Raw genomic sequence first — 144179 nt, 5'->3', positions numbered from 1 at the left:
ACCATACGGCCCAGCCCGTTAGATTTGCTCCTTATCTGTCTCTTATACGTTCTCTCCCTCCTCTCCACTTTTTTGCTCTTTTCGAACGCAGTCATCGTCGTCTGTACGGGACATTGGGCACAAAGATTCTCATTACTCAAGTGGGAAGGTCTCCAATAACAAGGGCGGCTAGCGGACAATGTTTGAGCGCATTAGCTGTGCAGTATGCATAATGTATGACATGGTGTATGCGTGCAGGACGAACTTCACCTGGCCTGTGGGCCAGAGATTATAGGCGGAGAGATGAGGCGCAGAGACGATATTATACAGACGGAGAATTTCAGTCCATTCATCTCTGGACAGCGACCACTGATGGGACACAGACAGTAGAGCTCGCTCGCGGCAGTACTTCGGGAATGCATTTAACACCATCCGAGATGAGTCCGAGACAAGAGTGCAGTGTTTGAATCATTAATATGGAAATCATTTGTCTCTTCACTGAGTTATTACTGCTCGGTAGGTACTGAAGTTCCTCTCAGGGCCGTGATGAGTTTAAATGATGTCTTTTAGAGTTTTGTGTTCTTAAAAAGCAGACTAACTTTTTGGCAAGGGCTGGTTAATACCACGATGTACTTGCAAGGGGTGCCTTTCTACAATATTAAAGCAGCTCTTTATTTCAATTTATTTCAAGTTTATTTGTATTGCGCTTTTCACCGTTTATACTGTTGCAAAACGGCTTTGCAAAAGATGCAGTGTAAAATAAACAGAAAGCACAGACAAATCAAAAATTCAAAATCAATTCAAAGTTCAGGGCTGTATTTAATGCATAATTAATGCGTATAAACTTCTTGAATCAAAATTTGGTATTAAAAGTATAACTGTGTTTTGTTTAAATACATCATTGACTTTGTCTTTGTATTACACTCTTAAGGTTCCTGAAAGGTCTTTTGTTGGGCTGTATGGTTTCATAAAAAACCTTCCCAGCAAGCAATAGCTGTCATTTTATTATCTAGGTTAACTTAAGACTCAATATAGTCCAGCTTTGAGTAACCTACTCTTAACCATAAATTTGGTTACTTGTCATTTTTGACTAAATAACTTGCAAGATGTATGATATTTCATCATGTAAGCAAAGTCACCAGTGTATTACAATGTTTGGTTTCATTAATTAATTTATTGTATTTTATTTTTGGGCTTCAGAATCAGATAAACATCTTCTTTTAGCCTAGACATCTGGGCTGTGTTTGGAAGGTTATTAATCGTCATTTAAATGCAAATTTGCATGCTGGGTTTAACCTCCGCAGAACCATTATGTTGCATAAAAGGACTATAAAACAAACAAATAAAGGGTTATTTTAAAAACTATAGTTCTTAAAATAATTAACCCCGGGTTATTCCTAAAGGATTACTACACTTTCATAAAAATAAAATCCTGATTATTTACACACCCCCATGTCTTCCAAGTTGTTTATGTCTTTATTTGTTTAGTCGAGAAGAAATTATGTTTTTTGAGCAGATGTTTTTGAGAACATGTTTTTTATTTTTTAGAAAAACATTCCAGGATTTTTCTAATTTTAATAGTCTTTATTGGACCTTTAATGTCTAGGTTAAATTGAGAAAAATCCTGGAATATTTTCCTCAAAAAACCTTAATTTCTTCTTGACTCATAGATATGTACACTAGATGTTGCCTTGGGGTTCTAAGCATGCGTCAAAACCGCCGCAGGGCTCCAGACTGCCACCAAAATTTGAGAGTGTGCCACTGAATTTTACATCCAGTCGCACATGTGCGACCAGTAAATTTGACCTTTTTTTGTGATGTGACACTGAATTTAAAAACAGCACATTGTACTTTCTGCATCTATCATCAACGTATGTATTAGCAATAGAGTGGAAATTTGTAGAGATGTGATTATTTGGTTAGCATGTGTGTTTACGTTGTGTGCCCCTACATTTTTTGGTTGTGCCCCTAAAATTTTCAGTTGGGTGCCACTGTGCTCCTAGTGAAAAAGTTAGTCTGGAGCCCTGCGCCGCCATCTTGAAACAGGGGTCTTGCCATAGGAAGTAGCTAGGTAATGCTGCTATCTCCGCCTGTACCCCGAATTCATGGACGATGCCGGACTTTTGTGCTGCGTATGGATGTTAGGCCTACTAGCACTATGCATTATAGTTAGAAAAAGTAGATTTTCATAATATCAAAACTTAATGACTCAATGCTAAATACAAAACTTAGAAAATCGCATTCATGACCATTTATGGTGATTTTTTTTCTGTTACACCATTGCCTACAGTGATGCTGATGCGGAGTTCCCCTGTTTCAAGATGGCGGCTCTAGTTGACGCATTCGGTCCAATGAACTGCCGTAGCCAAGGCGACATCTAGTGTACATATCTATGTTCTTGACTGAAAAAAGAAAGACATCAACATTTTGGAGGACATGGGGTTGAGTAAATTATTAGGTAATCCTTTAATTCCAGGTTAACAGAATCCTGGGTTATCTGTTTCATGTTTACACTGTTCATACTTAACCACGGGTTTTGAGATAACCCTGGTTATTCATAATCTGATGATAACCCTGGGTTAATGTTTTTATTTGCATATTTGTGGTGTCAACTGTCATTATTGGATAAAAAGCGATGGCAATCTGACTGAATTAAAGCAGCGTGCTTGTCATTTTAAATAACTGCTCAGACTGCTTAAATAACAGAACAGATCACGACGTATATATCCCTTGGCTGTTTTAAGTCTACTGGGATGTCATGTTTTCTCCAATACAGGTATTTTCAGTACACAAATCATGATATGAGGTACATCCATATAGGGTAAAAACAATGATAACCGGTTTATAACAAAACTGGGGAGGAACAATTTTTTTTCTTTTATGGCAGTGGTTCTCCACGCGAGTGACAGAACAGATCGTGATGTAAATCCCTTTTGCATGTTTTAAGTCTACTTGGATGTCATTTTACTCCAAATCATGTGTTTTCAGTACAACCTGGGGTCCGGGCCCCCCACTTATGTACTGTGCGTTCACACCGCCAGCGTCAAAGTGGCCGGAAGTCATTCATTTTCAATGAGAGGCGGCGGCAAGCTTCGGCAATCAGTGCCGTGGTGCGTGGAAATCGGCTCAAATTTATGGTAATAAGCTATGACATGATTTGGCAGCAACCAATCAGAAGGCGGAAACCTCTGCTTGAGAGGATTCCAGATAATGCATTTGAGTGTCAGAGCATCCACTACACTTTCTCTATAGCGCCTTTGACAGGGCAGCCAGAGCTTTTTTTGACGCTCGCGCCGGTGGCGGTGTGAACGCACAGTTAGAAAGGCGGCATAGTTAACGGAGGGTCGCGAGATCTGAGCTCAAAGCAAAGATGCATAAAACTTCCACAAACAACTTATGTCTTATGCTTACAACGCCAAGATAAGGTCGCTAAAATATTCTCTTGTGTAAATTAAATATTTAAATTTGGCTTACTCCATCTTAACGTGCTTGTCATGAGCAAAATCAAACTGAAAGATAGATGTAGAGGGTTTGGGGTCAGATTGTAGTACCGTCGCGTTCCTGTTCAAAGGGTAAAAACGCAAAAGTCTGCTCACAGTGCCTCTCGTTGCATACGCGTTTTTGTCACAGGCATGCGCCAGTTCAAGAAAATAACAAAAAACATGTCGGATTATTTTGATACGTCAGACCTTCAAGTTGCAATACAGTAGAAACTCTGATAAATATACAAGAGTCTTTCAGTTGTACCAAATATTCACAGCTAGTATTACTGATCATAGAAGGCGCATTAATAACCTCTATCAAATTGTTGCTACACCATTTCGTCTGAGGCAAACCAGATGGCTTTGGATAAGACCTGGGAGAACAAGGAAGAAGGTTGTACGCAGGCGCGTGGACTGGGGCTGCGTCTGAAACCGCATACTGTACAGTAGGAACTTAAAATAGTAGGTACTGTATAGTATGAATCCGGGTAGTATGAATGAGATTAGGACGTACTACATCCGCCATGTTGCTGCATCACGTGACAAACGTCGTCATCACGTCATGTCATTCCAGCGGGAATACAGCCGCGATGCGTCGTCTTCTTCATTGGATAACTCCTCTTCCGGGCATCATGGGATAGTGAAGTGTCCATCGTATCCACACTGCAAAATCTAACCTGAAGTAGTAGGCCATCCGGGTACTTTTCGCATACTGTTTTTCGAATACTATGTATTCGGACATACTACCCACCTCGCCAACTGCTTTTCGCGTACACTATATAGTATGGAAGTAGGTGGTTTCGGACGCAGCATTGGTGGTGTTGTGTGTCAGTGCTTCACATTGCCACCTAGCCACCTGGAGTGCATACTACATTGAATATCACACACTTTTGCTTCACCATATGCATGCAGATTCCCCCCCCAAAAAACGCTTGGATAATGCAACGCCACTTTTGCGTTTTCTCTTTAGATCGTTTCTGTGTAAACGTAGCCTTACCTTGGGTGGGGGTTGGGTTGGTTAAAAGAGAAAAGATTGGGAACCACTGTGTTTTATGGAATCACTTTGTTTTTGACAGTGTAAAAATTATTAAAATACATTCTGCTGAAATATTTATTTTGTATTAAGCTTACAGCACATTTTTTAACCAAATTTTTGGTTTGAGAAACCTTTTTAGTTTAGCAGATAAAAGCTTTGTAAAAATACATTTTTAATAATCATTTATTTTTCAATTTTCACTGACCCAAGTTTCCTGTGTAATACACCGCAGAAAGAAAAGTCCTCATTTTAAACACTGCTTGAATCTTACAAAACCAGAATAAGTGGAATATTATAAACTTCAACAAAGACTTTTAAAGTTGGCAGCTCGCATACATTTGGCATAAAAAGAGCTGCCATCTCTCTGACAGCAATACTGGTACAAACATATACTCTGTCTCATGGTACACTGAGTAATGGCATTAAGTGACAACAAAATCATAACAAGAAAAGACTGAAGTGACTCATAAATTGTCATTTACTTGGCAACATTCTCTTCATGAATAAGTGCTTTATGTTCCTAAGTTGTCGTTTTCGTACAAATCTGCCTTTTTTTAGACGTTAGCTCTTACTGCTCACTGTTTTTATCTCTCAAGCAAAAACAATGGTTTACTCTTATTTTCCAAGGGTCCTGATACTCTGGAAAAAATATGTTTTTATAATTTAGATCAAAAACTTTATTTGACTGTAACCTAATCATAATTTTACAAGCTATTATTCAACTTATCACTAAATACTTACATGTCCTGATGATTTTATGTAGAAAACAGTCAATCAAAAAGCTGGGCTTTCCAGGCATGATTTTTCATAATTCAACTCAGACGCCCCAGACCGAGTTCAGCGTTCTCTGTTTGCATTCGTAGTGGGCGTTTTTTGTTACAGGCTAAACGCAGAGCATATCCACATGGTTAAACAGTGCTGACCGAGCGCTTGAGAATAAATGACTGCGAGATTGAAGTCACATCTGTTGGGTGCCGTTCTCATTAACTTTCTCAGTGTGAGCCGGTCCGCGGCGTTCCCATCCACTCGCCGCGTCCGATTCTCGCTGTTACGGCGTTCAAACAGTGTGGGCCCTCACAGCCTGATATCAGCAGAGATCCTGTCATCAGCCCATCACACCCATAATGCACCTCAGATGGTAAGCTGCCCACACTGTTTATATTTAGCCCTCCTGTAGCACTATGTCAGTGCCGCGGGAGAAGAGATGCCTGTGGGCCTTTTACCAGCGAGAGCGCGTGTGCAGTGGGTTAGATACACATGCTGTTCGCTGTGTTGAAAGCTCTTAAGATAAACCTAATGAGAATCTGGAGTGGAGTGACAGATCTGGTAAAGGTGAAGTTAACTCTGTTATCCTCTCAAACTGCCCAGAGCTAAACAACATGAAGCAACAGACGAACCTGGATGACATTGCTGACAAGGACAATAAAGATCACGTCACACATATTCACTTACTATATAATTTGTAGTGGAGTTGTGTAAACGGTGTGTTGTGGTCCTTTTAGATTTGTAAGCGTTAAATGCTTGACAGTTTTTGTGCTGTGAAATCTTGAAATTTTGAGATTTTAAGCATTCAAAACCAATTTACTCTATATGAATGCTTTAAAGGTGAATGTTCCCATTTGGAAAGAACTCTGTCTTTATGTTTCCTGACAAAGCAGTTTTATCCTCTGCTAATAGACCGGTGAAAGGAATAAAGTCAGTTTTAATTAGAGGAGAAAATCTATCACCTCCTCACCATAATTTGCTTCGACTGACAAAACCATTATGAGTAACAGGGGTGTGAATGGAAATGTGGTTACCTACAACAGCAGGCTGTATTTTAATTAGTTGTTGTTTTTATAATCAAGAAGCAGATCAGAGATCTGTTTTTGTATAGCTAATCGTTTACAAAATAAAAATGTAAAAATTATAATATGTACAAAGGAATAGAATCAGTCTGATAGAAAAGTAACACTTTACAATAAGGTTGTATTTGTTAACATTAGTAAATGCATTAGCTAACATGTACTAACAATAAGCAATAACATTTATTAGCGTTTTAATTCAATTTGTGTGTTAACAGTTACAACTTTGATTTAATTATGTATTAGTAAATACTGAAATTAACATGAACTAAGATTAATAAATGCTGTTGATGTATTGTTAGATCAAATAGAAATATACACTCACCTAAAGGATTATTATGAACACCTACTAATACTGTGTTTGACCCCCTTTCACCTTCAGAACTGCCTTAATTCTACATAGGATTGATTCAAGGTGCTGAAAGCATTCTTTAGAAATTTTGTAGTTGATTGAGATTTGTGGGATGCACATCCAGGGCACGAAGCTCTCTTTCCACCACATCTCAAAGATGCTCTATTGGGTTGAGATCTGGTGACTATGGGGGCCATTTTAGTACAGTGAACTCATTGTCATGTTCAAGAAACCAATTTGAAATGATTTGAGCTTTGTGACATGGTGCATTATCCTGCTGGAAGTAGCCATCAGAGGATGGGTTCATGGTGGTCCTAAAGGGATAGACATGGTCAGAAACAATGCTCATGTAGGCCGTGGCATTTAAACAATGCCCAGTTGGCACTAAGGGGCCTAAAGTGTGCCTAGAAACATCCCTCACACCATTACACCACCACCACCATCCTGCACAGTGGTAACAAGGCATGATGGATCCATGTTCTCATTCTGTTTACGCCAAATTCTGACTCTACCATCTGAATGTCTCAACAGAAATCGAGTCTCATCAGACCAGGCAACATTTTTCCAGTCTGTAACAGTGCAATTTTGGTGAGCTTGTGCAAATTGTAGCCTCTTTTTCCTATTTGTAGTAGAGATGAGTGGTACCCGGTGGGGTCTTCTGCTGTTGTAGCCCATCCGCCTCAAGGTTGTGCGTGTTGTGGCTTTACAAATGCTTTGCTGCATACCTCGGTTGTAACGCGTGGTTATTTCAGTCAAAGTTGCTCTTCTATCAGCTTGAATCAGTCGGCCCATTCTCCTCTGACCTCTAGCATCAACAAGGCATTTTCACCCACAGGCCTGACGCATACTGGATGGTTTTCCTTTTTACACCATTCTTTGTAAACCCTAGAAATGGTTGTGTGTGAAAATCCCAGTAACTGAGCAGATTGTGAAATACTCAGACCGGCTCGTCTGGCACCAACAACCATGCCACGCTCAAAATTGCTTAAATCTCCTTTCTTTCCCATTCTGACATTCAGTTTGGAGTTCAGGAGATTGTCTTGACCAGGGCCGGGTTTCCCGATAACGATTGAACTTAGCACTTAAGAGCGCTTTCTACGAGCTACTTAACGAACATTCGTTGTTCATTTACGTGCGTTTCCCAAAGATGCACGTGAAACGATCGCTCGCAGCTGGGTTTTAAGTGCTACTTAAGAGTCGCTATCCATTTGTCAAGTGCTGAAATGTCACCAATAGAATGACTTGAATTTGTAGCTGAAGCTTGTTTAGGCTAATGATCTTCAGCCGATGTGCAGTAATATTTTTAATAATATATTTTCATTATTGTTCAATGACTTTTTAAATGTTTTAATAATTAATTTTCTTTTCCGTATTTAGTTAGGACTCGTCGCACTGCAAAATGCCTTCTGCGTTTCTATTATAGTTTGGATTATTATTATTATTTGTTGCTTATTATCTATGTTTATTTATTATTATGGATTATTGCATTTTACCGTAAATATTTATTTGGTTTCTTTAATTAGATACCATTTCCCTTCAAAACAATGTTTAGATTAATTATAGCAGCAATCGGTATGAACCATTTATCAATTTGCTAAACCAACTTTTACCAAAATACAAAAAACTTTTACCAACTTGTACAAAATACGTTTTCCTTCTTTATAAATGTATGTTTAGCCATTTAAATTTGATTTCTCATTTGAATTTTAAATATATTATATTATATATTTAATATAAAATAAACAAAGACGAACCCAATAAATAAATATAGCCTACATTGAAAACATTACATTATCGTCATTGCAGGAGTGCAATTTGCTGGTTGTCCTATAGGTGACCTTGTAACTCTGTTGTCTTACGATGCACTTATGAATGAACAATTACTCCAGACCACTCGTAGATCTACGATGATTTTCAAGTGCAACTTAAGTTACGAAGCTTTTGGGAAACAGCCCGTAATTCTAAGATGATTCGTACGATCGTTTTTACAATCTACTTAGCCTTACGATGCTTTTGGGAAACCCGGCCCTGGACCACACCCCTAAATGCATTGAAGTAACTGCCATGTGATTGGTTGATAAGATAATTGCATTAATAAGAAATTGAACAGGTGTTCCTAATAATTCACTCTTTGACATAACCTTTGTTAATATTAAAAATGTATGAAGTTCTAAACATAAATTCGGGAACAGCCTAAACATTCAGGCCTGTCAATCATCAATACGGGCGTATATAAGGCAGGCTTTCGGGTCCAGCTGCAATTTTTCGGGCATCTCTTATCCTCCCCATCTCCTCCTTCACTGCTTTCTTTCCTTCTCTGTGCAGTTTCTACTGCAGGGGATAGAACTTGGTGCAGTGCTCCCTTCGAGGACAGCATTTTCACAGAATGATCTTTACATTAGGATGATTAAGAAGTAAATCACAAAAAATGACTCTAGCTGATAGTCACATATTAGTAATTATACAGTACTTTACAAGAGTCTTGTATCATGTATTCTTGTATGTGTATATTACATGTGTGTCTATATCTTACATGAGTGTCTATTTTGTATTGTGGTGTTTGTGTATAATGAAGACAATTTGCCCAGGAACAGATGGCTGGTGTTGATGCTCTCGCTGACAGGTAGCATGTTGTCAGCGCTTGGTGTTGTTATCATACAGAGAACAGCAGCTTTGAGTCTTAATTGGGACCCAGAAGGATTTTGTTGGGTGTTGAGGAAGTGAGAGATGGATGGAAAGAGAGCGAGACATACAGAGAGAGAGAAAGAGAGTTAAAGAAAAAGAAAATGAGAGAATCTCAGCCAGGAGTGGAATCTGTATTAAAGTCAAACACATCAAAAAAACTTACCAGCTGGCCCAACACATTCCTGAAAGGCAAAACCAACTCGAATGAAGGGACTTTTCTGTTCAGAAAAACTGTGCGTGCAGGAGACACCAAAAACAGAGGCAAAAATAGATGCCATGTGTCATTTATTTATTTATTTATTTATTTTTGTATTTTTAGCAAATGCTTAATGCCTCAGCGAACTTCTCTTCGTCTAATACCCAAACATTTCTCAATCTTGGCGTGAATATTAAATACTCTCTTCAGTTCCTCCTGAAGGTACCTCAGTGAGGTTGAGGCTGAAACGGAGAATGAGAGCTGGGTTGACATTTCCAAGCGACTCCCTGAGACCACTTCAGTCACTTCCTGCACATACGAGATCCCTGAAGGGGAACAGACATGGCAAACGATATTGCAATGGTAATTTCTTCACAGTCTGTATACGGTGCAAAGACATATGTGGCATTTTTCTGCGCCGTCCACAGCCGCCTCCACTCAACACGCACGGTGTGATGAACGACGCTTTCTTGCAAATGTATGGTTAAATGGTGGATGGCGGCAGTTCTGTTGCACAGGGAAGCCTGGGTAATGGAGTGAAGGAGGTGACAGCTGCTGGAATCGGGGAAATGAAATATTCGCAAATTTGTCCATTTTGTTTAGGTGCGCCCTTGGAGGGTAATATAAACACCATTACATGGGATCACATGACTGTATCCTTAAAGGATTGGATTAAGCACATAAATTAATACTCTCATAAAATTAAAACTTATGCAAGGCGGTCACAGAATGCCAAATTAATGTAACGTGATAGCTCAGTAAACATGCTTGAAAAAATATTATAAAAATGGAAAAATAACTTAGAGATTGAATTAGAAAGAGATATCAGTCACCAATGCATTATTGTAAGTTGAGCTTGTAATGTTTTGTGTTTTTGTAATGTAATTTGCAGTGTTGGGGGTAACGCATTACAAGTTACTTGCATTACATATAATATTACTTTTCTGTAACGCATTACTTTTTAAATGTACACATTCAAATTTGAGTTACTTTTTCAAAAAAGTAATGCAAGTTACTTAATTAATTTGATAAAAAATTAAGTACTGAATTAAACTAAATGTAGTCACATTATGCACTCTATGCGTACACGCCTGTGTGGGAACAGTTTGAGTCAGAAACTGAGATGGCAGGCCAGAGCTCGACATTTTTGTGATGAGATATTCAATTTCTGAATTCAAAACTTTTCAGTCATAAAAACAACACCTGCAAGGCCTAAAAGAGATCAAGCCTCAGCCAAGAAAAAGTAACGCAAAAGTAACTAAAAAGTACCGTAAGCATTACTTTCCATGAAAAGTAACTAAGTAACGCAATTAGCCCTCATGTGTTGTTGGGGATGTTTTCATCCACTACAGAGTTTTTTTACTCTTAATTTGGCCGTAACTTTCTCTCTGTTTTAGCAAATTGAATGATTTTTGGTGACAAATCTTATATTTACATATATTTTAAGAAAATGCTTTGAAAATTTTTTAAAACTCAACGATATACCGTGGGCAAATTTACTACCCTTTCGTGTTGTTAGTGGATGAAAACATCCACTAAATTCAACGGCTGTAAAAATTTATCAGATGAATATTTTTTCCAAATTTTTTTTCATAAATCTGTTAATCAACCTCAGTACTGATCAAAACTACCAAATCTTCACAAAAATTCCATGATTTTAACCCTTTAATTGCCAAGTTTATAAGGTGTGTCACTGATTTGGGGAAAAAACACACACAAAATGACAGATTTTCAATATAAAAAGTGATTGTAAACTGGATTTTTGTTTACCTTTTTTCAGAGTCTTGAACATGTCTAAGATTGGTAAAAACATTGGCTTTGAAACATTTTTAGTTTTTGTGTAGCATCAGTTTTAATTTTTTTCTCCCTCATTTATTGTTAGTGGCTGTTTTTGCCCCATTGACTTCCATTATAACCACATTTTTTGATTGCAGAGCTATGACACCTTATTATCATGCATTTTTGAATGTTGGATTTTTTTCCTTTTGCTAAGAGGTCAAATTTGTAATTTTTACTGTTGATCACCATGTGGCACTATTAACCCTTTAGTAGCCCTGTGCAAAAACAAAGCTTAATTTCTGACTTGTACATTGAGTTATATGGAGTATAACTCCATAATAAAAGCATATTATTGTGTGTGTGCGTGTGCGTGTGTGTGTGTGTGTGTGTGTGTGTACCTGGTAATTATCACGTTGTGGGGACCAATTGTCCCCACAAAGATAGGAATACCAGTGTCTTTGTGACCTTGTGGGGACATTTTGAGGTCCCCATGAGGAAACAAGTTTATAAATCAAACAAAATGATGTTTCCTGAAAATGTGAAGTAGGAGAAGGGTTTTTGTGATGGTTGGGGTTAGGGAAATTTTCTGTAAAAATCTTCTCTGCATCGGATTTATGAACATCATTTATTATGAACACAAAAACAACTTCAAATAAATTGAACAATGAAGCAAGAGTAGAGGATGGATGGAGAACTAAACAATCAAACTAACTTTTAGTGTGTATGTGTGTATGTGTGTGTGTGTTCAGTATTTCCAGCAGGACTTGCAGCATATCACTTGGTGCTCTCTGCAAGTTTGTCCACCACAACAGATGCAAGTGCTGACATGTTTGTTCTTTGCACCAATTGCATGTTCCCCTCTTCACTCCTGAGCTGCTGGTGCCTGCTGGTGTCTGTGGATTTGTGTCTGGAGAGACAGCTGCAGGAGACTGAATCTCTCTCACCAGTGCAGTAGCAACTGGTGTGCGAGGGTGATGCTCTCTCCTCAATATTGCAGCAGAGATTTTCCCAGGTCTTCTAGGAAAGCCTTCTCCTAAACAGCTTTTCACCTCCCTCGTGCATGAGTTGCTGTCCCTCCAGACAAACTTGCAGAGAGCACCAAGTGATATGCTGCAAGTCCTGTTGGAATGACTAAACACTTATGTGTTCATAATAATGATGTTCATAAATCTAATGTCTAATGCAGAGAAGATTTTTACAGAATATCTTTTTTTCATGCACATACACACACATACGCACACATGCGCACGCACGCACGCACACACACACACACACACACACACACACACAAACACGCACACATACGCACGCGCGCGCACACACACACACACACACACACACACACACACACACACACACACACACACACACACACACAAATATGCTTTTATTATGGAGTTATACTCCATAAAACACAATGTACAAGCCAGAAATTAAGCTTTGTTTTTGCACAGGGCTACTAAAGGGTTAATAGTGCCACATGGTGATCAACAGTAAAAATGACTAATTTGACCTCTTAGCAAAAGGAAAAAACACCAACATTCAAAAATGCATGATAAAAAGGTGTCATAGCTCTGCAATCAAAAAATGTGGTTTTAATGGAAGTCAATGGGGCAAAAACAGCCACTGACAATAAATGAGGGAGAAAAAAATGTAAACTGATGCTACACAAAAACTAAAAATGCTTCAAAGCCAATGTTTTTACCAATCTTTGGCATGCCCAAGACTGTGAAAAAGGTTTTAAAAAATCCAGTTTACAATCACATTTTATATTGAAAATCTGTAATTTTGTGTGTGTTTTTTCCCCAAATCAGTGACACCACTTATAAACTTGGCAATTAAAGAGTTAAAATCATTGAATTTTTGTGAAGATTTGGTAGTTTTGATCAGTACTGAGGTTGATTAACAGATTTATGTAAAAAAATTTGGAAAAAATATTCATCCGATACATTTTTATAGCCGTTGAATTTAGTGGATGTTTTCATCCACTAACAACACGAAAGGGTAGTAAATTTGAACAATGCACAAGGGTTAGTTACTTTTTTGGGAATAACTTAATATCGTAATGCATTCCTTTTAAAAGTAACTTTCACCAACACTGGTAATTTGTTATAAGTGAGTTGTATGCAAGGAGAGAAAAACACAATTTTTATTTGCATTTTCCTGCATGCAAATTTAGAAATACAATTTAGTTTTTTTTATTTTGTTGCAATGATTTTAAAAAAGATGGGTGGATTTTTGGGTGGCTGTGTGGGTTTAACTGCAAAAAATGAAATACTGTCTGAAAAACTGTCACATTCAGTGGTGTTCTGACAGTCCTATTTGTCTAGGCAAAAATCCACAAAAGCGAATCAGAAATTGAAATGCAATACATGGATCAGATGGTGATGAATGGGCCACCTCTGACCGGTAGCTGAATAGCATCAGTAATTCAAAGTTAGAGATTGAGAGTCAGCCAATGAGTCAGGCTGTGGTCATTTACTTTCACCCGTCTTTGGTCCATTGACTGCCATTCCATAGAGAGGCGTGTGAGAGATCACATCTTACTTATTCAATGAAGAAAAAACTTTTGACAATTTTGCCTTTCATACAGTAATCTTCATAAAGTTTTAGTCTGAATTTTGCCCATCATTCTTATCTTAAAAGTGACATTACTGCCATCTGCAAGTTTCAGTTCTGTACTCAAGAGGACTCAAGTGTTGCCTTTGCCGAAGGCTTTTTTGCCGAAACAAAATCCATATAGCATCACAAGATGCCATGCTGAAATAATCTCATCTTTCTCGCAACTTCCCACCGTTCTCTAGCCAAACAAGCGAAGGCATTTCATGACCTTAATATTGAGGAGAAAATGGCTGTTTTCTGTTTGTTTTTGGACCATATGGCTCCATTAGCGGCGTAATGACCCTGAGGCCCCTTGAGCGCTCCACGCTGCCCCCAGTGGCCACTCATCCACTCGCATTGTAGATAGTTTTTGGCATGCTCCAATTAGCACCCACAAAATGCTCATTTGCTGTTTAGGATGTTGTGCGTATCTCCGTTCGCGTTTCTGTTGATTTGGCCGAATCCTGGTTTTACACGTACATCACGCGAGGGTGCTTGTCAAAATTCGCATTAGCTCATGTAGCAAGTTGGAATTTAGAGTTGAATTCATTCCTTTTGAAGAGATATTGCAGAGCCTCTCGAGTCTCCTCGAGGGATTAGAACATGGCCTTCAAACATGATTTGATGTTAATCATTAATTACTGTGTGTTTAATGAGACCAAATGCTTTGGTAACACACTGTGTGGTTATTTCCTACAAGTCTGGTTAGCAAGGTCAATCTACTGTACGTGGCAAAACCACGCCGAGAGACAAACGCGAATTTGCAAGCACTAAAATAGGATTCGCCCGTGATACGATCAAGAGCGAATGACTCACCTGTTTGTTTTGTAGATGCGAGTGTGATGTCCTGGCTGATTTTAAAGCGGTTGCTTTAGGTTAATGAATGGAAGAACAGAAGCTCAAGGGTGTAGTTTAATGCCTGCTATGATAATGGAAATCTCTGCCGAGTCTCAGAAAGTCAGAGCAAACTTCTCATTAATGCCTTCCATGTTCTCGTTGCTCTCCCTGTCTGCCATTGTTTGGAGAACTTCAAAAGGACAAAAGAGTTTAGAAGGGTAAACAAAGAACTTTCACCGTACCGATAGATAAAACATTTCTGTGTTTTTCTCAGTTAATTAAAATCTTAAAAGGTAAAACGTGATTGACGTTATTTTCCATTGTTTTTGATATAAACGGCGCATAAAACAACTTAATACTTCATGCACAGAATGAGCTATCTGTGATTTAAATGTAATAATCTGATGCGCATACGAGACGGCTTAATTAAATCAGATATGATTTGAATAGCATCTAAAGGATGTCTTCTGTAATGAAGGCATAGGTAAAATGGTCAAATGACAGTAATTGCTGTAAATTGAAGACTTTGTACAAGAATACATTACTGGAATTGTGAAAGTTGTCAAAGACCAATGAAAATCATTTAAAATATAAACTTCTTTTTCACAGCTGCGGTTTGGTCATATGCTGCCTATTATCACAGGGTTTTGAAAACAAATGGAAATAGTCATTTTAATGAAAAATATATGTTATGAGATGATGGTAAAATGGATTTAGATTACCATTCAACTTGGATCCATTTAGCAGACACTTTTATCCAGAGCAACTCACCGTGCATTCAAAATGTAAATTTTTTAGCATTACGCTCTGGATTAAACCCATGACTAGTATGTTGCTAGCACAATGCTCTACGATTTGAGCTGCAGAAATCCACTTTAGTCCATATTGAGTATGCTTCATACATCTTGAAAAGTGAAGCTGCTGGCTCTTTGATCGCCCCCTGGTGGATGGCTGCAGTACAAGTCATAAACCTCGCACTCTTCATGCAAACGAACGGATCTTGGCTCTAAATAAAAAAAATGTACACTTTCAGTAGATTTTTCCTAAAGATAGTTTTGGTCCTTTAAGATAGTTGTTATCACACTGATATATGTTAAATCGTTCATTTTTGTCATATGTTTCATTTTAGCTAGTCATTTGATGCTGTAGAAATGGGGAGTGTCGTTAAGATTGCCGTGTTTGAATTGGGCATGTAAGCGTTTGGGCGGAAGTTTGATATCATGGCTCCGCCTCTGGCTACATGGACGATTAATTCTGCGCGTACCCTGGCTCCAAATTGACGTTTTTACATAACAAGGTGTAGCCGCCCATGGTCGGTAGTGATGGGAGAAACAAAGCTTTTCGATGCTTCGAATCAATTGAACCAATTGCAGTTCAGTTTTTTGAAGCGTTCAACACGCAGGCGACACCTGATGGTCAAAATATTGTAAAAGCAGTTCTGTCCAATATTTTACACTTTTTTACAACTCCCCCTAGGGGTAAATCATCAGATTTTCGAAACTCGTTTTTTTGCTAAAATCACGTGACTTATTCAGTTTGAAACACCCTCCTCCAATGATTCGAAACACAAGATTCGTAAAAGTTTTGAAGCCTCATGAGTCTTGATTTGAATCTTTTCTTTTATTCTATTAGTCTATCAAACTACATATTAACATTATTAATTTTACTTTATTACACGGTGCTCTAAAATGCTTGATTCTGATTGCCCAATCGCAACATTCTAAGATATGTTATTCCCAGAGGTGGAAAGAGTAATAAAATATTGTACTCAAGTAAAAGTAAAGTTACTTTAATAATATTTTACTTAAGTAAAAGTTAAAAGTAAGTCATTTTAACTTTACTCAAAGTAAAAGTTACTTGTTTTTTTACAGCGCAGACAGGTGGATGATTCTAGTATAGTTAAAAAATGACAAGGGAATATAAATCTCAAACTAGTTGTTTTTAATTGTAGGAACATCTTAACAATTAAAGTGCAATAACAAAAAGTTAATAAAATAAAAAGCTTTATTAAACTAAGAAACATTTATGGAAATGTTTAATGATTTTTACATGTGAGTTATGCACTTTTGAAGGTGGTCAGCAGCTAGTAAATACAATCACTATAGTAAGGTTGTAATTGATGTATTGCTGGTAACATGCATTATTTTATTAAACTATATATAGTTTAAATGAGTATATAATGAGATGAGTGCCATGGCTATATACTTTTGACACGTTTATTGTCTTCTAGCTTCCCTGACCTGCTGTCAGACCTTTATTCTTCTTTCACTCACTCTCTCTCTCTCTCTCTCTCTCTCACTCTCTCTCTCTCTCTCTGCAATTTCTAATGACCTGCGCATTCTCGAGGACGTTCTGAAGTTGTGTTTGACTTGACGCGAAACTGCTACACCTCGGAAGATAATGCGCATGGTATTAAAAACGCGTCGTGCAAATGAGCGGTAAAAACCCGGTTGGCAATTCCGTACCCAATAGCATGAATCTTACCTTTCATAGGAATGAAACACTCGCTTCGCGTCAGTGGACAGTGGTCGCTTAAATATGACCAGGGGTTTCTTTCATAAGATTTGAACTGAGGCGGGTCTGCATTAGCGCGCGCCTGTCTCGTCCGTCTCCATGGTTCTTTTTGCGCGTTCCCCCACCCATCAATCATCCGTTGCGCGTCTTTATCACCTTGCTTTTTTAAATATTTTTTTTACTCAGTAACGGATATGATTTAAAAGGTAGCGAAGTACATTACTTTAAACAAAACATACTTAAGTAAAAGTAAAAGAATAGATTTTAATACCTACTCAAAAAAGTAAAAGTTCACAAAAAAACTACTCAATTACAGTAACGTGAGTAAATGTAATTCGTTACTTTCCACCTCTGGTTATTCCGAGATAACAACCGCCTGAAACTAATAACACACGGTAACCTGGATGCTGCAACTCATTCTGACAGGTACAGTTTATATTACACAAAAATGAAATATAAATGTATTTTAATAACATATATTTACTAATGATTAAACCAAATAATATGTTTGTGACATTTAAACGTAAAACTACATAGGTTTTCTTTGCAGAAGGTTTGCATTCATTAAAATGGGCTAATAAAGTATTTCAAATCACTATTTAATGTGCCTTAGGTAAATAGCTGTGTAATAAGCAGGGTTTGTACAGGCAGCCGGTTGTTATTGCAAAATAATCCCCTTCAATGTGATGCAAGACCATTCGCTTCGTGTCCTGGGGCCTCATTTATAAAACTGCGCGTAGGATCCTTACTAAACGTTTATGTACGCACAAAAGCCAAAAATGGCATATGCCTGAAAATATTACGACTTAAAAAACAAAGCAATGTTCCCTTTATAAATCACAGATCACCTGCAAGTGTGCGTATATGAATCATCCTGAGATCCCACCCAGCAAGCCCATTTTCCAATTAAGTTTTTTTTTTATAGATCACAACCTTTGCGTGGGAACTGGCGTATGCACATTTCCAGCCCCGTTCCAGCACGGTTTATAAATGAGACCCCAGGTCACACTGTCGGGGCTTATTTCTGAAATAAGTTTGTTTTCAAGTTCGATTTCTTTAAATTAGCTGTGAACACATTTTCCAGGCTCAGCACATAATGCTTCATATACTGTATGTTCAGATACATCTTCTCCCAACATTTAAACTGTGCAGCACAAAGATCTCACACATATAAGTACCAGTCTACTGTAGGTTTAGAGCTGCACAAAAGCTCTGTTGTTTTATTGACGTTCTGTTGCTCCAGTTCGCCTCATTTCAGCTCACAGTTTCAGTAATGTTGTTGATGCAGTTCAGTTGCGGCAGAACAGCGCGCCTTGGACAGACACAGAACCCTCTGGACATTTCTCTGTTGTAGTGTCTGTGCTCAAGGTCTTACTGACATGACATCCATAGGGCTGTAACAAGACTTATTCCTGCAGATGTTTCTGTAGATAAATTGGAGCATTGAATTGTGTACTGCAAAAGATGGATGTCTCTTGGTCTTGTTTTACAGTACGAATATAGATATAAAAAAGATCTTAAATTAAGATACATTTGTTTGAGAGAAGCAATATGACCCAATTTATTATTATTAAGTTGCGTTTTCTAAAAAAATGTATCAAACCTAAGTAAGTTTATGTTTAAAACAAAAAAATGTCTGCCATAGGGTAAGAAAAAAAAACTTGAATTAAAGGGAGACTTTTTAAAAAAATTCTCATTTTCCAGCTCCCCTAGAGTTAAATATTTGATTTTTACCGTTTTGGAATCCATTCAGCTGATCTCCGGGTCAGGCGCTACCACTTTTAGCATAGCTTAGCATAATCCATTGAATCTGATTAGACCATTAGCATCGTGCTCAAAAATAAAGAGTTTGGATATTTTTCCTATTTAAAACTTGACTCTTCTGTAGTAACATCGTGTACTTAGACCTACGGAAAATTAAAAGTTGCAATTTTTTAAGCAGATGATATTATGCAGTAGAGCTGAAGATCTTTGCCCAAACCCGACGGGACACGTCGCGACCCAACGGGTTCGGTCAGGTTCGGTCTTCATTTGTAACATTTTACATTTCATAATTAATACATAATTTAGATAGAGGATATAGACTAATGTTGGCATTGATGGAGAGAAGTGCTGAAGCAAATCCCACGGAGCCTTTATCTTAATTTCGTTATTGCCAAATACCCATCTTAATTTCGAATGTATTATCTTAATTTAATTTGTTAAGAAATTCCTAAGAAATTTGTTAAGAGGTTCCTAGCCATATCTGCTTAGAAAATTGCAACTTTTAATTTTCTGTCAGTCTTGGTACACGATGTAACTACAGAAGAGTCAAGTTTTAAATTGGAAAAATATTGAAACTCTTTGAACGCAATGCTAAATGGTCTAATCAGATTCAATGGATTATGCTAAGCTATGCTAAAGTGGTAGCGCCAGACCCGGAGATCAGCTGAATGGATTCCAAAACGGTAAAAATCAAATGTTTAACTCAAGGGGAGCTGGAAAATTAGCATATTTTCAAAAAAGTTGAATGTCAATTAACATGTACCACAGAGTTAACCCGTGTCTAAAATTGAATTATGCAGATCCATACGAATGATTTTTAAACTTTTTTACTACTAAGAGTGTAGTTAATGCATTAGATAACATGAACTAACAATGAGCAATATAGTTTTCAGCATTTATTAATTTGTTAATCTTTCACACACACACACACACACACACACACACACACACACACACACACACACACACACACACACACAAACACACACACACACACACACACACAAACACACACACACACAAACACACACACACACACACACACACACACACACACACAAATACTGTATATGATACTGTACAAACTGTATATTTTATTCCCTTAACCTACCCCAGTCCCTAACCCAAACAAAAACCTGTTGGTAGTCTTTAATCTAGGAAAAAGTTATTTTTTTAAATCACTTCCTCTGTCCACGTAAACCATGTTTATAGCATAATAAACGTTTCATTATACACTATTCATGTCCCGGTAAACCACATATACCCCCCCACACACAAAGCATCTAATGAATAATTTAATGCAAATGTAAAATAAGCGCATTATATACAGTATATATTTGTACTGACCCAAAAATGCCCTTAAAACCTCTCGCCCCCTCGGGTGGTGAAATCCTGCTCTGGCTGTAATTATTGGATACGCAAAGCGGAGCAGATAAGACTCGTAGTCGCTGTGTAATGATATTATAGAAGGCCGTTAATAGAGGTAATGGGAGGCTGATTGGAGAGCTTTGTTAGGCTGTAGGGCGTTGATGTGATGACCTGTGATTATGTAGGCAGTGTGTTGACTGGAAGGAGACCCCCTACCAGCAGCATCAGCCAGGGAAGCCCACCACATCATTACTGTGAGTTGTTTTGTCATGGAGGTAGAGCTAGTCCCTCATTAGAGCCAGTCACTTTCTCTATTTCTACCGTACTCGAGCTTCACGGCTCCGAGTGCAGTCCTTAGCCAGACCTTCAAGCAAGCACACACGCATACATGCATGCCCTTAAGGGAGAGTGGGGGAAATATTGAAACTTTTTGACTTTGGTTGTCTCTGCAGGTTCCTTAAGGTTCCTAAAAGTCATTTGACCCCTTGATACATACCTGTATATGACTTTTTACTTGCAGTTTTAAAAATGTATTGAAAAATACAAAGTTTTAAGCATTTTGTGCATTCCTTACTCGGTGACAGACACCATGACAGGTTCTTTTTAAGTTACGGTTAACTTTATTGTATTTATTCAGTACAAAAGAGAATTTAGATGGTTAAACACCCTTATTTGTGAATGCCCAGTTTGACCTTTTTTGCATGATTTACTTCTTAACATTTATTTTTAGATTGAAGGTCATCCCCAATGGAAGTTTTCTGTCAAATTAAGCTCACGTCTGGGGACATTTGTTTAATGGATTTATCAGTAGATGATGGACAAATGTCTTTTTGAAAGATAATGATTTATATAATTAAATTCTGATGAGACTTGAAAAAGGTCAAGTCATTTGCAGACTTGGTTGGGGAAATGTAATTACGATTATGTAATGGCATTCCTAGTATTTTTAATAAGAGATAAATGAAGTGTAAGGAAAACAGGTGATTACTGTGCATACAGTCGTTTTATATCTACATGTATATGTACATTTTTAAGAAGGATATGCAGCTCATTACACATTTCATGAACTCATTCAGTATCCAGTTGTGTATCATTTTCAGTACACCGCCCACCACGCAGATGAGCCTGCGAATTCAGACAACCTGCCGTGCCTTTAAAGAGTTCAACTGCCTACACTAATGTCTGACAGCGCATTATCACTCTTTCAGACACATATTGTTTTGGTTCTTTTCTTAAAAGGAAGACATTTATGTGTTAACTACAAATTGAAAGATTATTTGAATCATCTGACAGCCCTAGTGTTTATTAAATAAGAATGTACTTGATGCAGCGAGTCAAGGGCAGAATACAGTCAAAAGAATATTAAAAGGGATAAATTGTACAATTTGTGTCAGTAAGGGCAAAAGAAAGTGTCAATTTGTGCAGAATGTTAGCATATTTTATGCAAACAACTTGCTAATTACTTTCCAAAATACTTTTTTCTTTGACTAATTAATTTAGGCTCTTGGGTAAAAATGAAATCACAAGTGTTGCACAGTCAATAGCCTTGTGAAAATAACATACTGTAGGCTAGGGATGTCATGGTACCAAAAATCTAGTAGTCGGTACCAATACCACAAAAAGTACCTAAGTCGGTACCACAGTGTGTAAAAAAGAACATTTATACTTAAATATTTTTTTTTTATTAAAACATTTCAACATTATAGAAAACTTTTAAGAGCTTCTGTTTAGGTTGTCTGTGTTAATGTTTGTTGAATTTTCTCCTGACTCTCTTGGTGTACATCCTCCTCTGGCTGATACTGTTAAAAAGAGAGAGAATAAGAAATAAATTTTATTTATTTAACATACTGTCTGACAATGACTAATAAATCAGCTAAAGCTACAGGTGCTAAGGTGCACTTATAAACACACACACGTGCACATACACATACTGTGAATGCAAGCATTAGTTTAATATCACTCACATTGTTGCAGGATGAAAATAGTTATTAAAAACCCTTAACATTTTAATACTTCATCCAGTGACATTAGGCTACATTTTGCTGACAGGATGACTAAATGGCAATGCATGGTCGCCCATTTATAGATAGTTTATAAAGTTGCAAATGCAGCGTCATTAACAAATAACTGACTTACACAAAACATTAACATCTAGCATCAAGTTAGCTGGTTACACGGCATTAATGCCAGCTGCCTCAAACAAACATAATATAGGGTCTGGGTTTCAGTATAAAATTAAAGTTTTACAGTTTGTATATAATGTTAACGTGAATTAAAACTTACCTCGAATTCTTTAAAGAGATCGGGGTGTCTGTCTTTCAAGAGCTTTGCCAAATTCTATGTTTGATAGCGACAAACTACTTTAGAGAGATTCCCGTGTGCTCGTTTGAGGCCTTCTTCCTCTATATGCTGCCCCCATCAGTCCCGGAAGAGTATTGCAGCCTCGGTACCTCCGGTACCAGAGAAAGCAGGTAACGTCATGTTTAAAAAAAATGTTGGTATCGACTTGGTACCGAAGTATCGGTTCTCGTGACATCCCTACTGTAGGCCCCATACACAATATACAGTTTTGAGAATGACAACAGCATTTAAAGGACCAGTGTGTAGATTTTAGCGGCATCTAGCAGTGAGCCTGTGAATTGCAACCAATGCCCCCCTCCTAATTGACATTGCAAAGTGAAAATACAGCCTATGGAACCACGTACATTTCGCCAAAATTCCCATATCGCAAAAAAGTTTTTACGCTCGCATGAGGTGGTTTTTCAGGCATTTTGGAAAAGGTATATTTCCAGGGTTCCCACGGGTCCTTGAAATCCTTGAAAGTTTGTGAATCTGTAGGAAAAAATTCAAGGCCATTGGAAGTTTTTGAAAATATACATACATAGATACAGGTCATTGAAAGTGCTTGAATCTATTTTATGCAAAAAGTTTTTTTGAAACAAACCCACATTCCCTGTGTAGTGTAGGATAATATCATAAAAATTCTAGACTTTTTAAGCACATGTGCTAAACTGTTCACTTTAAATGCTTATATCTTCTGTATGAGAATGTTGATTCATACCAAAATGCTTATTTGCATAGTTTTGTTTGACACATGAAAACGTCTTTGGTTACGTAAATGTTGTTCCCTGAGAAGGGAACAAGACGCTGCGTCTCCTTTGCTATACTCCTGCGTCCCGGTAACGCAGTCTTTGGCAATATTTCAGATAGCGATATATTTTCTGGCTCCCACGTAACAGTGTCTTTGTCGTTAAGCCTCACCATTGGTTGAATTTGATATACACATTCAGACGCACTTACCCCTGGAGGCAATAAAGTTCATTTTGTAAAGTTTTTATACAGCACTGATAATATAGTTATGTATATATTGCATTTCTGTCAAGAGATCTTTCGAAAAGTTATACAGTTCCCCTTTAAATGTGGCAGTGGTTTCCCTAAATGATCGTTCCATGTGTGTATGGAACAAGACTTACTCTCGAAACTACAATAATTGACACAGGGGCAACCATAACAACGTTTGCCGTCTTGCGTGTTTAACATTTGTTGTCTTAACCAAAAGTAATATTACAGCATTATGTTCTGTTATTTTAATAAACTACCGTCGACAGAGGCGTTGTGTGTTGTTGATGTTTGTGAGGCTATTCGGAGAGCGTTGTCTTGCAATGTTGCCATGTCCACAGTTTTTGGGGGTTTACCATTTTGGGTCTTAACTGTTGTGGGGTTTGGCTTAAGAGGCGATTAAGTTTTTGGATTTAAAGGAATATCATTTACCCACCTGTTGAACACTCAAAAAATATATTTTGACGGAACCCATTGACTTTTATTTGTTTATTCTACTATTAAAGTCAATTGCACACAATATCAGAATGTAGCCGTGCCACTGCCAGACACAACAAACTGAATCATGTCAGCTGTGAAGCTGTGCTGCACAGTTTGCAACATCAAACTGTAAAGTCAAACTCAAATTACTTGTTACTGTAAGTCCCATAAGGATCGGTATAACAATAAAACATTGACACGTGGCCCAGCGTGGTTTCCGACCACGTGGTTAATGGTTACCAGCAGAGACTTTAGCATTTCAGGTTAGCAGGGTGTGTCCTCCCTACGGGCCCACAGTGCTCACCCAGTGATGGAGAGTGGCTGGCCAGATGCTGTTTCATGCTAGATTAGCACTCCTGTGGTCAATTTGCTTTTCCTAATGTCAGCTCCCCTCTGCTGTCGCCTAGCAACCGGCGCTGCAGCCAAGAGGACCAGCCATGCATGCAGAATTCCACCTGCCATTTGTAGAGGAGGCAGCGCGTGTGTATGTATGCGACTGTGTGTGCACGTATGATAGGCCGCTGTGCATGTGTGAACGGTATTGAAATGATCCAAATGCCCGCCAAGCCCGGGAATACCGAGGTGATATTACATTAAATAATCACATTTAATGCTTCCCTTAGTAAACACAACCACCGCCTTTTCTTTGGCCGTAAAAAGTGACATTTATCTTCTTTCTATGCAGTTCTTTATGGGTGTGTGCTGCTGTCTGCATCTCTGCTGTATGATGATGCATCTGCACGTATATGTGTGTGTATATGCACAGGAACTAGAAAGCGAGCGAATTGATCTTGATTACATTTGCAAGGCATGAGCCCGGGTGAAGCTCTGAATAAGATGCTCGATGCTCCTCTGAATGCAAGAGAAGCGCTTTTCTTTTGAGGAACGCAGGCTTGTCAATAGCGCCTCGGTTTCGTGTGATTCAGCACTAGGACTTTTTTGTTGCAAAGAAATTATCTCAGTGTTACTCCAGAAATATTTTTTGATTGATTTAGGTGTTTTTGGCACTATACACGTGCACTCATTGCAGTATTTTGGTGCTAATGGCTTTCTGGTTTTACCCAGATTTTTTAAGAAGTGTTTGAGAAATGATTTTACTTACTGTGCCTTACAAGGTATACTTTTTACTAGTGCTGGGCAAAATATACATATGGTGATTTTTGTGAAATTAGACTTATGAGGTGTCATGAAACATTTTGATAAAAAAAAGTAAATGCAAAGTAAGAGTATTAAAATAAGAAGCACACAGTTACAAACATCACTTCATGTGCTAATTTGCACATGATTTCAAATGACATACAAACAAAAAAAAATTCACATTTAAGGGGAAAATGTTCATTACCGCAATGTGTCCATGACTGGATTTGGGTTCTTTGACATGGAAATATTTATAATTAAAAAATAAAAAGCTTCAGTGCATGTTATCCTATAAACATTTACAGTAAAGAAACATGTGGTATTTGGTGATCATTGGTAAATGTAGAGACAATAATAAGGAATATAAATGTGTTCAAGAAAAAAATGTCATCCTCCGCAACAATATTCAATCATTGTTTAAGCCCTCAAGGAACTAACTAAAAAAAAAAATTGTTGGAAGGGACATAATTGACTGTGACGCTCAAGATGGCTACCAGGTAAGCAGTTCTTATTTTTTCTCCCCAGATAAAAGTTGAAATTTTGTTTGTCATAGTACAACTTTTAAGTTATCATTACTGAAACATGAGTTTGTAAATGCATATATTTAATGTAATATCATGTTGCGGTAATGATCATTTTTGATAATGATAATCTAAAAAATTTAAATAATTCTATAGGATATATTTTTAATCCTCTAAAAATAATGGTTATAGTAAGTTCAGACCTTAATCTTATATGTGCAAAAAAAATTGGCTTCAGAGGCTTTTTTAAATATATATATATATATATATATATATATATATATATATATATATATATATATATATATATATATATATATATATATATATATATATATATATATATATATATACAATATATATATATATATATACAATATATATATATATATATATATATATATATATATATATACAATATATATTATTTATATATAATAAACAATTTATAAAAATATAAATAAATATATATACACATGTAGATGTTTCTTAAATACATAAATGAATGTGTGTGTATTAATATATAAGCACATAATAATTGCACATAGCACATACTCACATATTATATGAAAAATCACTTTGAGCTATATGAATACTAGCCTTCTTTAGTTTTCCTTACTAAAATTAAGTAGAGTTTCATTTATGCATTCAGCAGATGTTTCCAAAGCAAGTACAGTATTACAAGGTATACATTTTTATCAATGTGTATGTTCCCTGGGATTGAACCCACAACCTTTTGCACTGCTAATGGAGTGCTCTTCCACCGAGCTATAGAAACTGTAGTACAGAGTTAAAACCCATTTTGCAAAACATTTATATTATTTGTGTATCCTGCCGTCTGTGACCCTCTCATACCCATTTTTGGGCGGTGACCCAACTACTACTCCTGTGAACCATGCGGGCAATTTAACTATTCATGTAGTGTTCATAATACATCGCCTGTATCGAGATTCAGACTGAGCTACAGGAAGGGTCAAGATGTGAACTTTCTCCTCAACGGCTCGTTCAATTTGATTATAATTGACCGGCGGGCTGAGAGGCAGTGAGAGAGAGAGCGAGAGAGCTGCGTGTGAAGCTGGCGAGAGCTGATTGTAAATATGGGAGGAAGAGGGGCATGCGTGTGCCTGGCCCTCTTCAGCCAGACTCAGATAGTGAGTGTTTTAAAAGCACTGGAGCATGGGCCGCTCTCCTATGGAGCTGGAGCCAAGAGCTTATGATGGGGCTGACCGGAGGATTTGCTCTCTTTTTTTTATCAGCACGAGTGGATTGTTCACACTCATGTTCTGGCCTGATCTCTTAAAATGGCCACCACTTCATCAGCCACCCACCTCAGCTATTGAATACATCCGAATATATCCTGCAGAAAAAGAGCACGAGGTGCTTGCAGAAGTTACTGAACCTTCTCATTCAGCAACAGGGTGAAATGTTTTGTGTTAGAGGTAAAGCTTTGTGATCTATTGGAGAACATTCATCTTTTTCTTTGTATAGTATATTTATGTGTCTATCTACACTAAAAACCTTGGTGGTTTTAACTCATGGTTGGGTAAAATATGAACAAACCCAACTATTGGTTATTAACATATTTGACTCAATCATGAGTTAGAACAACAAGCATTTTAGAGTATAAATATATAGATGGATAAGAAGATGTGCCGACCTTCAAAAATATGCGCCGGCCAATGACTTATCCTAGTTCTCGCTAAACTAATCTATGAAATGGTTTTCTTCCTTCGCTTAGTTTCTCCGTTTACAAATTCATCCATTTAAATAAGGAATCAGCATGGCGCAAGCGCAACTGGATTTAAGAGGGGATGGGAGATGAGACTCTCATTGGTTTATTGCATGTTACACCCAAAACACACCCATTACTCATTACGAGAATAGGAACAACCCTTTTAAACTGTGCGCTAGGCGCACAAACCATTTTTCCTGTTGTAAATTAGCAAAAGTGGATTCGGACACGCCCGTTTAGACTGTGCGCTTTAGACAATGCACTTAGATCATTAAAATAGGGCCCACAAAGTTTAAAGATCTTACTTTTTTCCATCTACATTGTGTTTTGTGCCATTTTTGTGCAAAAAAGGGGGTGCGTCAAAAACTCTCTGAAAAGGAAAAATTCCACATTCATGATGCTAGCCGATCTTTGAGACGTATCTACACTGTAAAAAAAATCCGTAGAAATTACAATGTTATTGCAGCTGGGTTGCCGGTAATTTACCGTAGATTTAAATTTATGTTATTTACTGGCAAGAGTTTGTTCAAAGTTAAATAAATGTTAAATATTAACAAGTCTTTATCTTTACAGAATAAAACTATACAATAACAGCCTCATGCAAAGCATTCTGGGAACCAGAAATCATCATCAACCTTTTTCAGTTTTTTGCTTCAGATTTTGTTTCCCAGAACGTTTTGCTTGATGCTGTTTTTTTAGTTTTACTCTGTAAAGACAAAGACTTGTAAATGTTAAATTTTCATTCAACTTTGAACAAAATGTTGCCAGTAAATAACATAAATTTAAATCTACGGTAAATTACCGGCAACCCAGCTGCAATTTCTACGGATTTTTTTTACAGTGTACAGGTGGTCTAATAAATTTGTTAAGCACTGTAAGCACTTAATTTGTTAAAGGGCCCATGTCACAGGACTTTTTTAAGATGTCAAATACATCTTTGGTGTTCCCAGAGCACATGTGTGAAGTTTTAGCTCAAAATACCATATAAATAATTTATTATAGCATGTTAAAATTGCCACTTTGTAGGTGTGTGCAAAAATGTGCCGTTTTGGGTGTGTCCTCTAAAATGCACATGTGCAGATCAAGTGCAAACACTGATCACAATGATGGTGGTTTGTTGAAATTGAAACTCAATTGTTCTGTGAATTATTTTCTCTCTGCACTAAATGGCAGTGCTGTGGTTGGATTATTGGGCTGTGTTATTATAATAAGAGCTCCTTATGACATCATAAGGAGAGCCAAATTTCAACGACCTATTTTTTCATGTGCTTGTAGAGAATGGTTTACCAAAACTAAGTTACTGGGTTGATCTTTTTCAAATTTTCTAGGTTGATAGCATCACTAGGGACCCAATCATAGCACTTAAATATGGAAAAAGTCAGATTTTCATGTCATGGCCCCTTTAAGCACTTATTATGTGTTGGTATTAGTTTTCATTTGTGTGTGTGTTTACATGTGTTTGACTAAAGGTGAATGTGAGGTGAGCTGATGTTGACCTAGAAAGCAAGTGATGTGTGGAGGACAGACAGCAGTGACAGCAGGAAAGAAGAGGATTCTCATCAGGTGAGAGAAACTGCCAGTCCCAGCTGACCCATGTCTTTCTGCATGCGTGTGACCCACAGAATGACTCTTGTCTAGTTTTGTTCATTTTATTTCAATTTATTTAAATCCATGGATTTGTTTATAAACTTAGTCATACTAAGTTGTTGTTGTGTGTAATGTGTTTACAGTATGTGAAACTTTAATAAGGCCATCTTGGCCAGGACTCACTGGAAGAAGAGATTTCTTTTAATCTCAATGGGACCTTCATGGAAAATCTGTAAATTTGGCCACACACAATCATTATTATTGCTTTTCCACAATTTAAGGAAGGCATCAAAAATGAGACAAAAGGAAAATGACAAATAAATGGAGGTGGACAGGACTTTTTCAAGTATTTGTACTTTATCAGAGTGTTTTTCTTTAAAACTTTTACTTCTCTACATTAATGCATATCATACTTTTTACTGTAATTTAATACTCAATTAACTCAAGTACTTTCTTATTTTTTACTTAAAGTCCATGTAAAGTCAATCTTAAAAAATAGTTTTTAAACACATTATAAAAACGATTAAAAATATATTACTGAAACACACCACAAAGTCTGTAAACTATGAAGTACTGTATTGCAGAATTATGGTACATTCACATAAGGCGCCTTTGCATAAGGCAATCTGATTGGCTGAAGCATGCGCTGCCGCGTAAAAAGTTAAGAAATGTTTAACTTCTGTCGCAAGCAACTGCAGTAGGCGCAGATGGATCCACAATTCAATTTGGCAACACATGACGTCACCCATTAAAAGTGAATGGTAAGCATTAGGGGTGACCCCGAATAGTCGAAGATTCGATGCATCGATAGGAGAAGCCTGATTCGACTACCAATCTCACAGTCGAATCGTCGCAGATGTGTTATGAAATGAGGATCCTTTAATTTTGGCCGTATGGTTGCACACATTATCTGATTTCACATAACAGCTTTCTCCCAATATATTAATATACTGCATATTATGATAATGCTGCAAATAATATGTGAAGTAGCAGCTTTCAATAAATATTTTTAAAATGCGTTAATAAATCCAGCAACCCCTGTGACCGGGCTACACGTCCATAAGAGGTCTCTATGTTAATAAAGCCTTGCCTCTTTGTTTCGACATTTAAAAGACAAAGCTGGCAATTTTGGCTATACGTTCGTTCTTTTAATAATTTCTATATATTATTTTATTTATAAATCACTTTTATCTGATTTATCTATTTGGCTTGTGTTTTGTTTCCGTGCTCTTCATGCATTTTGCACATTTGTTCTGCACTTTGTTACTTCTGACCTTATTTTATAAAAAAAATGTATTTATTATAAACGTAAATTCTGATCTAATTTAAGTCTGTACATTTTAGATTGTTTTTCGTTCTATCGATGTTGTGCTATTGCATTCTGGCCATGTTTGCGCATGCAATAAAGCCGAATGTGCTAGGTGCGCTTCGTCTCATATTTAGAAGTTCATCAAACTAAACATTAAAAAACGGATGTTTTCGACGGGTATAAGTTTTTAAAATGTATTTAAAACAGACTGGTTATCTTGTCAAAAGTTAAACTACAAAACAGGTAAGCCGTTTCTTTAAATTTCGGTGATGAAACTGAAAATATCTGCACTGAACCTATATTTATGCCTGACACGACTGTCTTTCTTGTGATTTAATATTCGCGTCGGTGTTCACTTTCAAATGATAGAAAAGAGATTCCTGAAATAAATAATATCATCAGTTGTTTCTGTATCTAAAGTGAATGGAGATGATCAAAGTGAAAGCAAGCAGGTATTTCTGTGCTAAATAATAACGCATAGTGTCTATAAAATCATTAATTTCAGTGTTTTTATGAATTGTATATAAAGCTTAGTTTTTATAATTTGCAGTAACAATCACAAATTATTTGTCATTTCTCATTTGTCGTTTTTTTGGTCATGACTGCTTTGACGCGCTTAATCTCCAAATTAAATAAAAACACTGAATTAGCCGAGGTTTCCAAGGCAGGATCACCTTTGTTATAGTTTTAGGTTTAGTTATCAAAATGTTTTTTGTGTGATGTTCTGTAGATCGTGGCTTTAAAATGTTATGAGGAATAATTAAACAAATGTTGCCATACATTTTACCTTAAAAATATATAAATGCATCGTCAGTTTTGTCTTCGTTCATCACTTGAAAGACAGTTTTGGTCACTTAATCAGAAATTTGTTTATGTGTGCTGCTTGTGAAAGAAAATAAAAGTTATCAATTTGTACCTGGTCTGACCCCCTCCCAACCCATGCACACACACACACACACATAGATGATTCGACTATCGGTCGACTATGAAAGGATTCGACAATTCTGATTCGAATATGTAAATCCTTAGTCGAGGACAGCCCTAGTAAGCATTAACGCTTACGCCCTGTGTGAAGATCATTAGACAGTTTTTCACCATTCCTGTGTTCAGGATTTTTAGGCGGGCATCAAATGGTGGCTCGATGACACACTTGAGCCCCTGCTTATGGCCCCGCCCCTAACACAATAGGGAGCATCCATTTAGGTTGCAGCAGTTTTTGAAAGTTGAGAGAGACGGCAGCTTTCCTGCGAGCGGGCGTGGTTTCAGCGCAGACACCAGACACCCCCCACTGCTTTAGAGCAGAGATTGCTGCCTATTTTTCCAAGATCTTAATAACTTATTTTATTTACTTGTGTTTTTTCATCATTCAAATTTGGTTGGGTGGTTAATTACACGTTTTTCATTTAATGTCTGACTTTACAGGGACTTTAAGTATTTGAGTATAATTAAAAAAGTACAAGATTTTGTGCAATGTAATCCAATATAAAGTCCAATATTATGCTTTGGAATTTAGTGAAGTAAATGTTTTTTTAGGAAAAACAATCAAATAAAGCAATACTTGAAAAAATGTACTTGAGTAAAAATATTTCAGTACTGTTCACCTCTGCAAACAAATGTACATTAGTCAGTCTTTTCCTAGAGATTTCCTGGAATATCCTGGAACAGTATTGAAGGTATGGTACAGTGCTATCCAGTACAACTCATACATATTCAATTTATTAGAATAGTAAATTATTGTTTTGTGAAGTTTATATTTGTCTACAAAAGCTTCTAGATGGCATTAATTTGGAACAACAGATTTAACAAAGTGTTTCCAAACCTTTCACTGGTACTGTACAGTATGTGTGTATGCAAACAGAAAAAAAGTACATTTAGCTACTGATTTTTTATATTTGGTACTAATATGTACCAATATGTACATATATGGTGGGAGGGTGGGGCATGGGAAACGATCGCAATTATGATTAGCAAATAGCAACATGACACAACTTCCAACTATCCAGTCAATAACCGATGGACGCATTTAAGTCCAGCCCTACCATTTTTCATTTCAGAAGCCATTTTATTCGGATCACAACGGGAAAAATAAGACAATAGCTACTTTCATTTCATTGTGACTTTAAGCTGCATATAAAAACAATACAAGTCTGTTATATATCCATTCAGATACATGTCTCATAGTGGCATATTGAAATGGTGTGGGGACTAACGCTCTAATTTAGATCTCTGTAAGCTGGATGATGATTGGTTCCCCTCAGGCCCGGCACAGACACACGTCAGCTACATGACTGAGTGTTTGTCTGTGTGTGTGTGTGTGTGTGTGTGTGTGTGTGTGTGTGTTTGTACCTGCAGGCTTCTTTGATATTTACAGCAGGTTCCGTGCTTTATTTAATCATCGCCCCTGGGTTTCTCTTGGATGTTTTTGCCTGGAGCAACTTTAGACAGCTGATGCCATATTTGGTCCTTACCAACAGGTCTCCCGTTCAGAGCACTCCGAGTTGAGACAGAGGATTCAGGGTTGGACTAGCAGTGTTGTTGACAGGTGTGAAAGGGCCGCGTACACATGCCCATCCGTGCATATGTATGTGTGTATGTGTGTCTTTGCTTGTTCGCTACACATCTCATCCGTCAAACCTGCACATTTGTGGAAATTTCATCCTTGTTCAGATCGAAAACCAGATAATGCGAAAATATATTTTCTCATTCAGACATCTATGAAATCCTGAGGCTTATACAAAGTAAGTAGGTATTACCCTCGAGATTTGACTTTGGATATTGCGTAGAGAAGCGTATGAGAAAGATATCTCTAGGTTTACACTGCAGGCCACATTTATGGGCCAGGGTGAATAAAAGAACATTAAAGTTTTAAGGTTTGTTAAATCTTATCTTTAGGACGATCGGTTTAAATGAATGTGGCCTTAAACACCGTTCTAATCTGCATATTGGATACTTTATGTCTGCAATTCGCATTGACCTTCTGCAAACGTAAAAAAATGCAACAAATTAACAAATTAAAGTGCACCTATTTCATTGCTAAAAACAACAATATTTTGTGTATTTGGTATAATACAATGTGTTTGTGTGGTTTATTGTTAAAAAACACATTATTTTCCACATACAGTACATTTTTTAGCCACAGATTTCACTCTCTTCCTGAAACGCACAGATTTGAAAAGCTCTGTGTCCCTGATTGGCCAACTAATCTGTACGTTCTGACGTCATGTGACGCTCCTTACCATGTTTGAAAGATTCGCTCACAATGCAATGCTAACAGGAGTTAACTTAAAGGCTGTGAGTCCAAAGCAGGAGGAATTATGATAATGTCGGTCTTGTCTACATCACCAATCCCAGGAATTAAACTGTTGCCTACAATCTGTGTGTTGTTGTACTCCAAGAAAAGAGATTTACGTTGGAGACGATAACTCGCGTCAAAATAAGTGTTCGGAGTGTCATGTGTGTTGCTCATGTTTTCAAAATATGTGTTTGTTGCGTCATGTGAACCATGTGCATCACGTGTTTTGTCAAAATAAGTGCCTGCTGCACATGCGTCAAAATCGTTTATGATAAAAGTGATGCTCACGTTCACAAAATACACGCAAGACACTCCCTTTACAGTAAACTCTGATTACGCATGAGATTATCCGAGTATCTGGCAAACGCGAGCGTCTCTTTTATCATAAACCATTTAGACGCGTATGCAGCAGGCACTTATTTTGACAATACACGTGATGCACACAGGATCACTCGAGGCGCCGAACACATATTTCGAAATTACGAACCACACACATGACGGGCTACATACATGTTGTGACGAACTTCGCATCGAGCGCCCTCGAAAAAAGAAGTCACCGGTCGTCACTGGTATGTAGTTTTGCATATCGCTAATATGTACTAATACACACTTACACACCAAAAGAAATGTAAAATTGTGAATCGGACCAATGGTGCTTTTTAAGTTAAACAATTTCAACTTGTTTTTATAACTTTTTCAAGTCAAAACTTAAAAAAGTAGGTTGAATTGACTTGCAAAACCAAGTTGTTTTAACTTCATGCTGCATTTTTTACATTGTGTTGAAACATGACTATAAAATGGAGTTTAGGACATTTATGTACTGTAATGTTGCACAGAGAATCCATCAGGACTTCTAAGGGTTTGATATGTTGGATGCATCAGAGTTAGTAGGTGCGTGTTAAAGGGACCAAGACACGGACTAGGGACAGACTAGCTGTGTGTGAATGATTTAGGAACTGGCTATCTGTCTTTCCCCAGTGTGTGTGTTTGTGTGTTTGGAATACAGAGTGAAAATTCATGGGCCTCTGAATGGTGGTTTGGCTCAGAGACTTCACTGTTGTATGTGACAGATGGTGGAAAACAGCAAGTGCTGAGAAGAGATATTCAAATCTGATCCTGGAATGTGAAGAGGGTTTCTGGCCAGAGCAAAGCCTCTTGCAGAGAGAGAGAGAGAGAGAGAGAGAGAGAGAGAGAGAGAGAGAGAGAGAGAGAGAGACGCAGAGCGAAAAGAGGGCTTGATCAGATTTGTGGAGAAACCAAAAAATTGCCTTTTTTGTTTCTTTATATCCATTCCGAATGTTTTGAAAGTATGTATTTGCTTTGCTATTCTCTATTCTCTCTATGATTGTTTGTCAAACTCATTTTACGGTTAGGTGAATCTCACATTACAGTGATAGCAGAAATACTGATCTCATAAAATGTAAATATGATAAGCCCCAACGGCAATAGATATTTCTGTCTACACCACACAAGGGATGTGCAAAACTATATACTCTGTTTTCGGTAGCATTTTACAATAAGGCTGTATTTGTTATCATTACTTTATGCATTAGCTAACATAAACTAACAATGAGCAAATACTACAGCATTTATTCATCTTAGTTCATGTTAATTTCAGAATTTACTAATGCATTTTAAAATCAAAAGTTACAGTTAACTGTATTTCATGCACAATGAACTAACATGAACAATTGTACGGGGTTTACTAACATGAAAGGCGGGGTGCACGATTTCTGAAAAATGCTTTGGAAAAGGGAGTCGGGCTGACTATCAAAACACACTTGTAGCCAATCAGCAGTAAGGGACGTGTCTACTAAACAACATCGTTGCCTGGGTTGCATATTTGTGGGTATTGGGGTAGGGACGTGTTGGTTTAGGTGATTTCAAATGTCAACATTGGCTTTCAGAGATCATGGACCCTGCCTTTAAAGGATTAGTCCATTTACTTAAAAGAAAAATCCAGATAATTTACTCACCACCATGTCATCCAAAATGTTGATGTCTTTCTTTGTTCAGTCGAGAAGAAATTATGTTTTTTGAGGAAAACATTGCAGGATTTTTCTCATTTTAATGGACTTTAATAGAGCCCAACATTTAACACTTAACTCAACACTTAACAGTTTTTTTCAGCTGAGTTTCAAAGGTCTATAAACGATCCCAAACGAGGCATAAGGGTCTTAGCTAGCAATACGATTATCATTTTTGACAAGAAAAATAAAAAATATGTACTTTTAAACCACAAAGATTAAAGATTAAAAGTTCAAAATGAGTTCAATTTGCCAGGTAAGCTAGGAAAGAGTCTGGCACTGCGAATTTACTTCAGTTTAAGGTTAAATTAACACGATTGGTTGAGGAAGTTCCAGTTCCCAGCATGCTTTGCATGAGCCTGGAATACGACAGCATTTTTTGAAATTAAGTGATATTTTATGTGGTTTTTAGTAAAGAAAAAGACTCAGTAGTGTTTAACATTTATTTATGTTGGGGATTTAGACGAGTTTGCTATTTTTTTATTTTAGTGCTTACCATTGTTCAGAAGTGTAGCGCCTGTGCTTAGCTATAAGTCAATAATGTATTATTTTATCATATAAACAATAACTATGTGAAAGTTAGCACTGAGCTCAGTCTCAACACACTTTCACTGGTATTACATTTTCATGAGTCACATGATTTGTTTCTGTGATTTGTGAAAAAAAATTTAATTGTAGTTGGTGTACTTAAATATTTTGAGTACTCTAAACTTGTCGGGTTTTACAGTGTACTGTTAAGTTGTAAAATGTAAGTATTTGAGTACAGGAAACTTGTAAAAACAAGGCAATCAGTTGCCACAAAATATTTAAGTAACATTACTACTACAATTTAAGTTACATAAAGTATATAATTTAATTTATATCAGACTTAAACTAAGTTTAGATAAATTAAAATTTTTGTTTTGAATTGAAGTTGTCAGTACTCAAAACTTTTAAGTTTGCAAACTTAAAGGAATATTCCATTTTCTTTAAAGAAAAATCCAGATAATTTACTCACCACAATGTCATCCAAAATGTTGATGTCTTTCTTTGTTCAGTCGAGATGAAATTATGTTTTTTGAGGAAAACATTGCAGGATTTTTCTCATTTTAATGGACTTTAATAGAGCCCAACATTTAACACTTAACTCAACACGTAACAGTTTTTTTCAACAGAGTTTCAAAGGTCTATAAACGATCCCAAACGAGGCATAAGGGTCTTATCTAGCAAAACGATAGTCATTTTTGACAAGAAAAATAAAAACGCAAATTTGCGGACCATTGTAAACAATAAACTGACACAAAGACATTAATTAGTATCAGTTGACATACAACAACATAGGAACGGTCCTCTTTCCCCACATTTGTAAACACTGGGGCGGAGTTTCGCGTTCGTCCTCTGTGACCTCTTGATGTGATGACGTATTGCGTCGGGTCACGCTAGTGCATGACGACCGGATCTAAACGAGAAGTTGTGCTTTAAAAGTGGATATTTGTTATTTTTATTGTCAAAAATGACAATCGTTTTGCTAGTTAAGACCCTTATGCCTCGTTTGGGATCGTTTATAGTCCTTTGAAACTCCGTTGAAAAAACTGTTAAGTGTTGAGTTAAGTGTTAAGTGGTGGTGTCCATTAAAGTCCATTAAAATGAGAAAAATCCTGCAATGTTTTCCTCAAAAAACATAATTTCTTCTCGACTGATCAAAGAAAGACATCAACATTTTGGATGACATGGTGGTGAGTAAATTATCTGGATTTTTCTTTTAAGAAAATGGAATATTCCTTTAAGAAAATAGCGGCAATCAGTTGCCTCAATTTTTTTGAGTTAGTAGAACTTATCCAGGTTTACAGTGTACGGACATGGTAAATCCGACACGTTTCGGCAAACAAGCCTTCGTCAGGGAGTCAGTCCGTTTTTTGCTAAAACGTGGTGGATGTCCATAGTTTTTTATTAGGTTTATTATGACCAAGCCATATCAATAAAGGCTTTTTTACATTTTTTAAGAGAGTGCCTTGGAGGTTTTTTGTTTTGTTATACTATTATTTTCCTATCCAAAGAGCACCTCGACCTCAACTTATTTTTTGAGTCGGGGAAGCGCTCCGTTTTTTATATTTGCGATATATTACTCATTGTTAGTTCATGTTTGCTAATACATTTACTCGTGTTAACAAATACAACCATATGGTAAATTGTTACTGTACCATATTTTCAAAACTGGTTTGCCAAATAGAGAGCACCTGTATATTTAGCCTACACTGTAAAAAATTGCTGTAGTTATGCAGCTGTTTGCTAGTAACTTACTGTACAGTAGATATTTTTCAAGTCAAAACTTAAAATAGTAGGTTGAATTAACTTAGCAAAAACCAAGTTGTTTTAACTTTACATCAGAAATGTATGTTATTTACTGGCAACAATTTTTCAAAGTTAAATGAGCATTAAAAAGCAACTATGGTCCGATTCACGTTTTACATTTCCTTTGGTGTGTAAGTGTGTATTAGTACATGTTAACAATATGCAAAAGGTACAAACCCCAAAGTAAACAATGAGTTATCATTTTCAACGTGAATCCCTTTTCTTGGACTACAACAAACACACAGATTGTAGGTAACGGTTTACTTCCTGGGATTGGTGATGTAGACAAGACCGACATTATCATAATTCCTCCCGCTTCGGACTCAGCCTGTAAGTTAACTCCTGCAAAATGTGCTTTTCATTTAATCTACCATCATCTATTAAAATATCTTCCTTTTTGTTCAACAGAAGAAACTCATACAATATAAAGGGGGACTAAATGATGACAGATTTTTTAATTTTAGGTGAACTATCCCTTAAATGAAAGAACGGTTGCACAAATGATGTGTTGGTAACATTATAATAAAGAGTGATGGTAATGGTGATGGTCTTAGTCAAAGTTGCAGATCCGAGTCCAAATAATGGACCGAGTGGAGCAGACCCACACCTTCTGTCTCTTCATAAACAGGCAACAGATCCTGAGTTCTCTGCCACCCAAACCAGCATCTCTCCTCGCCCCCAGAGCCTAGCAGGGAGGCAAACAGCCACGCGCCGTCTGACAAAAAGACACAGAGAGCAAAGCCAGCAGGGGCCAAATGTGTCTGGTTCAGAGAGGAACTCAAACCGTAGATTGTCCAACACAGAAATGTTGCAGATGCCCAGCTCTTCCTCATCATGGTGGTAGCTAAAGCAGCCCTTAGTTTTGTAAGCAAGCAAATGCATGAGTTGCTGTTGTTCTGATTTATCAACTATAGTTTAACCGGCATGGCATACTACTAGCTAAACTGGAATGAGAATGCTAGTTAAGCAGCATACTGTCTGATCACCATGGCTTTGTTCATGGCAGTGCCAGCTGGTGACGGCTCAACCGAGGGGCGCTAATTCAAAATAAGTGTTCGGAGTGTCGTGTGTGTTCTGCAACTCAAGAGATCCTGTGTGCATCATGTGTTTTGTCAAAATAAGTGCCTGCTGCACACGCGTCAAAACCGTTTATGATAAAAGAGACGCTCACGTTCACAAAATACACGCAAGACGATCCCTTAACAGTAAACTCTGATTACGCATGAGATTAAACGCGAGCGTCTCTGTTTTCATAAACCCTTAGACGTATCTGCAGCAGGCACTAATTTTGACAAGACACGTGATTCACATAGGATCTCTAGAGGTGCAGAACACATATTTTGAGAAAAGGAACATGGCAATTCTAATGTATTTTACGAGGTGGCTATTTGGTATTAATTCAAATGACCACATTCGTACATCTATTTAACTTTGCCCCATGACGTTGGGGTTAGGGGTGGGGTTTCGTTATAGGTTTTTATATGATACTCATATGTTTTTACACAATTAACTTTGTACAAATTCATACAAATTAACTAGTAAAACATGTATGAATTCTCATGAAATTAGGTTGGACCACCATACCCAGCAATACACGCATGGAGATTGATGCCTCACTGAGCACTCTTTACCAGGGTATTTTTACCTAATTATAAAATCCTTAAGATTTTTGCAATATCACTAATACATTTATTAATTTGCTGTAGGAATCAATCTGATCTGCAGCCATGTGCATTTAATCAAAGTATTATTTTGAGACTAAAGAAGTTTTATGTATTGTAGTGTAGGAGTGAATTAAACCATCCAATCAGTTGGGGGAGAAAATGTAGAAGAAGAAAAACAAGTGTAATGACGCAGTGATATTTATATCTATTTAGTTGATGAAATCTAAAACAGGAACCAAAAAGTTAAAGACCCGGGTAAAAAAAAATGCAGCATGAACTTAATTATGCAAGTCGATTCAACCTACTTTTTAAGTTTTGACTTGTGCTAAGTTGACATGATTTTGTGACATCTTACAGGATGAAGGTCTGTGGTCCAAGTCAGTAACTGGTGTTTATTTGTGCTTGGTTTGTGCATTTACAGGAAAGTCATCTGACATAAACACACAGACTGCTTTTAAAACAATTTTATTGATATGGATTAGAATCAATTTTTGTTATTTCTAAGGAAGGCAAATAGATCCAGTGTATATTTTAATGGCACAAAACAAGCACAAACCAACGGCTTGATTTAGACAACACTGAGGCAGTTTCCCAGACAGGGTTTAGATTAAGCCAGGCTAGGCCTTGGTTATATGAGGACTTTTAAGTAGTTTTTACAAACATAAACAACATTACTGGTGTGAAACTTGAGACAAAACAATGGCACAGATATATTTTAAGATATGTTAGTGCAAGCTGTTTTAAGTTAAGACATCTCAAATAAGCATTTTAGTCTGGGACTAGCTTAAGCCCTGTTCGGGAAACCGCCCAATAGGGTTTACTCTGGGTACTCCAGTTTATTTTCGCAGTCCAAAAACATGCAGGTTATGTGAATTGGAGATGTTAATTGTCCTTCGCTATCATTTTGTATAGATCAACTTGTGTGAATAAAGTTGTGTCTAAATTAATAAATAAGACAACATAGAGTATTGTTCCTAGCATCTTGAAGATGATTTAAGATATTTTATTTTAAGCATAATATAATTCTTTGCAGCTTACCTTAAAGGAACACGCCCACATTTTTGGAATTTAGCTTATTCACTGTATCTCACAGAGTTAGATAAGTCCATACATACCTTTCTCATCTCTGTGCGTGCTGTAACTCTGTCTGACGCAGCCCTCGCTAGCCCTCTTAGCACAAAGACTGGAAGTGAATGGCTCCAGCTAGCAAACTGCTCCCAATAAGTGACAAAATAACGTGAACATTTTCCTTTTTATGTGTAAGCACTTCTACTTGGGCGGAGTGATTTGCTCGCAGCACCCGAGAAGCCCCTGGTGAGGATCAGAGAGTTCGTTCAGTAGCAGTGCTTCGCCTTCTGAGAATACAGTGGCTGTGTCTTTTATGATCTTGTTATTTGTACACGCTGTGAGTATACAAATCACAACACATAAATAGGAAAATGTTCGCGTTATTTTGTCACTTATTGGGAGCAGTATGCTAGCTGGAGCCATTCACTTCCAGTCTTTGTGCTAAGCTAAGCTAGCGGGGCCTGTGTCAGACAGAGTAATAGCACGCACAGAGATGAGAAAGGTATATATGGACTTATCTAACTCTGGGGGATACGGTAAATAAGCTAAATTCCCAAAATGTGGGCGTGTTCCTTTAAAAATATTAGCTGACTCAACATTAGTTAAAGGAAAACACCACCATTTTTATATATTTTATGTTCTTACCTCAACTTAGATAAATTAATACATACCTATCTTTTTTTCAATGCGTGCGCTTTTAATCTTTGTACAGCGCTTCTTGAATGTGTTAGCATTTAGCCTAGCCCCATTCATTCCTATGGCTCCAAACAAAAGTTTTATTTTGTGCCACTTACTCATGGAACTACTCATGGAACAGTCTTTAAATAGAGAAAACTTGGAAGCGTTTGGTGGCTTCTAAATTCATCCCTGTTTGGAGCCATAGGAATGAATGGGGCTAGGCTAAATGCTAACACATTCACAACACGCTGTACAAAGATTAAAAGTGCACGCATTGAAAAAAGATAGGTATGTATTATTCTCTCTAGGTTGAGGTAAGAACATAGTAAAATATTGAAAAACAGTGGTGTTTTCCTTTAACCAATGATTTAAGTTAAAGGGACAGTTCACCCAAATTTTCTCACCATCATGTTGTTACAAACCTGTACACATTTTATTTCTGATGAAAACGAAGGAAGATCATTTAAGAATGTTTGTAATCAAACCATTCCTGAGCCCCATTCACTTCCATAGTATTCTTTTTTCCTACTATATAAGTGAATGGGGCTTATGATCAGTTTGGATACAAACATTCCTCAAAATATCATCCTTCATGTTCATCAGAACAAAAGTTTGTAACAACATTTTTGGATGAACTATCCCTTTAAATTAACTCAAAATTTAAGGCAGCATGAACACTTATTTTTTTTAAGTTGAACCAACAAATTATTTTTTACAGTGTATGTTAACACAGTATATGCTTTAAAATTACCCATATAAGTTGCCCTTTACCCTTTATACCGTAGTATGCACTACTTGTTCAACATATACCTGTCAGTACTTCATGTTCGGAGGGATCTGTGTAGCCAGATCTGTGTAATATATTCATGTTTGGTTTAATGGTAAATTACACACCTCCTGTCCAAATGTATGTCATATTGTGAAAGATCGAGTGTGCATTGCATAATAATTTGTCACATATGGCATCACGCCAGATGTTTACAGAAGACGGCAGTTAAATGGCAACCGTGTGCATTACTCATCTGCCGCTGTTATCCAGAGCACATACACACAACAAAGGTGCGACAGATGAAGATATCAGCCCCATCGGATATACATGCATCAGATCTCCTTTCTTTATTATAGGAGACTGTGGGTAGTAAAGGAGTTTTTAAAGTGGGAATGAGATGACTCATGTTGCCACTTGTCTTCCTTCATGGGCTTTTGCCTCATTAAATCCTTAATGGTGTAAAGAGACTCCGGACGGATGGCTTCATCACATTCCTTGTCCCTTTTGCCCTTCAGCTCTGCATCAAGCCCCTCCCACATATATAAGGACGTAGACTGCATTAAGCCCCGCCCGCCCCGAAGGCACTGGCCACGAAGTGAAGCTAACCATCCGTGTGTTGAATGATAGTACCCATTTCTATACTAATTTAGCATTTTAACAATATAAATGTTCCTGCCGTTTAAACATATCATGACGTTATATTTGTTTGTGAGTGTGGGGGTTGGTTTATTTGAAAGGGTGATAAATTAAATATATTTGTCTAGTTAAAGCACTATTTTAAAGGCATACGTACAAACAATTCTCTATGAAAGAAACAGGGGGCACTGTGCGCTCATCCTTCCTTCACATTATATCATTAACTGCCTGTGCTGTGTTACCATATGCTCTTAATGCGCTCTTTCAGAATTTTAACTATAGTGCTTATTTGATTAAAAAGGTAGGGTTGAGAAAGAAATGAAACCACCTGTGGATAATCTAGAGATATTTAAGGCTTTTGTATGTATAATGAAATTATACCGTGCCGCCTTACATAAGGGCACATAAAATGTATGCGTACGTGTGCGTCTTTTTTCCACAACATGGCACCACACAGCTTTCAACACCTTATTTTATTGTCCCAACATTCAAAAGTACAAATAATTCAAACACAACAGTTTTATGAAAAAGAAAAAAACATTTACAGCAAGTATTTTTTTCAATATTTTGTTTCCAGTTTGAGAAATGACCTAAACTAGCAAGGATAACATGGAGTCATTCATCGCAGTAATTTTGATTCGTAATAAGAATAAGGATAATGAGAATAATATTAATCATAGTAACAATAATCAATAATCGATAGATAAGTAATAACGCAAGTAGGAGGGACCGGCTTGGTCCGGTGAATATTTTTTCATCTTTTTTGTCTTTAAAGATTTATAGATTTTTCAGATAGTAAACAAACACATTTCAGGAGAAAATGAATTATGACAGGAGCCTTGTTCCTCACTTTGCCTTCCCTCCTACACTACCGGCTGATGGGTTCCTATTGGCAGACTGCCACTATAAGGCGCTACGGGGGAGAGACACTGCGATTTGGGCACGCACTTTAAGAGGCACGGGCCCGTCTTACAAACACCCCCACAGACTCTCTGGAATGCGCACGCACGCGTCTTAGACACGCACTCTCGCAGACGCGCAGAGGGTGATGTCGCTAACCAAAAGTTAAGGAAGTAATGGAGGAAATTTGTTCATACATCAGAACAACATTCTACTGGAGTCGTTGCATAATTCAAACTCCCAGCCGTAGCGGGGTTTGAGTAGGGCCGTGTCACCGCCCCTGGAGGTGGGGCAGAGGAGGGATGGGTGGGTGGATGGATGGATGGATGGATGACGTTATATAGGTGTAGGATACATGTTTCTTTTTTTTCGTTTAGCTCTCCAGCATTCACACCGGTCTATCTCAACAAGAGCCGAGCTCTCCATTCAGAAATTTTCCTTTCAAAATAGACTATATCTTAGAAAATATATAACAGGTGTCATCTATCAAATATTATCTTTTATAGCTATTTGTTTAATCAACCAGTACAATCAGCGTCAATGCTATTTGGAGTATCAATGTCACATGGCAGAAATGAAGGTTACATTTCAAATGCAATGAATAATAGTAGTAAAACAACGGACACATGTTGATCAAATTAGGGCAGCAAAGCCTGACATGAACGTCGTAGAGAAACTACATTTCAGACCCACATAGTTTTGCATAAAGTTTAATCACAAAGCAACTGTAGTGTGTGGAGGGAGGGCGGGAAGTGGCTTTTAAAACTACACAAACTTATCACAGGTTATATTGAACCAGAACAACTGTTATAACATTCTATTAAGACTAAACTTTATTGAAAAAGATTTAAAGATTTATGTTTAACAAGACAAGAAAAAAGCAATAGCAAATTGAACTATCGGCTAGGTTATGCATAGCGAGTAACTGTTTCTATTAATAAGGGAAGAGCCTCACCAACCCCATTTTTTTCGTTTTTGACTTTTAAATTTTTTTATATTGTAATTTTGATATATTGGTACAAAGCACAAACGTACTAAAATTTCTCAGTGCGCAGGACTATTGGAAGAACATCTCCCCTAGTCACATTTGTTCCCTTTAGCTCAGAAACAACACCCCCCTCCCTGTACCAGAATCACGCAAAAACACAGACAACGTAATAGACGAACGAACGAACGAACGAATAAATAAATAATCAAGATAAATAAATAAGTTAATCAATGAGACAATCGATCAATAAATAAATACAGATAACTTCTCAAGAAGTTTTTTTGTTCGATTTCTTTTGCTGCGGCGGTAAATCAAATAAATCGCTCCAAATTTCTGTAGTTTTTTCTTCATTTTTTTTTCTCTTTATCTTCACAAGCGACATGACAACATATTAAACAAGATTCCTCACGAGTTTTCTAAGTAACTGAACCATCACTTCATAAAGTTTTTCTATGAAAAAAGACAATCCCGAACGAAAAAACTCAGTCAACTCAGATAGATATAGGTATCGTAACGGAAAATGTCGACTATATATCATCTATTTGTATACACAACAAAGAAAGACACAGTCATAATAGATCCTTTGAGGAAACGAATACTAGACTAACAAAACTAGCTAATTATAGCTGAAGTTTGACAAACGCTGTACACTCAGCAAAGAACCTAGAAGTAAGCAAGCCAAAGAAAACTCGTCGAGTGATTCGTCCCGAATTCGTTGATCCGATTGATCGGACGGGCGCCGACAATCGAACTCAGAAACGACGACAACGAAAGAAAGAAAGAAAGAAAGAAGTAAAACAGCAGCTTAATATAATGCCAACATCGAAATTTTCTTTTTTTTCTCTCTAAACAACACGAAGAACAACACAGTTGGATATTTAAGATATGTGAACCATGTAATATAGCACCTACTGTTGATCGCTAAAGGAAGTACATCTCAAATGTAATACCACAAAATCAGAGCGAAGAAAACGGAACCGTGTATGTTCTCCAAATGGATACGTGTGCGTACTTATTACTTATATCCCAAAGACTGATGTAAATAACGTAAATGAGTGGACGATGAGTGGCCTCGCTTTGGGCTCTTGACTGTGAAGATGTGATCGGCCTGGGAAGACCCCTCTACCTCTCCCATTGGGTATCGCTCTTGAAGAATTACTGCTATGAAAAATTACCTGCCTGAATTTGCATCCCGTTGATAAATTCTTCCATCTACAAAACCATCGCCAATCCGGGTTCTCCCCGAAAAACAAACGACCTTTGATCCTAAAAAGTACCACGGCGGAACGAACAAGACAAGGTGGCACCTGACCCCTCCCCCCGTCCCTAATTAGCCAGTCAAAATATTTTTCTCTTTTTTCAAATCCAGATTCTTGTAAAAATTCTTCAATAATTATTTTAATCATTATTTATAAAAATAGATCTTCTTTCTCTTTATTTTTTCATTTTTTCTAAACGCATTTTCAAGCAAAGAGATTTTCTCTTTGGCAACAGTGTGTGTGTAGGTTTATTTCACGTAACGTGTCATCAGGGGTGCTAGCCCATCCCTTCCCTCTCCCCTTCCCGCAATCCCCTGTGAGGACAGACGTGTGTTTTGTTTGCAGTACAAAACCAAAACTATGCTAGAAACATCTTCTGCATTAGAGAAAAGGGATGGCGTCATCCCTATCAATTCAGTTTGGGGACTTTGAACAATTTACACCAAAACAAATGAATGAATGATCACCGTTTCTCTTAAATATTATTTCTTTTTTTCAAAAAGAGCCCCCTCCCGTTCTCTTACCAGGGAGGCGTATTTTCTAACGACAGTGGATCCGGATTTAAAAAAGAAAGAAAAAATCCTGAATCGAGACCAAAAGAGAGTTTGATCTAAAGAAGGACATTTTCTTCAAAATAAGGGCGGTCTGGTTTTGCTACTGTTTACAGAGAAAAAATAAGAAAAGAAAAAACAAAACAACCACAAGAACTCAAGATATACAACAGAATCCCTGTACCACTTTCAGGGTCTCCAAATAATGAATATTCTCAATTTTTCATTTTGTAATACTTAGGCAACATTGGCTTATAGGTCCAAAGTTATATTATAAGCCATATCCAGTTCTTTTTTGTGGGTTTGTTGGTTGCGTGTGTTCCTGTTTTGAGTAGCTGAGTGGGCAAAGGTGGGTTTTAGTAATAGAGGAGCTGTACGGAGCTACACGAGTGACGGGAAAGGGAGTTCAGGACTTGTGGGTCTTGTTGGTCTTGAAAGACACTTGCAAGACGCGGTCACCCAACCGGTACCCGTTCAGACTGGCGATGGCCATGGCCGCTTCGTCGTAGTTCGTCATGGTGACGAAACCGAACCCCTTGCACTTGTTGGTGTTGAAGTCGCGGATCACCTTGACGTTGTTGACGGCGCCGAACGGTCCGAAGAGCTGCCACAGAACGCTCTCGTCCGAGTCCGGAGACAAGTTGTAGACGAAGATGCACCAGCCCGTTCCCGTGTGACCGGGGATGTTCATTCCTACTAGACTGGTCATGCTATCGATAGTGATGGGAGAGAACCTGTACGGAGAGAAAGAGGGAAAGGACGACAGAGGAGAACAGTGTGAGAAAAAGCAAGAGTAAGCCAAAGCCTCAAACTGTCAAATCCCCTGATTGCCGAGCTACGCTGCAATTTCAGCTGCGCAGTCACAGGGAAGGCAGATGTGATCTTTTCAATCTACCACTTGTCTCTTGTATCTCTGCTTCCTTTTTTTAGATGGAGGGTTTTTTGAATGGCGACTAAAAAAGCTGCAGATTGTCATTTGTGCCGGCGACGAGAGACTTTTCTCCTGCACGGAAACTAAATTACAGGAACTCCGTGTATTAATACCTTGGAAATTCATCAGAGATTTCGTAAATCCGCTCTCATTCTTCTGGTAATCTTTTCTTTTCCTTTCTCTCCCTCTCGATACAGAGATTCGAATGCTCAGTTGATTTCGCTTAATTGCCTTTCCGCTTAAAGGAAATTCCACTTTAAATAAAAGGTAAATTCCGTGTGCCACCTTAGAAGAAATGACTATAAGCATTATTGGGCGTGCTTTAATTGAGATTTCCGCTTTGGTGCCGACGTCGTCACGTTCGCCAGAGCCCAAATTTAAAGGGGAAAGGCGATTGCTGCCAGCGAGCGGAAAATGGAAGATGCAAGCAGCGCTTCCAGCCAGCTAGCATGGGGAACAGAGTGTATTCCACCCACACCCTCCACCGCTCCGCAGTGTGTGACTGTGATCAATAGCACTGCACGGACTACAGGGCCGGCCAATTCCCTGCTTCTTGTTCTGCCAAGAATTACTCAGACGTTTCATCTGCGTTTTAGCCGGTTCGTCCTGGCAGAGTCAATACATCTGTCTCTCTCTTTCTCTTTTGTGTCCTGTCACTTGTGTCTCATTATGTAAATGAAGGATATAATGGTAAGTCGGCTCACTTTGTGCCGCGTGACAAGCAAACCATCTCATGACTTCAATTACGCTGGTATTTCTGTGTAAATAATGAATCCGGCGCCGTAGAGAAGAAGGCGAAATGTGGCTTCGTGGTAATTTGAATGCCAGTCATCTGTAGATGAGCTAGCGGGTGAGGGTCGAACCGGCTTATTGCTGACACGGAGATGTCTGGTGACTACGAGGGCAGGGCCGAGCGCTGTCTGTTGTATAAACTAAGGCGAACAGTTGGACATGGAGTTGCGTAGCAACAAGCGGCTGACCTAGAGGCATCCCACCCCTCCGAGCTGCCCACCTTCACCTAGCGATGCTCACTTTTTCAGACGGGTCTTTGTTCATTAATTACCTTCTTCGCCGTGTTCGCCGAGCACTACGCCTTCTCCCTCTATTGGTTTCATCTCCCCTAAATTTGCTCTCGCTCTCTAGAGGCAGACAGGCTTATGTGATTTCTTCATGGCCCTTTTCAGCTATTTGACAGCTGATCGCACAGAGCGTAAATAAAAAGGCGACGTCGTCTCATTTGTTTTGAAAGATGTTGTTGCCTCGTTGGCATATCCTGTTTGATTGCTTGACTTCCTGTGGCACGTCAGCTTTCTACACTGAAAAGATGAACCGCTGAGATTTCGGCTCTATAAAAAACGTTATGTTCCCTGCAACGATCACTGCAGTGGTTCGTTCAAATCAGTCATTGCCGAACAGTTTCTTGGAAAGTAAATATGGCGCTGGGGGAAAGAATACACGCAGTGCATAACCTCTCATGCTACGCCCTCCATCTTAGCCTTGAGTCTTTGGTGGACATCAAAGTAGATACTAAAATATGCAACAAAATGTCATAAGCACATGTTCAAAAGAAACCTTTTTACTACATCCACAGCAGCACAAAGCAAAAAAGCACAAGCAAACCCAAGTGATCAGAGGCTCCTAAACCTGCAGTGAAACACTACATTTCCTGCAGGGATCCAGGTGAGCTGGCACCACCTCCGTCTTGCTCCAAACCGGCTCATTTAATCAAATGAAACCAAACAACCTTCAAAATTATCTATTAGACTTTTTACTATCAGAATTTGTCCAAAGAATGGTTCACCCAAATATGAAAATTATATTATTTACTCTCCCTCATGTTGTTCTGAATACATATCTGGACTTTCTTTCAAAGACCATAAAATGGGGAACTTTGAGTAATGCACTATTCAGTTTTCCATTTCATTACAATGAATGGGGACTGGAACTGTCAATGCTTCAAATAGGATGCAGTAGGATTATAAAAGTAGTCCACGCTATGTACTATGTACGTACTGTACGTTCTACACAGCAAATTCTTTTGAAGCCATATGATAGCTTAAATTTTGGCCTGTTCTTCACTCAAATAGTTGTATGAACTACTTCAATGATAATTTTTTTGTCTTTTCTTATGTCGTAGAGCTCCAGTCCTCATTCATTGTAATGTAATTGCATGCAAAAGAAAACTTCTTTTTTTCGCTCTACAGAATGCAGTTACATTTGGTTTTGTAACAGCATGAAAGTAAGTTAACAAGTTTTAAAGTAACTAATTCTTTAAATTAGTGACGGTGGTGGGTAGTCGTGTAAAATAAATAGCAGAAAACACTGAGCTGGACGGAGGTACGGTTTCAGCCCCTGAATCCTGTCAAAGCCACACCTCAAAACAGGAGCCACACACAAGAAAACACAAAATAACTAAATATAAAAATTTATAATCATCATATGCAAACGATGCATACTCATCACTACAAATGATAAAAGATACTTACACTTACTTTGTTTGGCTACTGATTGGTAGGTAAAAATCAAAACAATCAAGTAAAAAAACTTAAAGAAAAGAACTCAAGAGAGGAGGAAGACCTTGAACTGAACTGAATGCTTGTGATTTTCAAAAAGAAAGAAAAAACAGGATAGAAATCAAACTGTCAACATGGACATCTGGCATTCGGTGAAGTTTTAATTACCTCTTAACGCCATAGGCCATATTAAGCAAATTGTCCAGCCTGCAAAGAGAAGGAGGGTTCTGGGGTTAATGCCAGGCAGATGGTCGACTCACTCAATGGAACTAATGCTACATCCCTGCCTCACTGAAGGTAGACGCCCATCCAGTGATGGACCATTACACTGTGTTGCCCCATCAGGCATTTCACAGAGTCAATCAAACATTCAAAGAGCAGCAAATCTAAAGCAGTGCTAATGGTAACACAGGAGGCCACTCGACTGCCCACCCTGCACAATACATACTCAACGCAATTGCTAGTTGCATTCGGGAGCGTTTAGCGTTTTTACAGCCCTGAAATTTGTTTATAGTTTGTTGTACAGCAGCATCTACAGTATACTGAATGACTAATGTTTACCCATTAGCCATTAAATCCTATAAGCTACAATTGCATCAATGTATTCAGAGACTTTTAAACAGGTAAAGGTATATAAACACGTAGTTATGTATGAATGTCATTGCATTAGATGCATAATATTATAGTGGCATCTGCCAACAAAATTTGGTAGAAATCTATTTTAGTTTTCTAAGTATCCAAGGTCATTTTGGGTGGCTGAATGAAGTCAGTTCCTTTCCAGTTTATACAGGTATCCTGGCAAAGTAAACATACTGTAGTTCATCACATTAACTATGGACAAAAAGTGTCCAAATAGCAAATACAAAATATACTAAATATCATTTTTTGTTTTAATATATATTCCTTTGATACAAATATCACATTTAAACTGTTTTTGTAAAATAGTGCAATAACATTCATACATTCATTTTAAGTGTGGCCTTAATGTTCACATACTTTTTTGGATCACTGTACGCTCTTAGAAACAGGGTAAAAGAAGGTACAAAAGTTGTCACTGGGGCAGTACCTTTTTCAAAAAGTACACTTTTGTGGCTAAAGGTGCATATTGGTACCTCAAAGGTACAGACTGGTACCTTAAAGCAGTGGTTCTCAAACTGGGGGCCCCTGAGATGGTGCCAGGGGGGCCCCAGTTTCATGACATTTTATATAATTAATTAATTTGTTATAAATTCTGTGTAATTCAATCTCAACTGCATTGTATAATTTAATATGTTTTGTTTAATTCAAATATTAAGTTTTGGAATGTTTAATGTAATACATTTTCTTTGGGGGGCCATGAAGCAATGAACTGTATGCAAGGGGGGGGGGGGGGCGCATGCCGAAAAAGTTTGAGAAACACTGCCTTAGAGGTACATACTGATACCTTAAGGGTAGATATCATCTGCACCTAAATGGTACATAGTAGGACCTTTTTAAAATGTACCGTCCCAGTGACAACTTTTGTACCTATATTCTGAAAGTGTATACTTAACACATTTACATATAACATTTTATAGATTTTTATCTCACTGTCTTATTACATAAATCAATATCATATGAGTATTTTGCAGTGGCGGCTTGTGACTGCTCATTCGAGGGGCGCTAATTCAAAATATGTGTTCGCAGTGTCATGTGTGTTGCTTGCATTTTCAAAATATGTGTTTGTTGCATCATGTGAACCATGTGCATCACGTGTCATGTCAAAATAAGTGCCTGCTGCTGCAAAACGCTCACGTTCACAAAATACACGCAAGACACTCCCTTAACGGTAAACTCTGATTACGCATGAGATTATGCGAGTATCTGGCAAACGCAAGCGTCTCTTTTATCATAAACCCTTTAGACCCATCTGCAGCAGGCACTTGTTTTGACCACACACATGATGGACATAGGATCTCTAGATGTGCAGAACACATATTTTGAAAAAGCAACCACACATATGTCGGGCTACATACATGTTGTGACGAACTTCGCATCGAGCGCCCTCGAAAAAAGAAGTTACCGGCCGCCACTGGTATTTTGGGCTGCTTTTTGTAAGCAATGTGTGTTGGGGGATGAAATTACAATTAATTTAATTTAGAAAATTATGGGATTTTTAAGGAATTGGAGGACTTTTAAGGAATGGTCATTTATGTTTTGTTATTTATGTAATACATAGGGTGAATTCACATAAATTGGGTTTATTAAGTGATTGGCAAAAGTGGCTCAGGTTAACTGAATTCACCCTTATATAGTGAATTTCCAAATATTACACAGGTGATATGATAGCAAACAGTAAACGAAAACTTTAAAAGATAAATCATACAAACATATATTAAGAATGATATATTAAAAATGAATCATACTGTCAGAACATGTACATGTAGAGATTATATGCTAGTGTTATGAATGAAATTGGTCTGGCGCTATCTTACTTAAAAACTTTAATATAAAAATGACATTTCAATGAAGGCTTGAAGACAGAATGTAATACAGCATTAACTGCGAGTGCCCTTTCTTTATCTTGCAATGTCTTTTTTGCAGCGTCTCTATTAGCTCCAGTGACCCAATGGGCCAGTGTATTACGCTCTCCTTTCCTGTCAGTCATTTTCATTTTGGTCTCCTGTCTGTTTGGTTACACCGCGACCTTGGTCTCTCACTTGGCTCGGCCCCGTCTCATGTCTTATTAAAACCTTCGCAAGATGGCCGACAGGGCTAATTACAGCTTTCCCACATTTCATTTGTGAACTTCTCTAGACGAACACACACATACATACACGCCGTAGTGGGTCAACAGTTGGTGACTGCATCTTGTGCGAAAAAAATACGGCAGAAATAAATGAGGACAGTCAGTGTGTCGAGTCATTACGATGCCAATTAGCCAATTAGAGAGGCAGGTTGCTTTGTGGGTAAATGAGTTAATCGGAGCGAGGGCTCTGAGGTGCAAGAGCACACGATGTGTTAGATATCTGCAGGCGTGTCTCGGCCCGGCCTGAAGCTTTTCACACTGCCACTTCAAACGCACACACAACACAATGATGCCTTTGTAAGGCCGACTAATACATGCAAATGGTGCTGATGCTTTTCATATCTCTTCTTCAGTAATAAATGCTTGTGATGTATGAGAAATAAATTACTGATTTCTGTCACCAGTATTGCTGAGCATTGCTAATTGCTCGAGTCCTGTTTGATCATTTGTGTTAGAGTAAATATTAGACTGTTAATTCATTCATCTAGATGAGATGGGTTATAACACGTATGAAGTATTTGTAAATACTGTTATTGGTTCTCATAACCAGTGTTGGGGGTAACGCATTACAAGTAACTCGCATTACGTAATAATATTACTTTTCTGAAATAACGAGTAAAGTAACGTATTACTTTTTAAATGTACAGATTACTTTTGATTTACTTTTTCAAAAAAGTAATGCAAGTTACCTTTTTAGTTTAATTAATTTGATTTAAAAAAATTATGTACTGATTTGTCCTGAACATAGTCACATTATGCACCCTATGCGTACACGCCTGTGTGGGAACAGTTTATGTCAGAAACTGAGATGGCAGGCCAGAGCTCAACATTTTTTTGTGATGAAATATGCAATTTTGAATGCAGAACTTTTCAGTCATAAAAAACACCTGCAAGGCCTGAAAGAGATATAACTTTAGCCAAAAAAAGTAACGCAAAAGTAACTAAAAAGTGACGTAAGCATTACTTTCCATGAAAAGTAATTAAGTAACGCAATTAGTTTTTTTGGGAGTAACTATATATCGTAATGCATTACTTTTCATAACCTTCTAACTTTTTTAAAATGTTTACATTTAGATTTTTTGTTATATATACAGTTACACTGCAAAAAATGACTTTCTTACTTAGTATTTTTGTCTTGTTTTCAGTAGAAATATCTAAAAATTCTTGAATCAAGATGTATTTTCTTGATGAGCAAAGTGAACAAAAAAAAGTAAACAAAAAAGTAAACAAAAAATATACAATTTAAGTAAATTTGTGCATAAAACCAGCTAAATTATCTGCCAGTAAATGAGAAAATTTTGCTTAAATTGTTTAAGAAAAAAGAAAACTTATTTTTTTTCTTACCCCATTTGATATTTTTTGCTTGTTTTAAGTTTAAATTTACTCAAATTGTATATTTTTGTCTATGAACTAAACTTATTTTCTTGGGTCGTTTTGCTCATCAAGAAAATATATCTTAATTTAAGATTTTTAAGATATTTCTACTGAAAACAAGACAAACATACTAAGTAAGAAAGTCACACCGCAAAAAAGGATTTTTAAGAAAAAAATTCTTAGTATTTTTGTCTTGTTTTCAGTAAAAATATCAAAAAATTCTTAAATTAAAATGCTTTTTCTTGATGAGCAAAACAACCCAAGAAAATAAGTCTAGCTTTTAGACCAAAATATTAAATTTGAGTGATTTTGTGCATAAAACAAGCAAAAAATCTGCCAATAGAGTAAGCATAAAAGATTCAAGAAAAAATCATCATATTTTTATCTAAAAACTACACTTACTTTCTTGGGTAGGCAACAGGTAATCTGAAAACCCTGCTCAAGTCATTTCTTTGTGATTTACTTTTATCCTACAAAATGTAAAGAACATTCAGTGAAAAGATAATCTTGACATTAATATTGACTGAGTAAGGTGATGTCAAAGGTTAAAATCAATGTGAAATCAATGAGTGATCCTAATATCATGGACAGATTATTTTGGATTATCTTCGATTTCATAGACAGGGTCACATATTTACTATGTTTTTAAAAGCAAATTGTGCCATATAATCTTAGTTCTACTGCTTTGAAAGAATATACCATAAACCTTTTATACTAATTTGGACTAAGCCAAGAATAGAAACACATCATTTAAGTGTCAGTTTGCTAGCTGACATCTGTAACTAAGCTGTAAACTTAAACTCCGTGATGACATCATCTGTATTGGCAGCTCAAAGCCCATACGACGTGACTCACAGTTAATGTGAATTAGCTTCAGAAGAGGGCAGATCTTAAGCTCCAAGTCAATAGCAGGATCTGAAATTGTTGTTATTGTTGCCTGTGACTAACTATTTGCCTTCACGTCTTGTCTGGGGTACAGCAGAGAAAGTGCTTTGCATTGCCTTTTATAAAGGTTGAGAAGTGCTGCCCCGGATTGAAAAGGGGTAAGCTGCCAGAATGAAGTTATTTAGGCTGCTGAACTCAAATGAAAGGAACAGATGTGAAATGAAAAAAGGAAAGATGATGTATGAGAAAACGAAATCAGAGGGAGATTGTGAACGACAGAACCCCACTGTCTCTTATCAGTCTTTTACTTCAGTTTCTTTTCTGAATCTCATTTGATTTATTTTTGGGAGCAGCTATTCCAACTGTTAAACTGACATACTGTATAACTTGTGGTCGATCTGCATACAGTAGTTTTACAATGCAACTGCTATTTTTTTCAGTCTTTGTTTATCTGTGCCACCAATTCTGAGTCACCTCTATAATGTATGCTAGTGGCCCACATCTAGGTGCCCACATTCATTTCTACATTTTATTTTTGAAATGGTAGACGGCCCCTAATTCTTAGCTACAGCCCCTTAACTTTATTTAAGACTTTAATACACAGCACATTCGCATACTGACCGCTGAGTGAAACCTTGTCTGACCCGTATTTACCTGAACCTCTGTGCTTGGTGGTGGAGGGGTCCAGGGTAGCGCCGGTTTGGGGATTGGTACAGCTGCGACAGTAGTGCCTGGCTAGTCTTCTGGCTGGGGTTGTTGGCAAACTTCACCGTAATGGGCTCAGCGGCACCCGAGGGCTTCTGTCCGTTCAGTCCCTTGATGGCTTCCTCTGCTTCTATCCTCTTATCAAAGCGAATGAAACCCACACCCCGCGAGCCACCTGTGGGGCCAGCACATCAGAAACAACACACGATACACTTACTGGCTTTATCCGGTCTGCAAGTGCAATATCAACCAATCCATGTACAACTATTTACTCGTATACATTTGAAAAATAAGTCAACTGCTCTCATTAAGTAATTTTTTATTCATGCAGGCAGAAATACAATACCAGAAAAACCTTTTTGGTTATCTTTTATATATAATTAAGGTATATATTAATTATTATTCCCATGTGTTTAGACTTGCAATTAATTCGAGCAAGAGCAGTACAATATTGAAGAAAATGCAAATATGCACTAACTTGTTAAATAATGCCACACAAAATATGCGATATGATAATGTTTTAATTTCGTAAATATCAGGGTCATTAAAATCCTTGAAAGTTTGTGAATCTGGGGGAAACATTCAAGGCCCTGGGAAGTTTTTGAAAATATACATACATAGATACAGGTCATTGAAAGTGCTTGAATCTATTTTATGCAAGAAGTTTTCTGAAAAAAAAAAAATCCATATCATTCCCTGTGTAGTGCCAGAAAATAATATTAGCACACGTACTAAACAGTTCGCTTTAAATGCTTATATATTCTGTATCCGAATGTTGATTCATACCAAAGTGCTTATTTGAATAGTTGTGTTTGACACATGAAAACATCTCTGCGAGACGCTGCGTCTCCCTTGCCATACTTCCTGCGTTCCTGTAACCCCGTCTTTGGCAATATTTCAGATAGCGATATACTTCCTGGCTCCCACGTCACCCCTGTCTTTGTCGTTAAGCCTCACCATTGGTTGAATTTAATAAACACATTCAGGTGCACTTAGCCCCAAAATGTCACCACAGTGACACAGCGCGAGTTCCCTCGAAAGGGAACTGTAACAATGTATCTTAAAAGGTAATGCGATGTAACCTTGCTCTCACTTGAAATGTGTCCCCACATTTAGTCCTTGAATTTGAGGGTATTGAACCTGGAAAGTCCTTGAAAGGTCCTTGACTTTGAAGTTAACTAAGGTGTGGGAACCCTAAAATATATATGAACTATATTAAAGTGTATGTTTTTAAAAACTAAAATTACATAACCAAAGTAAATGTTTTACATTCTTTCTGATCGTTGATCATCTTCCACACATCAAACCACATGCAATGCACGTGCCAGTTTCTCTGTTATCTGCATCAAACTAAAAAGTTTGACTATACCTAACTTTGTACTACATAACATGGCAACCATTGTGATATGCATATTGCACATACCATTTCAGTATATTGTGCAACTTTAATTCAATTAATATTTTTTTTACTACCGGTATATGCAGCTTCAAACCTACGACTTTGCCGTTGCTACAGGAGCACCAAGCTATAACCCTTTAGCTACAGAAAGACTTGCACATACCTTCATTCAAAACCCTTCGTTTCTATATTTAGAGAGAGAAATACTCTGGCAAATGATTTGGTGTCGACAAATGACAGAAATATTCAGCACATATGACGGCTCCTATCGCCAGTGTCACATTATGTAAATGAGGCGTGAGGAAACGGGGAGATTCTATTGGCCGGCCTACGTTCCAGTGCTGTCAGGCAGACGTGTAATTTGTTTTCTTTTCTTCATGAGAGGACGGCAATATTGTAGAAATACTGTTGCCTGCTGGTGTGGAAACCAATGTGTGTGCATTTGCGTGTACACGTGTGGCACGTCTTGCTCAGCCTCATACTGCGTGGTTCGCACCAGCTGATGGCCACATGCCGCCTCATGGTATGCAGCTTGTCGGCGACATTTCTGCGGTTTCCAAGGCGATGGTTTTGACCGCTACCTGAAAGTAACATTTAAAAGGGCCTGGCTTACTGGGAGGTCTTTTGTCGGGCTGGTTTTTAATGAGACGATCCTTCTGCCTCTGAGGGTGTGCAGGTGGAGACGGCTTTCCAAGAGGGCAATTTGCATAATACAATGAGCACTATTTGTGTGCGTGTGTCTGCACATCCTGTTGTGTCAGTTCCATCTTTTCTCACACTCTCGGCTGTCACACGCTAGTATTGATGTTTTCTGTTGTGCTGCCTGATTGTCTATTCAAATTGGCGTCTTTTGATAGGTTCGGTTCTCCAAACAAATATTTGCACACAATCTTTTCAACGCGGTAAGCTTTCATTCAGGCTGCGGCTGCATTACTGTTTCCTTCGCAGCGTGAGTCATCTCTGACAGTTGCTCACTTTCCCCTAACCAAACCTGCTCTTTTTAATTAAAATGATGGAGGGTTGAAGAAGGAAAGCATGCATTATTCCAGGGAGTTTAGGATGCAACGTTAGCTTTGAATGTAAACGCAGCACAGTGATGTTCAGGTCTAAGCCGAATCCTTGGAAAGTGGAACAGAGAGGATTGACATCTTCTCTCTCAGTTTCTCCCTAATGCTCTCTCTCTCTGTCTAGAAAATATTTGACATGCAACAGCTCAAGTATCTAAAAATACAAGAGATTACAAATTCTGTTTCATAAAATTTTGATCTGAAACTACATGACTTTTTGTTTCTGTCTGTCAGTTTAAGCGTGCTGCAATGAACTGATGGATCTGGCTCGAACTATAAGTTGTCTTTTGCTTTGATTTTGTCTCTGTGTGGAGGTCAAATGTCAAGCCCTTCCAAACCCGTTATATGGCTTTGGATATGTTTGAAAAAAGCATAATAGCATGCAACTCGTACTTTCTCTGCAGTATATAGAAAAAAATACAACCTGATCTTACAAATAATTTGCACATTTATCCGTGTCATTGTCACGGATCTCCACATTTTTCCGTGTCTGTACCACTGACTTTCTTTTCCGTGTCAGTTTCACGTATTGGTTACTCAATTGTTGTTCCTGTTTTCTTACCATTGTCACTTGGGTTTGGGGTTAGAAGGACTTTCTGTTACATAAAATGACACCCTAACCCAAACCCAACCCTAAGAGAGGCGACAATATAACAAAATAAAAAAATAGTATAAACCAATAGTTAAAGTGACATCCTAACCCAAACCCCAAATTTAACCCCAAACCCAAGCGACAATGGTTTAAAAATAGGAAAAACAATTGAGTTAGAGGTCTTCACATGTCCACTTATATCCGAAAATCCGAGGTCCGATCCAATACCCGATCGGGTTCGGGTCTAAAAGTTTCACGTGTGCCTCGGACACAAGCCAGGTATAATATTAGCAGCATCGGGTCTCGGGTAATTTGAAATGAATGTATTTTTTGCCGAACGGACCCGAAAACCTGAACTCTCACGTGTGTGCGTCAAAGTCCTTTTCAAACCTCTCCTCTGTTTGCCAAGAGCGCTTGCGACATTGTGTGGCTGGCGGTAGGTTCATTTTTTTTTTCGTTGAGACAGATGTCAGTGAATTTTAAATGTATACATTTTAGCGGTTACCTGGGTGTCGTTTTCAAATAACAAAGTAAAAACAAAAGTAGCAGCTCTCCAAATTGGTTGTGAGACCAGCGGGGTTTCTGTCTGACTGCTGCGTTCGGGGCTGCAGACTGTCGGGTAAAAAAAGTGCCACTGGTTCGGGTCGGACTTGGGTCTAATTTTCTCGGGTTTGTCTCGGGTCGGGGATTTCTTTAACAAAAATAATTCATACACGTCGGGTTCGGGGTATAAAGTGATTCGGGTCATTTCAGGTCGGTTACATTTATTTGGACCCGAGAAGACCTCTAATTGAGTAACCAATATTTAAAACTGACACAAAAAGAAAGTCCGGACATTTGTGAGATCATGTTGAATAATAATGACCTACTGCATTTGCCAAAACCCATCACAGAATACTGTACCCACAATGCACTGCTTTAAATCAAACCTTTGCAAAGTAGTGTAGAAGATAAAATGTTTGTAGTGAAATAATGCCTTCTGCATTTCCATACCATTTTAACAACTGGTAAAGCATGGTGCTAGCAACGGCAATTCCCAAAGAACACACAAATTTATAGAAATGTGAAAAATAAAAAATAGTAAAAGTGCAGTTATTAAGCTGGTATCTCATTTTGAACACAGACTGTTTTTGAATAGCTCTTGACAGTCGGGATGCAGGACACAGCAAGTCATAACATTATGAATGATGTGTCTGGTGTCTGTTTAATAGCGAATTCAATTTTGCAAATGCTTTATATTGTGTGTCCTTTTGTCCTCTGCAGTGTGTTTTGTTCCATACCAAAAAAAAACAGTGTATGCCCGTAGGGCAGGTACGACTGCATTTCAATCCAGAGTGTTTTAGTGCTGTGCACTAACACAACTATAATAAAACCGTGATGGGATCTTGTTTTCCTCGGGTGGAAATAGTGCTGACCAATGTCATTCCGGCTGCGACTCAGCAAACAGCTGACGATCTATCAGCCGCCCGCAGAACCGCTAAAATTAGGATCCTGAAAAAAGCTTGCAGTTTAACGGTTAAAAAATGCAAATGGGCGCCTTAATGTTGAGTGTGCTTTACTGTTTCTTTTCCCAACGCTTCCCTGACATTACCATAATAAGCCTGCAGCCGTTTCTATAACAGGCTGCCTAAACAAAGCGCAAGGCCCGAGATACTGGCACCGCTAGCTCCTTTATAGCGCTTATCACGAACAGAACAGAGTTACAGCTACAATGTGCCGGTTAACGGCACTATTCTCCTGGTAATCACTCCTGCCTTACGTAACTTTCTACCTGTACTTATCTGGGCTCAGCACACATGAAGCTAGAGAATGCTGAGTTTAATAATAACCGTGACACACAGAGCGAGCACGCAAGAAATGGTGGCAAGAGACTGCCACAGCCGGCCTGACAAAGCGCTTTCTACTGCACGCCCACCGTTCTGTTCTTCGACACTTACTGCATAGGAGAGAGAGAAAGAGAGAGAAGGGGGAAAATACTCCTTTGGGAATAAAGGAAAGCTCTGAAAAAAGCTCGGCTGTCAATGAAAGCTTTCTTTCTCCTCTGTCTCAACATAAGCACATTTTTAGTGGCTGTGCTAACTGTATCGGACATTTATTAAACTAGCGCGCTAAATGTGTTATGATGGAAAAAAGCGCACACCTCTCATCTTACTTTCTGTCTAATCAGAGAAAGAAAAGCGACGTCTCGATTTATGTAACGCAAGTTGCTGCCGCTACAGATGGTGTTTGAAAAGCCTCTATAAGGGAGGTCTTTAAAGACTCGAGCAGCTCTTTGCTTGGTTCTGCTGGTGCGCAGCTATAAATCCATCTGTTTCTCCTTGTGTAATTGGAGGCCAATGCAGTGATGACATGGCACACGTTTATAGTGCGATGATAGTGATAAGGACGAAACGTCTCGTTTTAATAAAGCCCGATAATGGCCGTTTACTTTGTAAGAGGCCTTTGCATTTTCCCTATTTATTTTCTCTAATGATTTTTTTTAAAAATCGAAAAAAAATTCTAAGCATTATCAGTATTTGTTTTTAATCAGTACAGCACATTTTGATTCGTAGCAATATTTTAAAATGGTAAAAAAGACAAGCGTTTTTGTGTACTGTACTAACTCATCCGAATTAGGCATTGTGAATGATGCAGTCAAATCCATTGCGAAAATATACTGTAACATGATTGACGCCATTTATTTACTGTTTTTTTGTCAAATTTGTGCATGAGATGTACTGTACGGATGTTTTCACGAACAAATTGTGATTCAACAAAACTTTTGTATCAGACTTTCTTCTAAATGTACGAAAAAATTCAAGAAAACCTAAAACAACTCGTACGCAATAATCACGTACGCTATAATTGAATACTAGGCTATAATTATAATGTTTATAATAATGTAAAATATATTATATTTTCTGTATTACATATATGTATCCATGGTCTATATTATTATTATTATATACATTATATTATACATTATTATAGCCTACTTATTTTTTCTACACATACAGTATAAAGAAGATGCGCGTAATGACAAATCTTTACGCTTTTCTTCTTTACTTTTTTTTAATATATATGAAAGCGTCGCTTAAGCCTAATGTAACCATCATGTAAATGTAATGAGAAGTCCAAATGTCAATCACTTGATCTCCTCTCTGTTTTATTTTAGATACAGATGTGCGTCAGATTTAATGTTACTCTGGTCGGTGGACAGCACTGGCTTCCTCCAGCGACAGCAAAACCTCCCAAATCTAAAATGCAATGCAAAAGGGAACTTTACCGATAAAAAATATGATCAGGGATTTCTTTTCCAGCTCTTTTGCTTCTATGACAAACTGCTCTAAAAAAATTTGTGGACCAGCGCTGCACGGCGGAAAGCCCTTATATGGAGCTGTTCTGGGCGTGTTTTATGCAAATTACCAACCTCCTGCACGGGGCCGCTCATGTAAAACACTCAAAATTCACTAACGTAAGAATAAATATAAGAAGAAATTCAAGCGCGTATGCATATGTTGTGAATTAGGTGTAAAGCTCTCGTGAGAAGTTCAAGTGTGCGTATAAATATGAAAAACGTATGCAATTATTAGTAAATGAGACCCATTTGACCCAACAATGGTATAAAACAACCCAGCATAAAACAACCCATCGTTGGTTAAATTACAATCTATTGGGTAATGTTCTCATCCCTTTTTGACCCAACGTGGATTAAAAATAACCCAACATTTTTAGAGTGTAGTGTAAGGTAATGAATTCTTTATGAGATGTGTAATACGTGTAATATGTATAGCAAACATTTCCAGAGTGGAGTTTGGTGTGGGTTAGATATATCATTTAAGTTTATTGCTCAATATTTAAATTCAAATGTATTATTTGTTCACCGCCTCAATTTAATTCACAGTTCTTTCTCATAGTAGGCCATATTTGTTATTGCTAAAAATCTTGTTTCGGACTAAAGTAATAAAGTTTTTTCTTTTGGAGCCTAACTGTTGTGCTCCATTATATTGTATATCACAGATCCATTGTGTTGGATACACTCATATCAACGTTGACCTTGGACATCAGCCTATTGTTAACCCATCCTGACAGCATGCTTGCACAGTGTAGTTAATGGAATTCAAGTCACGTGAAAATATCAATGAGCAAGAAAATCGAGAGAGGTAGAAAAGAAAAAGGGTAGCATTTCCACAAGCGGTGGTTTTTACTTAAGAGGCACAGCTTGTAGGAACCAGTGGTCTGGATCAATTGTATTTGCCCTCATTGATGGAACATGAATTGACTGCAAAGTAGACCCAGCAGAGCTTTTCTGAATATTTGACTATTGATCAAAGCCTCAAAGCTGACATTAGCATTAGGTTAAATATTAAGTGTAAGTAATTTTGCCATGAATTCAGCCAAATGCTTCACTGTTTGTTTTCACATCCCTGTAATTTACTCTCATTTTTCCAATAACGTTAAAACAAACAGACACGCCCTTGGGAATGAATCATAAAGATACAAGTGAGGAAAGGAAATAGCTTTCAGTCACTTCCACTAGAATACATTATCCACAGGGAGCGACTCTCTGACAGGGCAAACAGAGACGGTTACATGGCAGGCGGAACAGTGTTTCTGCTTCTTACCGACGCTCTACGCTTCCCTAATTGTTCTCGTGTTTTTTTTTAGATTTATGATTTATAATTATTTTAGAAAAGCAAATACACTGTTAGTTTAATGTGGCATATGTCTTTGTCTTTATTAATGACTTAGACTTGCAGTATTATTTTCTTGAAATTGACATGTGGAGGGATATGACAGGGAAATAGAACTGCCTTTACAAACATGTGTCAGTTTTGTTTTTTACTTTTTGTAGTCATGAAAATCTGTGCTAATGGGCATGTGCACTGTACAGCATTTGTCTGAATGAGTCCAAGTTAAATATGATTTTACAATAAGGGTTCCTGAAGGTTTGACAGCACACTTTCAGATAGTTGTGGACAAAGATATTGGCACCCATGGTTATAAGCAAGATTGAAAACTGTGAAAATAAATCTACTATGCAACGAGTTAAGTCGTCAATTAAGAGAAAACGCTTCCTTGCCAATGACGAGTATTTCCAGCAATCCACATTACCGCTATTATCCAACAGGTGGCGCTCTTCTGCAACTTATACAACCCGGAAGCAACGCCTCACGTGAAAGAGTAAGAACTCCGTGTATGTTTTGAGCGTCGCTCTGCATCTGATCCCTATCAAAAGTCTTTCACAAAAATGAATTTATCTCCGCTTTTTGCTCAGAATTTGGTGTTTTTGAAGAAACCTACCCATATTTGAGAGGTGATAAGAAGAGAATTACTGAAGGTAGAATGAAACTGTTTTTTTGTTTGGCGCGGAAAGAGTTAAGCTTTTTTTTAAAGTTTTTTTCAGTCATTGTAATTCCAGGTGCTGTCACCAGAAGGGTGGATCATGTTGTTGGTAAGTTAATCTGAACTGTCAACATTTAGGTCCTAAATGTCTAACTGCTTTTGACTCACAAGTCTTATCCCTTTTCAACAAATATTTTGTGTCCTGGATTAATGAGGAAATCTTACAGACATTTATTGTTTCTTTATCAGTCTATACCAGACAGTAGGCTAATATTATGTATCTGCCATAACATAACTTCCATACACACCTGTTGACTTCAGATTAAAACATGATATGGCATATTTATAAGCATTCACTGTAAAAAATATCCAACTTTAAAATGTTCATTCAACAAAGAACATTAAGTAACTTGAACAAAGATTTCTTTGTTGAAGGGCGTGAGTTGATTATTTTGTGTTCACTGAGTGAAAAGAGCATAATCATTCAGCTAACAAAGTTGGTTCAACTTTCTGGTGTAAGTTGACATTACTCAGTAAATTGAGTTAGGTGAACTACATCATCCAAGAGTTGAGTAAACTCAAAAAAGCTGTGCAGCAAGTTGCCTTGAAAATTTAAGTTAAGTCAACTTTTTTACAGTGTTTCACTTGTGAGGGCCACATTAAATATTTGCCCCCACAAATACAGGCAACGCTGTACACGCACATATACACTACACTCCCTGTTTGGCATTCGGGGCATCACAGAAGAGTTGTAAGATTTGCTCCATGTCTCTTTATGGCAGCCCTCAGCTTTGAAAAAAACCCTCCTTGTTTCTTAATCACCAGCATCTCAAGTTTAATTAGTCATTAAGCTTCCTCCTGCGCTCCGGTCTCTCCCGGGGAGCCTTCAGAGGGCCAAAGGAAGGATCTGTGTCAAGAGAGGAAGACCTCTGTGTGTGTGTGGCCACGCAGCAGTTCCTTAGATAACGTTCGGCACCGCTGGAAGGTGGAGTACATTTTCCTGTGGCTTATGCGGTATTGTTTGCATGGCGAGTGCTGTTATGAATTATGCAGTTTGAGAAATATTAAATGTGTATGAAATGCTGCTCCATGACCGGCGGTTGGTTTATTCGTGATTTTGGAGGAAGCATACACCAAAATGGGTGGATGCTTTAAAACAGACTTATCATTTATTTTGTTATGGACTCTGTTCACATTTCTTGAGCTGATCAACGAACATGTGCTTAAGATAAAATTGAAAAATTATATAGATGAATAATCAACTAGTCGGTACTTGACCTTGGTGACTAATCCCCCATTAAGTGGACTAATGATGACACATGCATGCAAAATATAGGCTTGAATAATTATGCAACAAATCCATGCTGCAGCATTCTGTATTCTTAAAATTAATTTGTTCCCCCGTGTGCCCAGTATTGGCTGTAACCATACCGACTGTATGCCAAATCTTGAAATATTTGTGCTTTGTAAATGTGAATGTGTTTTTTCTGCATAATTTAGGGTTTATGAATGCGAAAGTGAAAAGGGGTCCCACTGATACCTGTGACCTGGTCAACTAGAATGCGGGAGGTGATTATCCGTCCGTACTGGGAGAAGAGCTGTTCCAGCTCCTTTTGGGTCATGGTCTTGGGTAGCCCGCTCACGTACAGGTTGGCGTCACGGATGGAAGCTGAACTGGGCCGTGCATATGACACCTGTAAGGCAACAGACACATTGATAATTTAAAAGCATTATATGAATATAGTGCTTTGTGGGGCAGGATTGTATAATGAATATTTTATTTGCGTCATTACTCTGAGATGTGCATAGAAGTTATTAAAAGAAAAATCTGTTGATATATATTGGTGTTTATTGTGTATCATTGCTTAAAAATAAAAAACGATTAAATGTCATTTTAATTTAGCAAAAACAGTGCCAGATACATACCTAGATTAATTCAAATTAGATTTTATTGTATTTTAATTATTGCGTTAAACATTGACATTTACTTTCAATAGGCTAAAAAATATTAAATGCTAGAATTATCTATATTGCTTAGCTTTAGGATAAACAATTAATCAATTTGGCTTTTGGACGCATCTGTTCATATCATTTTTAGGCAACATTTGCCAACATTATAAAAATAATAAAGGTCTTGAATTGGCAGGATGCAATGTTCAGATGCTGCTGGTCATCTGTGCACCTGTTCTGTCTCTGATGGTCTCTCTGACAGCACGAAAGAAAATACCCCCTAAACCTCCAATCAAGATCAAAGCAAAATTCTGTTTACTTACTAGAATAGCATTAGAAACTGACAGAGATTTTCTGTCATGCACTCTCTCATTTACAAACTACATCTTGACAGCTTTACAAACAAAAGTGAATAGCACTAACCTGTTAACGATAAAGAATGATATACTTAAATGTATTACTAAAAGAGTTAATACGCCATATAGATGAATGAATAGTACATTTAATAAAAAAAAAATATGACCTTGTGCTTACTAAGCCCTAGAAACACAATTGAGTGGAAGCTCAGTTTAAAAAAAGAATTAAACAAAAGAGCCACATATTAAATAAAACTATGCGCAAATGATGAAGGCTGATCTGTTTTCTGCATGTGTGTGTGTGTGTGTGTGTGTGCGTAAGAGAGATGGCTGACTGTCATCTGTGATGAATAACACTTTGGAACCTTCTGTTTGTGCCTGTAGTGAGAGCCAAGCTATGAAGCGATTTTATTCTCATTAATTATTCTAGTGTAAGAGACGATGCACACATGCGTAGCCAGTTTCATATGCATAAACCTAAATCACGTGCACGAAGTAGGGATGCGCGGGGCAAAAACTAACGCGGGGTTAGTTGTAACACAGACTGTTTAAATTGTTGCACAAGGTTTAGCATTTTGGTTTTCCGGTATTTTTTTCACGCTTGCCAAAAGACGATCTCACGGAAATGATTGGAAATGTATAATGTTTTTACGAGAGTTTTTGATGAACGAGTGTTTTGGTGGCATGCAAGTAAATTTTTTCATCGTATGTTTTTTTTCGGTTTCTAAGTTGGGTCTGTAAGATACCAAATCCAATGCTATGCCATAATAATCAGTGTCTTGTTGACTAAAACATAGCATCGTTTTGAAATATGTCTGCAGCTCTTAGCAACTTTTTTGGTGGGCTTGAAAATATTTTGACCAAGCGGGGTTAATTGTAACGCTGTGTTACAACTAACCCCTCAGCATTTACGATATGAAAACTGCTAATGTTAGCGTAATTCTTGCCGTTGTTTTAAATAGGCTACACACGAATGATTGCTAGCTGCCATCAAAATAAATGTGCCTGTCTTATCAAAAATCGTGTGTCAAATGTATTTTTGTTCATATCTTTAATATTGATTGAATAAGGTCATGTCAAAGATTGAAATCATAATGAAATGAATGGCTTAATCAGACTTTGATGCTCATTATCTCAGAATTAGATTTTTAAAACTGTAGTATGGTTATTACAGACTGGGTCACATATAAAAAAAATTTTTTTGTCATAATTGTGCTGCTTTTTCTCACATATGTAGATATTTGTATCCATTTATAATTAAACTATTGTTAGAAAAGGGCTGGATGAATGAATACAGTGTGGATACCTGTCTATTATAGACAGATATATAAACAATATCCAATTCAAGTATATAGACAAAATAGTATTCAAATAATGGCCTGCAAACTTAATTTTTAGCAAGTTTTACAACTAACCCCCTGCCCGTTACAATTAACCCCACCTATGGGGTAAGTTGTAACGTTTGCACTTCTGTCACGTTTGGTGTAATTGTCCAAGAATGGTAAGTACTAGAAACAAACTTCAAATGTTCATTTGTTACAGAGATGTGTGTGTTGCCTGTGTAAAAATAAAATTAATCAAACTCAAATATTTTTTGAAGGATTAAGCCAAAACCAAAAAGCGTTATGTTGTGACCTGCTCTCCCCTATATATAGAGACAGCAACAACATAAACATCTACTTAACTTTGGTAGACTTACACAAAGAATCAATAACAACAGAGTCCCTCTAGAGTAGATCAAGCAAAATAAATAACAAGAAAATTGCCTTTTGCTAAAGCATATAAACTACCACACTGAGCTACCGTTACTATGTTAAATTATTGTATACAATATTAGCTACACATCCTTGAATTCTTGCCTGGCTTGCCAAACCTCCTTTGTACAGCAATGACGCATGCTCACAGTCTTCCCTCATCTTTATGAAACCGATTATTTTTATTTTCGACAAGGTCTTTGTTCCAGAGGTATAAATGCCAGACCGACAAACAACACAGAAATTAACTTTGGGTCTGGCACGTAACCGTGGCAAAGCAATACTGTCAGGAGAATCTTAAAGGGATAGTTCACCCAAAAATGAAAATAATGTCATTAATGACTCACCCTCATGTCGTTCCAAACTCGTAAGATCTCCGTTCATCTTCTGAACACAGTTTAAGATGTTTTATATTTAGTCCGAGAGCTTGTTGACTCTTCATTATAAATCAATGCACGGTATACTGTCCATGTCCAGAAAGGTAATAAAAACATCATCAAAGTAGTCCGTGTGACATCAGTGGGTCAGAATGTGTTGAAGCATCGAAAATACTTTTTGGTCCCAAAATAACAAAAATTACGACTTTATTCAGCATTGTCTTCTCTGTGTGTCTTGTGAAGTGCATGCGCGAGACTAAAGTCATGTGATTGCAGTAACACGCATGACGTGTTATACTCAGACATGTTTGCAAAGTTTTTTTTCCAAACTTACAGCATGTGTCTCCCTCAGACTGTAAATGAAGCTCGGGCGCAAAAAACCAGATAACACGTCATCCGCGTCATACGTCATCTGCAGTCACCGTGCACAGATCTTGTTACAGCAGACTAAATGTAAAACATCTTAAACTGTGTTCCTAAGATGAACGGGGGTCTTACGAGTTTGAAACGACATGAGGGTGAGGCATTAATGACATTATTTTCATTTTTGGGTGAACTGTCGCTTTAAATAACACACATGCACAATCCAAGGATATTCACATGTGACGATTTGCACATTCACATTCCATGATAAGCTGTTTTGTGCATAATTATACATCTATAAATTGTATTTAGCATTTTTGAAACATATTTTATGAGAATATAATTTTATTTTATGCATGTGAAGGTTTTTTTATGTATACAGTATATATACTCTGTGCATGAGAATCAGGTTTTATGTGTGCGAAATTGCCTATGCATGTGTGCATCGTATCTTATGCGTGAATAATTAATGAAACTAAAATCGCTTCATACAAGCCATCTATAGCTCTCTCACTCCCGCATTCTCCACATGCTCTAATATCAGCGTGCTGTGCTTACTAGCACCTTGGACAGCTCTCTTCCCACAACACTCTCTCTATCTCTCCATCACACGCTCACACTGAACAACACTCTCTCTATCTCTCCATCACAAGCTCACACTGCACGTTCTCACCCGTCTTAACTCGTTGAACCCGACAGCACCTTGGACAGATCCTGTCACACTTTAAAACACACTGCATTTTTTTTTCAACAGCACACACCCCTGGCTTTCTCTGTTCTGACAAACATAGCGCTATTTTCACTGAACTGCACTTTTTAAATTTAAATTGCAGCAACACTTATACCATAGGTTGCATTTGTTAAATGCATTGGCTAACATGGACTGAACAATATAGTTTTAACATTTATTAATCTTTGTTAATATTAGTTAATGCTAATATAAATGTTTATGTTATTTTTTCATTTAAGAAACCTATGCAGTAAAAGTATTGTTCATGGTAGCTCATGCATTAAACCAATGTTAACAAAGTGTGTTAGCACTATTTCTTTAACATCACTACTGTAAATTTTTTTTACACAAATGCTTGGGGTTAATTAAATATCTTCAGAGTGAGCCGTCAGTTTAGTGGCTCGGTCTGGATTATCTAAATGAGAAGTTTGTGTCAACAGATTGAATTTTCTTGTTGACTCCACGTATTCCTCACCCAATAAATTGCCAGTCAGATTTCTCTCCTTCATTCTCTATCTCTCCGTCTTTCTTGTTACAGCAGATCAGTTTTAATTCTAGACGGAGAGATGTTTCTATCTCCCTGCCCTTTTAATGCTCACGTCAGTTTAATCTATTCCCATTAATGGTTGAAGCAGCCTTTCCATCTCATATTTTCATTAGTTCTGACATTTGGGCAGCAGAGCCATCACAGGCTGTTACACTGCTACAAATGCGGAGCTAAACATGCTAAACACTCCGCCATAATCTCCTGAAATCCACTTAAATGGAAAAGGCAAAATGCACAGAACCCTGGCACACTCTTCCCTTCTTGTCTTTCTTTCCTCTTTTTTTCTTGCTTTTTTACCCTGTCAAGCAGATCCAGATGTCGGATCTATCAACACCCTGTCTGCTGTGAGGAGTGTGAGGGTGTTGAGTGTGCGTGTGTGTGTGTATCTCGCAGCACAAGGCTGTGCTCTTCTCAACCTCAGTGGGATTTCTCCTATCACCTCGACAGCAAGGCAAAGCCAGAGTTTTGCTGAGAAATGGAGAAGTGTCATGAAAATGTGTGTGAAGGTTGGGACTGTATAGAAACTCTTTCTAACACACTCTCATCTCACTCATTATATTAACTAGGAAGAAGCAGCAAAATGCTGCTTTTTGATCCATCAATGCTTAAAGGAATAGTTCACCCAAAAATGAAAGTTCTGTCATGATTTACTCATCCTCATGTTGTTTTAAACCTGTATGAATTTCTTTTTTCTGATGAACACAAAAGAAGATATTTTGAGAAATGATAATAGTGTCCATTGACTTCCATAGTAGAAATAAAAAATATGATGGAATTTAATGGGTACCGTCAACTGTGTGTTTTCCATCATTTATCAAAATATTTTCTTCATCATTTATCACAATACTTCCAAAATATGTTTTTCCTACTATGGAAGTCAATGGACACTATATGCTGTGTGTTTACCATTTTTTGGAAGTGTTTGGAATTTTTCAGCAAAAAAAAAAAATAGCCCATATTTTACTCCCTTATGCCACACATTCTTAGATGTATATGACTCTCTTGCCACTGTTTTTAGCTTTTCACTGGCATTGGATAGTGCCCCATTTTTAGATTCTCATTTTTAATGAAATATTGCATTGCCCTTTCCAGGGTTCTAAATTAACACCCGCCAACCCGCCAAATGCGGGTAAAAATTCATTTTGGCGGGTGTTAATAAAAACTTACTAGCCAGTTTGGCCGGTGATGCATGAGGCATTGCATGCAAGATACATAAAGCTTCGTTCTCGGACATTTATCCCTCTGGCAGAACTTCCTACATTTCCCATGAACACTGTGCCGCAATGCGACGTGATGATGTTTATAAGCAGTTTGCAGCGAAACCAGCGCGAGAAACCATGGAAACGAGTGGAGCGCGTCCACCAGAAAACAAAAGGAAGAAGGAGAACGAACGGGCAGACCAGAGAGGATAGACTCAGAGCCATAGAAAAACTGGATAGCGGTGTCGCCACACCCCTTTACTGGGGCATGTGATCCAGTGTAAATCTTTTGTGCCCAGGTGTAAATCTCAAGTTTAAATTTTAGCAGTTAACTAGTGTATTCCTTAACAAAGATAATAGCGGAAAAAACAAATCTATATGCAATGAAGTTACCCAATTTACGCTTGTAAAGCGACGAAGCAGTCGCACTGACGCGAGCACGCATGTATCCATGTCCACGCGCGTCTTTGCGTTCCTCCGCACGCGCAACTGCATCTAAAAGGTGACGCCACGCGAATGAGTAATTGTGAAAACATGACGAGAAGTAAGTTTCTAAATAATGATGCTAATCTTATTTTGACTCGATCATATTGGCTTATTTGATGGACATCAGAAATGTTTTGTGCAAAGCAGGGAAAGGGAAGCAGAAAGGAGAGATGATGAGTTTAAGGGAGGTAAGACAAACAACATCCTCACCCTGTCAGGTCTCAAACATTAGAAGAAAAATCTCAGGAAACCCTCTTGTCAAGTCTATAGAATTGCATTGTTGCTGAGAAAATCAACAGATGTGTGTGTTATACTGTTCTGTATCTTCAGATATGAAATTAATATTTAGTTTACTAATATTTAACTCTAGGACACTAACTTACATAACAGTTAGCAGTAACTTTGACTGAGATTATTTAGTATAGCAGTCATAAAATGACTGGTTTATTAAAATATTCTTGTAAAAATAAGTTATTAATCATTGTCATCATTGTAGAAAATATTTCTCTGCTGTCATTATTACCAAACCTTTTCTGCCATGTATGCCTTCAAACATGTTAATAATGTTAGGTATGATGAAGATTATACTTAAATATTTTTAAATACATATTTATCTTTCACAGTAACTGTTGCACTGTAGAATAGTCGATTAAGCAAATTACATTGTATAGAAGTGTTGCACACTTCTTGCACACAGCAGGCTTTCAAAAAAAGTCAGCAAAAAATGGGAGGCCTGTGCCCCAGTAAAGCTTTATGTCTATCGACAAAGAAATGAAGAAAGCTTATGTTTCATCACAAAAATGTTGTCATGTTTTGTCAGGATTCAGTCACATGCACGCGAAAGAAAAAACTAATTGTTGTATTCAGTGGCACTCATAATTTCTCTTATTTTCACCGGAAAAAATTTGGCTAGTGGAAATGCTGATTGGCTGGTAACTTTAGAAAGTTACCAGCCACTTTGGCTGGTGGACAAAAAAGTTAATTTAGAACCCTGGCCCTTTCTAAAAAAATATCCATGTGGGTCACTTTTTTAATTCTTGTGCCCTCATAAACTTTAATCAAAATCTAAAAATGTACCTCTGCCCTCTTGTGGCGACCATTCTCTGATGATGTCAGCTAGGCAGCTGCAAAATTCATTTTTGAATGAAACACCTTTTTTTCTATATCCAATCAATACACAGTAAAAACACAAGCCACTCCTGGTATTTTGCGATATTCCGTCTCACCTGAAAATACGTCATAATACAAAAGTAGAAAGTCGATAGCGACTTTCTGTTTATGGGGACTTTAAAGCAACACCAAAGAGTTTTTTTATACCTTAAAATAACGTTTCCAAAAAAGTTTCAGTCGTTCATCCACTTGAAACAGGGTGAGCGGCACTTTCACTTTGCTTTGCAGCCCTCTATCGGCCAAAACCGCACTAAAGAAGTTTCCAACCGTCGGGTCGCGGTCCTTTAGTTCGAGTAAAAACTACAAAAACTTGCTTTACCGCAGACCTACAATCCAATCAGGGCCAGCTTTGCTGCAGTAGGCTAAATTATGTACGACAGTGGTAATGGACAATTCCGCTTCCAACCTGTAGGGGGAGCAAAGAGCAAAAACTCTTTAGTGTTGCTTTAAAGCTCCAAAAAGTGTATCCATCCATCCAAAACTAATCAGTACATTTATTAAATGTCTTCGGAAGTAAAGGGATGGGTTTTTGTAACGTTGAGTCAGAGGTCAGTCTTCCTCGTGATCACATGTATGGTTGTAGTTTATAAAGCTTAACATATAAATGTATCGCTTCACCTCTAAATACATTTAATAAGTATTAGTTGTTGTTGGACAGATTGTTTTTTGGAGCTTTAACAATGGGGCACTATCTACTCCAACTGTGGTTGGCTAAAAGAAAAAAGTCATATACACTTAGGATGGCTTGAGGGTGAGTAAAATATTAGCTATTTCATTGTAAATAAAGGTGCTTAATAGGATTATTAGCAGGGATAACACAGAAGAATGATTTTTTTTAGCTTTTAAAGGGACAGTACGTAGGATTTTCCCCATCTAGTGGTGAAATTGTATTTTGCATTCAAACGAATAGTGCTCTCTAGCGCCTCGCTTTTCCAAATGTGTGTTGCAACTACGGTAGCCGTTATGTACTCACTGATCTCCCTGTCCGTTTCAGCTGGTTCATGTGTTCTGAACAAAAACGCGTTGTGGAAACGCATTGGTAGGCTAGTGCTTTTTGTCCCTCTCTGCCATTATAGTTATGCTATCAATACAGCGAAACGACATGAAAGCTTCCTTCCCGTTCAATGTAAGTAAAGAGAAGAAATTCTAAGCTTACAAAGAAAAGTCAGATCATTAGCAGAGGTCATTTTACACCAATAAGGACATATTTATAAATAAAGACATTGATTTTGATTAATAAAACACTTAAAATCCTACTTACAGGCCCTTTAACAGTCTGTACAACCTTTTTCCTCTACAAAGAGTGTAGAGTACTACAGATTAGCTAATTTGCCCCCAAACCCACAATCATGCAGATTTTTTTTAAGCTTGTCTTGAAAACACACAGGCACCTTTCCTCACTTCCTGTCTCTTGTCTGAACAGCGTCTTATGAGAATCTAGGGGAGATATATATCACATCATCAGGGCTTATTTCAGCAGGAGGGCTCTCATAAACATCGCTCTTCCTTCTCCACTGAAAAAAGCGCAGGGAAATGCACTTGGGATAATTAGCCTTCCTGTCTTTTTCTATCTCTCATCCGTTGTAAGGGGGCTTTCACACTAGAAGTTTAGTATGAAACAGGGCACAGTTCGCATGAAAAACGTGTAATGTGAAATTTGTCATGCGGAGCCGGGAGCGCGCCGGGCTTGCAATGGAACTGTGCCGTGGTTCGCGTGAATCTGAAAGCACCGCGGACTCGCATGCGTACTAGCCAATGGCGTCGACCATTAGTTTCCACAACGCGCGATTCCCACGACAACTGACGGATTCCATATTCAGCATTCAAAAGCACAAATGCACAGCTGTTACTCTCTCTGATGTGCATGATAACAGCAAAATATAAAAAAAACAAAAAATATGCAGAGTTGTGTTGTGTTTTACATCCTTTTGTCTGTTCGCGTTGGTGATGACGTGAAATTAACACACCGGGGTTTGACAGAATCGAGTGAGTGTGAAACCAGACTTAAGCTGCAGGGGTCCTCAGGAAAATCCACACTCGGGCTCAAACCGCAGCAAATGAGCCCAGTGTAAAAACGCCCTAAGACACAGCTGTCTGTTGCTGTTAGATGGTCTGTATTCGTCCCAGCTCGTCGGGGGGTGGAGTAATGATAGAGGCTCTATAAGGAGAATGACCTTGGAACACACTTATTAGAAGTTATAAGACAGAGGTCTTTCTAGCTGTATTACAGCAGGAGAGGATCTTTTGAGAGGGCTGGTGTTGGTCAGAATAAGAGGTTTCGTGGAGTGCGGAGAGAAAGGAGGAGAGAGAGTCAGGAGGGGCGAGCGAGTAAGAGGTGTAAAAGAGAGATCTCAAAGAAGAGATAAAGACGTTGGTTATTCTAACCCATGCTGAGATGGACGGATGCATGGAGAGAAGGAAAATATGGAGAAAACGGGGTCTCGTTGGCAGCTTTTTCAATATCGCCAAAGTGTATACGGCAGTTCTATTCAGAAAAAAACTGAACATAAGTAGGGTTGAGTAAATAAGAAAGAAAGAAACTAAGTTAAAATGCAATATGTAGCAGAAGATATGGCATATACAATATATGAAATACAAATAAATAAATAACTTTTGTGGTGCCGTCAAGTGCTGTCTGCTGTCCTTTAGGTTAAGACATGTGATGGATAGCTAGCTGTTTCCCTCTCCGAAAATACATTTTAAAACTAGGAGAAAATAATGTACATCATTATTCAGGAAAATGGATTAGACTGACGTGTAGTGTACTAATCTAATTTAAGCATTTTCTTTTATTGAAATCGTTGTTTTCTGCCGAAAATATGTTCTGATTGTATTTTTTCTGAAAAGGTTTTATGCTCATTCCTGTATGTGTCTATGTGTGCATGGTTCGAGCTTTTGGCTGCATGTGTTTTGAGCAAGCACTTCAAAGAAGACAACTCTTGCTTCATTACCCACAAGTCTGTGGAAGATGTGAGTGTGGGTATAATGTGAACACATTTATGTCAGTTTGTTTGTTGGAGAGAGAGAGAGAATATGTTTAGAGTCATTATAATTAGAAACATCATAACAGTAGATTTACGACAGCTGCATTAGACGGCGCCAACGTGTTTAGTATTACACTAATGTTTCCTACAGAATTTTGATTTTGCATCATGGCTATATCAATACCCTATAGACGGTTTCAGCAGTAACAACATAAACAAGCAGCTTTCGTGGTCTACACTTAACTTCCGGTAAACTCCGCTAAGAATAAATAACAACAAAGTCCTTTAAACGTAGTTTATTTTATATAACAAGCAAAATACATAACACGTAGATTACCTAGAAAACCAAAACATTTGTTATTTTCAACAAGGTATTTGTTCAAGAGTTAAGTTTAGCAACGAGTCAGACCATTAAAAAAACTGAAACCGGAAGTAAAGTTCGGACCAGACACGTATAGCGGCACCGCACATGCGTCCGATGAAACCGTCTATAGGCCATTTGCGTGTTTGCGAACAGAGATGACGTTTTAAAAAGAATTTTACAGTTGAGTACATATATGAAGAGTTTCGTTGCAAAACGAGATAACTCCGTTTTTAATATTTTTGTCAAAACATGGTTATTATTATGTTATCATGTTATTATTTTGTTTTATGGTGCTACTTAGCTTTATTTTTTAAGTTATGAAGGTTTAAATCAAAACAAACCAACTGCAGTTGAATTGATATTAATTGGAATGCACAAAAAAAACCACAACCAAAAAAAAAAAAACAGAGTTATCTCGTTTTGCAACGAAACTCTTCATATGTACATAAGTACATACTGTATAAAAGCAGTACTATCATGTTTTTATATAATACCATTTATTAAATATTTATTAAATAATCCTGTTTTCTATTATTTCTTTCTCACATGTTTGTTCTAAACTAATACTTTGTTATTAAAAAACTATCATGTTAACATACAAATTAATAAGCATAGGCCTGTTTATATATTAATAACACTTTACATCATGTGTGTGTTATATTTATATATTTATTAAGTATGTAAACATAATAATTTTAGAAAAAAAACAGGAAGAAGACATAGGCTAAGATAAAAAGAAATAATAGAAAACGGAAAAATTATGAAATATTTAATAAATGTAATATTATTGCTTTTTGTATAGACGGTTTCAGCAGTAAAAACATAAACAAGCGACTGTCGTGGTCTGCGCGTAACTTCTGGTAAACTCTGCTAAGAATAAATAACAACAAAGTACTTTAAACGTAGTTTATTTATATAACAAGCAAAAAAACAACATAGATTACCTAGGAAACCAAAATTTTTCGACGAGGCATTTGTTCAAGAGATTAGTTGTGCAACTAGTCTGAACATTAAAAAAACGAAACCGGAAGTAAAGTTTGGATCCAGACCTCTATGATTCAGACGTGTATCGCGTCAGCGTACGTGCGTCCGATGAAACCGTCTATAACCCATTCAAATCTTTCATCTTTCTAAATAAATTATAAATGTAACATGATGAAAACGCATTAAAAAAACAAATAGAGTAGACTTCGACAGAACACCGAACATCTTCTCTAACTATTTTCTATTATAATTATTAAAAGATTTTCAGATGATTTCATTAGTACAGTCTGTCCATTTAAGGGCTTATTGCAACCATAAACACTTACGATTATCTTCAAATGGTGTCTTCGACGATGGTATTCTATATAAATGAAGGCCATTTTTTTTGGCATTCATATTCCGACACTCAACAGTACAACAAGACAATTTCTAGTGAGTTATCTTGCTCGTTTCACTTGTGTGTAATTCATTTCCACTGTTTTTCTGCCACCACATTGCACGTGCAGCTTGCAGTGACGTAACTGTGACGTCTACTCGCAAAAGGTCTATATTTGGCTTTTAATACAAATTTGAATGAATGTCAGTGTGAACGTTCACAAAGCCTAAAGTAAAACTAAAGCCAGTTATGAAATTAAATTGCAAGCAAAATTGCAAAAGATGAGTTAAGTGCAAATAACATATCAGACTTAAATTAAAATAAACATGCCTTGCGGTTAAGTTAATAAGTCAGAAAAAGACACTTAAAAAATTTGAGTGATTCAAACTCAGGCCTTTGTGACTCTTTTTGACCAAATGCATCAATGCATCATGGCAGTAGGTGGAAACCAAACACCTCTGATGTGTCTTTCCTGCTAAGTGTAGTGCTTTAACTGTGTGTTTATGTGTGTGTGTGTGTAGTGCTGCCTCCCAGGAAGTGTGTTTTGTCACCGAGAGAAGTGCCGCGTGGCAAGAAGCTGTGATGATCGGCAAATACACACAGAGTGAGTCATTCTGTCTCTGATGGATTCTAAGCTGATGCTGAAACCAGTAGTAAAAACACTGCTGGCCAACACACACACATCTACACACATACAAGCTGCCATTTTGAAAACCGTCCATGTTTGAGAGTTTTGTGCTGTGCTTTTTCACAAACGGATATGACAACTTTCTTCTTTACCCTCTTTTACTTTTCCACACACAAATGCACAAACACACACATTTCCTTTTGCTGCCATGTTAAAATGTACTGAGCCGCTGAGACTGAGCGCTGTATTTTCATAAGCAGACGAAATCCAATCTGATTAGATTAGGGCGGATGTAAGTGAGAGGTCTGGGATTATAGGCCAGATGATAACAACACACACACAGGCAGATTAAGTTGTGAGCGGCATTTGGAATTGACTGTTAAACCAGCTGCTGCTTCTTAATTTACCTCTAAGAAAAACGGATGCCATCGGATTTTAACAGAGTAAAGTTTCTCTCTCAAATTTAACAGAATATAATAGTTTATAGAGTAATAGATCAGAATATAATAGATCAGATTTGTAGGCTATAGAATAGAATAGAATAGAATAGAATAGAATAGAATAGAATAGAACAATATTTTATTGATCAGAATAGAACTGAATATTATAGATCAGAATTTTTTTTACAGAATAGTATATAAATAAAGATTATAGGTCAAAATACAAAAGAATAGAATGGATCAGAATAGAACATAAAAGATCAGAATAGTATATAACAGAATGTTATTGGTCAGCTATTATATATAAACAGTAGAGTTGAATAGGTCGGAATGGAATCATTCGGAATGGAATTAAATAGGTCAGAATGGAATGTAATTGGTCGGAAAAGAATGTAATAGGTAGGAATGGAATGGAATAGGTCGGAATAGAATGTAATAGGTCGAAATGGAATGGAATAGGTCGGAATGGAACAGAATAGGTCAGAATGGAACAAAATGGAATAGGTTGGAACAGAAGGGAATAGGTCGGAACAGAACAGAACGGAATGGAACAGAATATTATAGGTCAAAATGAAATAGAATAGAATGGATTAGAATAAAAATAATAGAACAGAATAGTATAAAACAGAATATTATTGACAAAAATATTATATATGTAGCGTAGAACAGGTCAGAATATAATAGAATAGAATAGGTCAGAAAAGAATAGTTTAGAATAGAATAAATCAGATAAGAATAGATAAGAAATAAATAGATCAGAATCAAATACAATATAATGGAATAGGTCAGAATAGAATGGAATATAATAGAATGGAATGGAATAGAATAAAACAGAATAGTATAGATCAAAATGAAATAGAATAAAATAGAATGGATTAGAATAGAAAATACTAGATCAGAATAGTATAAAACAGAATATTATTGACAAAAATATTATATATGTAGAATAGAATAGAATAGAATAGGTCAGAATAGAATAGTTTAGAATATAATAAATCAGAATAGTAAAGATAAGAAATTAATAGATCAGAATCGAATAAAATATAATGGAATAGGTCGGAATGGAATGGAATGGAATGGAATAGGTCGGAATGGAATAGGTCAGAATGGAACGGAATAGGTCGGAATGTAATAGGTCGGAACGGAATGTAATAGGTCGGAACGGAACGTAATAGGTCGGAACGCAACAGAATAGGTCGGAACGGAACAGAACAGAAAGTAATAGAACGGAATAGAACAGATTATTATAGGCCAAAATGAAATAGAATAGAATGGATTAGAATAAAAATAATAGAACAGAATAGTATAAAATAGAATATTATTGACCAAAATATTATATATGTAGAGTAGAACAGGTCAGAATATAATAGAATAGGTCAGAATAGAATAGAATAGAATAGAATAGAATAGAATAGTTCAGAATAGAATAGAATAGAATAGAATAGAATAGAATAGAATAGAATAGAATAGAATAGAATAGGTCAGAATAGAATAGAATAGAATAGTTCAGAATAGAATAGAATAGAATAGAATAGTTCAGAATAGAATAGAATAGAATAGTTCAGAATAGAATAGAATAGTTCAGAATAGAATAGAATAGAATAGAATAGGTCAGAATAGAATAGAATAGAATAGTTCAGAATAGAATAGAATAGAATAGAATAGAATAGAATAGAATAGAATAGAATAGAATAGAAGAAAAGAATAGAATAGTTCAGAATAGAATAGAATAGAATAGAATAGAATAGAATAGAATAGTTCAGAATAGAATAGAATAGAATAGAATAGAATAGAATAGAATAGAATAGAATAGAATAGGTCAGAATAGAAGAGAATAGAATAGAATAGGTCAGAATAGAACAGAATAGAATAGTTCAGAATAGAATAGAATAGAATAGAATAGAATAGAATAGAATAGAATAGTTCAGAATAGAATAGAATAGAATAGAATAGGTCAGAATAGAATAGAATAGAATAGTTCAGAATAGAATAGAATAGAATAGAATAGAATAGAATAGAATAGAATAGAATAGAATAGAAGAAAAGAATAGAATAGTTCAGAATAGAATAGAATAGAATAGAATAGAATAGAATAGAATAGTTCAGAATAGAATAGAATACAATAGAATAGAATAGAATAGAATAGAATAGAATAGAATAGGTCAGAATAGAATAGAATAGAATAGAATAGGTCAGAATAGAATAGAATAGGTCAGAATAGAATAGAATAGAATAGAACAGAATAGAATAGTTCAGAATAGAATAGAATAGTTCAGAATAGAATAGAATAGAATAGAATAGAATAGAATAGTTCAGAATATAATATAATATAATAGAATATAATAGAATAGGTCAGAATAGAATAGAATAGAATAGAACAGAACAGAATAGAATAGTTTGGAATAAAATAGTTTGGAATAGAATAGTTCGAAGAGAACTATAGAATTGGTCAAAATAGCATGGAATAGAACACTCTATAACAAAATATTATACATCAGAATAGTATAGAACAGAACATGACAGATCTTTTTACAATTATTATTTTTTTCAGTTCGAAAGACATATTTAGGCATCTATTCAGCGTGTCCACATTATTTCATTATACATTCAATTTCCATGTTTTCTGTGACTTCATGATTTGACATTTGGAGATTCATTTACATATCAATTACACTATTTCCCCCCTTTTCTTCCTTCACTTGCTTTCCTGTTTCCTTCTGCATCTTAATGAGTGAGATTTGCCTCCTCTCTTTTTGTGCTGCCGTGTCTGCGCCCAGCACGAGCCAGCGTACGCCACATGCACTAATCACTGCAGCCTCGCTGGCAGAAACCAGTGACAAGAAACATTCACAGAATTGATTGGTGCAGTCCGGAGAAATGGCGACTGAGAAAACGCTCTCACCTAAATGAGATGTTGTTCCGTTACCGTCTGTTATCTGTTACGTTTGGATAGGTTCAATCCCAGGTGAGGGTGACCTGTTAACTGGAGAGGTACTGAGAGAACCTCATCAACACTGTGCCCTTAAGCGAAGGGCCCTGGCGCCAGGGGGGCCGCTCTGCAATTACTGTAATGTGGGTTTCTTTGGATGAAAAGTGTTTGGTAAACAACAGGCGGGCAGTCTCCTAACAACATGAACCTTTATGTAGATCCAAACAATTAGACGTATTCATTCAAGCATGCATACAAAGACGCCAAAATACAGCTGTTGTATGGTGTAGCTGTTTTACACGTTAATTTACTGTGCCCTAATTATAACATAAGGTAAGAGATGTGCGCAATTAATCATGATCTAAATGATTCGCTTTAAATATAAATGTAAGCTTTAAATAGAATCTTGTCTGTGTTTCTACAATTTTGCATTTAACCCCAACTGATACTTTTACCATTCTTACATAAAAAGGAAGAAGCATAACAAAATAGAAATTGGATTAATTTGATTAATTAAATGGCATATCATGTAATTAATTTTAATAATTGCTGTTGATTCGCAACCATAGTGTTTACGCTTTACTTTTTCACTTAACAGCTTAGCAAACATAAACACTGGTTATGATTTTTATTCATTTAAAATTAAAATATATTAATATAAATAAAAATAAAAACAATACTGAGACAAACCAGGTTGCATTTCCTATACCAGACATATCATTTTGTTCCATTGTTTATGTTTTAACAAAATATTAAAACTATTTGATGTTTAAAGATCTGCCAGTGTTTGGATTTTAAGCAGGCACCTTTTAATTCCTTGCACTTGTGACACTAGTGTGCACGTTATGTTTTTTTTTAGTGTGGTCACTTACCTTAATAGTTTTGGTTTGAAGTCTGAGTCCATTTAATGTGTTGATGGCTTTCTCTGCATCTTTTGGGTCAATGTAGTTCACAAAACCATAGCCAAGACTTTGCCCTGAAAAAAAGAAACGAAAGAACAAATATTTTAACTTTAACATTTTTATACAGCATTCCAGTGACCACCCTTTTTTATCCTTACCAACTCTTCAATTAATTTAAAAAGAACTATAAACGATGCATCAAAGCATATCTTATAAAAACGCAATGTATGTAGCCTGAGTAGCTCTGACTGGTGTGTGTTTATGTTTAGATTGCGAGCATTAGGCATAAGCCTCTCCTGAAACCGCTGACAGAGCCTTTTGCAGAATTATTTTAATTTAACCTCTCCCAGCCGTATCCTGCTCTTCCAGAGGCGAGGCAGCCATCAGCTGCTATTTGACTGCTGCTTTGACTAAAGGGCTGGGTGGTACTGCTTTTTTCACCACTTTCCTTCGCTCTTTTAAGATCCCGCCACACAAGTGCAGTGGAACTGAAGAACAGCGCTGCACTTATCCTCATTAATAGAAACAGACAGAGCTAAGTCCACAGCGTACACACAAAGTGAATCGTAAATGCGAAACAGCGCTGCGCCAAACAAACATGAGCTAAAGCTTGGCAGATTCCGCGGGGGCCGAACGGAGAACCTCTCGTTTCATACATCATGTCTTCTTACTATTCTTTTTGGATTAAAGAGGATTACCAATCCATCTATCTTTTATTAAGACCAGAGTCTGAACCGGGAATCTGACAGGAGGTGATGCAGCACTATTCAAACCGAGAGGCCAGTTTGACACTTGCGTTCCCAAGCTTTTAAAATTAAATAAAATCGGTGTGATCCCAGAAATCATTTGATCATGAGGAGGCCTAATGGAAATTTCTCTGTTTTTTAAAGGTGTTTTGTACGTCTTATAATCCAGTTTATTTTGCAGATACAATTTGCAAGCCACTTTTAGGTTGATTCCTTTATAAAAGTGTAATCTTTGTAAACTTTTAAAACATTGCTGTACTTGTTGAAACATTCTGACCAGCTTGACATAACATTGGCTCAGTCAATATGATTTAGTTTAAGGCAGGAGTATTGAATGGCATGCCATATGGATAAAACTATATATAAAATATATATTTTTGGCAAATTGTCCCTTTCACACATACAGTCTTTACTGGTAAATTGCAGTTAACAGGTCATGTGTGAAAGGAACCTTTCTGGTAAATCCGTGCTGCCAATTTACCAGTAAGAGAGGCTGTAAAATTACCAGTATTTTACCGGTAAGTGCAATGTGTGAATAAAAATATAGATTACCGGCATTCAGAACGGACGACGTCAGACCGCGCTGACAGCTTCGGGCCAATCATAACGTTTTGATACAGATGACGCTCTAATGGACGTTTCCACACACATGCTGCTTAAAAGTCAAGCACACCTGAAGTTAACAACCACATTTCTTCACCAAAATTGTTTAAAACAGCTTACCATCTATTTGCTGAATTGCTGAAGTCCTTAGCACACCCTTTGTGAAGCCTAGTGTGCAAACAGTGCTGTTGTTTAAGACGCAGGTTCCGTTTGACGTCGCCTAATGCAATGTTGTTTGGTGACGAGCAACTTCGCGACCATCAGCGTTTGCCACAGATGTGAAAAGTGAAAACAACAAAATACTGACCGTGGATATGCACCGCTGGTCATAACCCACCATTGTTTACATATACAACACTGAGCTCGACGCGCCACATGTAACTTCCGCTTTCTCTCCGAGTTTGACGGTACTTTGATACTTATGTGTGAATGATGTGTTACTGGTAAAAAGACGTAACGTCACTGCGTGTGTGAACAGCACATTTGGGTGATTCTCGCGAGGGTGATTCTTATGAGGTGTCATGAAACATTTTGATAAAAAAAGTAAATGCAAAGTAAGAGTATAAAAAAAAGAGGCATACAGTTACAAACATCTCTTTATGTACTATTTTGCACATGATTTCAAATAACATCATATAAACCAATTTTGTTGTTTTTTCCACATTAAGGGGGAAAAGTTTCATTACCGCAACGTGTCCATGACTGGATTTGGTTTTTTGACATACAAATATTTAACAAAATATTTAAATAAAACACTTCAGTGCATATTATACTATAAACATTTACAGTAAAGAAACGTGGTATTTGGTGATCATTGGTAAATGTAGAGATAATAATAAGGAATATAAATGTGTCCAAGAAAAATTTCTCATCCACCGCAACAATTTTCAATCATTGTTTAAGCCCTCAAGGAACTAACATTTTCAACAACAAAAAAATTGTTGGAAGGGACATAATTGACTGTGACACTCAAGATGGCTTCCAGGTAAGCAGTTCTTATTTTTCTCTCCGGATAAAAGTAGAAATTTTGTTTGTCATAGTACCTAGACAACTTTTTAGTTCTTATTACCGAAACATGAGTTTGTAAATGCATATATTTAATGTAATTATCATGTTGCGGTAATGATAATTTTTGATAATGATAATCTAAAAAATGAAAATAATTCTAAAGGAAATATTTTTGAAATCCTCTACAAATAATGGTTATATTAAGTTCAGACCTAAATCTTATACAGTGTATGTGCAAAAAAATTGGCTTTAATAGCTTTTTAAAAATTCTAATGCTGGACACCTTCGTAATCTGGATTTGGTTAGAATCACCAATTTACAAATTCATGGTAATTTACCAAAATTACTGTTTGAAAGATGCTGATGTTACTTGCACAGTTTACGTATAGTCTCTGATACAAATATAAACAAATTAATTGAAAATAATTGCCATAGATTAAGAGTATAGATCTACAGTATATAAGTGATGTAAATAGATTCTGTATTTGGTTTTGGAAAAAATTGATACAAAATTCATATTGTATGAAAGTTTATATTGAAATCTTTTAATTGCAGACTTAAATCTTGGCAGATCCGACGATAGGTTATTACAAAACTTTAGTAATAAGAGAAAGATTTGAGAATCAGGAGACTCTCTTGCTGTTTCAGAGAAAAAAATCTGAATTTATTTTCTTTGTGATTTGTCTATGCGATAGGACGTCTTTAATCCAGTGGTTAATTTGAGGTTAACATTGAGGTTAATAGCTAACATTGAGGTTAATAGATACATTTCAGATTTGTGACTGTAAGTTTTCTACAAATGGTGTTAAATAGCACTTAAAGTGGTTCACTGGCTTGTAATCATAGGGGAACCAGTGGTAAACATTACCTATGTGAACCATAATGTGCTATGCTGAACTACATGTGGTGCTTTAGTCATGCTTTACAGTAGCATAGAACTTGTGGTTCTACAGAGGTACTACTGTATAGGCGCTATGATAGTTCCCCATGATTACAAGCATTTAGTACTATTTAGCACCATTTTTTAGAGTGTAGATATGTGCTGTGCTCATAAAGTAATTGCATGCATATGTTTATGTAAAAGAAGATAGAATTGAAAAGGTTAGCGTAAATAAATTGTGTTTTCAAAGTCAATCAGAGCTTCAGGGATAAGACCAGCTCTGGATAATGATACATTCGGAGAACATAAGACAGACACTGAGAAATCTCTCTGCTTAAACCTCTCCGTTTGTCTCTCTCTCTTCACTATTCCACTTCTATTCCTCTTTTTCCCTTTTCCCTTCGTGGCCCAGAGCGTTTGGCCCCACGTTGGCATGCCTCGCATTGCCATTTTCATAGTGTGTATATGTGTCTGTGTGGGTGGATGTGTACGATTGCATGATTGTGTGTTTCAGCGTACAATAATGGGTTCATGAAACAATCTCTTTTGTAATGCCCCTTTGCCTGATGGCATTTCCATAACATCGCTAGAAGTGGTCCTCGCCTCCTTTGGAGTTCCTGCCTGAGGATAAGGTGAGGCCGAATGAGACTACCGCTTCAGTCAAAGGAGATCCACCCACCAGTGTAAAGCACATATACGCACAGCAGTGTGACAGTGGAAATCGCAGTGGGTGAACAAAACCAGATTCTTCTAAGATAAAAGCACAATACGCACACCTACGCACACTTGGGTTATTACGTTTGTTGTTGGACTGAGTCATATTCTTAATATTTTGAGAAAATTAAAAGCGAATCCCTTTGTGTGTTCATTAATTATTAATTTAAGCGCCTAATTTCATTATTAGTCTTTGTAGTCATTGACAATAGGAAGAATAAAATCATCCTCCCTTTAAAGAAAAGAGGCTGCAAGTTGTTTTGACAATCTCTAAGGGCCTTTTTTTGGCAAGGCAATTATTTAGCTAATTTAATTTCCCAACGAACAGACACATTAACAGAACCTTAAACCGATCCTCTCTATTAAATATCTCGTAGCGCATCTGTGTAACAAAGTCCAGTGGCAAGACCTCAAAGAAAAGATGTAATATTGCACGCACATGTGCACGTTGCCTTGTGTGCCGTCATAGTGTGTCATAATAACACAAAATTTTTTTACAACAAGAACAATAAAACTCAGCAGTCAAATACACAACGATGTAGCCGGGTAAACACACACACACACACACACTGCACTCTGCTTATGGACAACTGTGATTTTGTTTTATAGCGTTTGGTGAGATTTCTAAAAAAAATGTTTCAGAACCTTTGGTGTGGATCAAAGTTATACACACAAACAAACACTTCCCTAGCGGTGCACCGGTAAATGATGAAGAAAGACATTCTTTACAGGTAATGCATTTATAAATCTAACCCAGGCGGGACGTTTAATAAAAGTAAAGTCATTTGCAGTCTCCGTGTGATGAAATTGCATTATCATTGCATCTCAACAAGTGAAATATCACCCAGAAGTGAAACCCAGTCATCCATAAAAATGCAAACACCGGCAGAGAACTGCAGGTCAGCGGCAACAAGTAATCAAATGTAAATTTTTGTCTTATTATTGAGTTATTGCGGATTTGCATTAGGCTATGTTTACATATTTGTGCTTAAGATGAATAAAGAGTGTTACTGCATACATTTACACTAGTACTGTCATCCACAAAATTACAGACCACAATTATTACACAAAGGCCAGTTATTTACTTCTTGAATGTGTTATTTACAAAAAACTAATTGGGCCCTATCTTGCACCCAGCGCAATTGACTTTGTCAGTGACGCATGTATCATTCGTATTTTGCACCGGCGCACAGCGGGTTTTTCCCTCCACAGACGCACGTCGGCAAACTAGGGAATGAACTTGCGCTCCCTGGGCGGTTCAGCGTAAAAAAGGAGGCGTGTTGCGGCGCAAACCATACCTGATGCTATTTTGCAGTTTCAAAAAACAATTGCGCCACTGACCAGAAAAAACAAGTCTAAAGTCAGTGGCGCGTTGCGCGTGGTTCATTATGCTATTTTAAGGGCGCATGCTTGACCATAATGTATAGCGTGCACAACGCGCACACAATTTGCTTATCTAATCTACACAGATGCAACAGTTATTTTTGCAAATCATAAATTGTTACAAAAAAAATATTAACACATGAGATAAGGGAAATCATAGTGGTGAGCATTGTGGTGATAGTTTTTATTTATTGTGTGGCTGCGTTAAAAACTTCTCATGCAAATAACGATTAAAATATTTTCATAAGTTTGTTGTGTGGCTGTATTACGTTTATTTTATGTAAATAATAATTAAAATGTTTTCATAAGAAACCTTAATGTATATGAACTTGATTTGTAAGTTTACTTTGGGGTTGGACCTTGCTTGCGTTTCTTGGGTCCGATTTCAAAGCCCCCAAACCCTTTCAGCGGTGAGGGTGGACGCAGCGATGTCCTCTGCTGGCGTCAGGTCATGTGTATAGGCAACCTCCCGTTACACGGCGTGCCCGATTTATGCTGGCAAGCTTGGGATTCCCCTGTCTCCTGACATCATTGTAGCGCTTGGCGCAACGATGGGGATGCCAGCTGATGAGACAATTGTGGCTATTTCCTCTCACACCTGTTTAACCTACGCTGATTTGGGCGGGTTTCTCCTATCCCCATACAAAACAACCTCTCTGTCTTTGACTGCTCTTACAAAAACGTCGGTCTCCTCGGCTGTGAACCGCTCCTGGCGTGCGCCTGGTAAATCCGTCATAATAATAGCAACCCGCCATGGAACTTGCGTCCTTGCGTTTAAAGGGAATGTTGGATAGCGTTCTGATTGGTTTATTTGACGTTACGCCCAAACCACACCTATGAATAATAAACCTACTTCAGACCAACCCCTTATTGATTTGCCCCTGGCGCAAGAGTTATTTCTATCACGTATTTGTTACTCAACTGTTTTGTCCTATTTTCTTACCATTGTCAATTCGGTTTAGGGTTAGATTTACATAAAATGACTTCCTTACCCAAACCCAACTCTAACCCTAATGCCAGGCAACAATGGTTTAAAAATCATAAAATGTATAAAGCAATACTTAAAGTGACAACTTAACGCAAACACCAAATCTAACCATAAACCGACGTGTCAATGGTTTGAAAATAGGAAAAAACAGTTGAGTAACAAATACCTTACAATCACACCTAAACAGAAATATGCGACATGTTCATGCAAAAAAGCGAAAAAAGACTCACAAATTTATGTGACTATAGGTACATAATTTCGTGATACAGGGTTGCACATATATATATATCTATATATAAATATATAGATAGCATATCATACGTGAAAACATAAAAGGTTTGTCTGTGTATTTAGACAAACATATGTGGTATAGACACCTACACATAGAATATAAAATATCTATTCACATAAGATCATATACCCACGCAGAGACGGTACATGAATCCAAAGTACGCACAAACACAATCTCTTCAGCACAGTCAGGGTTACCTACAATAGACGGCAGTGTAGGTCCCAGAGAAGGTTATGGTCAGGTCTGCCTCATGAATTCATTAATGAAGGAAGCGAGAATCACACAGAATGTTTCATGGCAAGCCTACTCTGCAACATGCCTATTCTGTAAATGTTTCATAAAATGTTTGATCGGAAGAAGAACTGTGATTATATTCTGGGCTTGGATGCTTTCTTATAACCTTGTGGTGCTTGGCTTGCATCAAATTTATGATAATGTTTCCGCGTCAGATGCAAGAAAAGATGATCAATAAGCGTAAAAATGTGCAAAAAACGAAAACAGACAAAACTACAGAAATATGTACAAATAAACATCGAATGACAACGCAAAAGAGAATAATCTCTATGTTGTTTAATTAGTGCAATGGTTACATTAACTTATATATTTTAATTGTCAATTACAATTGCAAACTGAAATGATGCATTGCGCTTTTAATGAGCTTTTAATGAGTGTGGATTTCCATTTTTCCAGCACTCTCTGTTCCCCAGCAGGATAGATGTGCGGTTAAATTTGGAAACGTCAGAGATGCTTTTTCAAAGACAATGCTTAACATCAATTAAAAGGATATTTTTCACAAATAAACAGCTTATGACTATTAGTGTGTAGGCTCCTGATGGGTTTTTCATTGCGATGGGACACGACAAAGAGGCAGGGGTGTTGTAGTAATGCGAAAAGGCTCGATCGAGACTGTTGCTTTCTTTCAAGACCTAGGGAGTGTCTACCTACTGCCTGCCTACACAGGCATCCAGACCATCATTGAAGATCATAAGTGACTGATTTGGAATGTTCAACATAGGTGGCATCTCCTCGTGCCACACAAATAAAGCTTGGGATGGCGTTAACATCTGGCTAAAAAAATGACGCAATATTCCAATAAGCATAACAATATGCAGCGTACACTAATCTTTTGTCAGTGCTTTAATTATTGAATCTAATATATAATATTTTTGTTGCAGTGCATTATGGGATTGTTTTTACTAAAAAACATTTAATATTGCCTTAGAACCAGGGTGAAACAAGGCATCTTATGTGGTGGTAGCATAATTATTTTACCGTTTTTGTTTCAGTACAGTATGCTCTCTAAAATATTACCTACATGAAACTCTCATTAGGTTTTGAAGCAGAGTGCGATTTTGTTTAATGTATTTGATGCATATGAGCAATGTTGGGGGTAATGCTTTACAAGTAACATGCATAAGGTAATAATATTACTTTTCTGAAGTAACGAGTAAAGTAACACATTACTTTTTAAATGTACACATTAATATTTGGGTTACTTTTTCAAAAAAGTAATGCAAGTTACTTTTTTAGTTTTAATTAATTTGATTAAAAAAATTATGTACTGAATTAAACTAAACGTAGTCACATTATGCACTCTATGCTTACACGCCTGTGTGGGAACAGAAACTGAGATGGCAGGCCAGAGCTCGACAAATCTGCAATTTCTGAATGCAGAACTTTTCAGTCATAAAAACACCTGCAAAGGCCTAAACGAGATCAAGCCTCAGCCAAGAAAAAGTAACACAAAAGTAACTAAAAAGTAACATAAGCACTACTTTCCATGAAAAGTAACTAAGTAACGCAATTAGTTACTTTTTGGGAGTCACTTAATATTGTAATGCATTACTTTTAAAAGTAACTTTCCCCGCAACACTGCATATGAGTCCCTAAATGCACTGCATTTTATAATTTCTTGTCTAATTATGTTTCTGTTTTAAGAAACATGATACATAATGTGCACACAGTTATGTTTGTTGCTCAGAGATGTCTGTAAGTACTGTAAAAGCTTGCTGGCACATTTGTGAACCCATAGCATTTGTGTGCCTAAGAAACATTATTGATATCATTAGTTATGACACCAATACTCTAGATACACAAGTTCCCAGGTCCGCTGTCTTCTTTTCTCCTGTAATTGCCATCAACAGCGTCTTCATGATGGCGAAGATGAGGATGATGAGGAAGGGCAGGCGTAAGCTGCCCCCTCTCTAGGTTCCTTTGGCTCTCTGAAGCATTTGAGGAACACGCTGAGTTATATGGGAGAAATGAGATGTTTCTCTCTCCACTAAATTGCGGCTGTTTGGAGTGGCGGGCGCCCATTTGAAGAAGCCGTATTTGAACCATTACGCCTCTTCCCTCAGCAGCAGGAGCTGGAGTGTGTGAGATGATAAAATGAGCGTGTGTCCGGTGGGTGTCCTTCTCTCTCTCTCTCTCTCTCACACATACATACAGTATGGTCTTCATATTACATATCACTTATAATAACTCCACACACACATGATTTATCATCAAAGCTTTGCACATGAAAGATGTTATGTTTGACTGATTTTCCCTGTTCTGCTGCTTGGCAGTCAGCTAAAAGTCTTCGCAGTGGATCCTTGCTAATTTCCCCCTCTCCGTACATCAATTGTTGATGCATAATTTAAAGGCCCAGTGCTTCCATTGATTGAAAATGAGATGAACATTGTAGCAAACACAACACTGCCTCCAGCAACACGCTCCCCTCCCCTTCCAAACCCTCCGGCAGCCATGTTGTGCCGACAATAGCAGTTCCCCTAAGCTCGAATGGGGAAAAGCTGAAAGCAGCATTCGTGCGGTAGAAAAAAGCACAGAAGATGCGAGATGACAGTTAAGTGAGCGCGTGATGCTAACGCACCTTGATTTCGCAAAGAAATGGGGAAATCTGTTTGGTCAGACTTGAATTTAGTCACATTTGGGATGTGAAAGGCTAAAAGAAAGGCAAGACAAAAAACCATTTCAATTTGTCAAAACAAATGCATCACTGCTGTTGCCTGCCTGACATTTTGCCCTTGTTGCTACAGCATCTTGAGACATGAAGCGATCCCTGCAGGAAAATACATTTCAAAGACATTTTTATTCCATCTTAAGGGGATTTTACATGCTACTGTATGTGAAAAGCGGCTAGTGTTGCTTGTGATCTTGTCATCTCTCTTGTATACAGGCTTTTCAATACCTTTCAAATGTACTGACAACAATGAGATGGATCGGTGTCCAAATCTGCTACCAGAATGGTTGACATCCCTTAAAGCACCTTCAACATAATAAAAACCCCATTCTTTATTTAATGTTTGAGTTTTCATTTAAGAAATGCAGGTAAACTAGGTTAACCACGAATAGAGCTCAACCTAAATAAATGTGTCTGGTTTGCAGACGTTAATTCCTGGAGGGGACTCATTTTACAAAGTACAAAACAGCAGAAAGAACCTCATGTCTCCACTGTTATTTTTGTGCAAAGCTTTTATGTTTGTTAAAATCACCTCCGATTGGCCAATGACACACAGCAGTCATAAAAGATAAAATGTTCGCGCTAGCAGTTGTCAACGTCAAAGGGGTAGTATTGCCACATTCCAGCTTGGCAAGCGGCGAGGTGAGGAGCTCAGACCCGCAACATGCGTCACATGACCGTGGTATGGTGGTAATCCGGTTACCGCCCCAGGCCTATTCATCATTTTCTGTTTTTATGCAGGTTTCTTTCAAATATAAAAGCGATTAAAGAAGCATTTACTTGCGTTCTAGGTGGAAAAACAAGTCAGTGGCAAGTCAGTTCCTGAATACCATGACACACACACAAAAAAAAGTCAAATTCACTTCTCAGAGGCACCGGACTCTTTCTGAAACTGACGTTCTCCCCAACCTGAAATGAAACACAGTGTTTCGAGTTTTCCTTTTCTGTGTTATGTTGTTTGCACATGTGATATCAGGAAACAAGGTAATGTGCACATGACGACGAGATAGGTGACTCGCTGCGCAATTGAGTTACCCCCCCATTTGTATATGTTTTACTGAGATTTCTAATCTAGTTCGCATTGACCATCAATATAACAAACATCCTGTGATAAAATTACATTACGCCATCTACCCCCGTAAAACGAGTCTTGTCCGAACAGGGCTTTTCTGTGCCTATAAGTGCCTCTCTCTCTCTCCTATTGAACCGACCAACTTGCAGTTACCGCAAACCATTTAAAACAAGCTTTGTGTTATTGGCAGCTGTAAACATGCAGCATCTGAGTTCATGTCATGCTAGAACCTGTATAATGTCTAAAGACGCCAACTTATGACTTAATGACTTTTCTAATTAGCATAGTGATATTGCATCAAAAGAGACAAAACGCGACTGAAGTGTAATTAGATAATGTAAGGTGCAATGAGATAAGTCTCTGTTCTTAATGCTGTTTATCATTGCATCTAATAGCCTTAATTCAACCCATTTGTACATAAAACACTTAAGGGCTGCCTAAGTGCTCTCCCAGACAAAAGCATCATTCTGATTGGATTTGCATTAGAGATTCATGTTTCGCTAAAAGGTTGTGCAAACCCATTAGTTTACCTGACCTTGCGTAAACTTAAGGCCTGTTTCCTCACATACCACCCGGCTAGATTTGCCATATAAAGTTTTGTGTGTTGAAAGCATTGTACTTTTTCCTGTTACTTATTGACAGATTGATTAAAGTTTTGCCTTTGTTGCCTACTGTATATTTAACATTTCGCTCTCTTGCAAACCCTTTACTGTAAATCCATCTGAAGCTGTCTGCGTTTTTGCTGTGCCAGGTTTGCGACAGCTGGAAGACACAGGAATCTCCCACCCCCGGTTCCCCCTCTGCTGTGCTGAAGCCCGCGGCGTGTTGGCATGTAGCCTGCAGTGTGTGGGCTGTCTGGGAGGAGTATGCATGTGGGAACGAAAGGAGCCCCTGTAAATCTGGGACACCCCAACGAAGCGACGTCAGACCCAGCATTAGATGACAACGCTGGCAGCCGCCCCAGGGAATGCTGAAATCCCACGCTCTTCTGGAACTGCTGGAGCTGCGTAAAGCCAGTGGCTAATGCCAAGCTAACCGCAAGGTAATGTTAGTCACTAACCTCACCAGTGCTAAAACTGATGTTGTGAAACAGATAGTTGCAACTCTAAATTCTGATTGGATGAACCGTGTTCAAAGTTATTTTAAAATGCAGATAAACCTGCAACCATGACATCTATATTAATGTGACGATTTGATACGTTGCTTGGCAACAGTAAACAGCCTAAAGTACATTTCAAATGATTTACCGAGTGAAAAAATTTTTTTTTTACCCTGATTATTATAGATGGTTTAATCGGACACATGTGCGTTGCTGTGGCTTTGAGCTTGGCTGAAGTTAACTTCCGGTCTGTGCTTGTTTATCGGTCTGGCTTATGACTAAACTGAGCATTGGAACAAATACCTTGTGGAAAATAAAAATGTTTTGGTTTCCAAAAAAAGAGGGGAGACAGTGAGCATGGATCACCGCTGTGCAAATTTGGCAGCCGGGCAAGAATTGAAGGATCTGTGGATAAGAATGTACTGTATACATTAATTTTACACAGTATAACGTTAGCTCAGTGTAATGTTGGATATACTTTAGCTATGATCCCGCCGTTCGTTTATGTTGTTGCTGCTGAATATCTAAATATTAAAAAACTTTTTTATGATTTTATTGTATGGTAAAATTACTGGAGAACCCTGCTGAAAAAACAGCATAGACCAGCATAATTCCCATGCTGGTCCATGTTGGTTTGGTGCTGGTTTAGCTGATGGTCACCAGCATACATGGAAATTATCAGTGGCGGCCATGACTCCTTTTATCGAGGGCGCTCGATGCGAAGTTCGTCACAACTTGTATGTAGCCCATCGTGTGTGTGGTTCGTAATTTCAAAATATGTGTTCTGCGCGTAAAGTGATCCTATGCGCATCACATGTCATGTCAAAATAAGTGCCTGCTGCAGATGCGTCTAAAGGGTTTATGATAAAAGAGACGATCGCGCCAGATACTCGCATAATCTCATGCATAATCAGTTTACTGTTAAGAGAGTGTCTTGTGTGTATTTTGTGAGCGTCTCTTTTATCATAAACGTTTTGACGCGTGTGCAGCAGGCACTTATTTTGACAAAACACGTGATGCACATGATACACATGACGCAACAAACACATATTTTGAAAACACGAGCAACACATGACACATATTTTTAATTAGCGCCCATTCAGAAGAGCAATAAAGAACCGCCACTGGAAATTATGCTGGCCTATGCTGGTGATCACCAGAAAACCAGCACTAAAACACAACATATACTGGTCTTGCTAGTATGCTGTTTTTTCAGCAGGGAAGACCGTCAATAGAAATACTGACTGGATTTTTAAAAAGTCAACAGTATTGTAAAATGTCATAAACCAAAGTCGAATTCTCATCACCTGCAGTAGCTCCATGGCACAATGTCCATGAGTGCTAACCCCTATGTATGGTTGTTTCACAAAGTAACGAAGCACCAAAACCAGTGACATTTACAATAGTTGGACCTCACAAAAACAAGTGGACCAGGGAAATTAAGAAACAGTGTAAAAAAGAGAGAAAATAAAGTAAACATTTCTATATAACCCAATAGAGGATAACTAAGTTTACAAATGAGGATGATTTGTTTATATTTTCTTACCATGTTTGTCAATGGATCGGGATGGTGTCATTGAGTGCATTGTCAAGCAAAGTAAATGAGGTCTGAATGTTTTACCCTGAATAACTTATCATTTACATTGTTTACCTGAGCCTGAATGTGGAACATTTTCATTTCCCCTACTACCAATTTCACCTGTGTGATTGCACCATTTAGATCCCACACAGCATTTTTGTCTTGGTTTAATTTGACCTTATGCTGTTTGAAACAGGACATGACAAAACGTGTAAAACAGTTCGTGTTTTATTTCAACTACGTCAGACAAATGCTGAGCGTGTTTGACATGGAGGTTTTTTGTACGTTCGTAGCAGTCTAACACTTACTAAGGTGTTGCAAACCTCAACATGCTTCTGCAAACATCAAGCACAATGAATTTTTCATACTACTACATCTGCTTTTCCCTGCAGTTTTTAGTCAGTATAATAGTGTGAAGGAAAATCTTACTGGTTTTAAATCACGGTGGTGAGTCTTGGTTGTCTGCTTGATTTGCCACACACTTGACTCTGACACACTTGACGCGTATAGCCAAACGAGTGTGACCGTTCTAGGCCGGTTTCTAAGGCACATAGTCAAAGCTTTGTGAATATTCAGTTTGTGATGTAATCAAAGATGTTTTCCTCCTAAGCGTTTGTCATTTATATTTATGAAACAGCTGCTTACAATGTCTGTTCAACATTTCAATGTGAATATTTATGTAACAAACATAAAAAAAAATTACATGAGATAAAAGTTTACAGATTGGATTTGCACACTGGCCTGCGAAAAGAACAGCATGAATTTTCCTACTGGTCTAGATTGGTTTATGTGGGTTTGGTGCTGGTTTCTGATCTTTCCTGTGAAGTTATGTCTACTGTATGGTGTAAAATACAATAAATAAATAATAATAAAAATAATTGGCTGAGGCTTGATTTTGTACAGACCTTGCACATGTTTTTATGATTGAGAAGTTCTGCAATTCAGAAATTGCACATTTCCATCGCAAAAAAATATCAAGCTCTGGCCTGCCATCTCCGTTTCGGACTCAAAACTATTCCCGCTCAGGCGCGCATGCATAAAGTGCGTACTTCTATGTGACTACGTTCAGTTTAATTCAGTATGTTGTGTTTTTTTTATCAAATTAATTAAACCGAAAAGTAACTCGCATTTCTTTTTAAAATAAGTAACTTAAATGTTAATGTGTACATTTATAAAGTAATGCGTTACTTTACTTGTTACTTCAGAAAAGTAATATTATTACGTAATGCACGTTACTTGTAATGCGTTACCTTCAACACTGTTCACAATAGTCTATACATATCTGCAAATAATTTTGGTGTTTATACAGAAAATAAGAAACTGACTAAACAACTTGACTATTCTCCGCCCTGCTAGTGTGCCATGTGACAAACATAAGTCACATATAGTAATATATGCTTCCATATTGATGTCGGATCACCGAGACTCGCGCGCTAGCTTGGCAATGGACAACGGACGTCACATTCAGGTGGGCAGAGTGACAGATGGTTGGGTGCGAGGCGTGAGAGCGGGTTGTGTACCTGAACAAGCAGTCGCACAAAGCAGCCGGGCTCTTTGATGTAAGATACATAAGTGTTAAACACAGAGTGAACCAATAGCAGCACCGCAGCCTCTGCCAAGCCATTAAATACCAACAATAGCATCTGTGGACTGGGCAAGAAGGGAAAAATAATGAAGCAAAATGGCAGGCGACAAAGCAGGCTGGGAGCGATAGCGCGCGTCGCCTGCGTTTGTGCTACACAGGCAGAGGCCTGGACCGCAGGGGGGTTGGCAGTGTTTCTCAGAAGCCATTTTTAATCGTGCTGTAATTATTTACTGCTTGAGGAATATGAACAGAAGATTATGTGCAGTCGCTCTTTTTTTCCCTTCCCCTCCTCATCAAATGGAAAATCACAGATGCAATCAATTCACGCTCCCGCCTCAATGTGTTCTTTTTCTGCGGTATCATTATAAACACAATCGTGTTCATTTTCACGCAGAAAGGAATCCGGCAAGCCGGAGAAACTGACAAGTACCCAATTCTTTTCCTCTTCGAACCGCAGCTCAATCAGGCTTTTCCATTTTTCTTTGTGTTGATAGCCAGAAGCGTTAACACTTTCTTAATGTATTCCATTAAAAGTTTTCATTCAATATGCTTCCTGGCTCACAAGAAAATCACCTTCGCTCCCCATGGGCTGTGTGTTTATCCTCACTATTAGCAGCAGACAGGGTGTTGCTGAGAAAGCAGCGCTGGGCTGGGGATGTGTGCATTTTGAGTAGGGGATTTTCAGCTTGACTCGAACCTTTATAAACAAAGGCTTTCCGCTAAGTTAGCAGCATAACCATCTGCTTTCTTCGGCATCTCAACACAATTCGTTCCGTAATGACTTCTGAAATGCTTTTCCCACTGAGAGGAATGTGATGAATCCATCTCTGCTGACAGTTTACATAATCGCTAATAAATATTGGCCCGCTGTTTTTTTTTAATTCGCAGTATATACAAAAATGTATTTATTTTGTGCAATGAATCGACCAAACATTTAAGGATTTATTTAATTGTTTTTGTGTTTACATCAGTTAATGATAGTGCTTTGTATATGTGCGCATTCTCGGCACACACGCGTGTTTCTTTATAGAGCTGCATCTCAGGATTTATTTTTATTTAATCAAACTGATTTGTTATTAAATGGTCACATCAAAATTGCTAATTTTTAACCCCTTAATTGGCGCAAATGCCATTTGAGTGCGGGTGGGGTGAAGATGACACCTTCAAATTAATATAAATTTGGCATTTTTTGGTCTAGAAGCTAATCTTGGTCTTATTTTAATATTTTCACCTCCTGTGAAAACCCCCAAAGTGTCTTCTTTTTAAATGAATAAATTGTTATAGCAGTTTACATTTATTTTAATAAATAAAAATAATGCAATAACATATTTATTGTATAAATAAAATAAAAAACTTAATATTTTACAAAAGTAGTAATGCAAACATGGAGCCATAAGTCTCAAGTAGTTGTGATCCAAAGTTAAAATCACAAACAATGTAGTTTGTGTCACACTTTTAGTGGTTTTACCAACAACGGCCACTAGATGTCAACGGTTTGCTGCATACTCTTGTCACAATTTACTAAATTACTGTCACTGCATTAATATTACTGCAAAAAAGTAAATATGAAAACTACATTCTTAAAGCTTTCCAATAATATACAGTTTGTCAACATTTTTGAAGATTTATAATAGGATATAGTGTTATGAATATATAATAATTAATATGCATTCCTAAGGGGGGGGGGTCCTGTAACAAAAAATAGTGACATTTCGCAGGATATAAATGTTTTAAGCACACTCTCTTCATAAATTAATCAATTACTTTCCCTACATAATTTATTTTATAAATCATTGTTGAAATATGTATTCTAGAGGCTTAGACCGTTCCAACAATATATAGTTTGTTGTGATAAACATAAAATTTACATGGAAAATATTGAAGTAAACTTAGGTGTCCCACTCACGGGACAGCGCCACTTAAGGGAAGATTTAAATAGACTTATATAATAGACTCAATGTCATAAAATATGACAAACAATCATAAAACTATTAACTGTTAAATTTAATATAAGTAATAAATAACATAAATGTAATATAAAGGCCGTTTCAATATTTTTTCTTATTTTTTCACAAATTATTATGACTGGTCTATAGTTGGCATCATTTCCACCAAAAAAAGACCAAATCAAAATCACTTCCAATTTCAATCATTTCCAATCAAGCTGTAATTTTATATAATTATGCAAAAGTATGAATATTTATATTTAATAAACACAGAGTTAATTTTCATAACTGTAATATTGAATGTTTAAAAAATTTCTCCTGAATATTCTTTCTCCTAAAGCATTTTAAACAAATGTCATTATCACTGCATTAAATAAATAATGATTTGAAATGTGGTGCAAATAAAATGTTTTCACGACGTTCAGTAGAAAAAATAAAAATGACAGAACTGTCCTGTGATGCATGTAAATCCATTCGTGTACACTGTTAGTAGACAAATTTAAATAGTGAGAGCTTAAACTGTGACTAAGTGTCACATTGCCAATTATGAAAGACATTTATATGCATACAAGCATATATTAAATACAAGATTAAGCTTCTTCAGATCTCATGCACAGTCACAGGTCAGAAAACAAAAAATAGGAGAGTATGCCAAAGTGAAAGAAGTAAAATATAAGGACAGATAAACAAAAATATGGGGTGGCACTTTGGCAAGCGGCAGTCACACGGGCTTAATGATACTTCATTGCATTGCGTCTCATCAAAGCTGACAGGTGCGGGGGAAACATAAAGTGAAAAGAGGACGCCTGTCTGTTTCACTGCAAAGGGCCCAACGCTTCTCACCTTGTCGAGGGAGTCATCTTTAGCTTTTCAACACGCGTGTTAAAGCTTCTCGTACGTCCAAATTCTTTGAAAAGCTAAGAAGTGATTTCTCGTCGCTCTCCATACCCTATAGATGAAAGCCGTTAGCGGGGCTCCCAAAAACTGATCTGGTCTAATATATTGACATTGCTGATACAATCTTTGATGCTCGCAACTATTTTGAACCCCAGCTAATGATGGCACTAGACAGATCTTGCAGCCTCTCTGCGTTTACAATGATAAAGAAGCGATTTGTTAGTTTAAAATTCGGAACTAGGAAATTGCACCCTTGGGAAGACAGTGCAGAGCGAGCTGTTCAGTATTTATGATGCACTGTGTGATCCTCAGTCTGAGCGAGGGCACAGCATGAAGACAGTTATTGGTCTGGATACAATATTTCTTGTAGTATATCCCCCAACCTTATCTTATTGGACAGTTTGTGATTTAATAAAACACGTTCTGTTTGGTGTTTGGCATGCAATCCCACATTTTTGTGAATATCCCACATGCAAACATACAGACTGCAAAAGGAGCATGTGTCAAATCTCATGACAACGTTTCTAATGATGATTTTCTTGCCCAACCATCTGACTACTTGGCAATGAAATCCTTCAAAACTTGTGGTCAAGAGCCAGGAGTCTCTCACTCTTTTTTCCTTGCTTTTGTTCAAAAATCAGTGGCTTTAGGCTTGGCCCTGTTTTAATAAGATTATCCGGAGCGAAGTGTCACTAAGTAGGATATAAAATGGAGGCCATTATCTGGCATTATCTCTGAGCAGCCTCCCTATCCATCTGCTTACCACCCACATAGTCACTACGGTGGGATTAGAAGTCTGATTAGCAGGGGAATGCTGCTTTAAACAAACCTACTGTATGTATCTCTCTCTTTCTCACCCTTTTGCCTTTGGGCTCTGTAAACAAAATAGCCTTGAAATTGCAGTTTGACCTGATACAACAGTGTTCAACAGATCTAACCCATGCTTGGGATGGTGTAGTACAAGGCATTCTTTGAAATTTTAGATATGGGGTATTCAACTGTACATTAATATGATTTTAAGCTGTTCTATTTTGTTATATAATAATTTAAGCTTCACATAATGCTTTTCTCATGAAGAGGTTTGTGAAAAACATAAATGTAAAAAAAAAACTTTACTTGTTAGCTTTAAATGGGATATATCATGAAAATCTGGCTTTTTCCATGTTTAAGTGCTATAATTGGGTATCAACCTAGAAAATGTGATAAAAAAGATCAACCCAGTAGCTTAGTTTTGGTAAACCATTCTTTGCAAGCATGTGAAAAAATAGGTCATTGAAATGTGGCTCCCCTTGTGATGTCAGAAGGGGATAATACCGCTCCTTAATATGCACTATCCAACCAAGACACTGCCATTTAGTGCAGAGATCAACTCATTTGCATTTTAAAGGACACACCCAAAAATTACATTTTTGCTCACACCTTAAAAGTGGCAATTTTAACAAAAAATTATCTATATGATATTTTGAGCTAGAACTTCACATATGTACTCTGGGGACACCAAAGATTTAGTTTACATCTTAAAAAAGTCTTGTGAAATGTCCACTTTAAAACCCATAATATCCAAATAAAATAAGCTTAGGCTGTTTGCCGGGCTTAGCTAGTTTACAGTAACATCTTTAAAACCAGCAACTCAAACTTATTCTGGTTCAACCTATTGGTCCTTTAAAAACCATAATATCCAAATAAAAAAAGCTTCAGGGGTGAAAAAGTTTACAAAGACACAAGCTCTCTCTCTCTCTCTCTCAAGTTAAGTATGTGCACTCAATCTGCACAGACTTCTCAAACTTCGTCAGCAAATAAGGTGACTATAAATTGTAAAACATAGCATAGCTGGACATGATTTTTATAATTTCATTCACCGGGACCCTGTGGCAGAACCCCTCAACCCCATTTCTAGATGAATCAGCTATATGACATATTTTGGATCCAAATTTCGCTGAAAGGTGACAAGTTTTCACCCCTGAAAGCTTAAATCAACCTAAGGTGCTGGGCTTATAGCTAGTTTGGACGTTTTAGATCGATCTTAAAAACTAGCAAATCGAACTTGGTCTCATTCAACCTTTTCTACAGCATTGTATAGGCCTTTCCTCCTCTATAGGCTACGCATTTCACCATGCTATCGAAAATATTTTTAAATGTATTTTGTATTTCCCCCTTAGTACCTGTGATTTTGTCCCGAACTAGCTTGCAAGACTCGATCTCGCCAATGCTGCCGAAGAGGCTGCGAAATTCCTCTTGGGTCATATTCTGGGGCAGGTAATTGACGATGAGGTTGGTCTTGCTGTCGTCATTAGGGCCACCGGTCTGCATGGGTGAGGGGCAGCTGCGACTGTTGCTGGAGGGCCCGTTGGCTGTGGCGGAGTTGGGCCCGTTCGTCACCTGAGGCTCCATGTTGCTGATTATCTGCAGAAAGAATGCACGGTTACGGGATGTACCAAATTGATGGGAAGTAATCCACAAGTTCCTAATGACAAAACAATCTTTCTTACGACATTGGAAATATGTGACCCTGTCTGTAGAAGCTCAGCTAAAGTCAGTTTTGTAATTTACTGTTTTCCACATAAAATCATCATCTACATAATGTAAAGAACATTCAGTGAAAATATAACCTTGATATCATTAATTTCGACATGTCAAAGATGGATAAAATCAAATCTCATTATTACTAGATTATGAGACTTTAGCCTGGATTTTACAGACACAGTCACAAACAGTATATAAAAAAAGATAGCATGTTAAGAGAGGTTTGGGATCATCTGTTGTACAGAGTTGCACTTGCAACATCTATTATCTGGGAAAACCTCACAGACAGACTTTAAATAATACAATGCGTGACACACTTACAAGAAACTGTTTATGCATCTCTACACTTTCAGTAGCTTTTTCCCATCCCACCTCCCTCACCTCCTCCACACTCTATCAATGATATTTTTGAGATTGGTTTGCGTTTTGATGGTTGGCTCAACTTGACAGGGTAACAATGTGAGCCCTTCAGCATGCAGTAACTGTCATGGCAAACAGCACTTGCCACCGGTTTAGCCGTGTGCGTTTAAGAGCAGATGTTTGAAGAGAAGCGCGCTGGCCCTGGGGATGGGGGAACAGAGAAGGGCCCTAGACTGTGTTGCTTTTCAGCCTCAAACTTTTTATTTTAAGATGATTCCACACTGCTTCTAAATGTATTCAAGCATTTGCATAAAGAATGTTTGCGCGCATCTACTCTATGTGTTTAATTTTGTCACTCGACTCTGTTTGAGGGGGCTGGGTGACATCTACAATCCTGTCATATTCTGACTGTCATGAAGGTTGGAGATGTGCATACGTGGGGGAGGGAAATTTCTTTATGGATGCATCTTTTAAAAAAAGCGAGGTGTATTCGGGGGTTTAAACAACAGCTACGTCAGTCAGAGGAGCGTGTTCACTTTAGCTTTAACACCTTTTATAAAACATGAGTCTGACCTTCTCACACTGTCCGAATGGCTATTCCAATGCCTAATGACAACCTCACTGTGTGCCGCATTTTTAAAACGATGGCTGAATTCATTAAACAGCTGTGGCATTTTGGCACATTGGAAGTTAAGCACACAAAAATGGTCACTACTAGAATTAAAATAGCACACACACATTGAAATAATGTAATTGGGGAACAATTAAAAATAAATAAACATAGATTAAAACACCATTCATGAGCTGATTGTAGCTAGTTCTAAACTAACTCTGTAAATCAACTATATTTAGGCTACGTTTACACAGGAACGATCTGAAAAGAAAACGCAAAAGTGGTGGTGCGTTATCACTTTTTATTCTGCGTTTATACAAGCGTTTTGAGGGGGAACACTTCTGACACAAAAGTGTGTGATATTCGATGTAGTATGCACTCCAGGCGGCTAGGTGGCAATGTGAAGCACTGACACACAACAACACCAAGTCTGTGCGCCTATGTACAACCTTCTTCCTTGTTTTCATAGGTCTTGTCCAAACCGTCTGGTTTGCCTCCTACGAATTGGCGCATCAACAATTTGATGGAGGTAATTAATGCGCCTAGTAATACTAGCTGTGAATATTTCATACAACTGCTGGAAAGACTCTTGTATATTTATCAGAGCTGCTATGGCAACTTGAAGGTTCGAAGTATGGATATAATCCGACATGTTTGTTGTTATTTTCTTGAACTGGTGCATGCCTGTGACATAAACGCGTACTTGACGAAAGCCACCGTGAGCAGACTTTTGCGTTTTTACCCCTTTAGATGAAAACGCAATGGTAGATAGTTTTTAAGATTTCCACTTTGGAGGGTGGTTTCACTTTTTGGCGTTTTTAAGCCCCAAAAAAGCTGTCGCTGTGTAAACGAAAGGCACATCCGATAAAATATTTTTACGTTTTCACCCTCGAGCATTCTTGTGTAAACAGGCCCTTAAAGTCAGCATTAGACAGAAGTGGCAATTTTCTTTATTTCCCTATCGCGACATATATCCAAATAAAATGAGAAAAAAGTATAGGGTGGGAATTGATTTCGTCCATTGGGAACTGATTGAAAGTTGAAGTTGGGCATTGCTAACAAAACACAAGGAAAATGAACTTCAGGGATTTCCTAATAGCACCGCCCTCACGCCATAACCAGCCCAGTCTCACAATATTACGTACCTATAGTCACGTAAATGTTTTATTCTTTTTCGTGATACTGCCACGCATTTCCGTGTTTTTCGTGACTGTATCAAGAATTTCTGTTTACGTGTCATTGTCACGTATTGGTTACTCAAATGTTTTGTCCTATTTTCTTACCATTGTCGCTTTGGTTTAGGGTTAGATTTACATAAAATGACATCCTTACCCAAACCCAACTCCCACTAACGCCAGACGACAATGGTTTAAAAATAAGAAAATATAAAAAAGTAAAAATAGTATAAACTAATACTTAAAGTAACATCCTAACGCAAACACCAAATCTATCTCTAAACCGAAGTGACAATGGTTTGAAAATAGGAAAAAGCAGTTGAGTAACCAATACGTGACAATGACACGTAAACAGAAATTTGTGATACGGTCACAAAAAAAAATGACAGTATCATGAAAACGAATAAAACATTTACGTGACTATAGGTACGTAATTTTGTGAAACTGGGTAACTCATGACACAAAGTCATTTCAAAGTTGGAGGTTAACATTTTTGATTATGAGTGCACATGAATTTAGAAAAAATAAGGGCACAGATTAATCATTATTTAAAAAAAATTACAATATTCCATAAAAAATAAAATGGTCAAGTTAGAATTCATGTTGACTTTAATATTCATTCATGTACTATGTGATACTATGTCTTATACCACTATGTGGTGTAATTTAGATCAAGATGTGCACTGAAAGTGAAGCAAAAGCACTAATGTTTCCTGCTGATAGATTCATGAGTGCAGAATAATAGAGATGGGTGAGAAAAAAATGATCTAAGCTGAAATTCAGCTGGTGCTTATTTTTAGCTCTTCATAAAAATGCTCCTCATCTGCACTCTGAAGTTCAATTCCCTTTATTATTGTGGGCATATTTAGAAAGGTTAACAATTTTTTACAACACCGAGGCATTGTTTTCATTTTGAGTTTTTTTTAGAAACATACTGATACACTGTTTTACAATAAACAAAGATAAAAAACACTTTAGTTGTTGTAGCGTATTAATAAAAAATTGCAAAAACATCCTGAAATGTTTGTAACATTTCTCTTCCCTAATTGTTCTTTAAATTTAACGATTTTTTTGTGCGTTTTAATCAGATATGACTTTGTTTTTCTTCTGATGTCACTTACTGTAGTGCACCCTATTGGATAAACTTCAATATAACAATTTCCTTATTTATATAATCAGGATTTGCATTGACTATAAAAGATTTTAGCTATGAAAACTTTGCTCATATATTTCAAAGAAAAATCAGTAAGGCAGACGTTGCAGCTTCCCCTTAGAGAATCGGCTTTTGGATCAATTTCGTTGCCTCCATTTTTAGTCTTTTATATATTGGCCTTTTCCAATGTGACAAACAGAAAAAAGGTGCCTGCAGCCCATAGGAAGCCCATCTGCAAAGCTCTCAGGATATGCATGTAAATGGATCCTGTGCTATGCCTCTCTGCAGCAAATAGGGATGAACGGCACAAAGGGACAAAATAGCAATCGGCGCAGCAGGTCTTGATTGGTGTGTGCGTGTGTACAGTACATGTTTATTTGTATGTGTGTGTGTTTGAGGAGAACTTATTAAGCCTGTTTGCTGCTCTCGCTGTGTGTCGTTTCTGTCTCTCTCTCTCTTTCAAAAATAAAAAAAACGTTCAAAGCTCACGGGATGAGAGCTTTGAATATTCCGGAAAAGAAGCGGATAAAAGTGGACATTCATTCATTCTGATTCCAGGGACCTGTTGTGTCTCAATGGCCAATTAAAGACCTGCCCTTCCTTTTCAGTACCTTCACCAGCACTTAAATGTTGCCTTGTTATTTTCCTGTGCTTGAACTCCTCTTGTCATATTTGAGAAGGGTGGTTGTTCATTTGCATATTCAGGATTACATTTTTGCCGCAAAGGCTGTGATAAGTCAGAATGTTATATCGTTTTTTTACTTGATAGGTGAAAATTAAGTTGAATGACAAGGTTGATAAGGTTGAATTGTCCAATAAATGCATAATGATATAAATTAATAACCATTTCACAGAAATCACATGGTAATAAATTAGTAGGTAGTTTACCAGATTGAAGGTCACTCTAATTAAGCAATAAGAAACCAAAGACTGCTATAAAGGGAGTTGTTATGTTTCCGCTAACCCCTCTGCTGGGACTATTAACACAATAGAGCACATCCTTGAGTGTCTTACGTGCCGAAACTTTACATTTTCATTAATTTTGACGAATGTTCATTATAATGTTGGAATTGTTTTGTAAAACATATCTGGAGTGGATAGAGTTTATGTATGCATCTAAATTTCGCTTAAAGAATATTTAGTAATATTTCTGTTTGTCTTCTTTTTATCAAATGCAGTAGTCATTAACTATGGATACGCTCCTAAAAATAAAGTTGCTTCAGGATGCCTATAAAGAGCTTTTAACATCCAATGAGTCTTTCTGTTTCAAAAAAGGTGATTTTTTATTTTTTGGGCCATTTTTGCCTTTATTTGATAGATATTAATTACGGAGATGACAGGAAAGTATAGGGTGAAGAGAGGGGTATGGGATTGGCAAAGGATCGCCACCTGGATCGCCAGAAGTGCGTCTGCACCATGTGTCAGAGCACCGTCCACTACACCATCGGCTCCAACCACAAAAGGTGATTTATGATTATGTAAGGTGCTTTACAATGAAAATTGAAATTAAAACTTACTTTTTTATGGAATATGGAATATCTGTGAATTTAATTATTTAAAAATAATTCATGTGCCCTCATAAACTTTAATCAAAAACGCAAATCTCCTCCCCTCCTCTCTCTTTATTTTCGGTCACCGGGAATGGCAAGAGGGCTGGGCCCGGAAAAGATCGCAGCGATTAGCAAGTAAGCAACATAACACTTCAAACGATCCAGTCAGTTCTCGATGGAAGAAATTCATCTTTTTCTCGTTTCAGAAGCCGCTTCACTCGGATATATGTCATGACGGGGAAAATAAGACAGTAGCTACTTCCGTTTTATGCCCACTTTAAGTAACATTTGACTAAATGGTTCTGTAAGGAGCCAAAAATGGTTCCTCTATGGCAGCGGGTTCTTAAAACTTTTTCAGCGTGCATCCCACCTTGTGTACGGCAAATTCATTTGCACGCCCCCCAAAGAAAATTTATGACAAAAAACAGTTCTAATACTTAACATTTTAATTAAACAAAACATATTAAATTATACAAAGTAGTGCTATTGGTTAGTAGCCTTATTTTTTTAGATTGAATTACCCAGAATTCATGATAAATCAATGTATTTTATAAAATGTCTTAAAACTGGGGCGCCCCGTCACCATCTTGCGGCCTCCAGTTTGAGAACCACTGCTCTATGGTATCGCTGTGATTTATGTTTAAAAGTGTACTAAATTAAACAGCCTGTATCTTTTCCAAAACTCCACCCTCCAAAAGACATTTTAGCAAATTTTAACAAACGAAAGGCATGGAATGTTTTCTGATTGGCTTAAAAAAACGGCTGGGCCACTCCTTCAATCTCAGTTTTTTTCTGTAGGCTGTCCAAAGACAGGTAAAATTTCATAGGATACAGTGCTGTCTGTCATGTAGCAGGGACGATTTATGTGTGATTTTTCTAAAAAAAAAAAAAAAAAAAACGTTTACAGCACCTTACTGCAATACTAAGCTAGTATAAACTTCACTGAAAATCCGTGTTTCGGGTGCTAGCTGAGACAGAGCCTAGTCCGTTCTCTCTGCTTGTGCTTTAGTCAGACAGACAGACATACAGGGAAGGTGAGCAGACAGCCTAAGCCATCACAAAAGCCTTGGTGTCAGCTGGAGGACAGACATCATCTTTCCTTTTATTCAACTGAACAGTATCCCAGATTACACTCCTTTATTTTTTCGAACGCAATGGCAGATATGCCGACTGTTTCTGAGCACTCGGCTCGGGCTACAGGAGCGTGTGTCTGTGTGTGCGAGGATGCCGCAAGATAGAGGCTGTGCCACTCTGTCTTACATAAGTGCCGTAGAGGATGTCAGGACGGGGATAAAAATACAGGTTCAACCAGTCCAATGTCCCTGAGTCACTTAGAGACAGAGGTGTATGTGTATGTACTGCAGATAGACGCATTCGCTGTGTGTCGCTGATACCTGCCATTTCCACACGGCACTTTAATGGCCTTATTAGCTAAGATGATGAAATGTCAGGCTTCTATTCTGATGTGTGTTTTTACTGGTAATGCCCTCCAGTCATTACCGCGGCTTTCTGATGCTAGTTCTTCTTTCTATAGGTGTCCGCTCCTATTTATGTGGCCCTGTGACAGCTTAATCTTCAGATAATAATATTCAGTTTCGGCCAGAGGAAAAATAACGAAACGAGGGGAAAAAGTGTGGCAATCCAAATACCATACATAACCAAGTGCAATGCAAACTAAATGCAAAACTGATATTTTCACATTCTGTGGTGATCGTCTTCTAAGTAATATGAAGTGCAAAAGTTTTACAAACACAGGACATTTAAATGATGCACAATAGGGATGCATAACGATTAATCTATTACAGAATAAAAAAAATTGTTTACGTCATTTATGTGTGTGTGAACTGTATAATAATTTTGTATATATAAATATGCACACATGCATTTATAATTTAAAGAAAAAATATATATTTAAATATTAAGTATTTATATATAATATAAATTATACATAAATATACAAATGTATATACACAAGGAAACATTTCCTAAATATTTACATGCATGTGTATGTATTTATTTGTACAAAGTTATTATACACAGTTCACACACATATATGATGTAAACAAAAACTTTTATTCTGCTATAGATTAATCGCGATTAATCGTTATGCATCCCTAAAACATTATACATATTGACAATACAACATTCATGAAATTTCTTCCCCAGTATAGCAAAAATAGTAATAACAACAGTAACAACAACATTAATACATTTTATTTAAACTTACTATTAGACCTATTTCTATTACCTAAAATCACTTACAAGGTGTAATGCACCCACAGCCTGTCTCTCATAGCACTTCACAGCAATATTACAGCAGAGTGTTAATGGGGTAAAAACAGCGGTTAATGGGCAGCAGTCTCCTTACCATCTTTGGCTGTGTCAGCAGTCCCTTCTCAGCCCAGCCCTGGAGCTGCGGCAGGTCTGCCTGACGCCACTGAGTCTCTGTCGATCCCTATGGGAGGGGGGGCAGGGTCAATATTCAAACATGCCCATTTTCTCCATACCAAACAAACACTCCTGACGGTCTCCAGGCACACTAAAACACGCAGGTGGCTTAGATTTGGAAAGTATTTTGTCCGTATTTAGTTTAATTTACTCTAGGGCATCGCATTGTGGATATGGGTGCTATAGGTGCATGCGGAGAATGGATTTATTTGAGAAAAACCTGAACCAATTTTTGTAGAATAGTAGAGAAACTGCAAGTCTGCTTTCGACTGCAGATTTAATATCATGGGTTTTCCAACGAATCCAGCTTCGTAAACAAGGCCTTAGAGGGCCGAAACGGAGGCAGGCGCAATCACAGCTTGATCCGTGAAGCTAACAGCGAAAACAGCCAATTTAGGAAAAAGGAAGACTCTGAGCGTGACCTTTTCGTTGGATGGATGGAATAGAGGAGGGGTTTAATAGGAGGCATCCAGCACTACATGATGGAGGAGACACTTGTGATCAGATCAGGGGAGGGAGGGAAGGGCTCCGTGTCCTCTGCAGATCTTTAAAACGTTCATGTAAGCACCCAGGTGTCGGGATTTAGCAAAAAATGGACTGTCAGCAGAGGAAGGAGAGGGGAGAGGGATGGGGTGGGCAGGTGGATTGCTGACAGCTCTTGGGGTAGTGTTATCTGGGGCATGGGTCTGTAATTTAAAAAAGAGCCTCGTGGGATTTTTTTAATCTCATGTGCCACCTTGGTTTTAGTTATAGTGAGGACCGCAGGGTGTAACAACACACTTTTATTGTTGTAGTGATGAAACAACAGTGCACATTCAGCTTCAAACGTGATTTCCATGTGACTTATGCTGGTGAAACTACATGTTTTCTTTATGTACCAGCTTCAGATACGCATGCTGAATCATTTAAAATGAAAACCAGGATGACGCAGCTAACTGATGCATCAGATTTTTTGGTGAATCATTCGCAGTAAGGTTTAAAAACGCTTGGTTACTCTGGTTACAGAGGACAGATCGATGTCCGCAGGTGACAGCAGGGAGAAGACAGACTATGAATGAATTCATCTTCTGTTTTCAGTGACCTTTTCTCAAAGCTCACAGGAATCAAATATGGAATATGAAACACTGGAGAAATAGCTTTTGTTCAAAGTCATTTTCTCTTTCTTTCTTCTCTTTCTACTTTCCTTTTGTTAAAAAAAAAAATGAAATGACTGCTGCTAGTGTTCATTTAAATTAAACAATGTAATCAAACATTTATATTCAATTAGCATGTGTTTCTTTATATAATTTATCACATACTGTAAGCCAGAAGCGAATAGCCGCAGAATGTGCGCTAAATTATCTTACAGCTCTTGATAAAATAACAATACATAAAATTTTCGAATGTATCATCCACACACACACATACACACACTAAATGTTGATGTTAAAAAAATGGATGAAACTAGTAAGACTTGCTTTTGGTGGTTATTTACACCTGTATTAAAAATAATTATGAGCAACGTGACTCCATCATAATTGTAACAACAATGGTCGACACACCAAAACACAGCTGTCATCTTACCATATCATAAAACAACATCTCCCACGCTTCTGTTTTGTTCATGTACCATGCAATAAATCAGCCACTTAATCACATTCTCAGCCAAACAACCCTTACTTAACCCTATCCGTAACCGAACTGAATCCAGTATACTGGAATCACAAGCACTATCATTTCCATGTCACAATGGCCTGCATCCTACACACACATCCATAGGTAAAATTGAAAGTGCCAGCCACAAAATGGAGGCCACCTTCAGTAGCTATATGTATACATTGTATACACAATATATATCGTACATTATGTATCAAGCATTTTTTATTCACATCACACAGGTACATGTAACCATGCAGGGAATAACCTTTATCCTTCATTCATTCTTTAACTCTTAAGAACCAGCATGAGTCTAGTAAACAGCCTTGGACTAAATCCCTTAAAATAATTCTCAGTTTGATAAATAAACAAATTTTGCACAAACAGAGACTCCAGGCGGTGGGTACAATTCTTCTTAATGTTTCGCAGACGCTTTTGCATTAGCCCGAGCCTCTAAACCTCTTGTGCACTAAACCGCCAGAGGGGATGTGAGCTGTCAGAATCCATTCAGGTACGCAGCTTCATACATTTCTTGTATCTTAACGTCAGGTCAGTAAAGTTCTCTGTGTGTATTGATTTTTATTTTTCTCTCCCCATGCTTTGCGTAGGCTCTCCTCCTCTGTGGGACACCTCCTCCGGAGCCCCGGGGTCATGCTGCCACTCCTGCGGATCAATCAGGGCAGTAATGTGGGACGGCATGCGCCAAGACTGCTCCGCTCCATCACCATCGATCGGCATCTACTTTACCAAATGGATTTTTTCTTCTCCACCCTCCTTTGCTTCTCTTATTGAGTACCTCTCTCCCTCTGAGGGACTTTGAATAATAAATGCCTCAGTATAAAAGCAATTTTTCATTTAACTTTTGTTTGACACATTTTCCTCTCCTCTCTCTCTATATGAAGTCCGGTCTTATGTTGCACAGGATCGATACAAGTCTCCGAAATGGTTCTCCATAATATCCCTGCTTCTCTCCCCTGAGTGTTGGTGATGGGTCTGGTTCATTCAGGACGTCAGCGGATACCAGAGGACCACACCCTGATTACATTACCCGGTCATTACAGTGAACCTCATTAAATCAATAACGATGGCTTCTGTTCATTTGGCCCACGGTTCATGTTTCGTTTCTGTGTCTGTTTTCCAGAGATGGCTTCCATGCTCCCGTCTGAAAGTCCACTGAATATCTCTAAGGAATCTCTATGACCTTTTGCTATTCAAAGGTGGGATTCGCTTCCTGGGGTGATGTGAATAAAAATAAAACGTAAGGTAAGGGTTTAAAAAGAGCTCTTCCATAAAGTAATGAATTGTAGTTAAAGGTTATTAAAATATCCACTTTTAACTACAAAGTACAGCTTTTGTGGATGTTAAAGGTTCTTTATGGAACAAATAATCTTTTGAGAACCTTTATTTTTATCTGTGGAAATAATTACAGCTTTGTACAGTAATAGAAAAACCTGAATACAGGTCTTGCAGAAACATAAACAACTGAATGCTAAAGCAGTCTCTAATATTTGACCACCTGATGATCACTTTTAATGCTATATTAAAAGTGCACACTGTCATATTTTGCTTAACTGTGACAAATGTGCAGTCAGCCATGATAAATTAAGCAAAATTTTGCAAAAATGAATTAATCTAGTCGTAGCTGATGTCATCGTAGCAGCAACTCCCATGAAGCTACGTATATTACTAAAATGAGAATAAGTTTAAACAAATATCTATTCAATTCTTAATGTTGAAAACGGTTTTATTTGAGTATAAATACTGTGTGTTTTAGACAAGAGCTACACAAGTGTCCCATATTCAAAATGAAATAATTTACTGTAAGCTTTCGACAAAAACTATTTTCTGTCTGAAACGACCGGATGATGGAGAGATGATGACTGATGTCTGAGAGCTTAATAGCTTAAAACCATTATCTGAGAATTTTGTAAAAATAAAAAAACAATTGTGTGGAAAGCAAACAGTTGAGGTTGCTGAGTGGTATGGTACATCTTTCCTGTAAAACTCTTATGCAATAATTGCCAAAGGATAGGAATGAAGAAATCAGAGAGAAGTGCAAATGAAATGGCTTGAAAAGATGAAGGGCAGTAGAAGGAAGGAGGATAGAGGATACATGTTGAGAACCACAGTATGGGTGACACGGTCTGTGTTTCTCCTTTGGGCAATGGGGCTGGTGAAACACCTGCGTCTCTCCCTACCCACTCTCACAACACTGACCTCATGGGCTGACCCCACTCTCTGTCTCTCTCTATCTCTATCCAGCGTCGCTCCTTTGCCGTGTTTTTCTCTCTCTCTCTCACTCTCTGGATGAATGGCTGTATTTTCTCTCAGTGCGTGGGATCTCCTTGGCCTTAAATTAACCTCTCTCGCAGATCTTCTGTGGAGACGAATTAGCGCCCAACGTGACAGTGCGGCTAATGTGTTGGTGAGGGTTCAGCTGAGTTTTCAAATAAAGGCAAAGGATGCAGTGCAAAAACGAGCATTTCCACGAAGTTACACAACTGTGGCACGTGCTAATGAAGGAACGTTACATAACATGTGGGTTTTTATCCTGTGGCCGCGATAATTCGTACAGCGGCCTTCAAATCAAAGCGATAGGAGAAATATATGTGTGCATTACGCACAATACACTATGTGCCGTGGGGCCGCTGGGTCCGTTAGCCGCCCAGCTCACTGCCAAGGCGAGCAGAAAATTGGTGAGCGTCTTGATTCAGGGATGACACTTGAATTTGTGTGGCTCCAGTGACCAGCTCTATCCTCAGGCTCCCCATGGAAATTTGAGAGGGTTTGGATCTTTGCCTGTTCCAGCAGCCCCCAGGATTCGCGTTCTCTGTGCAATGCGGGGTTAGCGGCCTTCTAGGCTTCTCTTTGCCGACACACACATACATGCACATCACTGATGACATGTTCCAGCCTTTGGCTATCCCTGTGATTGTTTCAATGGACCAGAGTACCGCTTGTGATGTAGAAAGGTCCTTAATATTCAGACGCAAATCAAAACAGATATAACGTTTGGTGGATACGTTTGTAAAATCGCTCAGAAATCCATTGTGCGGGATGATGATCATAGCGAGATGGGAGTGTATGCGTATATTGTCCTTGTCTGTCAGACAGCTCTGGACCTCGAGCTGATTGTCAGTGACAGTCCCAGAGATACACTGCCCAACCCCACACACTCTTTCTCTTTCATATACCCTTCCGCTGTCTCCCTCCCTAACCACCATCCATATATATTACATATAATCTACTTGTGCCTCCCCCATTAAGGGAGTTCTCAGCATTAAAATAAAGGTGACCTTGTTATGGCTGCATGCAGGCATCTCTGCGCTACACAGTGCAAGGTGCGAGGTTGTGCGATCACTGTGGTTTAGTTTTTTCTCTGTGGACAAACAACAGCTTACACAAGCACGAAATGTTTTGCTGGTTTAAAATAGTCTTAGCTGGTTTTAGCTCACTCAACCAATTAAAACCAGCAAACCCCCTTAGGCTTTTGGTTTCAGCTGTTTTTATTCAGTAGGACATAAATGTGTCTCTGTGTACGTTGCGAGTGTGTTTTACTCTGTGCATGCAGTATGCCAGGCTGTGTCAGCTCCAGGTGGGTCGTTGACATAGCTGTGGGTAGCTGGCAGGTGGCAGAATAGTGCCGCACCTGTGCTAGGCAAATAGAGAAAACGCATCCTCAACGCCCTAAAAACTATGCATACTGCGCACCCCTGAACCTCCCCAGCTAACAAGGTGCTTTCCATCCAACTACAAATCACGTTGAGACTATATAGTTGAGTTTAAAGCTGCGCTTGGGAGCCCTTGTTGGGTATTGCAGTGAGTTTGGAGAGCTGGTAAAATGAGGATGGATGTGTTTTGTTATGGGGCATGTGAAACCCAGCTAAAGACCTTACAATATATATTTGTCTTTTAATTATTTTCTCTGTTCGAGCTTGTCATGCAGTATTTGCTCATTATAGAGAAACATTAAAAGCTTGGAAGTAGATGTGTGTGTGTGTTTTGTGCAAAGGGGAGGAAATGGAAGACAGTTACTAATGCAGCTAACAACTATAGTTTCAAGTTCTTCTGAGGTGGGTTTCTGTACACACATAAACACACTATGCTGTCTTTCATTCTAACACACACATGAGCTCTGGTTAATCCAATCTCAGCCTCCTCATCTTCCTGCAGCTGCTTTCTCACAGATCCCTGCTCTCCCTTAATGCTACCTCTTTCCCAAAACACCTTCTTTTCCCATTTTTATCTACCAACACTGCATGCACACAATTCCTCCTCCACATTTCCCTGTGGTCTTTTGTTTTTCCTTACCTACCAGCAGACTTTTTTTTAGCCATTTATTCTTCACCAACAATGGTCTGTTTGCACCAACAAACAGCCTCTTTTTCAAGAACTACAGGGATACAAAATCCAATCCTTCAAGTATGGATGCACAATATACTGTGTAAATGACCATGCTAGCATTTCATATTAACAAATGAAGAGTTTTTTTTCAAAACGCAATACATCCATTTTGACTAATTTAGGTAAAAATGTGTTTTCTATACCAAGAAAGTGAAAAGATGAAAAACAGTATTTTCTGTTACAAACTTTTACATAGCATCTTTAGGTTATAAAACATAAAAAAATTAAAATCCATAATTTTATTATAAAAAAGATTTATTATAAAAACGGATTATTTTTTTCCACAAAATGCAATAAATCTATTGAATCAATATAAAAATATGCATTCATCTTTGCCATGTTATATTCATTTAGTTGACTAGTGGTATAAACTGATTAAACATTAATGGCATTAATCAAAACACGTACTTTGTCATTTTAATAACAGTGTCATTGCTGCGGTTATACTTGGGACGTCGTCGCTGAACTTTGTTGACAGCGATCAGCTGTAAAATGTTTTGGTGCTGCTCGATTTTCATTGGCTTCGCGTAAAATAATGAAACGTTTTTCATAAGATCCCCTGGGGTCAATGTGTTAGCATGAGATAAGCTTAATGCTGTCGGGAGAACAAGCAACCGCCATTTTTTTGTCTAGCGAGTGCCTCTCGCGTAAATTATTAGATGTTGATGGCTTACGTTTCTTTCCCGTCACAGAAAACCACTACATGTTTATCAATGCCATCAAAGTATTATTTTGTTTTTGTTTGTTTGTTGATCACAAAGTACAAGATGAGGAAAGCTAGGATTCCGTGTGCATTCAACACGCCGCCATTGTTGTTTACAATGCGTGGAATGGTGCGCTGTGATTTGTTGAGCAGATTTATTGCATTATGCAGAAAAGGACGACTGCCGTTTATCAATGGGCTGCTGTCTACCTCATTGGCTGATAATGGAGGCATATAATATCTGACTTATATACAAGATAAACAAACCTATTTTAAAACAACATAAAAACAGCACTGATTCAAAACAATGCATTATACATAATACTGTATATGTACATCAGATTTAATCAGATAATAACTCAAATAATACTTTACTCTATTATTGGTAGGGCTGGGTATCGATTCAGATGGTCCAGATCGATTTCGATTCACAAGCTATCAAATCGATTCGATTCCAATTCTCAATTAAATTTTCGATTCCGGTTCTCAGGTAGGTTTTTATACTCGATTCTCGATTTAACTCAATGAATATAGATTTAATACACATACTATATTAATAAAAAAGAACCGTGAACAGCAGTTTAAGTAATAAATAAAAAGAAATTAAAAGCCACAACACGTCTTGCTTGCGAAATCTAAAATGCTTCCATTCCTCCAATCAATGTTTGCAGAAATAAATATGAAAAAAAAAATCGATTCTGCACCTTGAGAATCGTTTTTTTTTTATCGACCACGTTTAAAAAAACGATTAATCGAAAAATCTATTTTTTTGCCCAGCCCTAATTATTGGCCAAAATGTCTATATCAATGCATCCATGCTTGTAACTTAACAAATCGACCAACGTCTCACCTCAAGCTAGTCCTCCTTTACAAGGACACCATTCTATTCATGAGATGATGCCCACAGCTGCTAAAGAAACATCCTTTTGCATGAGTTCAGTGTAGTTATTGAGATACTGCACTTGAACTCATAAAGCAGCTGCAAAACAAAGCAGCATCCCCACAGCATCGCTTTAATAAGACAACGCTGAGGTAATTGATGGAAGATTGACTACATAACTAACTAGGACAGGCAGTTAATAAATAGCACCAATCTTAATATGAGAGACAAAGAGGTAAAAGAAATTCAATTTGTTAGCCTTTCCAAATATGTCATCCCATGTGGAGTGTTTTAATTTTGTCATTTATGTTCAATGATGTAGAGGAATGGGTGCCTATGCATTTGGGTGGTCTTTATTTTTCAACTTTTAAGAGTTTATGCTCTCACCCCACCAATATGTTTGAATAAATAATAAAAAATCAATATTAATTAATATTTAGAGTTTGCTGAAGACCTTTGAAGTTTAACACATTTGCGTATTATGTGATACTTTGTGCTAGCATGTATCATTGTTTAATAATATATACTTATGGCAGCAAGCAATGGACTTATTTGACCACGCTCCATGCAATTAAAACTCCTGTTTTAGTTGTGATATGTCTTTCAAAGTAAGAAAGTTTCAATGTGAATAGACAATATACACTGAGACAATGGCTGAAGCAACACAAAGCAAGTCCGCTATATGGTTACTCTGATCATAAGAGACTGAAATAACCGGAAAAAGTTACCCTTCAAGAAGCAAGTTTTATGGTTGTTGTGCGTTTTTAAATGGTACAGTTTTTGAAAAAAATATGTGATTTTGGAAATATTCAAAGGCTTTGAGCAACCTCTAGATTAGGGATCGACCTCTATGGATTTTTCAGTGCCGATGCCGATATCGATTTTTGTTTCATCAGCCTTAGCCAATGACCGATACAGGCTGCCGATTTTCTTGAGCCGATATTTAGAGCCGATACTGCTTTTGCTCACCCAATTTACATCATAAAAATGACACTATGATGATGCCAAATGTTTCAAGTCTCAATTTTAAAAAAGTAACATTTATAGAACTTAAAAAAAACTATTTTTAACAAATAGTAAAAACAGGTGAGGGTGCTATGGAACCATCTTTTGATGTTGTCATGGAAAGGTTGGTTGTTTTTAGTCACATGACCTGCAATCGCTTGCGGCGTCCAGCACTCTGTCTGTAAATAATGCCGGAAAAAAATTGACGAACACGGCAGCCACATATCGGCCGATGCCGATACACATAAAGCTCGCAAATCTTTAGATACTGTACTCTAGATACTGTAGGAACAATTCTGCAAAAAAAATTTGCGCATTGTGTTTTTATTGATATCCTAACACATTTAGGGGGTGAGAGTTGAACATTTCAAAAAAGAAAAATTTGACCCATTATAAGGACCACCCTACTATGCACCCAAAATATACGTGACCCTGCTTAAGTTTGATTTTATTTTAATTTCAATCTTTGATTGTTTGATATTAAGGTTATATTTTCACTGAATGTTCTTTACATTGTGAAAGATTATTTTATGTAAAAAAATAATTTAGCGTCGGAGCCGATGGTGTAGTGGACGGTGCTCCGACACATGGTGCAGACGCACTTCTGGCGACCCGAGTTCGAATCCCGGCTCGAGGTCCTTTGCCAATCCCATACCCCTCTCTCCACCCTATACTTTCCTGTCGTCTCCTTAATCACTGTCTATCTAATAAAGGCAAAAATGGCCCAAAAATATAACTTTAAAAAAAAAAAAATTTAGCTGGGTTTTTACAAGCGGGGTCACATATGGATACTGGATAAATCGTCTGCAACTGTTTGGTTTTACCGCAGTGAAGTGACAGACTTTGCTGTCATCTCATTTGGCAAAGCAGCAATGACCTAAACGCTGTGTCAACAGATCTCTATCTTTATTTCTATTAGGGACATAAGGAATTGAATTAAGACATGTGGAGCAGCGAGGGAGATGGGAACCTAATGTAGTCTCGCAGCTGGTTAGATAAAACCTCTGCAGAATATCAAGGAAAGCAGCAAATGTGATGTGCATTCAAACGAGCAGATTAATCTTCAAATGCTGGGGTACAGTGTAATTGAAACCGCCTACAGGGGGTCATCCATGCTCATATAGAACGTACCAGAAGATATATGGTTATCCTCAAAGAAAGCATATAAAAGAGATTTCACTCATGATCGGGCCTAATGTGTGGGAATATATTTTTCAGACTTCTTGATAGTTGTAAGCGATCCGTTCGTGCCCGAAATATTGAGCTGTATTTGTCAGACGTGCTTTTGCTAACTGGATTCCTGATTGAAGGTTGACCTGGGCTTAATTGAATAAAAAATACGTAATGTGTGTGTGTTTGTGTAAAGGAAGACATTTGCTCCTGGACAAGACAGCATCTTCTGCTAAAGGTCTGCTCTCACCTTTAATCAGCCTAACTCCTCCTGACAGCGAGATAACAATATCCACAACCTGAGCGGATCTACAGGGGCAAGATTTCACGCAAAGCAATCCCTTTGTAAAATGCCAGCGGCTGTATCTATGGTTACTGTTGTGGGGAAGATGGTTTTGGTGGGTCACCCCATTTGCCCTTTCTCCATCGTGTTTCATTGTGGGCGCTGCCGTGATTCGTAAACTCTGTAACCCGTCACTTGTGGTGACCTTTGACCTTCAGGGACTGATATTCAGAGAGCGGAACTATCTTTGACATTTATACCCGTGTTCCCTTTCTTATCTCATTTCTTCTTTTCATTTTTCCATCTTCTCCACCCAGAGCAACAAAGAACACAAACAGCATCTCTCTGCGGGCGTGTTTCTTGAAAGCTAACATTAAACCACATTACATAATGTTTTAAATGCACCAATACTATTCGCCTCAAACATTTTAATTTCAGTGCGATTGCGTGAGGCAAGCCTCCGTAGTGCGAGCGACCTTGAAATGTCCTTTAGCGTCACGGGAGGCGGGTCAGTTAATTGGCTAATGGGCAGGAGAGAAAAAGAAACCGTTTCTGCAATAGCAGGAGCAAAAACTCGCCTGCTGGTGCTGTCTTTTCCTGGGGTGCAAAATGTAGATCAGAGAAATGTGCAGTTTGTGCACAGTCTCGGGAGAACCTGCCACTCAAATCCAAACGTCTGTATGAATACCAAAACACACAGGCGGAGAGAGAGAGAGCAAGAGAGGAGGGGGAGAGAGGAGAAGGAAAGAAACAAAGAAAGTGGGATGGAGAATGAGGGAGGTTGAAGACTGGAATGATAGGGGATGAGAGCCAGCTTAAAACGGTAAAAGAGAGAAATGGTATTTTTCTATTACACGGTCAACTCTAACTAGCAATCACTTTCCCAATTCTCTTTCTCCCAAACGTGGTTTTATTATTATATGTGGAACGTGTATCTGGAGAGGCATCTGCCAGTTCTGCCAGTGTTGGTAAGCAGGTTGTGTGCGCTGTGTATATTCGTATGATTATCGTCTGTCTGTGCGCGGCACTTTGAATTTGTGCCAGAGGAATTATTATGCTGCTCCCTAAAAAAAGCTCTCTCCTTTGCGCTCTCTCCATAGTTTTCTGTAAGGAAAATGAGGATGAATCAAAATGAAAAATCACTGTGGACACCTATTAAAACATTTTGTTCGTATTCATGTATATTTCGCATTCACAATGAAAGTACTTGCATCATTGCAAAAGTATATTATGTAGATAATTAATCATAACTAAGCCTTACTATTACATAAACCATAACATTTTTCAAGTGAAGTAAAGTGATGAAACATGTTCAATTTCACCAGGTGGCTTAATGGAGATCTCATTTATTTTCAATTTAGGTTTGAAATTTGTCTCTTAAAATCTATTTACTGTATTAAAAGACAGAGACAATTGGTCTCATAGAGTAAAGATATAAAGCTGTAAGATTAATAGTAAAGGCACCGTGATTTAATCTTTTTTTGTGCACATTTTGTATTTTGACAAATCTAAGCATAATTTATGATCTCATTTGAAATGCTACAGAAGCGAGATGTCAAATTTTGGAAGCGCAAAGGTCAGTCTGCAACTGAGATATTAAATAGATCTCATTTGTGATTTTTCCACATTAGGCAATTTTTATCTGAACGGATCATTTATAATCCAAGATCAAAATGTACATGCAAAAATGTGTAGGTTTGCTAGCAGTTCATATTAAGGCTAGGGGGTAAAACTCTCCCAAAAGCGATGTGATCACAAATAGGGAATGTGATGAAAGCTCACATTAGCTGCTGAAATCTGCTCTGAGTTATTTAAGTCTGAATGTGAGACTCGTCTAATAACCGCATACTGCCTTCACCTGTCATGTGCTCTATCCCCCCTAGAGCTGGATGTTCAGTTACCCCAGTAACTCTCAAGGCATTTGCTCTAATCAGTTGGCAGAGTGAGACTCATTCAGTAATTACATTCAGAGGTTACATTTTGTGTTCTAAATCTGTCAGAGCCGTTGAAAACGATTACGCATCAAGATACTTTTTCCAATCGCAATGAAGAGCATAGCAAATAGATTACAGACTGCTGTTTACTCCTTTAACGTTGTCATGTCAGTATTGCGACGAGAGCATAAAGACTTAAAAATGGCATTTGGCACTGGCTCTAGTATGAGACTATACTAAAGGCTAATGTTGCATTGCCATTAATGTTACCTGATATATTCATAAAAAAACAGGAAATACTGTGTGAATCTTGCTTTGTGCAGTTGTATATTGTATATTACTGTACGTCTCATTTGTAAAAATGATTTCATATGTTCTTCATTGCCTCCCCTGGCTGGCTTCATGGCCACTTGTCCAAACGGCAGACCGATTTGGGTGATTCTCGCAAAATGAGGTGTCATGAAACATTTTGATTAAAAAAAGAAAATGTAAAGTAAGAGTATCAAAATAAGCAGCAGTTACAAACATCTCTTCATGTACTATTTTGCACATAATTTCAAATTACATCATACAAACCAATTTTGTTGTTTTTTCCACATTTAAGGGGAAAGATTTCATTACCGCAAAGTGTCCATGACTGGATTTGGGTTCTTTGACATGGAAATATTAATAATTAAATATAAATAAATAAATAAAAATAAAAATCTTTAGTGCATGTTATACTATAGACATTTACAGTAAAGAAACATGTGGTATTTGGTGATCATTGGTAAAAAGACAATAATAAGGAATAACATTTCCAAGACCAATTTTCTCATCCTCCCCAAATATTTTCAATGTTTAAGCCCTCAAGAAACTAACATTTTAAAACAAAATAGTTGGAAGGGACATAATTTACTGTGACACTCAAGATGGCTACCAAGTAAGCAGTTATTATTTTTTCTCTCCAGATAAAAGTTGAAATTTTGTTTGTCATAGTACTTAGACAACTTTTTAATTCTCATTACCGAAACATGAGTTTGTAAATGCATATATTTAATGTAATATCATGTTGCGATAATGATAATTTTTGTTAATGATAATCTAAAAATTTTTAATAATTCTACAAGAAATATTTTTTAAATCCTGTAAAAATAATGGTTATAGTAAGTTCAGACCTTAATCTTATATGTGCAAAACAAATTGGCTTCAAGGGCTTTTTAAAAATTCTGATGCTGGACAATAACCCATTTGTATTGTTTCTTGTGACCTAGTGTATCTGATCTAATGTCAGTCATTTAGTGGGCCTGTACAGTATGTTTACTACTGATCGGACTACAGCACACTGAGGGCATTTAATGTTTAAAATGACATATAAGCAGGCAAAAACTGAAGAAAATGGTGCTGTTTACCTTGTGCAGTAATAACAACAAATGTCCATTCTCTTTCCTATATATAGTGCATAGCTACATAAAGTACTTATTCATGATTTGCATGGAAGTCAGTCCAAGCTGGTCCTGACTGATGTTTCATCAGCTAAGGAAATATCTTCCAACAATATAAGTTTCACTTACAAAAATAAAATGTCTTTATACAGAAACGCAATACGACAAGTGCCCATAATGGTTTCCTCACAACCTTGTACCTAAAATATTGAAACCGAAACCTGTCCATGTTTAAAAGTCACGCATGTGGAAGCTCTACGGCGCCACCGACTGAGGACTTGTTGCAAAAACATGCAGTCGGTCAGATGGATGCTGCTGTTCTCCTGCAGTGGAACTGTGAGCGATGGATGCGGTTGTGACACGCACGCTCACAGAGCCCTGAGTCTATGCCGCCAGAGGGGCGCAACCTGAGCCTCTCTCTCTTCCCGACTCTCTTGAAAAATCAAGTGGCACACTTTGACACTCAGCTGTCATGTGTAGTCACGCTGTGTGGAGAGGGGTGCAAACTCTTCCACCCAGCCATCACACATCCTGGGGCATTTTCCCCACCCCTGCTGCCCAGATTTCAGCATCTCGGCAGCATGTCTTCTCTTCTTCTCTCTCTCTCTCTGTTGTCCACCTGCGCCCTCATCCACCCCTTTTTAATATTCCGTCCAGCTTTAGCCTTATTAGCATTGATATGCAACCTTGGAGTCGGACAACAAAGGAGAAACCCCTAAAGCGGGTAGTGAGGTGGGAGAAAAAATATAAGGAAGGAAGGTAAGAAAATGGAAAGTAGGGGACAATGTGAGGTGAAAGCGGAGGAGAGTAAATAATGAGCCGAGCGAAGTACAGATAGGCTCTATCTACGTGGCCATAGCTCTGCGTAATGGCCATTAGGAGAGTGTATTGCCGAGACGTCAGCATTGCGGAGGAGGTGGAGTAATGTATAGGCCTACGTGGAAGCTACAGTATTACCCCTTAACTTATTTCCTCTCTCTTCAATGTTTCACTATAACCATCTTCTCGATACTTGTAGACAAGCCCCCTCATTGCCCCTATGCATCTGTACCTCAGTAACACACGTACACACAAAGAAAATGGGAGGAAGATGGTAAAGCAAGGATTCACTATTGGGAATTGCCCTCTTTTCAATTAGCATTTTGATTGCATGTTAAAGCCCACACACAAACAGTTAAACATTTGCCTGGAAAATGAATAATGCTGCCCACATTTGAAGCCAAACAGCCATGCCGCTCAGGTTGGGGATTTGACAGTCATAGCAAGTTTGTTAAAACATAAATCTGTTCTGCTTTATCCATTCGAAACATTGCAATTATGTTGTCATGCATCTTTATATGATGTAATAATACAGGCCTAAGAATTTTCTTACCAAGCTCAGTTTGTAAGCTTTGCAACTCTCTCTCTCTCTGTTTCTGTCTCGGGGAGAGTTGGTTCCTGGCAGGCACAGTCTCCCACTAGCCTGGTGACAGCCGGGGGAGGCAGTCTCTGAGCCCTTAGTCAACAATGAACACATACACTTACACAACACACGTACAGCGCAGCATGCTTAGTGCAGCCTGCCCTATCTCTATCACAGTGATAGCGGATTGGTAAACACAGCCAGTCATCTCTAGACGTGCTTGAACGCAAACTACACTATGGATGGAAACACACCCTCGACACTGCCTAATAAATTCTCATAGACGTACGCACGAGGTCACTCCCACTCATTCTCATTTACAAACTTACAATCTGACACATAGACTGCTACACAATTGCACAACCTTTAACGAGTGCTCCTCGACATTACCGTAAATGTAATATGGATTGGAAATTTAAATCAGTTATTTAAGAAAACATATATTTTTATTAAAATACATCAGTCGTATAAAAAACAAGAATGTATAATTTTAATGGCGAGCATTAAACTGAAAGTGAAAATGAAGATGAGACCAAAAAAGGTGAGCATTAGGATTCTCTACATCGTAAATGGGCTTTACACCGCAGCATCTAAGAACCTGCTACACCTGTCCTTTCTTTCCTCTCCTCTCCGCCTCTCTCCTCTCTTCAGCCTTGTTCTCACATAAAGCTCCTCTTATCCTAAGATAAAGGGGAGGAGTAGCATGCAGAATTGAAAAAGAGGAGAAAGGGAAGAGAAAGAGAGAGACTCCAATGCTGCCACTGCAGCTGCAGGCAGTAAGACACAGCAAGGGCAAACACACACTCACGCACACATCCGCACACGCTTGTCTGCACAAAACCTCCGCAGCATCCTTACCATCTTAAACCCGTTCCACTCCATTTGTAAGTCGGCGGGCAGAGTTCTCGCCTATAGCCTTGCTAACGTCTCCTCACTTGGAGATCTCTAGCTATCTCTGTATGTATCTCAGCGGTGGCGAGGCAGCTTGCGGTCAGCAGGAGAGAGAGTGGGCATTCCTCCTCCGAGTGAGGCTGCTTGTGAATGCACGGGCTTCGGCATGAGCCGAACGCTGCAGCCCCACTCCCAGCCCCCTCCTCATTGGTGAGGTCAGAATAGCCCCCTCCTCCTCAGTTCCCTCACTGGCTGCCTCAGCTGTCCGTCATCTGCTCTACTCTGGAAAATTAACACTTTCACTCTGGCAGTCTTGCAGACGGAGGCACATGCGCTTTGGCTAACAGAAGCCCCTTTCAGAAGCAGCAATGGCAATCAATCGCTACTGTGGTCTCAGCTTGAGTTAGTGTAGAGTGATTGCACCTACAGGCATTATGGTAATAGGGTGTCTGCATAGCATTGCTAATTAATGCAAGTTAAAAGCATGCACTGATTGGAAATTATACTAAAGCTTTACATTGCAAGTATGTATATATAAAAAAGGCTACATTTAAGGATGACATGTGAATCATTCAAAACATTGATTCAATTCTATTCTATTTCTGGAAGAAGATTTTGCACATTTAAAGCGTTACTACTATGAAAAGTAGTAATTCTTGCATTAAACTATGCCAAGAAACAAGTGGTCAACACATCAGTTTGATTTCAAACGAGTTATGTACTTAAAATGGGCTAAGATACAAAATTTTGTAACAAATATTGATATACTTTAAACATGTTTGCTTATTGTAATTTATTGAACCACAAATTACATTTCTATTTTAGCTTGAACAGCGTACAGATTACCAACCCCACACACCTGCTCTGGAAGGACCATAAGTGCACACACATTCACACACATACACACCTTTACGCAAAATCCGCACCTAAATAATCTTTCAACAATAACATCGCCTTCACCCTTATTGTCACCGTGCGCATGTGTAAGAAAACGACAAAAAGCTGGATTTATGAAATTAGGAATATTACGAGGGATAAAGGAATTACTCAAAGGCTAAGGCTCGTGTTGCAATGATTTTCACCAGTGTTATTCTTCCTTATATGAGAGCACATTACTCACCATGACCATTCTCGTGTCCTGGGGTGAACGGAGAAAAGGAAAAACACGTTTTTAATCAAATAACCGGACAAAATGAATCTTGAGCGATTTTGGGGGGAAGTCGTTCCCGAAAGTCTTGAAGGAGGTGTCGCGTGGACCCAAGGACAGACGGATGGAGACGGGTCGGCTGAAAGATGGATAAACGCAGTCGGAAACTTGATACGGTCGGAGAGCGTTTATATTTTCGTGTGTGAATGATTGTGAGGGAGAAAATATCCAAAATAAAACGATGAAAACAAAAAAGCGGCCCCTTAGTGACTCTGTGGAGCTAGTAGTGCGAGCATCCCTTTTTCCTCCAGACCATTTATGGAGCGTAGTGCCAGGCGGGTGTGAGATCTTATTGGCTGAGCGGCGACAGACAGGGGGTGGCGCGCGCTGCTCTCGAGGAGACGGTTGAGGCAAGGCGTGCGCGTGACGCCTTTGGGGAAACGGCGGTTCTGATTGACGGCTAATTTGACCTTCTGTTGCGAGTGGAAGACAGGTACACTTAAAACACCTTTGCTTTTGGAGAAGTGTGTCAAAAAGAAACGGTACCACTGATTGCTCGGTTATTTGAATGGAATTATTTTCTATTTTAAACCTGAGGGGAAAATGCTTTCAATCGGCTGAGGTAACGTTAAAACACCATTTACAGGGATTAATATTTTATTCAAAAATTTTTAAAAGCCGTATCGTTAATTTCCTGTTAATCGAAGTAAATTATTAACAATGACCCATAATGTCTATTTCCACTGATTAAAAAGTAAAAAGATTATAAAGAAAAATAAAACACACATTCGCACAAACACACACACACATAGGCTACTACATGCAGTTGCCGCCTGCTCAGAATGATAAAATAACATTACCCAATGCATTATTTCTTCTGTTTCTTTTCTTCTCTAAGTATTATTGCCAACTCTTCCCACATTCTCTGTTGTTCGCAGCTGCACGCGCACTGAATCAATAATTAAGCGCGAGACCAGCCGCTCCCACTCCTGACAAAACCCATTTCACATCTCCACCGGTGAGGGCTGCCCAAGAGCGACTGCTCGCCGAATGAAGGGATTTCAGATCTTGTTTTATTTACCGAGATATGGAATTCATCACGGGCAAAAACACATTTCCTGCTTGCACCCATTTACTCCGCATATACAATCCTAATGTTGTGCATTCAATGGGTCTTCGGGGAGTTTTGTGTGAATGCGTTTCGCTCTCAGGTTTGTTGCGGAGAAATAATGGGGGTGTCATTTTAATATGGTGTGGGTCTTTGTGCTGCCGTAGTGGTACAATAGAACAAATCACAGGGCTGCATTGGGCTGGGAAACGTGTTGCGGCTGTGGTCTTATCGTCCCTGCACCTGCACTTCCTCTTAAAACCACAGCCGTGGTCCCTCACGGTGCGCAACTGACTTGACAAGAACACTTTTGGCATAAGAGTCCAGCAGCAGAGCCATAAAATATGAAAGACATTTTTTACTCAGACTTGAGAGCACAAACCAAGTAAAGCCTAATTTTGTGTACCCTACTTATATTTTTCCTGTACTCTTTAAATGCACAATAGCAGAATATTTGTATTTTGTCATAAAACATCACAACAGATCAGACAATATTCAATATATCTTCGAAGAAAATGTTTAGGAAAAGTTTTTAGTTACAAAATAAACATACCCATATGAAAATATACTGTAGAAATGCGTGAAATATTCACATAATGCTAAAAAGCTCATTAAATCCTGCTGAGCACAGGCCACCTCTGATAAACGGCAAACTAGTGTTTTGCTTCCTATTGCACCATGTGGAGAAATGTGAGTTTTTGAAGGCATTACCTTTCATCTTCCTCACAACAAGACATTAATTCAGGTCCCTCCCACCAACGGTTTGATTCAATTATACACAGGACCTCTCTCATCATAGCGCAGACAAACTTGAGTCACTCCATTAACCTCAGTGTGAGTTCATCTGAAGTCTACCAGACACTGACGGTAGCCATCACTAAGCTCTCCACAGCCTTCAAACTTTGTGCTGTTAAGCCCGTACAGAACAAGTAGTGATGCTCTCCACTGTTAACTCATCATTACATGGGCAGCAGTGTACATTGACTTTACACATGATGCAGGCTTTAATTTCTGTACTGTGCAGAGAGATGTATAATAGCTATCAGTGTATAAGTGGGGTGGCATCTACATTCTAGGTTTTTCATTCATATTATTTGACAAGAAGGCATTTCAGACATGCATGTGTGTGTTTGTTTGTCTGCATGTGAGAGCGAGCGATCATGTGGGTGGACCCTCCTGTATATATATATATATACAGCTCCTTACAGTATCAATAACAGGTAAAAGATAAGAATATAAATATAAAATAAATAAAAACACTTCACCATTAACATTATTAAAATGTATGATTACTTGTATTAAGACTCAAAAGAACAATAGCAAACGTTTCAATGTTTGTGATGACAATGGATCTCTCTTTCTCATTCACACACTTCCTGTCTCTTAGAAATTTTTATAAAGGACCAAATGCCAGGTGTGGGTCTTTGTACCAGGATGCTTCAGAGAGTCAAAGACTCTCAAAACAAATCAAAACAGATGTACTTATTTGCAAAATTTAACAGATCATGAAACATATATGAGCATAATTTTATCCTAAGGCAAATCAGAAATATCTGCGCTCCGATATAAAATGTAACTTTTTTGTTTTGGGCAGCATTAAAGGGTTGTCAAAAGAGCCGGGTCTTTTTTAAGTACGGGAACCACCGCAGAGCCGTGTCCACCGGGAACTTATGCCTGCGGTTGTCAGTCAGAAACTTTTCATAGACGCAACCGCCAATGCAGGGTCACTGAACTCCACAAAATCATTTAAATATGTGCAGAGTCGCGTTACTCACGTTCAGAAATACTTCAGATTTAAAGCGGATCACTGAGAGAATGAGCAAAGTGTCGGGAGGAAAGGAGGGAACACATTAAAGGCGTCGGCTGGATTCATTAGAGTTCAAGCAGGTGAGCTTTTTAAAATTTTTTACATGGGTTAAAAATGAGAAAACCCATAGATTGTAATCCTACCTAACAGATTTTACACAGCATGGGCTTTTTGATGACATATATACAACATTCTTGTGTTAAAAAGTAGCAATGTTTGTCGTTTTATCCTTAATATGCATGCAGGTACTTACATTTTTGTAGTCTTTTGTAAATGTAATACAATAGCTCAGTCTTGTTATTTAAAACCAGTTATTTAGTGCCAGTTGCATATGCATCTATGTTCAATCAGTTGTCTTACTAAAGTTTATTGTATTTGTCTTTTAAAGCATCAGAGGATGATGTTCATCAGCATGAAAGACCCCAGCAAACACACAGAGACAACAGCTGCTGAAACCTTTCTGCAACAAATACATTTTATGCTTGATGTATAAAGTAAATACAGAACGGCAATGCTTTTTTATTATTATTTTATATTAACCTTTAACTTTATTAATAAACAAGTGTTTAATTAGCATGTTTTTGTGTTTTGCTTCGGTATCAAAATCAGTACAGAGAACTGTAAAATTTTACTGGTATCAGTATCGAACACTGAAATTTTGGTATTGTGACAACATAATGTCATACACTTTCTGAAATCTATCTAAAATCATTTTAAAAGAAAAAATATATATTATACACAGTTTTATGACCAGGTAATAATAGAGTATAAATTTATGAATATATATATATGTAAACATTTTAACATTAATCTTGATGTCTTCATATTGAAATATCAATATTATTTTCCCGTCCATTTGCAATGTATTTATATCTCCTTTGTATCTTATTCATCCATATGATAGAGCGTTTTGAATCGCAGTCGTATACAGCAGCAGTAGATGCACAGGATGAGGGAACGCGTCCAGTATGACTCAGAGGATGCTTGTGACCCTCTGTTTCTCTGTTCACTCCTGGGCTGGGTGGGGACAGATGGAGGGAGGGGTCTTAAGGATTAGACAGGCATGAGGTCTGTGGTGGGTGGTTTGGCCAAGAATACTTGGACACTTTGAGTGGGAGGAAGTGACCTCAGGGATCTTTACTATGGCAGAAAAATGTGTGTGTCTATACACATAAATGACTTTCATTTAGTCATCATGCGTTGGATATGCCTCTCAGAAAACCGAACAGCAGGTAGATGCAGTCAAACTAAGATTGCATCATTTTATATAAGACGCAGTCATTTGTCCTTCTACCCACTTGCATTGTACGCCAGCCATTTTGCCAAATGGGCTTTTTATGTAGGTATTGTTGCGCTAAAGGATGCCTGTTCTGACCACCGTTGGAGCGGTTTTATAACAGGGCAGCTAATGTAAATCGCATAATTTATCAGCTGTCAAAAACCCATTAAAAGTGAAGCAGCATGTGAATTGAGTAACGAGCTAAAAGCAACAAGGCTAATTGATTTATTTTCATTCTGTAAAATGGTCTTTTATACGCTCGGCAAACTAATTGACACTGAAAATGTATTCGCTCATGTTTTTATCTCGGACACAGTCGGCATAAAGTGGATTGTAATTTTTATTAAGTGTCATCATAAAATGAAATTTAAAATATGCACAGAGAACAAGTTGTTTTTATGTATTCATGCCAAAACATTTAGTCTTTTCATTTCAAAATTTTATGTAGAATTTTTATGGTGTTTTCCTTCTTATACTTCGTTCAGATGTGTGTGATTTTGATGGAGTAAGAGGTTTGGTCAAAGCCTTTGCTAGCTGAGCATGTAAAATGTCACTTTAGTTTTTGTTCACTCAAACACTCAGAGACACACGCACACACCCAGGACAATCTCTCTTTCTCCCTTTCTTTCTCTCTCTCTCTCTCTCTCTCTCTCTCTGCCTGTACTCCTTTGTTTCTGGAGTACCTCTGATCCTCAGCGGCCGCTTAGCTCCAATTAGAGCATCCCACCAGCCTGGCCTCTAACACAAATACACACAAATACACACACAAATGCTTAGCCCCAGCCTCTTCTCACACACTGCCTCATTTGAGCCCTCAATCTGGCTAATTACTCTGAACCTTACATGCCCCGTCCCTTCCTTGCTTGCAAACACCACACAAACACACACACCACCTGACTCCTTTACTGGGCCACAAGCATAAATCCAAATACTCTTATTTGTCAAATATTTCAAACCCACACTGAGTGTGTTACCTGCGCTGCATCAGTGTCCCTTCAATGGCATTGATTTTCTCCATATGCATCCTACACATTCAATTCAGTTTCCAGTATGAGCATCAAGCATCTATTCTGAGAGCGGAACATGTTAAAACATGCATCAGGCATGGTGATAATTGTTTCATCCGAGCGAAATCTTCCTGTGAGATGGAACATTTATTTTGTCTCAATTTTCACCCTGAATAATAACAGGTTTATTTAAAGACACCGAAGTGTAGATCCCTGCAAACTGTCAGCTCAGTTGTGTTAAAAATTGCACATCTCATTTGGTGCCTTGTTTAAAAAGTTAAATTGTTCTCCGAAAGCATTTTACTTTCTCCCATTCTTAGACTTTTAGTATTAGACTATATAAAGTACATACACAACACTAAGTATTAATAATAAAATAGATTTGTTTTTAATATTGTAAAAAGTGCATAGTTTAACTGAAAGCATTCAATGAGTTCCTATAATGTTTCAATGCAAGACTTTTAAAACGTAACTATTGCATATAAAGAACCCTGAAATGTTTTCCAAAAATGCTTTATCTGTTCAATTACGATTTTTTGAAGAGACAATAATTTATTTTCTTTCTCCTTACGTCAAATTCTATTTTTTATTTGACATATCCCAATTGTCACAATTCTCATTCGCTTTGGGTTTAAGGGGGGAATTTTCCTCCCTCTGAAGCAAATATCTCCCTCTGTCAGAGGACATGAGTATCACCCAGTCCAATTCCTGTTCCTGTCACCTTCTCAAAAGAGAACCTCGACACCACATCAACTCTTTATGGCGGCTTCACCGCCAGGCAGCACTGCATGTGTCAGGCTGCTGAGCTCAGGCTCGGCTCACCCAGACGGAGCCCGCCATGTTAAGATATGAGAAAACCTGAGTTGTTCTGCATAGTCAGGCAACTTTAAAGAAAATGGGAATCTTTTTGCTGTGATCAATATTGTCCATATAAAATATGGGGTCATCAGTGTTTGTCATGGTTGAAATACTACCAAATAGTTATGCTGACTTTTACTTGCACCATTAAGAAACACCCTCATTATATAGAGGGAAATAAGATAAATGTGGTGCTATTGAACCTCTGAGCAAATCTGGAACCCGGTGTGAGACTTTCCTCGCGGCCTGTTTCAAACAAAGGTGACATTGAGCTCCTTTCTGATCATCTGAACATCACTGATGATTCTTTCCATCTCATTTGCTTGTTATGTGGTCGATGGCACTTGGCTGGAGGGAGACCGAGTGATGGTGGAGATCGAGTCTTGCAGTATGACGCTTGGCTGTAGGGTGGTCTTTGCTGTGTTTGATCGCAGTTGGAGCTCTCGATCACGATGAGGAAGACCGCTGTGGTCCATCTGGCCTGGTCTTTAATCAGTGCTTCCCTTCAGAGAAGAGGAGCTACATTTACTACTGTATGTTGACCAGGCCTGGTTTTGCTAAGAGCAACCACAAGATGAATGTAGCTTTTATTAGACTATTTATTGCAGAGCAACAATAAATACTCACTGTGCATTTCAATAAGTCTTTATTGAATTTTAAAAATTGTCTTTTGGCGCCTAATCATTTATGCTTTAACATAAAATCACTAGAATTTCTTACTTGAATTTTAAGCTGTCTAACTACAGGCTCGCCTCTTCAAAAGTTATTGTTATCGATGCTGTTTTTTGGAATAATAGTGTTTCGTTTTCCTCACCAACATAATTTGATTCTTTTCTTGAGAGTTTACTATGAGTTATCTGCAAAAGTCAGTCAATTTTGGCTCATTGTTATTATAAGTACAACTCATATCTCCGGGGTAAAATCACCCAGAAATATACCATCGATCTCTCTTCTTTCCTTCCCTCATTCCTCCTGTTCCCCCACATATCTTTCCTTGTTTGTAGATACTCCATCAATGTGTCTTTCTTAGCCCTGGGAAAAGCAACGTCAGTATTTCTGTACCACTCCCTCCATCCTTGCTGTCTTCCAGAATTCATGGTGACTTACTTAGCCAGAACAGGAGCAAGAGAGCAAGAAGAGAGGGAGGAATAGATTTGCAGAAAGAAAAAGATACAAGAGCCGCTAGTTGTAGACAGAAGGAATGCCTTAAGATGCAATTAGCATATGCAACTTCTTTTTACGCTCTGCCCGAAATGGGGTTATTTTAGTGAGTTTGTATTGATGTTTTTGAACAAGCTTCATGGCAGAACATTTAATGCTGAACACTGCTGTTAGAGTGAATGCATTATTAATGCAAGGGGAAGCTAACGGGGACCAGCGGCTCCTCGGGGCTGTGAAGAGGACGGTTGGCGTCTCAGAGGAAGCAACACCACGCCTCAAAGGTCTTCCTCAGTAATGCACACATGCCAGGCATCCATCATTTATTCATGACAGTCAGGCGCCTCCAACTCCCCCGAACAATTAACGAATCAATGAAATGTATGGGTTCAGAAACTATCAATTCGGGGAAACAGCGCAGTTCGTCAACGTGTCAGCTTTTGGGCACAGGCTATCATTCAGGCAGAGAGCACATTTATCACTTTAGAAACAGCCTGCGTGTCATAGCAACGCGGCTAATCCTACTATAAAATGGCCGCCCAAATCTAATGGATGATTGGACTTTTTTAATAACAACCAGTCTGTGTGTGACTGCTTTTGCTAATGTGTTTAGAGTATAATCCAACATTTTGGATCGACTGTGTCTGAAAGAAATGCGGCTTCTTTTCGTGGAATGACAGCTTGTTTTTGTTAGCTTGGTTAAAGAAGGATAATCTCTTCTCTTAGTGGTCAGTGCGTTCATGCTCCTGGTGTGAAGAATGAAACGGCTACGGATCATGTTCATCTTAGAAGATTACACTAAAATGATAGTAGCATGTATAATTCAACAACTGTTTTTGCCTTCGGGGCTGTATTTGAGCCATAGAAGTAACATGGACGCAAAATAAAAGAAAGAAAGAGGAGAGTGAAATTGATGAAGTACCCGTACTGCTTTTTACACAACAGCGCCTTTGCAATTCCTGTTCAATTAACAAAACCATTAATTACAGTACTTAAGCAAAGCAGGATAAACCAGACAGCCGAGCATTCGTGCACTTAACACACATTCCTGCGTAAGCACTTAACGTTTCTCTTTTAAAATCACTCCATCATCATTCCTGAAATACACGTAAATGTGCTTGCGAGAACTGAATCATTCAAATTCCCTTTTCTGGAAAAGTACAACAGCACTATTGTCTATTGAAATAAACATGAACTATTTCTGCTTTTGAAAATACAGACAGTTTTAGTGTGCATTCTCAGTAACAAAGTGCTGGCTCAGCCCTGAAAATTACTCTTCCTTTGTAATTTTTTTTGCCTTTCCTGCTTTTTCTCTATTTTGTATCTTTTCATGGTTTTACTTATATAGTCTCAATTGAAACACAAAGCTTTCGCTGTTCACCGAATCCTATGTTTTGATGTTCATTTTCTGTGCAGAAATCACATCCCTGAAACTCCAAATAAAGGCTAGACCTTTATTCTGTACGTGAGCCTGTTTTTCTTCTGGGACCATCATCGGCAGAACTCGCCCCCTGCCACTGAAATCACAGGCTTTTTACTTCCAGGTCATGGTGCCTGTATCACTCATGCTGACCCCTGTCTTCGCTGACTTTCTTTTCAAAGAGGAAAAGGCGAGAGCCTCTTACGACCTCCAATCTGCTTTTTTCTTCATCAACACCCAGTCCACGTGAAATCATCAAAAAGTAAAGGCAGTGAGAAAAATCAAACCCTTCCATAGCGACATAGGGCTCATAGATTCAGAAGTGAGTCTGAGGTCCCTGGAGGGACGTGTCTTCCACTACATAGGCATAGGGGCCAGATGTCACCTGTCCTCCCAGGCGAGAGGAGCTCTGGTGGGGCTGAGACTCAGCTGAGGCAGGCTGCCCTGGTTCTCTCTCTGCCTGGCTGGATACACCTGCTCCTCGCCTCATTGGTGATGGTGCCCAGTGGAGCGTTTTTTTCATTTACGCTAAATCTCTTGCTCATGCACCAGTGTCCTGAAGCATATATGTGTTTACATGAGTGTGGATAATTTTATTTAGCTTTTGGCCTTGTGCGAATGTACACATAAACACACAGGTTGTAGCTATTTCAGGGTTTTACTATCCATTCGGACCCGACCCATGCACAAACGCACACACACAGAAGACACAGACACTGCAAACATGTGATCAGATCATTCTCAAGATTGCATGTTGATACATTATTGTTTCCTAATAAGTGCCCTCGTTGTCTGTCCCTGCTTTACACGCTAATACTACAAAATAGGCGTATATTTCCTTATAGCCAGATTGCTTGCGGTAATGCATGATACAAAGGATGGTCCCATGTCTATTATGGCTCAGGTAGCCCTTACTAGTTCGACCCAAATGCAGCACACAACCAAGTTGTGTGATTGTTGTTTGTCAAAAAGACGCATTCACTCCCACTTCCTATTTTATTGAATTTGCGCATGTGTTCCTCAGTTCAATATCACATCTACTGACAATACATATGAGCACAGACTGTCACCATAATGCTCAAGCAATATTTGGATGCTATCCTGTGCAGCATTTGGCGTATGTCTATTAAAAACAGGTGGTACTCTATCTCTAGTGCATGGTAGCATTCGCAGTTTCTGCACTTGTGTAATTTACACATGCACTCACACAAGTTCGCTCTGCACAAAGTGGCAAATTTTCTCAAGAATGTCGTATATGAGTGTGACCGCTGAGTGACCTGCAGGTTAAACAGTTTATTGTTGTGCCCTTCCTTCCAAAATGGCGAAGCACCATGAGAATAGCGGCCGCCCCCAATGCTACAGATGATAAAGCCGCAGGGCTCCAGGAAACGAATTACGGTCTGTCCTATACGGAAGTGTCGGAATGTAAATCGAAGCGGAATATTGATGGGAAACGCTTTCAATTCTCAGCAATGAAAATGAAACGCTAGTGTCATATTTGGTTTAGCACTGTACCTTTTGTGCCAGGCTAAATATACACAGAGGTAAAAAGGTACTGGCGCCTGTATTCTAGGGTGAACGCTAATAACTTGGCAAGGCAGAGACGTTCTACTAGAAGGAGAAAAGGGTTCTTATTTCTGTACAGGAAGTTGATCCACTGCAATCTAGCGCTATTGTGTTGAGAGATGTGAATCTTTTCACAGTTGATGAGTCTGCTTCAGTCGCCGCTCGGCTGCTCTTGTGCAGAATTCACGCTTACACACACGCTACGGCTTTGTGCGGGGGTAGAATGCAGCACCTGTTCTCGGTACAGTTAGACTGGGGTTGAGCAGCACAAATGAACTAATTTCCAGGGCTACATTGAACAGAGGACACTGCAATCACAGCAGGAGGAGCCTGTCGAGCCAGCAGATGGGCAGAGCTAATCATTGTTGTGAAATAGAGATGACCCTGCCTATCTCTCGTACTGCCAACAGACATTTGCCAATCGCTCCTCAATTCCCTTTTCTCTCCCCCTCATCTATGTTTGTTTCTCAGCTCCCTCTAACGAATTTAGGAGTAAATGTAGTCTTCAAAAAATGGTCGAAAATCAAGTTGGAAACCAACACGCAGCCGTTTGTGATACGGTAGAGCAGCTGTAACCCCTGAACTTCTGGAGTGTGCACGCTAGCACATCAGCGCCAATCAGAAGCTGATTTTCTATCCAGCGAATCTGCATGTGTACGGATTAATATCCGTAACCTTATGGCGAGTCACACAAGTTTTCATTTGAACGTGCCGTTTTTCCTGTGATTGCGCTTTTGTGATATTTCAGTCTTTCATCATTTGTGCTGAATGCTGAAAATGTTCTGTAATTGGAAATCGTACCGTATCCTGCTTAGCGCAGTATCTCGAGTGGCAATGTGTCATGCTTAATTAAAAAAAAAAATGCTACGGTTATTAACCGTGATTAGAAATCAGTTCAATGTCTTTTGGATGTTTGAGAACCCATGAGAGTGCTTGGCATGACACAACAGTCAAACACAACTACTGTGTCCTGCTACTTTGCAAAAAAGAAAAAGAAAAAGAAACGTTAAAGCGCTCTGATAACCTTTAGTAAATTATGTCAGATTTAATGATCTATTGCTTGTAATGATTACGCTTGGCTTTTAATGTCAGTTGATGTTTGTTAAAAATGCTTACGGATTTAGTTTTGCTTGATTGATTTACTTAATCATAAAACGCAGTCATTATTGTGATATATTAATTCCATACCGTGCGTATGGAAAATAATTGAAAAAGCTTCATTCAAATGGAACGTTCTAGTCATTTTCTCCAGCAAGATGTCTGAGAGAAACCTAATGCACATTAAAATAAAAAATCTCCCTAAAAGGCATACACACACAGACCTCTACCTCTTGTCTGTACAATGATTTAATGTATGCAAATGATCTGGCTTCAGTTAATGAAGGCACCATTAATCACTGTAACGATGCTCTGCTTTAACCTGGTTAATTACAATCTGAAATGCGAGTTGTGTATTTACGGATGAATGCGAGACAAAAAAAAAGATTTTTGAACAGGCCAGCAGTACAAGATTGCAACCATTGTATTAAACAGTTGGTACTTCTATTAAAAACTGAAATATTTTCGTGACCCAAAACTAACAATTTGTTATTTAATTTTTACTCGTTGACAATGGTATGGGTAAATATTGTTTTGCATAAAATCTGATATTTTGTATAATGAACAGCACTATATTATAAAATTAAGGAAGAAAAGCTCATAGTTTTATTTAGTTAATTTTTATCTTTTACATTAAACGTGTAAACCAAACATTTAAACATCATAACATCAACAAAATCAGGGTTTGTTGACAGTCTGAGAGTGAAGGAGACCAAGCATGTTTATCTTTCAAAAACATTAAATTGTTAAAAATAAATAACATTCTTAATAAAAATTTTCATAGTTCCCAGCAGCTTGCACCACATTCATATCGCTCATTGCGTATTAATTTGTCGTATAGCCTTTTTACATTACTAGGCCAAATAGTAACTGATTGCTGAATCACACTATCCCAGATTTTCGTTAAACCGCTATGTAGTTCAAATTAAAATATTGCGGTTGTGACTAAACCTGCCTGCTTTTACTTTATCTTTTCAGAGCTAACCAGGATGAATAATCAAAATGTTTCAAAATCCCCGAGCTGCCAGGGATTTTAAGAGAAATGCGTGTATGCACCTCGGAAAGGTTTAAAAATCTGCTGTCTCTGCTTATGAACACCCATCCAAAATGCGATCGCAATGTGTGTGCACGTTTGGTTTTCGCGTGTGTGTGTTTGTGCCCTGGCAGAGGAGCTCCTGTGCTGTCACTATGAGTCTGATTTGTGTGAGAATGTGGTTCGGCTCCAGGCAGGCAGGCTGATCCTGTTTTGTGGAGACGAGGAACGAGAGCCCATCACAGATTAGACACCCACAGTTTTGTGTCGATTTAATGCACCAAGTCAGGGATTTATTCTTAACCGACCGACGCTTACAGCACCAGCCAGAAAGTCAGCCAGCCAGGGCTTTCCCATGCACTCATCTCTATAACCTTTACGACAGTCGTAGAAGATCAGAAATAAATGAATGAGAATGTTTCACACTTAAGTGAAGATGTTTAGATTTTTGCTGTATATGAATGTCTCACCGATCTATCAATTCAATATTAAACCTTGTTTAGAGATTGTAAGATGTACACATCCATCCATTTTTTTTACAGTATAACGCTTTTCATATGTAGTGTGACGGTTGGAGCATAAAAATTAATATAATAAGTTGTATTTTATAAAATGGCATATCACAACATTACCACCTATCAGTAGTACAGGAATTAAATAGCTTTTGATGTCCTGTAAATGTTTCCTATAGAAAAAATACAATAAATCCGAATGTGTATTACAAGACACTCGATCCACAATAAAACATGATCATGCCTTTGACGTTTCCAAAGAGTTTTGTACTGAGGCGCGAACATTTACAAAGTTATTTATAAATTTACAAACACAATAAAACCTGTTCCCTTTGATACTCAACTTTAAAACACTGACTTAAGGAATATAAGCACGCACACACAAACATACGCGCCACACTTTCAATTTCAGGCATCAGTACACAAGTAGCCACACAACACATTTCGAGCAGTACAATACAAGCAATGGACTTACACAACCTGCTTTTTCCTCTCATTCTATCTCTATAACTGATAGAAAGATCTAGTCAAAGCAGGCGGCCACATCATCACACAATGATGCATGAAAACATTCGCCCGTAGGGCTGCACACATTCACCTAAATTAAGTTACTATACTGTGCTACGTCTATTTTCTCTTTCATTTATCTAACAAATCTATCTATCCTCTTACCCCCAGCTCCCTGGCCCCCAGTTGGCTGGACGAATCTCGGGGGAAAAGCAGCGAGCCCATGCCCGGGAACGAGCCTTCCGCCTGGGCTACTGCCGAGTTCTGTGAACACCTTACCATCATCTTCAGACACTGCTCACGAGGTTTACAGGGAAACAGAAAGAAAAGAGGAAAAGAACAGAATTCTAGCCAGGGTGGTAAGGAAATATACAGGCTAAAGAAAAGCAAAAAGTGGAGGGAAAGCGATAGCTAGACTGCCACGATGATAGAGCGCCGTGTGCTTACGTTTACATTCGATTCGTGCTACACACACACACACACACACGCACGCAAACACGCACGCAGTCGGTGTGAGCCCCAGATGGGCAAGTCATCAAGCAAGCTCAGCAGTTACAGCTATCTTGCTTTGAGTAAATGAGAAAATGAAATGATTGTGCGTGGGAGAAGGAGAGAGAGCGAGTCTAGTCTCTCATCCATTACAGTACGCCCATAGAGCAGAGAGGTTCTGCCTTCAGCTAGCGAAACGCTTAACTGGACCTAAACGCTTCGTCCCTGCACATTCATTTAAACCTCTGTCAGCCGCAACATATAGAAGCACGGGCACATTGATAAAACACACAGAAACGTCACACACGACGAAATGATGAACAGACACTTAGAGAAGTGAGGTGACTGAAGAAGAAATATCCAAGTCCTTTACCTCATTGCTCAACAAAGCAGCGTTCAGTGTTCGGCTGATTTCAAACATCTTCTTGTTGGTGTTTCTTGTCGCCCGTCTCGTTTTTGTTTTGTTTTGTGTTGGCTTTTCTGTGTGTGCTCACGTAGCTCTACGGCTCCTTTTCGCTCTACTGGAAATGGGAATCGGTCCCGAGAAAAAAAGAACGAAAAAGAAACCGATTAAAAAAAAGAAGAAAAGGATGGAGAAATCCTCTATATGTGCTGTCTGGTTGGATGTGTTTTCTCTCTTCTCTTGCGCCCTTGTTTTCTGGTGCACCTCTGTTAAATGTGGCGCTAGTGCCCTGGCTCACGGCACACGACTGAAGAGTCAATATTTTTTTATTTTAGCTCCCCAGAGTCAGCACATTAAAACAAGCAGTCGGTCTGCCGGGCTTCTTTCCTTATCTGTCCTCCACACACTCGCTCACACAATGCGCTCCGATCCTCACACTGCTCTGTAGCAGATTAGTCCATCCCAAAACATAGCTCTTAGTTTAAACTCTCTCTCTCTCTTTCTCCATCCCTCACCCTTTTTCTCTCCATCCTTGCTCCCTCCCTTCCTCACTCTTTCTCTCCTTACTACCCCCCACCCCACTCTCTACACTCTCTCTCTCTTTCTCGAGCATGCTATCCTGCAGCTACAGTTCACTATGTTACCACAAGGTGGGAAGACTGTTCATAACAGACATGACACAGTCACATCTGCCTTTCCTGGCTCATCCTTTCCTCTCTGTTTGGCTTCACGGCTCCTCTACTGCTCGCGGGGTACACATGAACGACTTGGCACCCTCTCACCTCCATTCTCCCCTCTCTCGCCTCCTCCTGTGCAGCCATGGCATTATGACAGCCACGTTTGATGCATGGGACAAGGCTGATTGATAGACCAATTGCATTAAGAAAATTTTGACCAATGGCACCTTGCCTTAGAAAACCCCTGCAGATATGTCAGCGTATCGTTCCCGGAGAATGTAAGAGTCTTCATATACAGTACAGTGGTTCTCAAGCCGGGGGCCCTGAGATGGTGCCAGGGGGGCATTTTAATGACATTTTATAAAATACATTCATTTATCATGAATTATGTGTAATTAAATAAACATAAGGCTACTAACTAACAGCACTACATTCATTGAATAATTTATTTTGTTTAATTTAAATTGTAAGTTTTGGAATATTTTATGTCATAAATTTTCTTTGGGGGGCCATGAAGGGATGCACCGTACACAAGGGGGGTCGCACGCTGAAAAGATTGAGAACCGCTGCATAAGGGGCTAATCACACCAACCGCGCTTTAAACGCTTCGAACCGCAAGGCGCGACGCACTGCCTCTTTTAAAAAAGAGCAGTGCGACGCGGCTTTTTATATTGCTTAGCAACCACCGAGTCAGCTGTCTTGTCAAATCAAATATTGAAGAGTGAGCGCTCTTTTGCTGTTAACTGTCATATTAGCAGAGACTTTAAAAAGAGGGCGCTTGCTCTGACCTTGTTTGAGGATGAGAGGTGCACAAACACGCAGGAGAAAGTGAGCGAGTGGAGTCCGGTTCTTCAAAGCAACTGTAAACATCCCTCACAACAACGTAAGGCCCGCCTCTCCGCTCATTCGATTGGACAATGCAAAGATGCGAATGATGTCGGGCACTTCTTCGCACTCAGCGTTCCTTCAAAGGCGCGTACTGCGCCGGCGGCAAAAAACGCAAGGCTCTCAGAGTGCACAAACAGCGCGCAAACGCTCCCTGCCCATAGAATATCATTTAAAAAAGGCGCCTGCAACTGCCATAAACGCTTTTGGTGTGACTGGCCCCTTAGACAACAACATACTAAGTATTTTTTTTTACATAAATTAAGCATGCATTTATTTTAAACTTAATTAGAATTTTGATATCCTCAAAATTATTTTTTATTTGAGAGTAGGTCATTTCATACATTAAGTATATTTACTGTACCTTGGGACCAGATAATTGGAAATATAGCTTAAAAAGTGAAGGTGGGTCTGAATTAAAGACCACAAAATCATTCGAAAAACCATTTGTATGGGAATATTTCTAGCAATAGTCAACATGTATGCATTTTATGCCAATTAGGATATTAAGTAAAAATCATGTTCCATATGTATTTTGTAAATTTCCTATCGTAAAAATATATAAAAATGTATTTATCATTAGTAATTTGTGTTGGTAAGCACTTCATTTGGACAACTTTAAAGGTTATTTTCTCAATATAGATTTTTTTGCACCTTCAAATTCCAGTTTTTCAAATAGTTGTATCTCAGCCAAATAGTGTCCTATACTTACAAACCATACTGTACATCAATGGAAAGCTTATTTATTCAGCTTTGTGATGATGTAAAAAATCTAAATTTCAAAAAATTTGACCTTTGTAAATGGTTTTGTGTTCCAGGGTCACATTTGTTTTCAAATGCCATTTGGTTTGATATCTTGCTATCGAATGCAATGATGCTCATGATTTTTTATGTTGTTTAAGTGTCCAAATATGATTTGGGACCACTGTAGGAATGGCTATAAAGCCTGTTTAACAAATTGAACAGGCAGGTTTTGTGTTGTAACATCGCACTGTGTTTGAATTGTGTTAAGGTGTAATTGTTATGATTCATCAGACATAGTTTCAAAAGTTAGAATGTAATACAATTATTTTTTGATTATGAAACTTGAACACTGACTCCCACATACCAGCCAAA

At 38.0% G+C, this 144179-nt stretch overlaps 1 protein-coding gene across 11 annotated transcripts; it reads right to left on the bottom strand.

Moving 5' to 3' along the window:
* Positions 1-43461: 43461 nt before the first annotated feature.
* elavl4 (ELAV like neuron-specific RNA binding protein 4) lies at positions 43462-142006 on the bottom strand. 11 transcript variants are annotated; one of them, XM_065248479.1, is made up of 10 exons: positions 141472-142004; positions 140775-140903; positions 125189-125311; positions 110299-110385; positions 102719-102959; positions 82773-82876; positions 65804-65957; positions 55830-56055; positions 50318-50356; positions 43462-47439 (listed from the first exon to the last, which is right to left on the bottom strand). In XM_065248479.1, the coding sequence occupies exons 1-10, from the start codon at positions 141517-141519 to the stop codon at positions 47112-47114; spliced, it is 1479 nt and encodes a 492-aa protein (XP_065104551.1). In that variant the 5' UTR covers positions 141520-142004; the 3' UTR covers positions 43462-47111. The 11 variants fall into 11 exon arrangements, with proteins under 11 accessions (XP_065104551.1, XP_065104550.1, XP_065104553.1 ...); XM_065248478.1 differs by having other exon boundaries at positions 55830-56065; positions 65805-65957; XM_065248481.1 differs by lacking the exon at positions 50318-50356 and having other exon boundaries at positions 141472-142006.
* Between the last annotated feature and the right edge of the window lie 2173 nt (positions 142007-144179).

Source organism: Paramisgurnus dabryanus, chromosome 11, assembly GCF_030506205.2.
Source record: "Paramisgurnus dabryanus chromosome 11, PD_genome_1.1, whole genome shotgun sequence".
Lineage (NCBI taxonomy): Eukaryota > Metazoa > Chordata > Actinopteri > Cypriniformes > Cobitidae > Paramisgurnus > Paramisgurnus dabryanus.
Note: the sequence above shows the minus strand (reverse complement) of the source record. Positions and strands in the feature narration are given on the sequence as shown.

What these genes read in the sequence shown, in the direction of transcription:
- elavl4 (XM_065248478.1), bottom strand. Translation starts at nt 141,519, where the DNA reads ATGTTTGAAATCAGCCGAACACTGAACGCTGCTTTGTTGAGCAATGAG. An exon ending in CTGCTTTGTTGAGCAATGAG is followed by an intron (nt 140,904 to 141,471) that starts GTAAAGGACTTG and finishes CCTCGTGAGCAG; the next exon opens with TGTCTGAAGATGATGGTAAG. An exon ending in ATGGCCTATGGCGTTAAGAG is followed by an intron (nt 47,440 to 50,317) that starts GTAATTAAAACT and finishes CTCTCCGTACAG; the next exon opens with GTTCTCTCCCATCACTATCG.